General features: G+C 43.2%; 4 protein-coding genes and 1 pseudogene across 22 annotated transcripts in view; 4 read left to right on the top strand and 1 right to left on the bottom strand.

Annotated features, from left to right (window-relative positions):
* Positions 1-10416, top strand: part of Huwe1 (HECT, UBA and WWE domain containing E3 ubiquitin protein ligase 1) — a 140468-nt gene extending 130052 nt beyond the window's left edge. For all 17 annotated transcript variants that reach the window (XM_057759848.1, XM_057759846.1, XM_057759849.1 and 14 more), the window contains 10 exons: positions 1646-1804; positions 2366-2611; positions 2971-3088; positions 3401-3541; positions 4146-4433; positions 4544-4649; positions 6431-6548; positions 6839-7020; positions 7446-7636; positions 9400-10416. In XM_057759848.1, the coding sequence (XP_057615831.1) occupies positions 1646-1804; positions 2366-2611; positions 2971-3088; positions 3401-3541; positions 4146-4433; positions 4544-4649; positions 6431-6548; positions 6839-7020; positions 7446-7636; positions 9400-9502 (1652 nt within the window). In that variant the 3' untranslated portion in view covers positions 9503-10416. The remainder of the gene's footprint in view (positions 1-1645; positions 1805-2365; positions 2612-2970; positions 3089-3400; positions 3542-4145; positions 4434-4543; positions 4650-6430; positions 6549-6838; positions 7021-7445; positions 7637-9399) is intronic.
* Positions 10417-31877: 21461 nt separating this feature from the next.
* LOC130868066 (high mobility group protein B2-like) lies at positions 31878-32520 on the top strand (annotated as a pseudogene).
* Positions 32521-81367: 48847 nt separating this feature from the next.
* Positions 81368-83862, top strand: Hsd17b10 (hydroxysteroid 17-beta dehydrogenase 10). The gene is made up of 6 exons (XM_057759618.1): positions 81368-81446; positions 81789-81953; positions 82786-82950; positions 83077-83205; positions 83284-83392; positions 83558-83862. The coding sequence occupies exons 1-6, from the start codon at positions 81420-81422 to the stop codon at positions 83746-83748; spliced, it is 786 nt and encodes a 261-aa protein (XP_057615601.1). The 5' UTR covers positions 81368-81419; the 3' UTR covers positions 83749-83862.
* A 148-nt stretch (positions 83863-84010) lies between these two features.
* On the bottom strand, positions 84011-96834 carry Ribc1 (RIB43A domain with coiled-coils 1). 3 transcript variants are annotated; one of them, XM_057759616.1, is made up of 8 exons: positions 96824-96834; positions 96237-96323; positions 88812-88928; positions 87093-87174; positions 86573-86914; positions 85152-85270; positions 84358-84752; positions 84011-84244 (listed from the first exon to the last, which is right to left on the bottom strand). In XM_057759616.1, exons 3-8 carry the CDS (start codon positions 88926-88928, stop codon positions 84163-84165), a joined length of 1137 nt encoding a protein of 378 aa, XP_057615599.1. In that variant the 5' UTR covers positions 96237-96323; positions 96824-96834; the 3' UTR covers positions 84011-84162. The 3 variants fall into 3 exon arrangements, with proteins under 3 accessions (XP_057615599.1, XP_057615598.1, XP_057615600.1); XM_057759615.1 differs by lacking the exon at positions 96824-96834 and adding an exon at positions 96637-96733; XM_057759617.1 differs by lacking the exon at positions 88812-88928.
* A 69-nt stretch (positions 96835-96903) lies between these two features.
* On the top strand, positions 96904-140077 carry Smc1a (structural maintenance of chromosomes 1A). Its single transcript, XM_057759587.1, has 25 exons — positions 96904-97099; positions 105008-105196; positions 105304-105416; positions 107972-108175; positions 108264-108502; positions 109984-110242; positions 110334-110474; positions 111822-111904; positions 112052-112259; positions 115638-115823; positions 115993-116172; positions 116272-116418; positions 116510-116647; positions 117385-117501; positions 117607-117713; positions 121435-121576; positions 126273-126418; positions 126511-126664; positions 127505-127615; positions 136865-137021; positions 137426-137580; positions 137694-137845; positions 139081-139150; positions 139376-139486; positions 139828-140077. Exons 1-25 carry the CDS (start codon positions 96991-96993, stop codon positions 139909-139911), a joined length of 3702 nt encoding a protein of 1233 aa, XP_057615570.1. The 5' UTR covers positions 96904-96990; the 3' UTR covers positions 139912-140077.
* Positions 140078-142722: the final 2645 nt, after the last annotated feature.

Below are 142722 nucleotides of genomic sequence, written 5' to 3'. Positions count from 1 at the left end.
AAGCCTGACAACCTGAGTTGAGCTCCAGAACCTACATGGTCAAAAGAGGAGACTACTTACTCTCACAAGTTTTCCTCTGATCTCCACGTGTCCTGTATTTTCTCTGAGTAAATACATGAAGCCACTAAGACAATATTGAACAATTCATATACCAAGTCTGCAGCCATGTAGTGAGACTCTGTCTCAAAAGAAGGGTAAGTGAACTAGCTTGCTACAGAGTCTGATAACCAAGATTGATCCTGTGGGACCCACATCCTAGTACTCACTCAGAAGGCAGAAATGGGCATATCTCTGAGTTCAAGATCAGCCTGATTAACATAGGAAGTTTTTTTTTTAAGATTTTATTTATTATGTATACAACTTTCTGCCTCCATGTATACCCACGCGCCAGAGGGGGATGCCAGATCTCATTACAGATGGTTTGGAGCCACCGTGTGGTTGCTGGGAATTAAACTCAGGACCTTTGGAAGAGCAGACAGTGCTCTTAACCACTGAGCCATCTCTCCAGCCCAACATAGGAAGTTTTAAGCCAGCCAGAAATACATAATAGTGAGACCCTATCTCAAGAAAGAAAAAAGGGAAATTGTATTCATGAATATGGTGTGTGTTTCAAGACTTGGCTCACCCATTTACTAGCTCTGGGTTATAAGGCACAGTTCATTTAAAGCAGGACTGTTCAAGGTTTGGAAACAGCCCAGTCTAGGTAAATTGCTTGCCAGCCATGAACTCATTGAGTTCATTTCCAGGCCAGAAGCACCAGATATAGTGACATGCTCTTATAATCCCAGTGCTAGAGAAAGCCAAGGTAGGGAGATTCCTGAGTTTAGGCTTGAGCTTGCTGACCAAGTGACTGGCCTACCCTAATCAGTGAGCTCCAGGTCAACAAGTGATCCTATTTCAAAAAACAATATGGATGGTTCTAGAGCAGTGGTTCTCAACCTGTGGGTTGCGACCCCTGTAGGACTCAGCCTTTACAGGAGTGACCTAAAACCATCAGAAAACACAGATATTGTTTTTTTTTTTTTTTTTTAATTAAAATAGGGATATTCACAGCTGTTAGAATTAAATAATTGAATATGTATATAATACTGTCAAGTACCTGGCACATGGTAAATGTCATTTTTCAGTGAGTTACATACAGAATGCTTTTGATACCCTGTAAACACATTACTTTAAAATAGTGTTCTCATGGGACACCCAGTTTTGTAATGCTTTTGAGTCATCTAGAATTTTGGAGGTAAATATTATTCCCATATTCTTTATCCATCTTTTATCCAAGGTCACACGATCTGCAAGTGCCCCACAGCCAGGATTTAAACCTAGGGCTGTCAGAGCCTTGAAAAATAGTCAGGATTTTGGTAGAGGGTGAAAGCAAATGTCAAGAAGAAGCCTAAGCAAAGCAGAGGTCTGAAAAGGTATAGAGTAGGGAGGTGGGGAAAAGGCTCAGTGGTTAAGATCTCTCCAGCCTCCAAATATGTTATTTAATGCCATCCACTGCAATATGTAGACCTTCTAGATGTTGTTTAATGAGTTAATATTCTTGGCCAGTGGGCCCGCTCTGTCTAGTGGCCTGTGCTTTTGGTCTGGGGAAGAAATTTCTCAAGAAAGACACTGAAAGCTTTCTGATTATCCTTTGTGTATCTAGTCACCTCAGATGGAGCACCACAGGGGGAGAAGGAGAAAGAGGAGAGGCCGCCTGAGTTACCACTACTCAGTGAGCAGCTGAGCCTAGATGAGCTGTGGGACATGCTAGGGGAATGTTTAAAGGAACTGGAGGAATCCCATGACCAACATGCTGTGCTAGGTGAGTTGCTCTCGAGGGCACAGATTCCCAACCCCTTGGTCGGCTCTGGGACACTTTTACCAGGTGATGGTATTGTCTTGCTTTTTCAGTTAAAGTTTATTCTCTCAGCCGGGCGGTGGTGGCGCACGCCTTTAATCCCAGCACTTGGGAGGCAGAGGCAGGCGGATCTCTGTGAGTTCGAGACCAGCCTGGTCTACAAGAGCTAGTTCCAGGACAGGCTCCAAAGCCACAGAGAAACCCTGTCTCGAAAAACCAAAAAAAAAAAAAAAAGTTTATTCTCTCCCTCTGTGTTATCTATAACAAGAATTCAGAAAAATTGCCTTCTCTCTCTCTTGGTAACTCTGGTACATTTTGTTTTTAGGCTGAGATTTTCTTTATTACTGATTGCCTTTCCCACTTTTCTAACTTCCTCTTTGACTTTGTCTACCATTGTATTTCCTGCACGTTTTCACTATTTATTCTTCCATGCTATATATTTTTGTGACATGGTTATGGAAGCGTGGGGGTGTTAGTGTGTTAAAGTTTGTGGAGTGTCATTTTGCTGTCATTGCTATCTTGTAGTGCTACAGCCTGCTGTCGAGGCCTTCTTTTTGGTCCATGCCACAGAGCGGGAAAGCAAGCCTCCTGTCCGAGACACCCGCGAGAGCCAGCTAGCACACATCAAGGATGAGCCTCCTCCACTCTCCCCTGCCCCCTTAACCCCAGCCACTCCTTCCTCCCTTGACCCATTCTTCTCCAGGGAGCCCTCGTCTATGCACATCTCCTCAAGCCTGCCCCCTGATACACAGAAGTTCCTTCGTTTTGCAGGTACAGAGAACTCTTAGACCCACAGATACAGAACGCTTTTTATCCCTAGCTGATTCAGCAGAATGAGAAAGAGTGCAAGTATGCTTGTGCTCATGCATGCACACATTTTTAAAACAAAATTAGTAAGGACAGGAGAGGCCTGCTATAGAAGCTCTTAAATGCTGCCACTCCAGGGATTTGATTTTATCTGAGGTCATGTGAAGCCAAGTGTTGGGTATAGGACTGGCCCCTAACTTTAGTTAATTCCTGATTTAGGCCCCTAAAGCAATTAAGAGCAAGTTGCTAACTACTAGTAGATGATTATGTGGCTTCTTAGGACCTATATAAAATACTGATTTCCTGCTGTTATCTCTTCTCAGAGACTCACCGCACTGTGTTAAACCAGATACTACGGCAGTCCACCACCCACCTTGCTGATGGGCCTTTTGCTGTCTTAGTAGATTACATTCGTGTCCTCGACTTTGATGTCAAGCGCAAGTATGTGCCCTGGTTGTGGGGAGTGTTGGGGTAAAGAACCACATGAATGATACCTGTCTTTCCTCTACTCCTCTCCTTCCTCCTGTACATGTAAATTGCTTGTTGCAGAAATCTAGTGTAATAGTCTCTGTGATCCCTTATTTCAGTAGAAATAGGAAAAAAATAAATTCCTAATAAATGATCTCTCTCCCAACTATTATATACTTTCAGGTGTGTAGGTTACAAAGATCAAAGAGTATTGTTGAGTTTTCTTTCTAAACAGACAAATTTGTTTGATCTGCCAACCCCGATCCTACTTTTCTTTATCCTAAGATATTTCCGCCAAGAGCTTGAACGTTTGGATGAAGGGCTTCGGAAAGAAGACATGGCAGTGCATGTTCGCCGTGACCATGTATTTGAAGACTCCTATCGGGAACTGCATCGCAAATCTCCTGAAGAAATGAAGAATCGATTGTAAGAACTTGGGAGAGAGAAAGATGGCTGGGACAGGGAGCTCTTTCTATATGGTAATAGTGGCCTAATGTGGCCTCAAATCTAGGGCCAGTAGTTACAAAACTCAATAGCATTCTTCTGACTTAGATAATGTTAATTGAGCAGTTTTCCTACTTTTGAACATGGCCCTATCCCTTTGGTTACTTAGCAACTCCTAGGCAGACAAGGATGTCTTTAATGTTTATAAGGATATGCTTATTTGCAATGAGAACTTGTACCGTTGTTAGGCTAGGAATAGGAATCTGCCTGCTGATGAGATGGTAACCCTGGAATGGGGTGTGCCATGTATATGAGTACCCCTGTCAAGTAACTGTTCACTGGATTATGAAGCCACCTAGAAGAAACTAGCAGTTTACAACACTAAGTATCACAGTAGCTGATGAGACATTAAAACCATGGGCTATTTTTCCAGAGCTCTCCTGGTACTCTGTTCACTTTTTCATCTGACAATGAATACTCTCAAAGTCAGATTCACAGAATCCTTCTTGCTTACTCGATGCTACATGAATGGTCAGATCTGTCCTGGCTTTCTACACAGTTCTCTTGTTGCTGCTCTTTTATGCAGGTATATAGTGTTTGAAGGAGAAGAAGGGCAGGATGCTGGGGGGCTCCTGCGAGAGTGGTACATGATCATCTCTCGAGAGATGTTCAACCCTATGTATGCCTTGTTCCGTACCTCACCTGGTGACCGGGTCACCTACACGATCAATCCATCTTCCCACTGTAACCCCAACCACCTCAGCTACTTCAAGTTTGTTGGACGCATTGTAGCCAAAGCTGTATATGACAACCGCCTTCTGGAGTGCTACTTTACACGGTCCTTCTACAAACACATCTTGGGCAAGTCTGTCAGGTGAGATTCTGGAAGTCTTTAGACTGCCCTTAGCCCTAGGACTCAGTTCCTTATCTCCTCGTTCTATCTGCCTCCACCAAGCATGACCTTATCTAATGGCATTTTTCTAGGTATACAGATATGGAGAGTGAAGATTATCACTTCTACCAGGGTTTAGTTTATCTGCTGGAAAATGATGTCTCCACATTAGGCTATGACCTCACCTTTAGCACTGAGGTAGGTTTTGGGAATCACTTTGGAACTGACTCTGAGCCTCAACAGTTCTGAGGAGGTGCTTTGATTTTGTCAAGCAGAGACATAAACAGAAAATAGAATTGGTAAAATAATCCAATCCTGGTTTCTCCTTTTAAGAATGTTTTAAGCTGGGCAATGGTGGCGCACGTCTTTAACTTTAGCACTTGGGAGGCAGAGGCAGGTGGATTTCTGAGTTTGAGGCCAGCCTGGTCTACAGAGCTAGTTCCAGGAAAGGCACCAAAACTTACAGAGAATCCCTGTCTCGGAAAACCAAAAAAAAAAAAAAAAAATCCTAGAACAGAAGAGAGCTGGCTCGGTGGGTAAAGAGCACTTGTTTTGCAAACCTTAGGGCCTGCGTTCAGGTCTCACCCGTGTCAAAAGCCAGGTATGGCCAAGATTGAGTGCTTGGAACTTGGTGTGTGGGAGGGTGTAACACACAAGAGGATCATTGGAGATAAATTGGATGCCAGTCTAATTCCAGGGAGAGACTTTGTCTCAGGAATAAATAGTGCAGGACACATAGACAATATCATCCCCTAGTCTCTTCACACTTACCTGTGTTCATACACACATGAAATAGGTTTTTTTTTGTTTTGTTTTGTTTTGTTTTTTTCGAGACAGGGTTTCTCTGTAGCTCTGTAGACCAGGCTGGTCTCGAACTCACAGAGATCCGCCTGCCTCTGCCTCCCGAGTGCTGGGATTAAAGGCGTGCGCCACCACCGCCCGGCACATGAAATAGTTTTATTTGTGTGTATATGCCACATGTGTTCAGATGCAGAGGCCAGAAATGGGTGCTGGAGTTACAGGGTTGTGAGCAAAGCTTGAGTCCTGGAAGAGTGAGCACCGAGGAGTCTTAACACTGAGCACTCGCGCTCGCTCTCTCCCCCCTAAAAAAATTTTTTTTCAATAAAAGTTTTAGAACCAGCAAGATGGTTCAGCAGATAAGGGTGTTTGCCCCCAACCCTGATAACTTGAGTTCAGTCCCAAGGCTTAGCATGGTGGAAGGAGAGAACTGACTTCTGCAAGTGGTTCTCTGATCTCCACATGACGTGTACACACACAAGTAAATTAAGGAGAAAATATTGGAGGGCACTGGGCAGTGGTGGCGCACGCCTCTAATCGCAGCACTTGGGAGGCAGAGGCAGGCAGATCTCTGTGAGTTCGAGGCCAGTCTGGTCTACAAGAGCTAGTTCCAGGACAGGAACCAAAAAGCTACAGAGAAACCCTGTCTCAAAAAATCAAAAAGAAAAGAAAATATTGGAGGGATAAGAAAAAAGTATTCCAGGAAGGGCGGGCTAGGCATAACAGCTTACATCTGTAACCCCAGCACTGGAGGATAGATCTCTAAACAGCTGGCAATAGCCAAATAAGTGATCCTCGTGAGACACTTTCTCAGAAAGTAAGGTGGAACAGGATAGAAGACACTGGTCATTGACCTCTGCATCCACCACCCACACCCCACGCAAATGTTCCAATACATAATTCATTCCTAAAACCAGCTCATTATAGAAAAAAATTAGACAGTTAGAGGTACCCTTCATCACTTGTTTAGGGCCATAGACAAATTTTCTTCATTCTGTTTTTCAGCTTTTTCCTATGCATAAGAGCTCAAAGCTAATGAATAGTGAAAAATGGCAGCTATGGATATACCTCATCTCCCTGTCTAAGACATGGCAAGAAGTTAGGGTGTGTTCTTGTACCTCAGTGTTAGTTGCAACCCAGGCCAAACCTGATATATATGATTGGTGTCTTGAATGTTCTAGGTTCAAGAGTTTGGAGTTTGTGAAGTTCGTGACCTCAAACCCAATGGAGCTAACATCTTGGTAACAGAGGAAAATAAGAAGGAATATGTACACCTGGTGTGCCAGATGAGAATGACAGGTAGGAAAAGTGTCCTTTAGATAGATCTCGGCTTGTTCAAGGAAAGAGGCCGACCATTTATTTATTTCACATTTTTTGTTCTTAGTTCCTATGACAAAGCCACAAATGCCTTGTACAAAAGGAGTCAGAACACTTGACCAAAATACTTCAACTATTATCATATAGGGTCCTGGAAACAGTGGTAGGTGAGGCAGGCAGATCTGTCAATATTAGGTGTCAAATTGAGGCTCTCTACCTCTATTCAATTGTATGAGTTCACAATCCATGTTATTTTTTCATTCTCTTACCAGGAGCCATCCGCAAACAGCTGGCAGCCTTCTTGGAAGGCTTCTATGAAATCATTCCAAAGCGCCTCATTTCCATCTTTACTGAGCAAGAACTAGAGCTGCTCATATCAGGGCTGCCCACCATCGACATTGATGATCTAAAATCTAACACTGAGTACCACAAGTACCAGTCCAACTCTATTCAGGTGAGCTGCTGCTGGCAGAGCTATCCCCATATTTTCCTTTTACACTAATCAGTGCTGTCTTATGAATGACAGTATGCCTATGGCTCTGTTCTTCTGGAACATATTATCTGTTGATATTCTCACCCATCCTAAGAAGGAACTAAAACCCATTAAAAGGGATTTACCTAATATTTCTCTCCTTCTCTCCCTCTCCCGCCCGCCCGCTCTCCCTCCCTTTCAGTGTTGTTTTTGTTTTACAAGCTAGGGTTTCTCTGTTTAACAGACCAGGCTGTCTTGGTACTCTCTTTGTAGGCCACGCTGGCCTTGAACTCACAGAGATCTGCCTGCCTCTGCCTCCCAAGCGCTGAAACTAAAGATGTGCACCGCAACCACCTGGTTTACAAGCTCTCTTTCTAACATTGGGTTTTTGTATGTCTCTTCTACAGATTCAGTGGTTCTGGAGAGCATTGCGTTCCTTTGACCAAGCAGACCGTGCCAAGTTCCTCCAGTTTGTCACGGGTACTTCCAAGGTGCCCCTGCAAGGGTTTGCTGCCCTTGAAGGCATGAATGGCATTCAGAAGTTTCAGATTCATCGAGATGACAGATCTACAGATCGCCTGCCTTCAGCTCACACGTGGTAAGAAAAGACTGTTCTTCCTTTTCAGTATTGAGTTTGTAGACTTGATAAACTTCAGTTATTGAGTTTGTAGACATGAGTATTGCCTGGTCCATTAGACTTTAGAAACCTCTCAGTTTGTTGGGTCTGTGGAAGAGGTTGAAGTGAGCAGATGGGCTAAACACAAGAATAGTGGCTGGGAAGACATTGGGAAATAAACAGCACTTTAGGTAATCATGGTTTATTCCAAAGGGGTTAGCCTGATTGAAACAAGTAATGGCTGGGCAGGGGCTGGATTGTTGCCTCAGTGGTTAATAACTTTTACTGTCTTTTCTCAGAGGACCCAAATTTAGTTCCCATCACCCACAGGACAGCTTGCAACTCTGTAACTCCAACTACCCCAAATGCCCTCCTCTTCTGGACTTTACAGGCACTTCTACTAACATGCCTATACCCACACACATATATCAGCAGTGACCCTGAATGCTTCCTTAGAGGCATTTGTTTCTCAACTAACCTGGGCTCATGGGAGCTGTCAGACTCTGGACCCACAGCTAGGGAGCCTGCATGGGACTAACCTAGGACTTCTACATACGTGTGACAGTTGGGTAGCTTGGTCTGTTTGTGGGACTCCTAGCAATGGGAGCAGGACCTTTCCCTAATGCTTGAGCTGGCTGTTGGGAACCTACTCCCCATACAGGTTCCCTAGCACAGTATTGATGCAAAGTGGGGAACTTAGTCCTACCTCAACTTGATATATCAGGCTTTGTTGAAAGGTCTGTTTCAGAAAGGCCTGCTCCTTTCTGAACAGAAACAGGAGTGGGTGGGGGGAGGGGAGAGGAGGAGGGGAATATGTGGTCAGAGTGTAAATAAATGAAAAATTAAAAAGACATTTGTTTCTTAGAAAATGTTATGATTGGAGATGTAGTTCTGTTGGTTAGAGTACTTGTTAGTATACCCATGAATGTAGTTCCATTCCTCACACCACGTAAATTAGGTGTAGGCAGGTGGTGGGAGGTGGAGGCAGGCCGATCAGAAGTTAACCGTCATAGTGAGTTTGAGGCTAACCTGGAATACACAAGACCCTGTCTCAAAAGTAATAGAAAAAAGTTAATAGATGAGGGGCTGGAGAGATGGCTCACCAGGTGAGATCATGTACTGCTTTTGCAGAAGACTCAGGCTCAGTTCCCAGCACCCACATGAAAGCTTGCAATCATCTGTAACTCCGGTTGTCAGTGCTCTGGTGCTCTCCTGACATCAGTGTGCACATACATATACATTCAATCAAAACACTCAGTCTTTTTTTTCAAGGTAAAAAAAAATTTAAATGAAATTTACCAGCTCGGGGCTGGAGAGATGGCTCAGTGGTTAAGAGCACTGCCTGTTCTTCCAAAGGTCCTGAGTTCAATTCCCAGCAACCACATGATGGCTCACAACCATCTGTAATGGGGTCTGGTGCCCTCTTCTGGCCTTCGGGCATACACACAGACAGAATATTGTATACACAATAAATAAATAAATATTTAAAAAAAAAAAAGAAGAAGAAGAAATTTACCAGCTCACCATTTATGTGTCTCCCAGCTGTCTCTTCTGTTGGTAAGGCCAGTGAAGTCTATATTGCCAATGGCCAGTATTGAAGTCAGATTACGTTAGATCGGGCTGAGGAAAAAATGGGAGTCACCGAGAAGCAGGGGGATAGATTGGCTCTTGCTCAGAGAGGAATAGGTTGGTAGCACTAGGATTCATTTGTCTTTTCTCATAAACTAATCTTGTTGTCCTTTTAGTTTTAATCAACTGGACCTGCCTGCCTATGAGAGCTTTGAGAAGCTCCGCCACATGCTACTGTTGGCCATCCAGGAGTGCTCTGAAGGCTTTGGGCTGGCCTAATAAGGCCCTGCCTACTTCTGTGGGGTTTTTCTACCATTGTTGGACTTGGGGAGGGGGGATTTAAAAAGATCCAGAAAGAAAATGTCAAAATCCAATAAATGAAATTCACCAACTCACCATGTGTGTGTCCCAGCTGCCCATCTTCCCTAGTGCATACCTGTTCCTTTCTCATTCTCTTGCCTTTCTCTTTTCCATGCCGTCCATGATCCCCACCCCTGTGTTAAGAAGGCAGTAGCCTTTGCAGGGACCTGTTTGTCCCAACTGAACAGTGTGCTCCTCAGATTCTGTGTTCAGAAGGATTTGCTGCATTGAGACTTGAAACCTTTGGATAGGGGAAAAATTATATATATATATATTTTTTTGTTCTGTTTGCATTTCTTAATTTGTGCTTGGAATGTGTTGATGTGCACAGCTAATGATTCAATGCGAGACAAGATTGGCATCTGTGTTGTGGAGGTTTCAAATAAAGAGCACTCTTCATAACTCACTTTTCACAATGGAGTTTTTTTCAAATTTAAAAAAAAAATGAAAAAAGAGAAACATCTTCCATACTTGACAAATGAACTTTGCAGACAACCATCTCTATACCCTTATTCTCAGCCACCCACCTCCACTTCTGGTACAATTTCTTTCCTCAGTCAGTTTCCCCAGAGAAGAGACTGACAACCACCAGGAATTGGGATTTACCTTGAGTATTTAGTGAGCATTTATGGTAGTCTCAATTTTAATTTCCTTAGAAGTTTCTATTCCTTTCTAGTAATTTTAATAAACAATAGTTCTCCACAAGACCACCGTTTTTGTTTTCATTTTGTCTGTCTTGTCATTTGTCTGCAAGTCTTCACAGATTATCTAGTAGTCTTCTGTGGTTTTTATTCTATCCAGCACTTAAAGCTGATCAGACTTTGATGGTTCGTTCCAGCCTTGAACAACAAAGAAATTTAATAAAGTTTAGTTAGAAAACAAACCTAAGTAGTACTTTCTTTGTGTGGTTTTTCTTATTCTCTGAAGCACTACCGTTTAAAGATTTTCCCTGTTGACATAGTAGGCATAGGAAAGTGAGGGGATGTCCTCACCCTGATTCCAGGGGCCTTCTAAATTGGCTGGCAGACATTTTCTTTCTGTGCAACATTAGCTCCCCTGCTCTGACAACTGAAAAAAACAGCTGGTGAATTGCCACTGTCTCTGAACATCTTGTCTAATAGGAAGCAGTCGCCTCTCTTGACACATGCTGTCTCAGGCAGTTCTCCCTAGTGTTAACAGCCTTGCATTGTGTCCTAAAGCTGGGTAGGAATTGCATTTAAGGAAGAAAAGAGCATCTAGGTTGGGTTTAAAGGTTACAAGTTCACAGCAGGTAGTGAGCCTCCAAAGGACTGACCTAGGCCCTCTACATGTGTGTGACAGGTAGGTAGCTTGGTCTCATTGTAAGGCTTCTATCAGATCAGGACCTGTCCCTGGTGTTTAGCTGGCTTTTGCAAACCTGTTCCCCATGCTGGAGTACCTTGCCCAGCCTTGATGCAAGGGGATGAACTCAGTCATGCCTCAACTTGATGTGCCATGCTTTGCTCAAGCTCATGGAAGGCCTGCCCCTTTCTGAATGGAGATGGAAGAGTGGAAGGGGACATCGCACCTGTTATATAAATAAAAACTATTTTAAAAGTCACCAGGCGGTGGTGGCACACAGGTGGATCTTTTGAGAACCAAATAAAAATAAAAATCTCATTGCAACCCACAGGCCTGTGGGCAGGGGAGGGTTAAAAAGTCCAGCAAATGGAAGGGAATAAAGCTTGAGCTAGTTCCTAGCTTGTATGCTCGCATCTATTATCAAAGGACTAAAAGCTGGGGCAGGAGAGTTGCTGCCAGTTCAAGGCCAGCCTGGGCTATAGAGTTCAGACCCTGGCTCATAAAACTTTATTCTTGAGCTGAAAAATAAAGCTCAGTTGTGGTATGTTTGCGTAGCATGTGAGACCCTACATTTAGTAACCACAGCCCAAAAGAATTGAAAGGAGTGTATGGATTGGAGGTTGAGGGAGCTACAGGAATGGAGAATACAGGTAGAGTTGTAATAAAGGAACATTATTAATGGATAGGTTTACTAGACTAATCCAGCAAACAGTCTAGTTCTAGTCATAAAAACATTCAAAAGTTAAGAGTCATTTATTAAATAGTCAATTGTGATCCCAGTGGGGAACCAACTGCAGATTTTTTTAAAAAGTGTGACATATACTTGAAGCTAGAGAACATCATGTAGTTCTATTTCATAGCCAGAATTTATTCCTAGAATCAAGAGGTATAGATGGGAGTAGCTACTGTCAGTATTACAGCTGACTGAAGAGTTTTACTTCATGGTTCAGCAGCTTTGGCCTCTACCAGTTTGGAAATCTTACTCCCAAAGGAACTTCGATGTTTCCTGCCAAAAGGCACAAAATGGAAGGACAAACATTTTAGACTTTTGGGGCTCCTGCCAATGAAGGGGATTTGAAAATTAATTCAGCCTGCCACGGTTGCACACACCTTTACTCTCAGCACTCTGAGACAGAGGCAGGAGGATCTCTGTGCATTTGAGGCAAGCCTGGCCTACAATACCAAATTCAGACCAACCAGGGCTGCATAGTAAGACCCTGTGTCAAGAAAAGTTATGTTACTGGTTTCAGTTGTGCAATCCAGAAGCAATTATTTAGTGTGCTTTTTGGTACTTCAGTGTCCAGGGTAAATGTTAAGAACTACAGCAACCAAAAGTGGGCAGAATGATCAAGAACTTGGGCTCCTTAGGAATGAAAGTTTGGGCGGCTCCATCAGGTACAAAATTTTTTTGAGGTTCTGTGTGAAAACGGGACAAATGCAAAATGAATATTAGAGGAAAGAAGATACAGATTAATTATAACCTCATGATCAATCACTGAGTGTAGCTTTGCTTTTTTGCTTATTTGTACATATATTTAGACATGCTAAATGTTTCTCATTTTCATTTTATATACAAGTAGTTGTTGGAAGCTGATTTTACTTACTACCTTTTTTTAGTTTATTACTTAAAAAATACCAATCCAATTTCCCACTCCCTCCCACCTCTCCCCCCTCCAGTCCTAAGAGAGGACAAGGCACCCTGCCCTGTGGCAAGTCCAAGGCCCTCCCTTCTACATCTAGGTTGAGCAAGGTATACATCCAAAGACAATAGGATACCAAAAAGCCAGTGCATGCAGTAGAGACAAATCCCAGTGTCACTGTCAGTGGCCCCTCAGTCTGCCCCACTGTCAACCACATACAGAGGGATTAGTTTGATCTCATGCTCGTATACTCCCAGTCCAGTTGGAATTGGTGAGCTCCCATTAGCTCAGGCAAACTTTCTCAGTGGATGAACCCATCATGGTCTTGACCTTGCTCATATTCTCACTCCTTCCACTCCTCCAACTCGACCTTGGGAGCTCAGTCCAGTGTTCCGATGTGGTTCTCTGCCTCTGTTTCCATCTATTGTTAGAGGAAGGTTCTATAGTGATATTTAAGATAATCAGTCTGCCTATAGGACAAGGGCAGTTCAGGCACCCTCTCTATTGCTTATGGTCTTAGCTGGGGTCATCCTTGTGGATTCCTGGGAATTTTCTAGAGCCAGGTTTCTTGCTAACCCCATAATGGCTCCCTCAATCAAGATATCTCTTTCCTTACTCTAATATCTGTCCTTCCTCCATCTCAACTATCCCGTTCCCTCAAGCTCTCCACAACCCTCCCTTTCTCCCCTTCTTTATGCCCCCTCCTGCCTCCGTGCTCCCAATTTTGTCAGGTGATCTTGTCTGTTTCCAATTCCCAGGTGGGTCTATATATGTTTTTCTATGGGTTCACGTTATTACTTAGCTTTTCTAGGATCGTGGACTATAGACTTAATGTTCTTTGTTTATGGCTAGTATCCTCTTATGAGTGAGTATATACCATATTCATTTTTTGGGGGGGTCTAGGTTACCTCACTCAGGATAGTGTTTTCTAATTCCATCCATTTGCATGCTCCTCACCTATTGTACCAATTACTGAGACTGAGAAACCTCGCCTATGTTGGAGATAAAAAGCAGGCTCCCGGGCTGGAGAGATGGCTCAGAGGTTAAGAGCACTGGCTGCTCTTCCAGAGGTCCTGAGTTCAATTCCCAGCGACCACATGGTGGCTCACAACCATCTGTGCTGAGATCTGGCGCCCTCCTCAGGCGTGAGGGCATACATCGAGGCAGAATGTTGTATACATAATAAATAAATAAATCTTTAAAAAAAAAAAAAAAGCAGGCTCCCTGGTGTGTTACTAGCCTCATTTTTATTTTTTACAACCCTTTTTTTTTTTGGATTTTTCGAGACAGGGTTTCTCTGTGGTTTTGGAGCCTGTCCTGGAACTAGCTCTTGTAGACCAGGCTGGTCTCGAACTCACAGAGATCCGCCTGCCTCTGCCTCCCGAGTGCTGGGATTAAAGGTGTGCGCCACCACCGCCCGGCTTTTACAACCCTTTTTACAAAAAGAATTGCCTTGGCCTTGGTGAGCTCCCATTAGATCAGCCCCACCGTCTCAGTGGGTGGGTGCCCACCCCCTGCGGTCTTGACTTCCTTGCTCATGTTCTCCCTCCTTCTGCTTTTCATATGGACCTTGGGAGCTCAGTCCGGTGCTCCAATGTGGGTCTCTTTCTCTATCTACATCCATCTCCAGATGAAGTTTCTATGGTGATATGCAAGATATTCATCAGTATGGTTATAGGATAGGGCCATTTCAGGTTCCCTCTCCTCAGTTGCCCAAGGAACTAGCTGGGGACATCTCCCTGGATACCTTGGGAACCCCTCTAGAGTCAAGTCTAAGGCTTTGTGGGAGCCTAGCCTGTTTGGATGCTCACCTTCCTAGACCTGGATGGAGGGGGAAGGACCTTGGACTTCCCACAGGGCAGGGAACCCTGACTGCTCTTAGGCCTGGAGAGGGAGGGGGAGAGGAGTGGGGGAGGGGGAGGGAAATGGGAAGCGGGGAGGAGGCGGAATATTTTTCAATAAAAAAATATTAAAAAAAAGAATTGCCTTGGCAAGATACTTTTGCTTTTGTGTTCTTTTGTGTGACACTGACTGAAAATATTCTTTGTTTCTAAGAATTTGGAGGTTTATCCTGGGTTTCAAACCCATCTGGGAGAGTGTTCGGATTCCCCTCCCTTGAGAGATAAGTGTCCCCAAGGTCTCAGGTGAACTCACTCTTGGATCAATAACTATTCCATTACGAAACATTTTTTGACAATGTAGAAAAGGGCCCAAGCAAGTCTGTGCACAGGCCAGGAGTAAGAAATGCTGTTGGGTAATCCCAGCACTTGGGAGGCAGAGGTAGGCGGATCTCTGTGAGTTCGAGACCAGCCTGGTCTACAAGAGCTAGTTCCAGGACAGGCTCCAAAACCACAGAGAAACCCTGTCTCGAAAAACCAAAAAAAAAAAAAAAAAAAAAAAAAAAAGAAATGCTGTTGGGGAGAGCAAAGCATTTCCTTAGTAGTTGGGAATTCTAGCTGGTGCTCATGAGTGAAAGAGGGAGGGGTCCTGCCTCCAAGGGATGTAAGAAAGTTCCTCCTTAGGGATGGGATATTGAGCATCTAAGGATTAAGGATCAGAATGCGAACTAATCAGAACGAAACAAGCAGCAAGAAAAACAAAAAAAGGAAATATATTCTCCCAGACAGAGGAAACAAATCCTTCTGGCCAGCCCAGAGACGTCCCAAATTTATTCAACATAACCCTTCCTGCCCCAACTAAGGAGACTGAGACCTCCCTGGGTACTGGAAAACGTTGAATCTAAGGTGGGGGATGGGAGGAAAATAGTCACTTGGTGTGTGGTTAGACCACATGACCCCAGGCAGCTGCTTTTCTAACTTAATAAAAGTGTCACGCAAAGCTACTAAATTAGTAATATAAATTGAACAAATTGATTTCGATATTAATTTGGTTTCTACTTGTGTGATAAACACCATGACCAAACGCAATCTGTAGAGGAAAGGGTTTATTTCAGCTTCTGTCTTCCAGCCCATCACGAAGGGAAGCCACTGTAGGGACTCAAGGCAAGAAACTGAGGACAGGGACTGAAGCGGAAGCCATGGAAGAGTGCTGCTCACTGGCTTGCTGAGCCTGCTGTCTTATTCAACCCAGGCCACCTGCTCAAAGGTGGCGCCACCCACAGTGGGCTCTCCCATATCAACCATTAAGATGGGGGATGGGCTCAGTTTATCATGGAACTGAGTTCACTCTAAGCAAAAAGTAGCCATGTAGTTTGTCACCATCTTGACTGATGACCCCATAAAGATAGAAACAACCATGGGACATCTTTGTTAAGGATGTCATTAAGATTGAGACAATCACGTGACATAGCACCATCTTGGTTAGTAGCATCATGAAGGTGTGAGGACCATGTGACTTCACCACCATCTTGGTTAATGCAGCCACTTCCAAGTACCTCGGAGCCCTCAAGAGATCACTATACCCCCTTTTTTTATATTCAGTATCTGATCATTTATTTGTTACTTTAAAAAAAACTTACCTATTTTAATTTTGTGGGCATTGGAGCTTTGCCTGCGTGTATGTCTATGGGAGGGTGTCAGATGCCCTGGAATTGGACTTACAGAAGTTGTGAGCTTCCATGTGGGTGCTGAGAATTGAACCTGGGTCCTCTGGAAGAGCAGCCATCTCTCCACCCCCCTCCCTTTATTTTTACTCTTAAAGACTTTTTACTGATTGGACTCAGATGTAGAAGCTCTCTGTGAGGACATCTCTCAGCATCCCCCATGTTTTTCTTTCCTCTTTCTCTTGACAAAAAGTTTATCATATTCTGTAGCCGCCACCTTATTTTCCTTAGTGTGTTTTTTCTTCAGAGCATTAGGTCAGTATTTGTGTCACAGGACACATGGAGTAACAAGACACTGAATCTCAGATGCTTTGGTCCTGGGCTTCTTACCTTCCTTGTTTAAGGGCTTTCTGACAACATATTGGTAGACATCATCTTCTTTTTTTTTTTTTTTTTTTTTTTGGTTTTTCGAGACAGGGTTTCTCTGTAGCTTTGGAGCCTGTCCTGGAACTAGCTCTTGTAGACCAGGCTGGTCTCGAACTCCCAGAGATCCGCCTGCCTCTGCCTCCCGAGTGCTGGGATTAAAGGCGTGCGCCACCACCGCCCGGCTTGGAACTAGCTCTTGTAGACCAGGCTGGCCTCGAACTCACAGAGATCCGCCTGCCTCTGCCTCCCGAGTGCTGGGATTAAAGGCGTGCGCCACCATCGCCCGGCTAGACGTCATCTTCTTTAGAGAATCTGAAAACCTTTCAGATTCTCCTAGTTCTTTTGGACCCCAAACATCAAGGCACAGAAGTATCTCTAAGTCTCAGCATCTCTCTCTCTCTCTCTCTCTCTCTCTCTCTCTCTCTCTCTCTCTCTCTCTCTCTCATAACCAAGTTGAGAACACTCAGATTGGTATTCACAATGCATCTTCAAAAAGACATGGGCTTCCTTGTCTCCTTGGTATATAACAGGAATGCATGCCCCTTACTCAACAGTAAGTGCATGCTGACATGAGTCAAGACACCTTGCTTCATGGGAAAAGCTTATTTGTCGTTCCCACCACTGATTCAGACCACGTTCCATTCCACCCTTCACCCAGAGCATCAGCAGCTACTGCTGGGATCTTGCACTGAACTTCTCATAGAAAGCTTGCATTCATCATCCACTTCAAAGCGTTTCTGACAACCATTGTTTTACATGATATATTTACTGCTTTCCATGGGGGGCTTAAGAATGTTCCCAGCCATGTGCCGCCAACACTAGTCAGGTATTTAGCTAAAGTTGGAAAGGTCATATGAATTTGCAGTAGGCCAGAGAAAACTTGGGAAGTCACGTATCTAATCAGGACCCAAAGGATGGACTGCCAGGTGCTAGACATGCTTCTGCTGGGCATCAGCTGCAGCTCTTGGAGACAAGGAAAACTGCCTGGGCAGGAATTGGAGATGTAGGCAATCCTGGGTTTTAATGCCAACTTCTTCTGCGTGGCATCTCCCTGCCTGTTTTTCTCTAACTGAGAGCATTCTTTCCCTTCTTGAGACACTTTTGCTCCATACTTGGTTTCTGCTTTTGTTTCTACCCCTTTACTTTCTACTGCTCTCGCTTTTCAGTTACAATGGCACCGACGGGCTAAGGCAAAGAATGGCCTGATACCATCCTTTCCAGGTTCTTTTTAGGTTTTATTATTTTCTGGGTTCCTCTAAGTGACAGGTACTTAATCCAAGATTGCACGTGGTAAATTATAATGTGACTTTTCTTTTTTTTAAAATTTATTTAACTTTATTTTATGTGCATTGATGTGAAGGTGTCAAATCCCCTGGAACAGGAATTACAAGCAGTTGTGAGCTGCCATGTGGTTGCTGGGGATTGAACCCAGGTCCTCTGGAAGAGCAGGCAGTGAGTGCCCTTAACCACTGAGCTATCTCTCCAGCTCCCATAATGTAACTTTTCAAATCCACATTGCCTGATTGGTAGACCTCTTTTCAAAAGGAAACTCACAAGCTGGGCATACGGGTGCATGCCTTTAAACTCCACGCTAGAGTCAGAAGCAGTTCAAGACCAGTCTGGTCTACAATGTGAGCTCCAGAACAGCCAGGACTGTAGAGAAACTGTCTCCAAAAATAAAAGAGATTCACTCTGCTCTCATGCTTGCCTCCCTGTCTACATTGAGAAATGTAATATGGACAGACATATTAGAACTTTAAGAAAAGTGGTCAAAGGGGATGTTTAAAGGAGAATATCAGAGGTTCAACCCACAAAAGAACCAAGGTCATCTACTCACATATAATCTTTATATCATCCTTTATAGGAGGGAGAGTACTTAATACGTTTTTCTTGTTGTCTGCCTCCATTTGCAGGCACCCAAAATAATTGTGGGTGCATGCTTCCAAGCAGTTGATCACCCCAAGTCTAGCTATGGAGGGTGTCAGGTTAGACATTGGTAAAGGCAGACTCATCTGTCACCTTGATACTCTTTGATCTTGGGTGCAGACTGCCACTCACCCATGACCTTATAAAGTTTAAAAATATCAAAGGGCGATCCTTCAAAATCAAATGTCCTGTCTCACATAGGACTCTAATTGTGTATGAGTGTGTGTTCTCTCTCTTTTTAATCTCATTTTCCAGCACATGACCCGACAGATGACAAACCTCTGCAGGTTGTAAGAAAGACAGGTGTTTGGGTCTGTCCAGTTAGAACAGGACTCAGACGCAAGCTTTCTATCCAGTGGAAACCAATGGGCTTCAGTTGTATGAAGGAACAATAACTTTTCTGTTTGTTTTGGTTTGGTTTTTGGTTTTTAAAGACAGGGTTTCTCTGTGTAGCTTTGGAGACTGTCCTGGAACTCACTCTATAAACCAGGCTGGCCTCAAACTCACAGAGATCTGCCTCTGCCTCCCGAGTGCTGGGATTAAAGGTGTGCACTACCACTGCCCAGCCAATACTTTTTAAATACACTTTAATTGATATTTATTGAGCTCTATATTTTTCTCTGCTCCCCTTCCTACCTCTCCCCTCCCTGCTTCAGCCCTCCCCCAAGGTCCCCATGCTCCCAATTTACTCAGGAGATCTTGTCTTTTTCTACTTTCTACTTCCCATGTAGATTAGATGTATGTAAGTCTCTCTTAGGGTCCTCATTATTGTCTAAATTCTCTGGAATTGTGGTTTGTAGGCTGGCTTTCTTTGTTTTATTTTTTAAAAAACCACCTATGAGTGAGTACGTGTGATAATTGTCTTTCTGGGTCTGGGTTGCCTCACTCAAAATAATGTTTTCTAGCTCCATCCATTTTCCTACAAAATTCAAGATGTCGTTATTTTTTTCTGCTGTGTAGTTCTCCATTGTGTAAATGTACCACATTTTCCTTATCCATTCTTCAGTCAAGGGACATTTAGGTTGTTTCCAGGTTCTGGCTATGGCAAACAAAGCTGCTATGAACATAGCTGAGCACAGGTCCTTGGTGCATGATTGAGCATCCTTTGGATATATGCACAAAAGTGGTATTACTGGATCTTGAGGAAGGTTGTTTCCTAATTTTCTGAGAAATCGCCACACTGACATCCAAAGGGGTTGTACCAGCTTGCATTCCCACCAGCAATGCAGGAGTGTTCCCTTTTCCCCACAACCTCTCCAGCATAAGTTGTCATCAGTGTTTTTGATCTTGGCCATTCATTCAGGTGTAAGATGAAATCTCAGAGTTGTTTTGATTTGCATTTCTCTCTTGACTAAGGATGTTGAAAATTTCCTTAATTGTCTTTCAGCCATTTTAGATTCATCTGTTGATGAGTTTTCTCTGTTTAATAGAAAACCAGTAAATAAAAAATGTTAGCAAGATGTAAACCTGTCAATAGTTTTAGTAAATAAGGATTTGTGTACAAAGATTAAGATGTCTGGATGTTTCCAGAATGGGAAAGAAAATTAGAGAGTTATAAAGGTCTGAGTAAGTTATTTAAGGTATGTAAAGGGGAAAGCTCCGAGATGATGTATATGATGGTGTTAGTTCCTTTTCGATTGCTATGATCAAACATCATGACCAAGGCAGCTAATAGAAGGAAGGATTTATAGCGCTTATGGTTCCAGAGGGATAAGAGTTCATGGTGGCAGAGCAGAGGTGGCAGGCTTGGCGGCTACAACAGTGAAGCTGAGAGTTCACATCTTGAACTGCTAGTAGGAAGCCAAGAATGAGCACTAGGAATGGCGTGTGGCTTTTAAAGCCAGTGCTGTACTTCTTCCAGCAAGGCCACACCTCCTGAATCTACGCAAACACCACCACCAACTGGCAGCCAAGTAATTCAGATATCTCCGTCTAAGGGGGAGATTCTCATTCAAACCACCACAATGATATTAAAATTTCTAAGTTCAAAGGTCATTATTTTGATGTCAAACCTCTGCTTAAATCAGTAGACCTATGGATCTGCTCTTTAGAACAATTACAAAGACTGGCTTAAAAAACAAAAATTCATGTATGTATAATCAAAGTTTATATAGAAGTGTTTGGGTTTTGGGGCATATACCTAAAGGATGCTCAATCATACTACAAGAACATTTGTTCAACTATGTTCGTAGCAGCATTATTTGTAATAGCCAGAACCTGGAAACAACCTAGATGCCCCTCAAATGAAAAATGGATAAAGAAAATGTGGCACATCTACACAATGGAGTACTACTCAGCGGTAAAATACAATGACATCTTGACATTTGCATGCAAATGGATAGAACCAGAAAAAGACATCCTGAGTGAGGTAACCCAGACCCAGAAAGATGATCATGGTGTGTTCTTACTCGTAAGTGGATACTGGCTGTAAAGAAAAGCATTACAAGTCTACGACCCTAGAGAAGGATAACAAGTTCATGACCCTAGAGAAGCTAAGTACCGAGGTGAACCCTAAGAGAAACATATGTACATTCCCCTGGGAAGGGGAAATAGACAAGATCTCCTGAGAAAATTGGGAGCATGGAGGAGGAGGAGGGGAGAAGGGGAGGGTTGAGGAGAGCTTGAGGGAATGGGGATAGTTGAGGTGGAGGAAGGACAGGTATGAGAGCAAGGAAAGAGATATTTGAGCCAGAATGGGGTTAGGGAGAAACCTGGTTCTAGAGAAATTCCCAGGAATCCACAAGGATGACCCCAGCTAAGATCCTAAGCAATAAAGGAGAGGATTCCTGGACTGGCCTTGCCCTGTAGTCAGACTTATGATATACTAAATATCACCATAAAACCATTTGGGCTCAGGTGTACCCTTTTTGAAAAGAGAATTGCCAATCCCAGCACTTGGGAGGCAGAGGCAGGCGGATCTCTGTGAGTTCGAGGCCAGCCTGGTCTACAAGAACTAGTTCCAGTTCCAGGACAGGCTCCAAAACCACAGAGAAACCCTGTCTCGAAAAACAAAAAACAAACAAAAAAAAAAAAAAGAAAGAAAGAAAAGAGAATTGCCTTGCCAAAGTTCTTTCGCTTTGTGTGTCCCTTTGTGAAACACGGGGACTATTTATTGTTTGTTTATGATAATACAAATTCAGATGTGTGTAGAGTGGTGTACATGGAAGCTGGTCGGCCAAGGGGGTAGATCACCACCCACCAATTCCAACCCCCCACACGCACCCCAGACTTTCAAATTCAACCTTTTTGCCTACTCTGTAAAACTGGATCTGATTCTTTACTCAGTAAAGTGTTTTCTATTTCCATCCATTTGCATGCAAAATTCAAGATGTCATTTTTTTTTTTTTTTTTTTTTTTTTTACCGCTGAGTAGAACTCTAAAGTATAGGGGGCTGGAGAGATGGCTCAGTGGTTAAGAGCATTGCCTGCTCTTCCGAAGGTCCTGAGTTCAATTCCCGGCAACCACATGGTGGCTCACAACCATCTGTAATGAGGTCTGGTGTCCTCTTCTGGCCTGCAGACATACACAGACAGAATATTGTATACATAATTTAAAAAAAAAAAGAACTCTAAAGTATATATGTGCCACACCTTCTTTGTCCATTCTTCTATTGAGGGGCACCTAGGTTGTTTCCAAGTTCTGGCTACTACAAATAATGCTGCTATGAACATAGTTGAACAAATGCTTTTTTAGTAAGATTGGGCATCTCTTGGGTATATTCCCAAGAGTGGAATTGCTGGATCCTGAGGTAGGTTGGCTCCAGTTTCCTGAGAAAAAGCCACACTGATTTGCAAAGTGGTTGCACAAGTTTGCATTCCCACCAACAATGGATGAGTGTTCCCCTTACTCCACAACCTCTCCAGCAAAGGCTATCATTGGTGTTTTTGATTTTAGCCATTCTGACAGGTGTAAGATGGTATCTCAAAGTTGTTTTGATTTGCATTTCCCTGATTGCTAAGGAGGTTGAGCATGACCTTAAGTGTCTTTTGGCCATTTGAACTTCTTCTGTTGAGAATTCTCTGTTCAATTCAGTACCCCATTTTTTTGGGTTAATTAGAGTTTTAATGTCTAGTTTCTTGAGTTCTTTACATATTTTGGAGATCAGTCCTTTGTCTGACGCGAGGTTGGTGAAGATCTTCTCCCATTCAGTAGGTTGCCTTTTTGTCTTAATGACAGTGTCCTTTGCATTACAGAAGCTTCTCAGTTTCAGGAGGTCCCATTTATTCAATGTTGCTCTTATTGTCTGTGCTACTGGGGTTACATGTAGAAATTGGTCTCCTGTGCCCATGTGTTGTAGAATACTTCCCACTTTCTCTTCTATCAGGTTCAGTGTGGTCAGATTTTTTTTAATATTTATTTGTTTATCTATTATGGATACAATATTCTTTCTATGTGTATGCCTGCAGGCCAGAAGAGGGCGCCAGACCCCATTACAGATGGTTGTGAGCCACCATGTGGGTAGCTGGGAATTGAACTCAGGTCCTTTGGAAGAGCAGGCAATGCTCTTAACCGCTGAGCCATCTCTCTAGCCCCCATGGTCAGATTTATATTGAGGTCTTTAATCCATTTGGACTTGAGTTTTGTGCATGGTGATAGATATGGATCTATTTTCATTCTTCTACAGGTTGACATCCAGTTATGCCAGCACCATTTGTTGAAGATGCTTTCTTTCTTCCATTGTATAATTTTAGCTCCTTTGTCGAAAGTCAGGTGTTCATAGGTTTGTGGGTTAATATTCAGGTCTTGTTCCATTGGTCAACATCTCTGTTTTTATGCCAATACCAAGCTGTTTCCATTACTGTAGCTCTGTAATAGAGACTTCAAAAGTTAGGGATGGTAATGCCTCCAGAAGTACTTTTATTGTATAGGATTGTTTCGGCTATCCTGGGTTTTTTGTTTTTCCATATAAAGTTGATTATTGTTCTCTCAAGGTCTGCGAAGAATTTTGTTGGAATTTTGATGGGGATTGTATTGAATCTATAGATTGCTTTTAGTAGAATTGCCATTTTTACTATGTTGATCCTCCCAATCCAAGAACAAGGGAGATCCTTCCATTTTCTGGTGTCCTCTTCAATTTCTTTCTTCAAAGACTTAGAATTCTTGTCAAATAGATCTTTCACTTCCTTGGTCAGAGTTACCCCAAGATATTTTATGCTATTTGTGGCTATCGTGAAAGGTGATGCTTCTCTGATTTCCCTCTCTGCTTCCATATCCTTTGTGTATAAGAGGGTGACTGATTTTTTGGAGTTGATCTTGTATCCTGCCACATTACTAAAGGTGTTTATCAGCTGTAGGAGTTCTTGGTGGCACTGAAGCTCTACCAGTAGAGGGCACTGGAGACAAGCTTAAAGAAGAAGGGGTTTGCTTTTTTGTGTGCCATCTTAGCACATACAACTTCTCCAGTGCCTGGCTAAACAGGGGAGTTTCACATTGCCAGGATAGAAAGCACTGGCCCTCCTGAGTTCAGGGAGGGAAGGCAGGAGAGAAGGAGGGAGGAATTTTCACCCAAAAAAGGGCTAAGAGTAGGGGAGTTTCACATTGCCAGTTTAGAAGCTAGTACCAACCCCCATGGAAGGAGGAAAGGAAGGAGGGAAAAAGGGAAGGAGTGGGTGGTATTTTCACCCACTAAAGGGTCTGGAAACATGACTCGGAAGTTAAGAGCACTTAGAGGATCTGGGTTCTTATCCAAGCACCCGTGTAGTGGCTTTCAAGCATGCATAACTCCAGTTCTAGCAGACATAACACCCTCTTCTGAACTCCGTGAGCACCAGGCAGGCACCTGACGCAATACATACATGCAGACAAAACGTTCATACACATAAAATAAACAAATCTAAAAAGAATTTTTTTTCTCTCTGTAGCTTTGGAGCCTGTCCTGGAACTAACTCTGCCTCCCGAGTGCTGGAATTAAAGGCGTGTGCTACCGCCGCCCGGCCTAAAAAGGATTTTTAAAAAAGGGCTGGAGATGTTATCTCAGTGCTAGAGCATCCACTTAAGCATGTGCAAAGAATGCCATGGCTCCAACCCCAGCACTATAAAGGGAAAGGTGAGGAAGAGAGGGAAGGAAAAGGAAGGAGAGTGACTAGGGTCCCACAATTTCTGGGCACCCCTTTCTGATGCATGGTTACTAGCAGCATCCAGTAGCCAACTGCAATTTGCCTCTGGATCCAAAAGCATGCACAGCATCTCCTTTCCTCAACTCTTGCACTGTATGGCTTGCAGCGCCAGCTGCCAGCAACTTTCCATGGCACAGCGATGTTAAGACGGAAAGCCTCCAATTTGACTCCTTCTTCTACGGTTTGAAAGTCCTCCAAAGATTCATGTGCTGGGGGCTTGGTCCCCACCGATGATGGCAGCAGTATGGTGAAGTGGTGGGATATTCCACAGCGGGGGGGGGGGTCACTGGATATAATGGAATATGCCTATTATCTCAACACTCAGAAGCCTAGGACTCCAGAACTTTGTGAACATGGCCTACATAATGAGTTCCAGGCTTGATAGAGCTCCATTGTGAGAACCTGTCTCAAAAACCAAACACAAACACAAACAAGTGGAGTTTTAGGAAATTCTAAGGTTAATTGATGGGGTGCCATTTGGGAAACCCTGCTCTCTTTCCTCCTTTTTTTTTTTTTTTTTTTTTTTTTTTTTTTTTTTGGTTTTTCGAGACAGGGTTTCTCTTTGGTTTTGGAGCCTATCCTGGAACTAGCTCTTGTAGACCAGGCTGGCCTCGAACTCACAGAGATCTGCCTGCCTCTGCCTCCCGAGTGCTGAGATTAAAGGCATGCGCCACCACCGCCCGGCTCTTTCCTCCTTCTTACCTGGTAATGTGATGGCCGGCTACCACATGTTCTCTTGCCCTCCGAATCACTGTGAGGTGGCACAGCTAAAGGGAGTCCTCACTAGGGTCTGCCTTATACTGTTTAGACATTCACCTTGAAAAATGTGAGCTAAATAAAAGTTTAGCAAAGGTTTATTGCCAGGTGGTGGTGGCGCACACCTTTAATCCCAGCACTCCAGAGGCAGAGGCAGGTGGATCTCTGTGAGTTCGAGGCCAGCCTGGTCTACAAGAACTAGTTCCAGGACAGGCTCCAATGCTACAGAGAAACCCTGTCTCGAAAAAAAGGTTTATTTATTCTTCATTTGTGTGTGCACGCACGTGTGTGCACTTGCCTGTGTGTATGTAAACCACATGTGTACAGGTGCCTTTGGAGCGAGAAGGTGTCAGGCACAAGCAGTTCTGAGCTTGTGTGGTTGCTAGAAACAGAACCAAGTTCCTTTGCACAAGCAGAAGACCCTCATGACTGTTGAGCCCTCTCTCTGACCCCTACATTTCCTTTTAAACATAACATTAGCCTACCCCAGGTAGCTCATTCGAGTAACAAATCAACTGACTAATAAACCTCCCATGGATCACTTTCTTTAGCATCCCAGATGGTGTCCTTCTGGCAAGTTCCAAAAAGCAGATTTCCAGCAAGTTCTACCATTTGATGAACCATAGCCATGTTGTCTCCAGTAATGACTGGATCTCCGCCGTGAGCAGAGGGTGGCAAAGGTCTGCGTGAAAGAGTTTCCCTTGAGATATATTTTGACTGTTTGGACTTTTTAGCGCTCTCTTAAATATATGGCATATATTTAAAGATAGAGTCTCACTATGTAGCCCAGGTTGACCTTGAACTCAGATCTGCCTGTCTCTGCCTTGTGAGTGCTGGAACTAAAGGTATCTGCCACCATTCCCAGCTATGACATATATCGATAATAGTATAATGTCCTTTTTCTTCCTGTTCTATCATCTGGATCATTTTCCTGTGGTTTTCCCCCATTGGTGCTTATATTTTCTGCTTCTTTGCCTGCCTGAGAATTTTCCTTTGCATTATAATTCATCTTTTATTATTAATAATAATTATACTTATTAGTTATGTTGGAAAGTGAACCTATGGCATTTTTGAATTTTTCTATTACAAATATTTATTTACCTGTCTGTCTGTATATGTGTGTGTGTGTGCACTGTGTATGTGCACTCATGTATGAATGCATGTGTGCCTGCCAAGAGTCAGTTCTCTCTTCCCACCATGTAGGTACCAGAAATCAAACTCAAGTCATCAGGCTTGGGAGCAAGCACTTTACCTGCTGAGCCATGTCACAAGCCTGGACACAGACATTGAGCTTGCTAGACAAAGCCTCCGCTGCTGAGACACATCTTAGCCATGTGCCTGTAACTTTTATTGGATTCAGACATGGAGCCTATCCTGGAACTAGCTCTTGTAGACCAGGCTGGTCTCGAACTCACAGAGATCCGCCTGCCTCTGCCTCCCAAGTGCTGGGATTAAAGGCGTGCGCCACCACCGCCCGGCCTGATTATTCTTCTTGATCTTGACACCTAGTCCTTGTAAAATTTCCTCACATATGAGTGTGCATCAAAATCCTACTGGAGACTTGAAAGCCACCCACTGGAGGTCTCGGGGGCTTTCTTTGTCTGTGCAAGAGTTAGCACCGCCATGTTAGTCCTACCTGCCGTTATCTCCAAATCCAAAACTGTGTCTTCTAAACTCTGAGAGACCTTCAACTTCTTCTGCATATATTGGAAATCTCCTAAGGAACAGAACTAGGAAACAGAGTGTGGATTATCCATTATCCATATAATCCTAAAAGGGAATTTATTAGATTGACTGGCTGGCATGATCTAATGGATAGTCCCTTACTGTCAATCTCAGAGTGGAAAAAACTCAGTAGCTACTCCGTTCAGGAAACTGGAAACTTCAGAACAAGTGGGACCGGTGATGTAGCTTGAGTCCTAAAGCTGGGGGCTTGCAGGCCCCCTGGTGGGCTTGCGGCTGCCAAGTCTTCATTTCAAGGCTGAGCCATCTGGACCTGCTATCTAAGGGAGGTGGCGGCCACAACAACAATAAAATGCTCCTACTCAAGCAAGGTCAGGGGCACGCATGCGCATGCTTTTCCCTTGTGCTTTTTCAAAAAGTTTTTCAGTTAATTACGTTTGTTCTTTGACAATATTCGAAATGTATACAATGCATTCTGACCCCTCTCCCCCGCCACTCTCTCATCTCTTCTACCCTTGCCAATGCTCCTCCTTGATGTAATCCATGTCTCTCTTTAAAAAAAAAAAAAGTCCATTCCCTGTTTAGTATAAACAGGGCCATCTGTGGGACCATGGGTGTGGAACTATACCCACTGGAGCCTGGTGGGCTCGCCAGTGGGTACACAACTAAAGACAATGACGACCCCCTGTGAGAATCTGTCAGCTGTGACCTCAGGTCTCTCGAGACAGACCAGCCGACCTCAAACTTAGAGCCATCCTCCTGCTTCACCTTCCGAAACTAGAACTACTGGTGTGTGTCACTATGCCGTCCTCCTTTCCACTTGGACGGTACCGCCCACAGGCAGGACAGGTCTCCCTGACTGCGTCTCACTGACCCACGGGCCAGTTACTCGGGAGACACCCAGAAGGATACTTTGCCAACTTTCAAGGTGCCTCTGGCTCCCTGCCGTGAGGGTGACAGCTAGGATTAGTCACCACAGCCTCCCTGCAGCACCTGTGGGAACTCTCCAGCCCATCATTCTCATTTCTTTTCTCAGGGAGCGTGTGGCCTCATACCTGAAAGCTTTGGTTTCACAAATGTTACTTTTTTTTTTTTTTTTTAACTTGGTTAAGACCAGATAATAAACCGGTCTCTGTTACTTCACCGTGTATGGAAACAAAATTTCCTCATGTCATCCGCACTCTGAGAATTTGCCTTCTGGACCGCCACCTTCGCTGGTTCATAAAGCCCCCATACTCACAACATCTCTGAAGGTAGGGGTCGCCATGATGTTCCAATGGGAACGTGGCTGGCTCTTATTTCACAATAGTGCAGCTCCCTCAAACCATGTAATTCTAAAGATAGGAGTCCTTCTGGCACTTGGATGGCAGTCAGCCTAGTCAACCAGTAAGTTCCAGTTCCACCGAGAGATCCTATCTCAAAACCTAAGATGGGCTGGGCGGTGGTGGCGCACGCCTTTAATCCCAGCACTAGGGAGGCAAAGGCAGGTGGATCTCTGGGAGTTCGAGACCATCACCTCCCCACCAAGACCATGCTCCCTCCCTCTTAGAGGACCCCCCTCCCCCACAAGCTCTCTTTATTACTCCAGGCTCCTCCTCACGCCCTTCAGTGTTTGAGGACTTTATCCTCGAGTCACTGCCACACCATACTGTACCCCACTTGTCCAGGCTTTTATTATTTTTCTATGTACGTGCTCGAGTGTGCACATGTTTTTGTGGATATATGCACATGTGTGTGTGTGTGTGGTGCGTGTGCACATGTGCACACATAGAACAAAAACAGGGATTGACATCAGGTGTTTTCCCTGATTGCTCTCCATGCCCCTCCCCAGACAGGGTTTCTCTGTGTAACCCCGGCTGTCCTGGAACTCTTTATAGATTCCAGATTCTCCTGCCTCTGCCTCCCCTGGGATTAAAGGCGAGTGCTACCATAGTGCCACCATGCCCTGCTCCATCTTAGTTTGTTTGTTTGTTTTGGTTTTGTTTGGTTTGCTTTTTTGAGACAGGGTTTCTCTGTAGCTTTGGAGCCTGTCCTGGAACTCGCTCTGGAGACCAGGATGATCTTGAACTCCCAGAAATCCTCCTGCCTTTGCCTCCCTAGTGCTGGGATTAAAGGTGTGCGCCATCACCACCCGGCCCATCTTAGGTTTTGAGATAGGATCTCTCGGTGGAACTGGAACTTACTGGTTGACTAGGCTGACTGCCCATCGACCCTCCAGATCATGTTATCCATATCTCTCAACTCCCAGCACAGGGCTCATGGAGGCCCTGCCTAGTTTTTATGGGAGTGCTAGGGATTCAAACTTAGGCCCTTATGCTTCTGTGGTAGGCACTTTACTGAGAGGCCATCACTCCAATCCCATTGCTCAGGATACTTGATGATTTCGTTGATTATGGACTCAAAATCCACCTTCTCGTCATCTGGCCTCTCTACTGATATTGTATTACCCTGCATCCACCACCAACTGGCACTTTTATATTGTAGGCCTTGTGGTTAACAATATTGTCAGCCCCTCAATTTCACTCATTGAAGGTTACACCTCCACTCCTAGCTCAACTCACCTTTTTTTATTAATGATAGTTCTCCAGACAGAGGAAATATAGGCATATAAATACAACAGACGCCTCTTAACTTACGGTGAGATTACATCCCAGTAAACCCATAATCAGTTGAAAATATCATAGGTCAAGAGGCATTTAATGTACCTCACCTACACAATGCCACAGCTTAGTATTGCAGTGTGCTTAGAGCATTGGCTTTTTCTTTCCCCTCATGACCACATGGCTGACTAAAAGCTGCAGCTAGCTCACTGATAATACCTAGCATGAGAAAAAGCATACCTCATATTGCTAACCCAGAGAAAGGGAAAAACTAAAAATCCGAAGTAAAGTTCTTTTTTTTTCTTTTAAAAATAACACACTTTATTTTTCTATTGTAAAATGGATATGCCCCCACAGAGAACTTGGAGAGCCCGAAGATGCTTAAGGAATAAATTAAGTTACTCTATTGTAATTGTTTTGACAAAGCTTTTGTATAGTTTTTCAAAGCTGATGTGACTCTCTCCTGAGGAAACCTGGCTTTCTTGTTTCGGTGTCTTCTCTGGCTGGCAATGTGGCTTAATTGGCAGAGCCCTTGTCTAATATACACAAAACCCTAGTTCCTCATCACCGCAGAATCCAGACTGTAGCTGCAAGAGGATCAAGAGTTCAAGGTCATCCTCGCTGCATAGTGAGTTAGAAGCCAGCAGGAAAAATGCAAGGAACCTCCGGCTGGATTCCAAATGCAGCCAGCCACCCAAAGCCAGAGAGAGGAGTTTTGAGAAGGATGCTGGGCACATGGTCTCTGGCTCTTGCTATTCTCAGCTATTCTCACTAGGTAGGTCCAGCATGGTGGGTGATGCAGGCCATTCCCTGGGGCAGCTTCGTAGTCACCTGGCTGGAGATAATTACAGTGGCACCAGTCAGCTCAGCACCTTGTGCAATTACGCTGGAAGTCTGCTGCTTCACTTTCCAATTGGAAGCAAAGCTGTGTGCAGCTCCATGCCCTTGAGGTTACAACTTGGTGTGAGTGTGGCCATTCCTGGATGTGTCCGTGTTGACAGATGTGAAAAGCCCCATCATTTTGTCCTCCTCCTTTCCTTGCTGTGTAGCCCGGGTTGGCACCACACTTGCCATCTCCAGAGCAGCTGGGGTTGCAGGCACACCCCAAGTAAAGTTCTGATAAGTGTATTTCACTTTCACACCGTAGTAGAGTGGAAAATAGCACATTGGATCATCAGAATTTTGACACACACACACAGAAAGAGAATGGGAGAAAGATTATAAGGAATTGGCTACATAATTTACGGGGGGGGGGAAGCTTCATGATCTACAGATTGATTCAGCAAGCTGGGAAATTACGTTTGAAGGCACAAGAGAATCACTGATGTAAGTCCCAGCACAGAATGACAGGCCCAAGTTCTAGGAAGAGCTAATGTTTTGGTGTGAGGCCAAAGACAAGGGGGAAAACCCAATATCCCAATTCAAGAGCAGACATATAAGTGCCCTGTACTTTGGAAGGATTGGTCTTTTTATTCTAGTAGGGTCTTCAGCTGGCTGATCAAATGAGGGCCACGTATCAGGGATATCGATCTGCTTCACTTAGACTGCTGATTTAACTGTTAGTCTTATCCCAATACTATATCACCATAACACTACAAACAATGTTTGACCAAAAGTTTGGGGAACCTGAGGTCCAATCAAGTTACTACACAAAACTCACCATCGCACGTCTGCCCGTTAGCAACTTGACACCCAGACACAATCAGCTTAAAACCATACGGACTTTTCAAAGGAAGATAACAAGAATTGGGTGTGGCTCCACCCCACCCCCCCAAAAAAAGTAACAGCCTAGACAGAAAGCCATCCAGAGAACTCTTAACAATTGTGATAAGGATGCTAAAGTGTAGCTCCCCACAAGTGATGACGTGGGGCGGGAGTGAAGGTGGGAAGGTCTCAGTTTTCTTTAAGGGGCTGGCTGCAGGAGTTTGCCCATGCTCCAGGGAGTATATGGGCAACACAAATTAGACTTTTTTCACCCTTCTTTTTTTCTGGAGGGGAGGTTTTATTTTTTATTATTATTATTATTATTTTTATTTTTTTTGGTTTTTCGAGACAGGGTTTCTCTGTGGTTTTGGAGCATGTCCTGGAACTAGCTCTTGTAGACCAGGCTGGACTCTAACTCCCAGAGATCCAAGGGAGACCTGGGAGGACTGGGAAGTGAGTGTGCTTGGGGTTCATGATAGGACACTCCCAAATAATCAATACAAATATTATGGAATAAAAAACTGGATGTGGGAGTTCTCGCCGGAGCTTGGGGAAGGAAGTGTCCGTGTTGGCCTCGGAGGGACGCGCTCGCGCCAGGTAGATGCCGCGCCACCGTCAGCTATGGGCAAGGGAGACCCCAACAAGCCGCAGGGCAAGATGTCCTCGTATGCCTTCTTCGTTGTGCCGCGAGGAGCACAAGAAGAAGCACCCCGACTCGTCGGTCAACTTCGCCGAGTTCGCCAAGAAGTGCTCCGAGAGATGGAAGACCATGTCTGCAAAGGAAAAATCGAAGTTTGAAGATTTGACCAAGAGCGACAAAGCTCGCTATGACAGGGAGATGAAGAATTACGTTCCTCCCAAAGGTGATAAGAAAGGAAAGAAAAAGGATCCTAATGCTCCAAAAAGACCACCGTCTGCCTTCTTCCTGTTTTGCTCTGAACATCGCCCAAAGATCAAAAGTGAACACCCAGGCCTGTCTATTGGAGATACTGCAAAAAAATTGGGTGAGATGTGGTCTGAACAGTCTGCCAAAGATAAACAACCCTATGAGCAGAAGGCAGCTAAACTAAAGGAGAAATATAAAAAGGATATTGCTGCATACCGTGCCAAGGGCAAAAGCGAAGTCGGAAAGAAGGGTCCTGGTAGGCCAACAGGCTCAAAGAAGAAGAATGAACCAGAAGATGAGGAAGAGGAGGAGGAGGAAGAAGATGAAGATGATGAGGAAGAAGATGAGGATGAAGAATAAATGGCTGTTCTAAAATGTGTGGAGTGTATGTGCTCAGGCAACTTATTTTGCTAAGAATGTGAAATTCAAGTGCAGCTCAACATTAGCTTCAGTATAAAAACTGTACAGATTTTTGTATAGCTGATGAGATTCTTTGTAGAGAAAATACTTTTTTATAAAAGGAGTTTGTAGCCTTTAATCCCAGCACTCAGGAGGCAGAGGCAGGCGGATCTCTGTGAGTTCGAGACCAGCCTGGTCTACAAGAGCTAGTTCCAGGACAGGCTCCAAAACCAAAAAAAAAAAAAAAAAAAAAAAAAAAAAAAAAAAAAAAAAAAAGCGTTTGATGTTGAATGTTCCTAAATATTTAATGGTTTCTTTAATTTCTTATGGTAGCACAGCAAACATACATAGGAATTTGTATTACCAGTAAATTTTTTTAGGATGTTGCATTTTCTCTTGTTATTTTTTTTAAAAAAATTTGTAATAAAATAATGTATATTAAAAACAAAAACTGGATGTGGTTGCACACACCTGTAATACTAGCACTTCGGAGACCAAAGAAGGATGGATAATTTGAGACCAGTCTGTGCTACACAATAAGGCCATAACCCTTACTCTCCAAAATAAAGAGAGACAAAACAGCAAGGACAAGGACACTAACAACCTAACCAGCCTGTGTTGGCTAATATTGGTTATCAACTTGACATGCCTGGGCAAAGGGAACCTCTATCAGATTGGCCTGTGGGCATGTCTGTGAGCATTCTCTTGATTGTAAATTGATGTAGAAGGCCCTAGGTACTCTGGTCAGCGCCATCCCTAGGCAAGTAGGCCTGGGCTGTATAGGAAAGGTAGCTGAATGAGAGCCAAGGAGCAAGCCAGTAAGCAGGGCTCCTCCACGGCTTCCACTCAAAAACTCTTGCTCTGAGTTAAACAGAGAAGAAAAGGTTCTTCCCTAAGCTGCTTTTGGTCAGTGTTTTATCATGTTATAGCTGTTCTATTCCAAATGCTTGCCCCCTTCCTAGAAGAAGAGAAAATGTTCTCACATGTTTCCTTTTCTTTTTAACAACAACAACAAAAAAAAACAAAAATAGTTTTTATTCCATTTTCTGTGCACGAATGGTTTGCATGCATGCATGTCTGTGCAGCATGTGCTTACTGAGGTCAGAGGAGAGGGTCAGATCTAGGCAGGTGTGAGTGCTGGGGGTTGAACCCCAGTCCTCTGGAAGAGCAGCCAGTGTTCTTAACCACTGAGCCATCCTATAGCAAATACTGATATGAACACAGTCGGTGGCAATAATAAGGATAAGAGAGGAAAGAGAAGAAAGATACCTGATCCATAGATATACTCTAATCACAACAAGGAGGAAATAGGATTAGAAGCCTTGTTTCTGTAACTAAACTCCCGGTTATATGCACTGCTGTGCAATATTAGTTTAAGATGTGTTACATTTGTTTATGCGGCAGAATATTTAATGACGCAAAGATCTTTTGCATTCTTTTATGTTGCATTTGTTTAACTCAGTGAAGCTGTGTTACTTTGCCTGTCTAAAACACCTGATGCTCTAATACAGCGCTGAACGGCCAGTAGTGAGGCAGGAGAAAGGACAGGAGGGGAAATCTAGGCTCGGGAAAAGAGGAGTGAGGAGCGAGAAAAGGAGGAGAGGAAGATGCCAGGGACCAGCCACCCAGCCATACGCCAGCCACACAGCAAGGAGGAAAGAAAGATAAATAGAATAAAGAGAGGTAAAAAGCCCAGAGGCAAAATGTAAAGAGAAATGGGATAATTTAAGTTAGAAAAGTTACCTAGAAACAAGCCAAGCTAAGACTGGGCATTTAGAAGTAAGAATAAGCCTCCATGTATTCATTTGGGAGCTGGATGGCAGGCCCCCAAAGAGTAAAAACCAACCAACTACAATGTAGTACTCATAACTACCTTCTTTCTTCTACTCGATCTCTAAGCTGCTCATAGTTCTTTACCCAGAGTGATTCGAACCTCCATTTCTGAAGCATGTGAGCATTGGGAGTCCTATCTGGATTAAGCTGTTGTAATTTTCCATTGACCTTAGTCACAAGTTGTGGAAAAACTTATAAATGCTCTAAGCCTTGGGGTTTAAGGGATCCCTGTGTTCCAGAATACTCTTCCTTACCCCCCTTTAGTGGTCACACCAGCCCACACCTAATCTTTGCCTATTGACTCGGGCACAAGGAACCCAAAGTGGGTGGGTGCCATTCTTCATTACTAGGGCAGCAGAATTACTGTTCCGTCTCTAGAATTCATTCTTGTAGAAGTAAGACCTCTAGCTAGCAGGAATAGGAAACATCTTATGACCCAGGCAAGCTGGCATGTGGAATTAGCCATTTATACCCTGCAATTTATATTAGAACTGAGTGGTTTTGTCTGCTCACTTAGCTTTTGATATTTTTGTATGTATATATAATGCATTTTGATTATGCTCTGTCTCCTCTTATCTTCCTCCCATTCCTATTAGTCCCCTCCCCATCTTACCAGTCCCTTTCCCAGATTCACGACTGGGTTTTGTTTAGTAACTCCTTTAGTTTAACCAAGGTCATTCATGTGGCCATTGGATTGAAACTATCTATTGGAGCCTGAAGGGGTCACCAATAGATACAGAACTGAATGCGATGACTACCCCTTTCCCTGAATCTATCAGCAGATAGATCAGCAGAGGGAAGCAAGATTCCCCCAGCCCCTCCTCCATCCATGCCTGCAGTCACCGGCAATTGCTGCGAGTTTGGGGTTGCAATAGCTCAATCCTGCCCAGAAGATGTCATTTTGTAACACTTCTCCTTCATCTCTTCTGACTTTTACATTCTTTCTGCCCCCCTTTCTTCAGTGCAACCTTAGCCTTAGAGGGGACGGTGTAAATGTTTTGATTAGGGTTGAGCATTCAGCCGTCACTCATTCTCAGCACCTTATGTGGCCACGAGTCTCTTCATTCAGCCTCGCTCACTGGGGAAAGGCTTCTGTGATTAAAACTTAGAGTAGCATTTGTCTGTGGGTATAACCATAAATATTTAGAAGACAGTTTGACTCCATGTCAATTTAGCTAAACAACAGTTTTAAGTTCCCTCTTGTGGCCTGTTCTCTCTTCCCTATGTAAGATTTATTTTATGTTTAATTATGTGTGTGCATGCATCCACGGATGTCATTCTTCCTCCTTCTCCCCTCCCTCTTTCCTGACCTATCTGCTCATATGTGTGTCTGTCTGTCTGCCTATCCACCTACCTGTGTGTCTGTGTGCTTGTGTGTGGGCATGTGCACATGAGTTCAGGTGCTCATGGAGTCCAGAGCCACGGGATCCTCCTGGAGCTACATGTAGTTGTGAGCGGCCTAACGAAAGAGCTGGGAACTGAAGTCCTCTACAAGAGAAGCACACACTCTTTTTCTTTTCACTGTTATAATACAGGATATCTCTGTGTAACAACCCTGACTGTCCTGAAACTCTCTTTGTAAACCAGGCTGGTCTCGAACTCACAGAGATCCGCCTGCCTCTGCCTCCCGAGTGCTGGGATTAAAGGCGTGCACTACTACCTCCCGTCAAGTGGTACACACTCTTAACCTCTTAACCATTGAGCCAGGTGTGATTTCTGCCTGTGGATCGGGTTTCAAATCCAGTTCATGACAGTAGCGCCAATTGTGCTTGTCGGGGCATGTTACCTGGCAGGTTGATATTGGTATGTAGGGCTCATTATTGATACCTTGTCTCTCCAGCAAACTGAACAGCGCCTTCTGGCACTATGAAAGCTAGCTGGCAGTGAGGAAGCTTCCAGATTAGTGGAAACAAGTACTTTGTAGATGTTTTGGGACTTTAATGATCTCCACACAAAATACTGGCAACAAACAAACAATAGATGGAAAGATGTTTGCTTGCTGTTGTACTTTCAAGAGGGGATTTCATGTAGATCACGTTGGCCTCAAGCTTTCTGTGTAGCTGAGGCTGACCTTAAACTCCAGACCCTCTTGTCCCCACCTCCCAAGTGCTAGAGTTACACCTGCCGTCTTCACCAAAGATCTAAACACTGTAAGAGAAACAGTTAAGGCGAAAGAACTGAACAGAGAGTTCTCAGAAGAAGCGCAAAAGACACATACATAGTTTTTGGAGTGCTCAGTATCTTTAGGCATCAGGAAAATGCAAATTAAAACTACTTTGAGATCCCGTCTAACCCCTGTCAGAATGGCCATTAAGAAAACAAACGCCAGTGAGGATATAGGGATAGAGGAACCCACAAATAGACTCTTGACTGGCAACCTGGTACAGCTATCATGGAGACGAACATGGAAGTTTCTCGAAAGGCTAAAAATAGATATTCTATATCACCCAGCTATACCACTTCTGGGCATGAACCCAAAGGCCTTTATAGTCTACAGAAATGCTCACGCCCATGTTGACCACTACTCCGTTCATATTAGCAGGACAATGGAATGGTACATATACACAAGAAACTTTTTTTGAGGCAGAGTCTCTCATAACCCAGGTTGGCCTGAAGCTCACCGTGTCAATATGTAACTAAGGATGGCCATGAACTTTTGATTCATCTGCCCCTGTCTCTCAAGCTCTGGAGTTTCAGGCATGTGTCATGTCCTCGGTTTTATGTGGTGGTGAGTCTCAAACCCAGAGCGTCATGCATGATGGGGAAGAACATTACCAACTGAGCCACATTCCCAACCCACAGCAGAATTTTATTGAGCCATAAAGAAAAATAAAATTTGGAGGAAAACAGATGGGAAAGATTATATTAAGTGAGGTAAGTCAGGCTCAGAAAGACAAACACCACATGTTCTTCTTATATGTAGATCCTAGCTTCTGGCTTCTCTGTGTAGAGCATTTATGTAGGAGTGGGTGTGTATAGAGCCCAGAAAACTGTAAAGGAGCCCATGAGAGGAGAAAAATATTCTTTAGGAGGGATCAGCGAAACCCATGTGCAAGTGGAAAGGAGGACACTGGGAGTGGGAAGGTTCAAGCACGGGGAGTGGGTAGAAAGATGGGGAAGGGTAGCCGAAGTTAATGCTATATGAAACAGCCATAAGGACATCTGCTTGATAGAAATAATCAAGAAACAAAAAAATGTTTTTTAAAAAGAGTTTGGACAGAAGTACCGTATCCTGTATGGGTGGACAGGACTACTCCCAAGAGCTATATAGGTTATTTAACAAAAACCCCAGTGTCGAAGGTGGGCTACTTCTTATGAGTTGTTATGGAGGCTTCTGAGGCCCCCAAAACAACGTAATTGCCCTTGTTGTTGGTTGCCCACCAGAACTCGATGGTAAGACCCTATTACTGGACACAATACATGTTTTAGCCACAGGACGTAGCTGGAAGCGTCTTCCCTGCTGGTTAACTCTCACTGCCAGAAGACGTTATGCAGAGTGAGAATTCTCACCAACAGTCTTACTCGCCTTTGAGCCCTGTGTGCAACGATACTAACCAAGTAGGTGAAGTGAGGCCACTGGTGCAGAAGTGGCAAATGTGTGGCGAGCTTTCTTACTGGGCTCGATATCGGCTCCACAAGAGAGAATTCACGTCTAATACTGTAAATCCAGTCAAAGCCCAGGGCGTGGAGGGTGGGTGACAGGCCCTAGTGGGGAAGCTATTGCTATTACTTTGCTAAAGGGACATCATGTCCCTATCAGTCAGCTTCTAAATAACGATGTTTATGCCTATAGTAGTGATGCTGTCGGCTTTATCAGAGAGGCTTCCTTTTGCAGTGGTCAGTAGCGGCTGCAGAGACTCATAACTAGTCAAAGTGCTGAGGATAAAAGGGATATCATACTCTCTAAGGCTCAGGGAACAGTGAAGAAGGAACAGTGTTCTGGCTAAGTTTATGTCAGCTTGACCTAACCTAGAGCTATTTGGGAAAAGGGACTCTCAATTGAGAAAAGGCCTCCATAAAACTGACATGTAACTAAGCCTGTAGTGGAGCGTTTATCTAATTATTCTTAATCAGTAAGAAATTGGGAGTCAGATATCGGGGTGAGAACCTGAACAATCAGGAAAGTAATAGAAAAGTGATCAGTGGCCTCCTCCCTCTCTCCTGCCTCAGTCCCAAAGGGCTGAGAATCTTTCCAAGCCGTTTACTGCTTCCTGTGTCTCTCTCTATGTCCTCAGTCCTCCAAAACCTCTCTGGCTAGTTTTGGTCAGCTAGTAGCCAGCGCTGCCTTCTAATTCAAAGCAAACTTTATTGTCAGAGTGTGATCAAAATATCCCACAACACTGTAGGGCATTTTTTTCTTTTTAAAAGATTTTTGTTTGTTTTTTTTGTTTTGTTTTTCCAAAACAGGGTTTCTCTGTGTAGCCTTGGCTATCCTGGAACTTGCTCTGTAGACCAGGCTGGCCTTGAACTCACAGACATTTGCCTGCCTCTGCTTTCCAAGTGCTTCTGTTAAAGGCAGGCACCACTACTACCTGGCTAAAAGTTCAGTCTCTTTAGAATATTCAAAATCTCCCTAAAATTCCAAAGTATCTTTCAAAGTCTTAAGTCTCTCAGCTGTGGGCTCCTGTGAAACCAGAAGTTAAATATTTCTTATTCCTAGAGAGAAAACCAGGACACAGTCACAATTAACTCAAAGCAAAAGCAAATTTCAACAATGAAAATAACCCAGGGTCCAATGTCTGGGATTCGCTCACAATCTTCTGGTTTCCTCCACAGTTCTTGGGTCACTTCTCTGACTCCGTCCTCTGCAGCACACACAGCCTGTCTCCTAGGTTCAGACCCCTTCCATGGTAGGGCGGCTGCTGTCCTTGGTAGTGGTTCCGTGTTACCTGCGGCTCAAAAATTCCGGGGCCTCCAGCTGAAACGGGGCTTCACTTTTACTAACAGCCTTTCCCGGGCTCTCTTAAGGGACGCTGTCCCTGATAGATGGTGCGTCACTCCAAGGACTTGTACTACAACTAAGGCTGCACCTTCATCAGTGGTATCTCCTGGCTTCTCTTCAGGGACTCCAGCCCCGACACGGAAGTACCAAGTCTCAGCTGCCCTCCGTGACCCCTTCATGCCTTCAAAACCAGTACCACCAGGGGAACTCTCACATATGACCAAGTCTGACTGTCTCCCTCCTAGGTTATTCAGAGTTGATACCTGCTGGGAGAGGGAAAATCCATTTCCTTCAATGAGGTGACACTGGGTATATTAAACACACCCCAGGGCAGGACTCATGTTCAGTTGTCATCCAACACAAACTGGACTCCATGTTTTTAAGGGGGTGAAAAGGTGGCTGAAGAGATGGCTCAGCATTTAAGAGCACTGGCTTGCTCTTATGGAGGACTGTGTTTGATTCCTAGCACCCACATAGTGACTCACAACCATCTGCAACTCCAATGCCAGGAGATCCAGCTCCCTCTTCTAACATCTTTAGGTACCAGATCTACACATGTGGCAATACATGTAGGCAAAACATTTATATGCATAGAATAGAATAATTTTTTCTTCTATTATTTTATTGAAACTATTTCCTGTGCCTTTGATCTGGGCTTCTTTCCTTTTTTTGAAGCCCTTGTTTCATAGGCTTTGTCTTTTCATAGTGCATTAAAAAGGCTGAGTGCTCTGTTCACTGGTTTTTATGGTTTTATTATTGGGGTGGGGGTGGGGCCGGAGAGATAGCTCAGTGGTTAACAGCACTTAGTGATTTTTCAGAAGGCCCAAGCTCACCTACGTCAGGTAACTCACAGCTACCTCTGACTCCAGCTCCAAGACCTCTGGTGTTCTCCTCTGGCTTCCACAGGCACCTGCACACACATGGCATTCACAAAGACTCAAAGAGAGGGGGAGACATAAAGAAAAGTAAGCCTTCACAGAATTACTTCTTTTAAAAAGCTCCTTCTTGCCGGGCGATGGTGGCGCACGCCTTTAATCCCAGCACTCGGGAGGCAGAGGCAGGTGGATCTCTGTGAGTTCGAGACCAGCCTGGTCTACAGAGCTAGTTCCAGGACAGGCTCCAAAGCCACAGAGAGACCCTGTCTCGAAAAACCAAAAAAAAAAAAAAAAAAAAAAAAGCTCCTTCTTTGACTGAGTGACCCAGTTCCTCTACTTTGTCCCCTTCTACTTTCTATGAGTGCGACTTGCCACCAAACTTTCTGTAGACCCACCGCATCTTTCTGTGGAAAGTTTTATTTCTGCTTGTGTTTTCTTCAGTAGTCCTCTTTATTGAGTGCTATTAGACACATATCCTCTAAAAGCTCAGAGACTAGCCAGGTGCAGCAGTACAAATTTGTAATCCCAACACTCAGGACACTGGGGAAGGAGTATGGCAAGTTCAAGGCCAGCCAGGACTAGTGATCAAGACCTTGATCTCAAAATATGTTCAAAAATGGGCTGGAGAGGTGGCTCAGCTGTTAAAGGCTAGGTTCACAACCAAAAAAATGTTCAAAACAAGAGCCACAGGACATGGGCTACAAAGGGCTGTTTCAGTCTCTGAAGGTGCTTGCATCAAGCCTAATCCGCAGAGTGGAAAGAGAGAACCAGTTCTTGCTGGTTCTCTGACCTATACATGTGCACTGGGGCACATGCAAACATAATAAATATTTTTAAAATTATGTGCATATGTGTGTCTGTGTGGGGTAAGTCCAGGGCCTGCAGAGACCAGAAGAGGGCAACAGAGCTCTTGGAGCTGGAGTCAAAATTGATTGTGAGCCACTCAATATGATCTCTAGTAATGGAACTCAGATCCTCTAGAAGAATAACATGCCCTCTTGACTGCTGAGCCATCTCTCCAGTCCCTACATCAATCAATCAACAATAAATGAACAAACAGATAAATAATAAAACAAGCAAACATTTTTTTTTTGAGAAAGAGTTTCACTATATTGTCCTGGTTGGCCTAGAACTCACTATGTAGACCAGGCTGGCCTTGAACTCACAGAGATCCACCTCCCTCTGCCTCCCAAGTGCTGGGATTAAATCCATGCACCACCACATCCAACTCAATAAATATAATGCCTGAATCCTCAGATACTGAGCCACACAGTTTGGAACACCAACCTCTCAAACCAATAAAGTTTTGAGGCTAAAATAATATTATAATGCTAAGTATGGCACTCTATGGAGCAAAGATCCAAGAAACTAAGATACCACACATACCACAGTATAAAGACTCTCAAACATATTAAAGTACAGCCACTTTTATAAATGACCTAAAACAGCTCAGAGGCATTGTACCCTCATGCATAGAAACCACAAACATCTATCTCTGTTATGGTTCGAATATGTCCCCCAAAAGATCATGGTTAGAGACTTAATCCCCAATTCATATGTGCATGTGTTTTGAGTCTTTTTTTTTTTTTTTTTGGTTTTTCGAGACAGGGTTTCTCTGTGGTTTTGGAGCCTGTCCTGGAACTAGGTCTTGTAGACCAGGCTGTGGTTTAGGTTTTTCGAGAAAGGGTTTCTCTGTAGCTTTGGAGCCTGTCCTGGAACCAGTTCTTGTAGACCAGGCTAGCCTCGAACTCACAGAGATCTGCCTTTCTTGCCATGCGAAATCCCTAGCCATGTCGTGATAGAGCAGGGAGGCTCTCACAAGATATTAAACAGCTGGTGGTTTCATGCTCTTGGACTTCCTACTTTCTAAAATCATGAGCCAAATAAGCTATTCTTTGTAAATTCCCCAGTCCCTGATAGCTTGTTACAATATTAGAAAGTGGAACAAAATGCTGTCTTGTTTGTCTTTGAGATTTCACAAAAAGATAGTTAAAAATTAATTTGGGGGTGGGGAGCTGAAGAGATGGTTCAGCAGTTAAAAGCAATTTCTGTTCACCTAGAGCAGTGGTTTTCAACCTTTCTAACGCTGTGATCCTTTAACACAGTTCCTCATGTTGTGGTGACCCCCCCAACCATAAAATTATCTTTGTTGCTACTCCATAACTATAATTTGGTTATTGTTAGGAATCATAATGTACACACCTGTGTTCTCTGATGGTCTTAGGTGACCCTGTGAAAGGGTCATTTGACCCCAGAGGTCACAACCCACAGGTTGTTGAGAACCACCGTTGTAAGGGATCTGAGTTAGTTCCCGGCATCTACATCGGCAAGTTTACAACTGCCTATGACCCCAACTTCATGGTTGGTCTTTTTTTTTTTAAAAAAAAAAATTTTATTTATTTATTATGTATACAATATTCTGTCTGTGTGTCTGCCTGCAGGCCAGAAGAGGGCACCAGACCTCATTACAGATGGTTGTGAGCCACCATGTGGTTGCTGGGAATTGAACTCAGGACCTTTGGAAGAGCAGGCAGTGCTCTTAACCTCTGAGCCATCTCTCCAGCCCCTTCATGGTTGGTCTTAATGTCAACTTGTCACAAATTAGAATCAATTTGATGGGGTGGGGGTCAGTTAGGAAATTGTCTTCATTGATGTGGGAAGACCCACTCTAAATGCGGGTACAACTTCTGGTATCAGCCCAGTTTTTTTTTAAAGGGAGCATGACAAGAAGCAAGGTTATTTGCCTTTTTCTTACTGGGTCTTCCCTCTTGCTACCACATTGATTTACCCTGTTGCTGTTACTACTGCTTCCTTTGCTGACGTCAGAAACAATATTGCCAGACTTCCATCATTGGCCAGCAACTCTCTAGGAACCTTCCAGGTTTTTGGTACTAGACTGGGACTGCTAAGACCCCCAGCAAGTGGCCTAAACAATACTCAGGTGTGATTCAGCTGTTCAATTAGAAGTAAGCTAATATAATTATATGTACTATATTTATACAAATCTCTCCATGCTGTCACATCTGTCCCCTCTAGAAAACCCTGCTGAATTCAGATGCCCTCTTCCGGCTTCCTCAGGCACCCACACACATTGGGCATATACTATAAAATAAAAATAAAAGTAATATTTGATTTATGAAAGTCATTGGCCTCACATTTTTTGGTCATAGTCATAAAGTTGGCACAAAAACTTGGTCAATACACTTTAGAACAGCAATGTGATCTCAAAGAGATCTTAAAAACATGAATATCTACAATTAAGGAATATGGTACTCAAACATATGAAATACCTAAAATAAAAATGAAAACTTAAAAATGCAAAGGAACCACAGAGTTCAGGAAGACCATAGCACAGCTGCAAACAAACCAGCGAGGAGACTTCTCTCTCTTTTTTTTTTTTTTTTTCGAGACAGGGTTTCTCTGTGGCATTGGAGCCTGTCCTGGAACTAGCTCTTGTAGACCAGGCTGGTCTCGAACTCACAGAGATCCGCCTGCCTCTGCCTCCCGAGTGCTGGGATTAAAGGTGTGCGCCACCACCGCCCGGCCGAGACTTCTCTCTTGAAGTATGTGATGCCCTACATTCGGAAAGGAGAGCACCCAAAATGTCCAGAGTCATACCCCAGGATATAGATCTAGAATCCATCCTAGAAACCTCATACCCTGAAACTCAGAGAACTCCAATGTTCCAAGGAATTTATAGCCTAAGACAGCAAAAGCAAACATCTCAGCGAGCTCACATCCTCTGACACAGGCTTCCAAACACTTTAGGACCTCATCTCGTCTCATGGGCCAGCAACCCCCAAATAACTCAGCTTCCTCCTTGAAAACATAAATACAAAATGTTCAAGACCCTGTGACATGGATGCTGTTTTCCACCTCCAGCCAGGGAGCAGGCTTTCTCCAGACTTTCCCAAGCCTGTGGATGCCTAGTGGTACTCTTGGAATATAATCCTGGGAAGCAGTAGGATGTCCCTGTAGCGATGTGATGGTTATGTTCCCATGTGCTTAGATGTTTGAACACTTGGTCCCCAGTCGATGACAGTGTTTGGAGAGGTTTAGGAGGTGAGGCCTTGTTGGAGGAAGTCATCACCAGAGGCAGACTTTGCAAGTCAAAGCCTCCAGCTCTCCGGGTGTTGCAGGAGCTCCTTCTGCTCCTTCAACCAATAGCTGCTGAGATACCAGCCCATTGGGGTGTGGTCTCTCTCCCTTTAAAAAAGCAGCCACTTCCCTCTCCTCTCTCTCTGGCTTCCGGCTCCACTTCCAGCGACTAGGCTCATTTCCTGACTGTGCAGAGGGCTGTTGTCTGGGACGGTGATCTGTAAGTTTTCCCCTTTAAATAAATAACCATTCTATTAATCATAATTCCAAACTGGTGTGGGATTGTTTGTGACTTACGCCTTCACTCCAGTTTGTTTTCTTTGCTTCATTCTTGCAGTTGGAAGTTGAGCCTTTAGCTTCCTTTTCTTATCACCATGACTACCACCTGCTGCCACGCCCCCCACCATCATGGATTCTTATCCCTCTGGAACCATAAGCCCAAGTAAACCCTTCCTTCTACAAATTGCCTTAGATATGGTGCTTTGCATTTTTTATATTAATTTATTTATGTGTATGAGTGTTTTGCCTGTGTGCGTGTATATACATGGCACATGTGCTTCATGCCTACAGAGGTCAGAGAGGTCATCAGATCCCCGAAACCGGAGTTACAGACAGCTGTAAACCACTATATGCAGGCACTGGGAACTAAACTCGGGTCCTCTACATGTACTTTTCACCTCTAGACCCTTAACCAAGGTAATTTATCACAACAGACAAGTACAGCAGCCCCTTTAACAGCAGCCCCTGTAGGCCCTCCACTTTCTCCCTAGCCTGTACTCAGCCTCCAGTCCCCAGTGGCTTTAGCCTCATTTAAGCAAACGTTCTGGTCCCGTGTGTCTCCAGAGTCTCCCAATTTCAGGAATATGCTCTGTCCTGTGATGTTTGTTCTCACATGAGTTTATTCATAAATTTGTTTGCTTGATGTTTTTATTCTTCCTTGTGGTGAAGATGAAAGTTTGTTTTCTTACAAGACCACGAGGAAACCAGAAGCTTTTTCATGTCTTCCGAATCCCTACGACTGTCCTTGGCATCTGTTTCTCCAAACCACTCTCTGTTGGGTTTATTGGTTCTTACATTCCTTGTAGTTAAGTCTGCATTTCTAAATGGCTTTTTGTTTGGTTTCTAGTGTGTTCATGAGATCAACTACCTAGTTTCTGAATGTTTCTCATTCTGACTTACATTGTCCTCTGCCATCTGGTAGCATTTTCTAATCTCTCTGAGCTCATTTAGAAATACTATAAGGTTTTTTTTGTTGTTGTTTTGGTTTGGTTTTCTTTGTTTTTTTGAGACAGGGTTTCTTCTTTGTGTAACAGTCCTGGCTGTCCTCGAACTCGCTTTATAAATCAGGCTGGCCTCAAGTTTTCAGACTCACTGAGATATGCCTCCCAAGTGCTAGGATTAGAGGCTGCCACCGCTGCCACCATCACCTGGCAAGTTTTCATGTGTTTTGTAGATAGCCTTTTCTTATCTGTAATGTGGGAAATGTAGCACAGTGTACTGTCTTTCCTGCCAAAACTTAAGTGAAAAAGTTCCACCTGTAAAGAAATTTGTAAAGACACTATCCAGCAAAAATCCCACTCCGAGCCATCGTTTTTCTAAGGCAAAAGTTTGTATTCAAAGTTTCAGGCTGCTATCATAAAGTTGTTTTTGCCCTCAGCTGTACAATTGTGAGTTACTCAGCTACCTAAGAATGTGAAGCCAAACTGGGTGGCGGTGGTGCATGCCTTTAATCCCACACTCGGGAGGCAGAGGCAGGCAGATCTCTGTGAGTTGGAGGCCAGCCTCATCTATAAGACCTCATTCATGACAGCTAGGACTGTTACATAGAGAAACCCTGTCTCGAAAAACCAAAAAACAAAAAAGCAAACAACAACAACAAAAAAATTTTTGCAGCAACATTTGCACACGTGAATGTATCATATTTTGATCATAGTCGCCTTCCTTCTATCCCATCTTGCCCTACTATCTCTTTCCCTTTTCCAAGTCCCTTTCTACTTATGACATAAATTAGTAACTAATTAGTAATTCTACTCCTGGAAATGTGCAAAATGTTACATATACAAGATTAATTATTCATCTGGATAACTAGAAGTTGGAAATAACCCAACCTTAAAAAATTAGTGTACATGCACATAAAGAAACACTAAAGAGCTGCAAAAAAAGGACCAGAGCGATGGTTCAGCAGCTAAGAGCACTTGCTGCTCTTGCATAGGATCCGAGTTTAGTTTCTGGTATCTACAAGTGTCTCACAACCATCCGTAACTTCAGTTCCAGGGGATCTGACATTCTCTTTTGGCCTTCTCAGGACATGCATGTAGTGCAGACACATGTGCAGGCAAAACACCTGCACACATAAAAGAAAAGAAAATATTGAGAGAACCTGGGTGAGTGTCTCCATAACTGTTGGGGCATTTAGTATTCAGAAGGCCCTGGGTTTAACTCCCACCTCAGAAAGGAAGGAAAAAAAGAGTAAGTTCCTATAAACTGGTTTGTAAAAATTTCTGGGATGCATTGTTCATAAAAGGTACAGAACTGTTGTTTTTTTCTTACTCTTTTCTCTTTACTCTTTGGGGGCCCACCATCCAGTTCCCAAATAAATTATCAGACTCTTATTCTTCCTTACGAAGGGCTGACCTTAGCTTGGCTTGTTTCTAGCCAGCTTTTCTTAAATTATCCTGTCTACCTTTTGACTTTGGGCTTTTATCTTTCTCTCTTCTATATACCTTCCTTTAATTCTTACTCTGTGACTTGCCGTGTGGCTGGGTAGCTGCCCCTGATGCCCTCCTCTCCTCCTTTTGCTCCTCAATCTTCTCTTCCCAGATTTCTCCTCCTATTTCGTCTCTCTTCCTACCAGCCCTGCCTCTCCTTTCTCCTCCTTAGCTATTGGCCGTTCAGCTCTTTATTAGACCAATCAGGTGTTTTATGATGGAGGAAGGTCATTGGTTAAAAAATAAAGAAACTGCTTGGCCCTCATAGGTTAGAACATAGGTGGGTGGAATAAACAGAATGCGGGGAGGAAGAGGAAGTGAGCTCAGACGCCATTTCCTCTCCTCTCTGAGGCAGACGCGATGCCGCTCCTCTCCAGAGCAGACGCAATGAAGCAAGCCACCAGGTCAGACATGCTGAATCTTTCCCGGTAAGACTGGTGCTACACAGATTATTAGAGATGGGTTGATCGGGATATAAGAATTAGCCAGTAAGGGCTAGAGCTAATGGGACAAGCAGTGTTTAAAAGAATACAGTTTGTGTGTTGTTATTTTGGGGCATAAGCTAGCTAGGCAACCAGGAGCTGGGATGGCAGGAACACAGCCCGCAGCTCCTACTACAAAACTTTGCCCTTTTTCTGTTTAAACAAAAAAAAGGAAGTCTTTAACTTTAACATAGCAAAATTACATATAACAAAACAGTTATCAAGTAAAAATTACAATATTTACATCTATTTTATATTTATCATAACTAAGGAAAACTATAACTATAACTAACTATTCTTCAACTCCATCAAAGACTCCAGAAGGATACAATATTACCTAAGCACACAAGAAATAAGCAACTTTCAAACTCTAGAAATGACAGAGACATCTCGCTGCCTTGACAGTCACCCAAAGTTTCTCTGTACCGTTGGGGCATCCATCTTCGGCCTACAGGCCCATAGTTTCCAGCAGACATTTCCATGAAGCAGAAAATTTCAAAGGCAGTTCAGTCACTATCTGCTGTGTCCTGCAGAATGTCTCGCAGACTCTTTCATGAATCAGGAACCCCGAAAGATCATCTCACCTTTAGGCAAGTTCAGCAGTCCTCTCTCTGAAGGGTTCTTTGTGTCCAGTTTATGCAACAGTCCAGGCAAGAGCAGTTTCTTTCCATAAAGATCCTCTTCGATGCCCATCTTCTTCTTGAAGTAGATTGGTGCTGCCAGGAGCAGAGTGTCTCATTGTCATGAAAAGTCCTAAGTTATTAAAACATTAAATAGCATATTCCATAGTCTTTGAAAGATATGAAGAATGTCTATCTAAAATATATCTATGTACATCTAGAAAATCTAACATGACTACAAACTTGACTATTATAGATAACTATTCATTAACAACTTATATACATAACATTTTTACATGAGCTACACAATACCTTAATATCAGAAATACATATACATATAACAAAATTGACCTTAAATTTAAATCACTAAAGCAAAATCCATATCAATGCAAATTATTCATATCTATATCATATCCCCCTTTAAATGTAAAAGAACATTTATAAACAATATTTGGGAATATGGACGTAGTTATTTCTCTAAAACTGCTTCCTGCTGAATGGGGGCGCTGTTAATCAGATATTTCAGGGTATAACCTGTGTGCTAGGTTCATCTCAGTCGTCAATTGAGTGAAGTAATTTTTTGAAGGTGTTCACAGCAACCTTTCAGGAGGGCGTGGTCTATCATACCATATTGGGATGGAAGCAATCCACAGGGTGTCATCGTCTGTGAAAACAAAAAAAGAATCTCTTTTCCAAAGTATCATATCCTTAGATCCAAATTCTGAAGTCAAGGTATTTTCAAAATATCTGTCTTGTATTAGTTCAGCAGCATTTATAAACAAATATCTTTTATCAGCTCTTGCTCCTTCCTCAGCATTCAAACAATTCAAAGAGAGCATAATAGCATAAAGTATCAAGATTCTCTGTGTATTTTCCATGTTTGTGCAGCTTTATTTTAACTCTATTATGTTTATTTTTACTTTTTGAGACAAGTTTTCTGTATTTCTTTGTTCTGGAATAACTCTGTAGACCAGGCTGTCCTTGAACTCTCAGAGATCCTTCTGTCTCTGCCTCCCAGGCATTGGGATTAAAGGCGTGTGCTACCACACCTTGAAGTCACAGAGGTCAATCTCCCTCTGCCTCCCAAGTGTTGGGATTAAAGGTGTGTACTACCACACCCAACTACTTCCTTTTCTTCTTTTTTATTTTTAAGAACTTTAACTTTTAGCCTGCATAAATTTTTAAACACACTGTAAATCATTTAAAGTTTTCTTTGTCTTTGAATCTCTCTTTACTGTATATCTCTCTTTTTCTGACCACATGAGTCTTTAATTTACCAAGCAATATCAGTAGGACGAAAGCTGTGGCTTTGATGGCTGGATCCAGCCCATTCCTTAGCTTTCCAGCCTCATGGCGGAGATACCGGCTGTAGCCATTTTTATTGCCACAAGTCTAAGTCTATGGCGTTTCAAGGTCCTTGCCAGCAAGCAAGCTGCAACAGTATTAAGCAACACTCAAGTCCTCTCTCTGTAGCCGGCCCTCCTGCCTCAAACAGTCAGAGTTTGCCCTGGCAGGACGGCCCAGAAAGCCAGCATTTTTAAACAGCACAACTTTTTTCCTGCTACGGCTGAAAACAAATAAGCATTCAGTCAGCTTTTATCAATACCATTTAAGTGTTTTGTGGCAGGACCTCTTAATGAGCTGCAGGGTTTTGCAGCTGAAGCTGAGTCAGGAAGCCTCTCTTAGATGAGAGCGCTTGCTTGCCTCTAGCAGGCAGAGCAGACCAGAGAAATTGCTGCTACCACGTTGGGCGCCATTTTGTAGTAGGAGCTGCGGGCTGTGTTCCTGCCGCCCCAGCTCCTGGTCGCCTAGCTAGCTTATGCCCCAAAATAACAACACACAAACTGTATTTTTTTAAACACTGCTTGGCCCATTAGCTCTAGCCCTTACTGGCTAATTCTCATATCCCAATCAACCCATCTCTAATAATCTGTGTAGCACCAGTCTTACCGGGAAAGATTCAGCATGTCTGACCTGGTGGCTTGCTTCATTGCGTCTGCTCTGGAGAGGAGCGGCATCGCGTCTGCCTCAGAGAGGAGAGGAAATGGCATCTGAGCTCACTTCCTCTTCCTCCCCGCCTTCTGTTCTGTCTACTCCACCCACCTATGTTCTAACCTATGAGGGCCAAGCAGTTTCTTTATTATTTAACCAATGACCTTCCTCCATCAGTTTTAGACAGGCAACATAACACAGTTTCACAGAGTTAAACAAATGCAACACAAAAAATGCAACACATCTTTGCATAATTAAACAAACATTCCACAGCATAAACAAATGTAACGCATCTTCATCTAACATTCCACAACACAGAACAGTAGAAAAACAACACTTTTTGGTCACCATCCTCCGCTATCAGAGAGATGCAAATTAAAACTACTTTGAGGTTTCATATTACCCAATCAAAAGGGAGATTAGTAAAAGACAACAAAAGCTCACAAGAGTGTGGGTAATGGAGCCCTTATGCACCGTTGCTGGGAACGCAAATGGACATTGGTGTAGAGAGTTAATTCATTGTTTCTTCCTGGAAAGCTATGGCAATTCTTCTTCTTTTTTTTTTTTTTTTTTTTTTTTTTTTTTTTTTTTTTTTTTTTTTTTGGTTTTTCGAGACAGGGTTTCTCTGTGGTTTTGGAGCCTGTCCTGGAACTAGCTCTTGTAGACCAGGCTGGTCTCGAACTCACAGAGATCTGCCTGCCTCTGCCTCCCGAGTGCTGGGATTAAAGGCGTGCACCACCACCGCCCGGCTTATGACAATTCTTCTAAGAGTAAAATTGTTTATTTGTTTTGAAAAATTCATATATATATACAATGTATCTTTATCATCTCCACCTCCACTTCTCCCCTTAACTCCTCCTGGATCAATCCCCTACTCCGCATCCCCACCCTACTTCATCTCTTCCCCTTAAAAGATAACTCATTCTAGAACTAGACCCAGCTGGGGCACTCCTGGGCGTATACCCAAAGGGTTTGGTTTCCTACTACGGAAACACATATGCACATCCCTGTTCATTGCTGCTCTAATCACAATGGCTAGGACATGGAAACAGCCTAAATGTCCACCACCTGAAGAATGGGTAAGGAAAATGAGGTGTCTCTACAACAGAGAATTTTGTGCAGTATAAAGAAAAAGTAAGCCGGGCGGTGGTTGCACACGCCTTTAATCCCAGCACTCGGGAGGCAGAGGCAGGCGGATCTCTCTGTGAGTTCGAGACCAGCCTGGTCTACAAGAACTAGTTCCAGGACAGGCTCCAAAGCCACAGAGAAACCCTGTCTTGGAAAACCAAAAAAAAAAAAAAAAAAAAAAAAAGGTAAATTATGGATTTGCAGGTAAATGGAACTAGAGACTGTTATACTGAGTAAGGTAACTCAGACTCAGAAAGATAAATACCACATTTTGACCCACAGATACAAAATATCACATTGAATTTTGTATTTGTAAGATTAATTCTGGGTACCTGTATAATCCAAATACTTGCTATTTATGGATCACCCAGCTTGTTTATTTTATGCAAACCAGGTGCCCAGGGATGGCACTGCCCACAAATTCCCCCATAGACTTGCCTACAGGCATATCTGACTGAATCTCTTCTTCCCAGATGGATATAGTTTATGTGAAGTTGACAAAAAAAAAAAAACCCGGCATAGTTGCTTCCCAGAACTTGATGGTAAAACTCTGTTGCTGAAGACACTGTTGACTTTGGACCCAGGATGTGAATTAATCAGTTGGTACCTGCCTAAGATGTGACCTACCTAATGCCTAGTTTTCATAGTACTGAAAGGCGCTATGTAGGCTGGCTGGGGGTTGGGGTGTCATCAACAGTCATAGCCAGCTGTGAACTCTGTGACAACAATGACCAGCATGTCAAGGCATACCCATGAATAAAATAATGGCACAAATCTTATGAGTGACCAGCCACTTTTTGATTGGATTGGATTTGAGGCTCACTCCGCAGAAGGAAACACATGTCTGGTAGTATAAATCTGGCCCCAAACCCATAATCGGGGAGGTCATAGGCCAAAGGATGAACAACTACTACTGTTGTGTTGCTAAAATGCACATAGCATTGGACTGCACTCTAAATTCCCCTCTCTATATTCATAGATTACTGCAGCTCTCAGACCATGTCAGAGAAGGGTTTTTATTCTGCTAGTGAAGGCACTTAACACAGAAATTCACAACTGGTCAAAGTGATAAGAGTATAAGTGTCAGTATAGATCTCAGTCACAAATTGGACATCACTCCACTTCCCTCCCAGGTTCAGAGACCATCACAGACAGGAGGGAGAAAGATCGTAAGAGCCAGAAAGAGGTCAGGGAGGACTGATGTAAAACAGTGTCCCCTGGACACCACAGGAGCACTGTCCTCAGGCGCGCACAGCAGCCGTGGCTGTTGGCACAAGACCCTTACAAGATCAAATCACTCAACATTCCCACCTGTAGGGGGAGGAGCTCATGCGCCTCCATCCCTAACAGAGGGGCTGTTTACAGTTGGTGGCTTCCAGGAGACGAAGAGTCAGCTTTCTTTAAGGGTGTGGAACATGGTAGGTCCACCACTCCAGTGGATGGCCTCCCCCACAGGAGTAGAGTAGCAGCACAAATTGGATTGAATGAGTTATCTTTTAAGGGGAAGAGATGAAGTAGGGTGGGGATGCGGAGTAGGAGATTGATCCAGGAGGAGTTAAGGAGAGAAGTGGAGGTGGAGATGATAAAGATACATTGTATGTATATATGACTTTTTCAAAACAAACAATTTTACTCTTAGAAGAGTTGCCATAGCTTTCCAGGAAGAAACAATGAATTAAAATGAGAATGATGGGGGCTGGAGAGATGGCTCAGAGGTTAGGAGCACTGACTGCTCTTCCAGAGGTCCTGAGTTCAGTTACCAGCAACCACATGGTGGCTCACAACCATCTGTGGTGAGATCTGGCGCCCTCTTCTGGTGTGTGGGAAGCAGAATGTTGTATACATAATAAATAAATAAATTTAAAAAAATTAAAAAAATAAAATAAGAATGATGTCCAATTAAGTACTTCTTTGAAGGAAAAGGACTAAGAATTGTGTTTTTCTTTTTTTTTTTCCTTTTGGTTTTTCAGGACAGAGTTTCTCTGTGTAACAGTCCTAGCTGTCCTGGAACTCGCTCTGTAGACCAGTCTGGCCTTGAACTCACAGAGATCCACCTGCCTCTGCCTCCTGAGTGCTGGGATTAATGGCGTGTACCGCCACCACCGCCAAGTTTGTGGGACCCTCACCTCTTATTCTCAAAGGGGCAATCAGAAATTTCCTAGCAGAATGTTTTCTCAGGAAGATAGTGGCCTTCCCCTCTCCCACCCAGGAGATTCCGAGCACAAGGTCTCTTAGTTCAGCCCAGCCAGCTACCTGGTACAGGCTGATAAAGATGGCCTAACTCAGGAACAGTGGCCTTGCTCTAAGAACAAGGAAAAAGCTAACTTAACAGAATGGGAGGGAGCAAAAGTCCTTGTACCCATGCCAAAGCAGCTTCAAAGATTCTCTTTAAAAGCTTACCCCACAGAGGAGATACAACTCCTCTCTACCTTGTTGTAATGGGGATGGAGATGAGTTCCAAACATGTTTGTATTGTGCTGATTAAACCTTGCTTATTACAGTCTGGGTCTCTCTGGTGGTCTCTCTCTGGGGGTTGTAATCTGAGCACAACAGGCTGAATTCTGTTTTTCTAACACACCACTTAGCCAGACCTTCGAAGGCACTGTTGTGCTTTGTTGTGAAGGCCAGTAGTATTTCATCGGATCTATATATGAAGGCCAGTAGTATTTCATCGGATCTATATAAGATGGCTTTGAAATAGCATCAGGAACGCCCAACTCTCACCACCTTCGCTGTTCCAACAGGAATCTCTCCGCTGGGTTGTTCTACTAGACACCAATGAGGTTGTGCTCTTCCACCCTTTCCGCCCTCACTGCCAAGTCTCAGTAGAGGGTGAGAAAATAGCTCTAAATATAAACCACGGTACTTCTCAAACTCTGTAGGGTTCCCATCTCACTTGCTGAGAATAAAAATCTCGTGAAAAAAGAAGAACATGATAACTTTTGTGAAAGAAATGGGGATTATCTAGCCATACTTGCTTGTAAATGCATAAAAGAAGTTCTGATTAGAGCTGGAGAGATGGCTTAATGGTTAAAAGCACTGGCTGTTCTTCCAGAGGACCCAGGTTCAATTCCCAGTACCCACATGGCAGCTCACAACTGTCTATAATTCCAATTCCAGGGGGTCTGGCACTCTTACACAGACATTCATGCAGGCAAAACACCAATGCACATAAAAATAAATAAATATATTTTTAAAAAGAAGTCTTGGTTGGATACACTAATAAACTAATGAGGGAGTTGAAGACGAAAACCCACATTCTGTGAGCTGGCTTATAAGTCCTTCTAGAATAATGTTTTTTTTTTAAGATTTATTTATTTATTATGTATACAACATTCTGCCTCCATGTATGCCCGCACGCCAGAGGAGGGCGCCAGATCTCATTACAGATGATTGTGAGCCACCATGTGGTTGCTGGGAATTGAACTCAGGACCTCTGGAAGAGCAGCCAGTGCTCTTAACCTCTGAGCCATCTCTCCAGCCCCATAGAATAATGTTTTGAATACAGACTGCCTATCATTTTGTGTTATTTTTCTGTTGCTGTGATAAAACTCCATAACCAAGGCAACTTATAGAAGGCAGGATTTATATGGGCTTACAGTTCCAAAGGGATAAGAGTCTGTCATGGTGGGAAGCACTGTAGCAAGCAGCAGACTGGAGCAGGATCCCGAGGGCTCACATCTTAAATCACAAGCAGAAAGCAGAGACACAGAATTTGAAATGGCACTTGGCTTTGAAACCTCAAAGCCTACCCCTGGTGTCATACCTCCTCAAACAAGGAGACAGCTCTAAATCTACTGAAACAATGCCACCAGCTGGGGATCAAGTTTCCAAAGATCGGCGCCTGTGAGAAACGTCCACATTCAATTCACCACATGGCCTTAATCCAGTGGTTCTCAGTCTGTGGGTCTCAACCCCTTTGTGGGCCTACTATCCCCTTCACAGGGTCACATATCAGAGAGCCTGCACACCAGATATTTACATTACCCTTCATGACAGCAGCAAAATTAGGAAGTAGGGTAAAAGGGTCAACTGGAGCAGGAAACCCACCAATCACTGAGCACCCCAACTCTGAACCCAGAGTCAGTGAGAAGGAACACACCCTGTATTTGAGACCTGGGCCAGGAAGAAAAACATCTTTATCCCTGAACCCAGGACCAAACAAAAATGCCCTGACTCTGAAACCAGTGTCAAAGAAACACACTTTGTCCCTAGAATCAGAGCCAGTGAAAGAAATATGCCCTGGTCCTAAGATTAGAGTCAAAAAGCTAAAAAGGATCAGTGAAAGAAACACAGTTTGGCCATGAAGTCAGAGTCACCTCTGCCACTGACCAGCTAAACTGACCAATCCCTGGGCAGGGAAAAACTAACCAATCCCTCTTCTCCCTGGGAAAACTCTGCCCCTAAGAAGCCCTATATAAGCCTCTCTGCCCCTTCAGTTAAAGGCTGCCATTAATCCCTCCCTGACAGAGGCAGCCACTCTCCTGGATTACTCTTTTCCAAATCAATCTTTCTCAAGACTCTTGGATGATGAGCTTCATTCACTGCTGCAGACTAGAAGAACCTGGCTGGGACCTTCCTTACGGGACTGAGCTGAAAAACCTTGCTGAGACGTTCCCTAGGGGGCCTCAGCAAGGCAGAGGAGAACAGAAAAATCTTGCTAGGGGGACTGAGCAAGGCTGGGCAAATAAAAAGTAACAACTTTTCACCAGAGCCAGAGGAGATTGCTACATTTCTGCATGGGCTTCCCCTTTAGCAGAGTGTTAGCAGAAGAAACATCTTTAGCCTGAGAAGCAAATAGCTCCGCTAGGATGTTCCCTTAAGGGAACAGAGCAGAACTCAGCTGTAGCTGCTCTCCAGGAGAAGAGCAAGATTGCTAAATACTGCGGGGAGACCACCCCCCAACTTAGATAGCCTGGCTTCCTGATAGTTAGGACACCTTTTCTCCAGGGCTGAGCTGTGCTATTGCTGCTCTATCCTCCAGGGCTGAGCTGTCCTATGGCAGTTCTGTCCTCCAGAGCTGTCCTATTGTGACTCTACCCCCCCCCCAGCTGTCCTATTGAGGCCCCACCCCTCCAGGGCTGTCCTATTGTGACTCTACCCCCCCCAGCTGTCCTATTGTGGCTCCACCCCTCCAGGGCTGTCCTATTTTGGCTCCACCCCTCCAGGGCTGTCCTATTGTGGCTCCACCCCTCCAGGGCTGTCCTATTGTGGCTCCACCCCTCCAGGGCTGTCCTATTGCAGCTCTAAGTATATCCTGGCTTCCTGACAAGTCAGGATATCTCTGCAACACTACAACTGTAACCCATTCCCCTACAGTAGTAATGAAAATAATTTTATAGTTGGGGGTCACCACAACATGAGGAACTATTAAAGGGTAACAGCATTAGGAAGGTTGAGGACCACTGCTGAAGCTGTTCACACCTTTAATTCCTGAATTCAGGAGACAGAAGCAGGCTGATCTCTCTGAGTTCAAGGCCAACCTGGTCTTTGTAGTGAGTTCTAGGCCAGCCAGGGCTACATAAGTGAGATCCTGTCTCAAACAGATAAAAACATTAATCTGAGGGCATGGGAGAGAGCTCAGTTGATACAGTGCTTACCATGAGTGCATGAGGACCTGAGTTCAATCCTCAGCACCACATAAAAAGTCAGGTGCAATCTATAATCCCAGCACTGGGGAAGTAGAGGCAGGAGGATCCCTGGGGCTTGCTGATCAGCTAGTCTAGCAAACTCAAGGTTCAATAAAGTTTTTTTTTTTCAAAGAAGTAAGATGAAGGGCTGATGAGGTGGCTCACATGGTAAAGGCACTTGAAGCCAAACCTAAAAACCTGAATTTGATTCTGGAAACACATGGTGGAGAGGAAATCGAGAACTGACCCGTAATAGTTGCTGTTAGCCCCAGAGCATTGCCCCCCCATTCACATGCAAAATAGGCAAATAAATGCTAATAATAATATAAATTCAAAAAAAGGTGGGAGTGATTGAAGAACACACCCATTGTTGATCAGACCTCTACCTGCAATGTGCAAACACACACACACACACACACACACACACACACACACCCTTGGCAGGTCTCACAGCTAGCCTCGTCTCCCACTGGTTTTGGCACTGATAACATCTGACATGCGAGTTCTGATGAGAACCAGTTGTCTGGATTACTTTTCTGGATTGAAAGACACTTTGCCTGAGAACATTACTCTTCGCTTGGTCCTGCAAATGGCTGAGCAGAAGGCTTGGTGTTTCTGCCCTTACTATTGCATCTGGCTCCTTTCTTGCCTTAACCTTTGCATTGGGTTCTATTCAGGGCTGCACATACACATGCCAACCATTTAAGAAAGAATTTGCTCAGAATTATGATCTAGGGTTCACTAGCTCTAGACTTAACTTAGCCTTTCTCCTCCCCTTCCAAGGCCAATGACACCTACCTACCAGCAACCGTGAGAAGTACCAGAGCATAAAAGATGCCAAGCGGCGGTGTGAAGAAAAGTCAGGTATATCCCTTTTATTAGCCCATGTAGTCTCAAGCAGCCATGTGGTGCCACACCTAGGTCACTGTGTTAATTGCCTGTGTATATTTGTCTGAATTGTCCATTTGTATGGGCTTCTTCCAGACAAGGATTATAATTGGTTTCCATCTGTCTTCCTTCCCAGCTGCATAGACCCTTCATAAAGGAAGTACTTAGAATGTTTGCTGAATTTTGTTACTCTGTGGGTTGATGAACATTCATCATGAAAAATTGTGGCTTTCTCCTTTAAAGCCCTGATGCCTGTGAACTACCCAAAGTAACTCCATTTTGTCCTAGTTTTAACTAACTCACCCAATCGCCCCTCAAGCCCATACCCCCATCCTCCCCATGCCCCCATCCCCCCAGCTAACCACATCCTGCTAAGTAGAACATTCTCATTCTGCAGCGTTGGTCTACAGGTCCATTAGCCTACAATATAAAACAAACTGAATCAACTGAACTAAAACTTTTGAAAGCATTTCCCCCGCCCTCCACCCCCCATGGTAGCCTGCCTTTGGTGTGATGGAATTGAGGTTTTTAGTTTATAAATCCTACCCTGCCTCACTCGGAGTCAATAGTCTTTTCTGGTGTGAGCCTGCTTTCCACCTCTGGGAAATAAAGGACTCTTAATGAGACCGTCATTGAGTGGCATTCTTCCCTGTGTCTCGCGTGGGTACAACAACTGAACACTACCGTCTAAGACTGGTATGAACAACTCTAAGGAAAGCGGATTACCACCTTCATCTTAGCTCATTTCTATCAATAGACTGTGGGCCTAAGATCTCAATACCTTATTTATATCACATTATCAAGGTAGTCATGAAGGATTAAGATCTTATTAAAGTTAACAAGCCAGCCTTTAAGTCCTGCCCCCTCAGCTAATTCACTACCTAACAAATTGCTCTGCTCAGTCAATGGTTGCAACTCTGACTATACATTCAACTCAGCTGGAGAGCTTTCAATCAACCTCTTACTTGGGCCTCCACACAGAGAAGGCATATTAGAGCCTCCAGGGTGGGTGTCAGGCATCAGGAGGTTTGAAACTCCCTGGGTGATCCCAATGAGGGCCAGAGTGGAGAATGAGACTCGCTGATAGATAAGGCACTCTCGGGGGCTCTGACTGCTCCCTTCCCCCTCCCGTGGTCCACCAGCATCTGGCATCTCCAAGGCCCTTCCTCTCCTCCCTTGCCGGCCTTCTGGCTGCTCACCCATTGTCTGATAATACAGAGTCGGTAAGCCCGGGGCTCTGTCATCTTGTGATCATGCGGCAAACCGTACCCCCTCAGGCTCATGGTTTCTTCTCCAATTTAGTAATAACACCTGTGCTCACAGTAATAAGGGACTCTAAAGCCCTTGGCTGCTGAGGAACAACATGCAAATGTAAGAGCTATCGAGAGCCCTGAGCACCAATGTTTAGGGATAAAAAGCCACTTGTAGAAGGTGCCACATAGAGTTAACACGGCTCTAAAGTTTCAATCCAGGCAAACGAAACTGTATTGTGACTAAAAGCTACTAGGAAAGTATTTCTGGGTATAGTCATGTAAAATGAAAGAACAAAATATCTACAGGGATAATAAAGTCCATACTCAGGATGAGAGTAACTGTGGAGGGGTGGGGTACATGATGTACCTAGGAAGTGGAGCAAATATATCTTTAATGCTTTATTTCAAAAGGATTAGTTTTGTTTGTGTGTGTCTCATATTTCTTGTGCTTTTTGGTTTGTTTTTTTTCTGGGTTCTTTTTTCTGTTTTCTGTAGCGACTAGTTTTATGTCAACTTGACATAAGTTAGACTTATCTGAAAGGAGGGAACCTCAATTGTTGGGAGCCACCTTTTTGGGGTGACTTCTGCTGTGATCCTAGCCACGGTGGGTTCGCACATTCCAGGGTAGGGGCCTGAGGATTAGAAATGTTAGGTAGGAGGAACAGAGATAAGAAAGAATCACAGAGACATAGGAAAGTCTCTGGAGGGCAACTCAGTCCTGAGTTTGCCCGTGTTTAATTTCCATACACTTTTATACCCCAATACAAAAGGGGGAAAAGGCAAAGCACTGCTTTAATATGACACAAAGGACAACTAGATCAGGATACACACACACACACACATATAATACACTTTACAATAGTAAAGCAATGGGCTGCATCTCTTCTTTGAGGAGCCTGTACCCACACTTGGATATGTTTTACTTTCCACTAAGTACCTCTTTTTCTCCCTAACCCTCATACATAAGCCTATATTAAAGTATCATTAGTAAAATCTCCAACTCTGCTTCATAAACCAGCTAGTTCTGAAATAGTTTCAGAGTTGAAGCCACAAGTCCTGACTTGGCCTAAAACTCCTCAAGTTGATGAGGGTAACAGTGCCTCTTTTCCCCGTACCCCGAAGCACTGACAGAATTTTCCAATGTCACATCACTAGTCAGAAGTAAGCAAGACTTCATACTCAGGCAGCTTGGCCCTCCTGGAGCCTTTTTTCTGAGTACAAGCGGTCGCCATGACCTGAAGAAAAGAACAAGTAGCTCTCCATAGTTACCAGAGAGTTGGAGAGCTGCTCCACTGTCCCCTGGGACTTAATTGACCTTTGAAGACAGGAGGGAAAACATTGCCTCCTTTTCTCAGTCCCTGTGAGCATATCAGTACTGGCATTTAAAATATGATGTTCACCTAGAAAATCAGCCAGACCCATCTGGTGCTTTTGTTTTGTTTATTGAGACAGAGTTTCTCTGTGTAACAGCTCTAGCTGTCCTGGAACTAGCTCTGTAGACCAGGATGACCTCAAACTCAGAGATCCTCGTGTCCTCTGTGTCTGAGATTAAAGGCGGGCACCACCACTGCCTGGCCATATGTGCTACTTTTAATAACTACTGTGTAATAGTAGAGTGTTGGGGCCAAACCTAAACACTTTTTAATTTTTTTTTTTTATTTTTGAGACAGGGTTTCTCTGTAGCTTTGGAGCCTGTCCTGAAACTCACTTTGTAGACCAGGCTGGCCTCGAACTCACAGAGATCCACCTGTCTCTGCCTCCCAAGTGCTAGGATTAAAGGCGTGCACCACCACTGCCCGGCGTGTTTTGCCTTTATTTATGTGTATGCACCATGTCCATGTCTAGTGCCTGTGGAGGTCAGAAGAATATGTTGTATTTCATGGAACTGGAGTTACAGACAGTTGTGAGTAGCCATGTGGGTGCTGGAATCAAACCTGGGTCCTCTGGAAGAGCAGCCAGTGCTTTTAACAGTCAAGCCATATCTCCAACCCCTCATTCCCCAACACTTTTAAATAAACTGATTAGAGATGCATTTAAGAAGAAGTTTAACATCAATTTATTTAACTTTGATTTTGGAAATTTCAGTACCATATATATACAGCCTTGTCTGTTATGTACCTTTATGTGACTTGCTCAGACCTTTGTAACTTGCTTTTCAGTCTTCTTCTTCTTCTTCTTCTTCTTCTTCTTCTTCTTCTTCTTCTTCTTCTTCTTCTTCTTCTTCTTCTTCTTCTTCTTCTTCTTCTTCTTCTTCTTCTTCTTCTTCTTCTTCTTCTTCTTCTTCTTCTTCTTCTTCTTCTTCTTCTTCTTCTTCTTCTTGACTAGGTTTCTCTGTTTCTCTGTAGCTTTGGAGCCTTCAATCCTTCATTTTGGAAAAACATCCAGCCCCTTAGTCTTAATCAACAATTAACAAGCCCAGCTGTGATGCTGTAGACGCAGACACAGCTGGTCTTAGGAAGATAGCAATTGTTTGACTTAGAGGATAGTATATGCACCACCACCTTAAGAAAAGAAAGCTGAGTAAAAGCTACATATAGGAAAGTGTAATAAATTAATATTACCTGTATTTATACTGCTAAATGATGGAGCTTTATAAATTTCCAAGTACATCTTACAGAAAACATGAGATGGTTAAAAAAAAAATCTCTTTCTGTGCTTTGTACAGTCCAGAGAGTGGTCTGCCATGACTATTGTCAGAACACCGTCCAAGAATGGAGTGCTTGGGAGAAAGCTCCAAGAAACCAAGACAAGAGTCCTGTGGCCTCAGTTTCTTCAAAAACACAGAATCGTTCTTGGATTGTGTTTTTGTGCCCCTCCCCCGTGTGGCAGACAGGTGTGAGTTTACTTTAGATTATTCATTACAGCTGGCTGTTCCTATTTGTTTCTATGCTCTATGGGAAAACGTGGTTTTGCCATGTCCATCTTGTCTACCGCATTTGGCTGATCCTTGAGACTGGACACTTTACTCATGGGATTCTTTTTTTTTCCTTTGTCTTTTTTTTGAGACAGGGTTTCTCTGTAGCTTTGGAGCCTGTCCTGGAACTAGCTCTTGTAGACCAGGCTGGCCTTGAACTCACAGAGATCCGCCTGCCTCTGCCTCCCGAGTGCTGGGATTAAAGATGTGCACCACCACCACTTGGCTACTCATTTGATTCTTATCTCTCAGAATATAAATTGTCTGATGTTCTGAATAAAGTTGGCCATTACATGAGACTTTAGTTCACCTCATTTTTAGGCTCCATTCTCCCAGGTTCACACTGCCAACTAAAGCAGTAAACTGCTATACTTTGGGTTTTGAATGAGGTGCTGGTAACATATAGAGAAAAGCAACAATATATAGTAAAACATCATCAAATTGATGCTTACAACAACCAACACAACTCACTATTACATATAGTAAATGCAAAACTGTCCACATAATGCTTCCAAGAAGGCTTGAGAAATGGCTCTGCAGTTAAGTGTGTATTGTTCTTACAGAGGACCAAGATCAGTTTCCTTCCAGGACCCACATCAGAAGGTTCACAAATACCTGTACCTTCAATTCCAGGGGATCAGATGCTCTTTTCTGCCCACCGTGGGAACCCATACATGGGCTAGTACAGACATGAGCTGGATATTTGAAACTCCATGCCCAGCCTGGATGCAGGAGGAGGAGCTTGGTCCTGCCTCAACTTAATATGCCATGTTTTGTTGACTCCCATGAGGGGGGGGCTGCCCCTTTCTGATTGGAAGAGGAGAGGATGTGGGGGTTGGGAGGGTAGGGATGGGGAAGGTGGGTGGGGGTGGTAGGGGGAGGGGAGAGGGACTGGGAAAAGAGGAGGGAGGGGAAACTGGTTGGTATGTAAAATAATGAAAAAATTTAATTAAGAAATACACATAAATAAAAAAAAATGAATCTTAAAAAATGTTTCCAAACTGGATGTGGTTGCACATGCCTCTAACTCTATAGCATGTGGGAGACAAAGAAGAGAAGAGCATCGAAAGTTTGGGGCCATTCCACAGAGTGAATTCCAGCCCATCCAGGAATGTAATGTGAGGCCCTGGCTCCTAAAATCAAGGGCAAGCAAGCAAAGGAACAAGAAACAATTATTTCTAAAAACAATTTAATTGAGTTAATATACCTTATTTCAAAAATGATTTGAAGCAGCTATCAGTTCCAAGATTTATCTGTTCCTGGCATTCTACTCTGTAGCCAGCAGAGATAAACTAGGGCACGGTGACAAGAATGCCTGTTGGTTTCCTTTCCCAGTGTTAATGCTGCAGGTCTGAGAGGCACAGTGTACAATTAGAGCTGGCTGTGGGAACTGGGCAGGACAGGAGCCCCAACAAACAGGCCCTCATGTTATACGGACCCCAAGCTGCATAAAGCTTATATACTCCTGTAGGATTTGTTCTTTGTTTTTGGGGTGTGTGTGTGTGTGTTGTTTTTTGTTTTGAGACAGGGTTTTTCTGTGTAGCAGTCCTGGCTGTCTTAGAACTCACTCTGTGAATCAGGCCGTTCTCAGACTCAGAGGTCAACCTGTCTCTGTCTCCCAAGGGCAGGGATTAAAGGCTTGCACCACTGCCGCCTCCTGTAGGTTTTTTTTCTTTTCTTTTCTGTTTTTTGAGACAGGGTTTTCTTGAAAGCCTTGGCTGTCCTGGAACTCACTATTTTAGCCCAGACTGGCTTCAGACTCACGGATGTCTGCCTGCCCCTCCCTCCTGAGTACTGGGATTAAATGTGTGCATGATCAGACATGCTATATATTTATGTTTCGAATTATAATTTATTTTATTTGTGTGTGTGTGCATCTCTACTTGTCTGTATGTGTACCGCATGTGTATATTGTCTACATAGGCTAGAAAATGGCAGTGGATCCCCGGCACTAGAGCTACACACAGCTGTGAGCCATCCATCCAGTGTGGGTGCTCGAAACTGCACCCAGGTCCCCTGTAGGAGCCACAAATGCACTTAATCACTTAGCCATCTCTCTAGATCATATTTATGTTTTTAGTAGTAAGTTCTTAATTTTTAAAATTAGTATAATTGCCAGGTGGTGGTGGTGCACGCCTTTAATCCCAGCACTCAGGAGGCAGAGGCAGATGGACCTCTGTGAGTTCGAGGCCAGCCTGGTCTACAGAGTGAGTTCCAGGACAGCCAGAGCTACACAGAGAAACCCTGTCTTGAAAAAAAATGAAAACAATGAAGAGAAACCTCTATATGGATGCACCGCTCCCTAGGCCTGGATGGAGGGGGGAGGGCCTTGGACTTCCCACAGGGCAGGGTTCCCTGCCCTCTCTCAAGCAGGGAGGGGGAGGGAGGAGGGGGAGTGGGGGAGCAGGAGGAGATTGGGAAGAGGGAAGGAAGTGTAAATATTTGAATGGAAAAAAAATAAAAATAGGTCTGGAGAAATGGCTCAGAGGTTAAGAGCATTGCCTGCTCTTCCAAAGGTCCTGAGTTCAATTCCCAGCAACCACATGGTGGCTCACAACCATCTGTAATGGGATCTGGTGCCCTCTTCTGGCCTGCAGGCATACACACAGACAGAGTATAGTATACATAATAAATAAATATTTTAAAAAAATAAAAATAAAAACAAAAAATGAAAACAAAAGTATAATTACATAATCACCTCTCTGTTTCCTCCCTCCAATCCTTTACATGCACCTCCTTGCTCTCTCCCAAATCCTAGACTCTCTTTCTTTCTTTCATTGTTGTTACATACACACAAATACAGAGATTCAGCCTGTTTAGTCTGTGTAAGGTCCCCTGTATGAATATGATCTTAGGGCTCACCACTTGGTATAGTATATGCTATTGGGGGCTCATCCCTAGGAAAGATCATTTCTTTCATTTTTATCAATCACCAGATACGCACAGTTCTTTGTCTAGGGTTGGGGCCCCACAAGCTTTCCCCATTCTATGCCAACCCATCTGTCCATTTGTAACATTGTTCTTCAAGGTCATGTTTAGGCTCATGAAGACCAGACTTCATGAGTTTAACCTCTTAGATATTTCTAGGAAACACAACCTCACAGCAAACTTCCAATTTCCCTGGCTCTTCCAGTCTTTCTGGCCCCTTTTCCACAATGATCCCTGATTAGTACAGGAGTTGTGTTATAGACAGACGTATTATTTGGGACTAGGAAGCACACAATGTTTTGTTCTTGTTTTCTGCATTTTGGTCAGTTGTTGTTTTCTAGAAAGTTTTCCATCTGTTGCAAAGAGAAGCTTCTTTGATGAGGGGTGACAACTGCACTTATCTGTAGGTATAAGGATAAATATTTAGAATGTAGTTAGGAATTATGCTGATTTTAATAAAATTGTAGTTATTGGTACACCTCCGACATACATGATTTTACTAGCCCTGGGCAGCTGGCTAAGATTCCAGTACCCTCTTGTTGAGTGGACCCTAGGTCCACTTAGTGAGCTGTTGGTTACTGCCAAGGTGTGAGCCACTATTGTACCCTTGGGTTATTGTGCCATGCTATAGCAATTACAGTGTTTGGGAGTCTCTTGGAGAATACTGACAACAACTTGAAAGAGGGCTTCGCATTACTGGTGTTGGGGGTTCTGTTCGATCATCTATGGCTCTTCTGGGGAGCATTGCCAGCTCAGATGGGAAAACTATAATTCAACTATGTTAAGTATATGCACATACAGACTTCTATGTATCATGTGTAATTATAGGTAGATAGACAATAATATGATGGCTTACAACTTTTTCAGACATTTTTGTTATTTTACTTTGCTTCCTCCTTCTTCTAATTTATCTTCCTTTCATCTCCCTAATTAAATCCCTCCCCCATTTTCCCACTCCCCCTTCAAATCACTTAGACCCTGTTAGCCTCCTCTCTCTTGTATTCCTTCTGGGGTCTCTTTTACTCTCCTGGTTTCTGCAGTTACTTCAGGCTATGTGCTCACATCGAAGACTTGGAACTGGGAACCTCCGATGAGAGAGAGAGAGAGCACGTGATGTTTGTCTTTCTGGGCCCGAATTACCTCACTCAATATGATCTTTTCTAGTTCCATCCAATTCCTTGCAAAATTCGTGATTTCATTTTTCTTCACAGCTGACTAGCATTCCACAATGTATATGCAGCACACTGTCATTACCTATTCTCCTGCTGGAGGACATTTGGGTTGCTTCCATTTCCTGGCTATTGTGAACAGAGGAACAATGACCCAGCCTGAGCAGGTGTCTGTGGAGTAGGGTGTTGAGTCCTTTGGACATATGTAGATAGTATAGCTGCACCATAAGGTAGACCTATTTCTAGTTTTTTTTTTTTTTTGAGAAATCACCACATTAATTTCCATAGTGGCTGCACCAGTTTTTAATGCCACCCACAGTGACTGAAAGTTCCCTTTTTCCTACGTTCTCGTCACCATTTTGTTCCAATTATCTTTGAAGTTCTGATTGGGTTAAGAAGAAAGTTGTTTTGATTTGCATTTCTCTAATTGCTAGGGAACATGAACACTTTTTTGAGATATTTCTCAGGCATTTTAATTTCATCTTTTGAGAATTCTCTGTTCAGATTCTAAGCCCATCTTTTAAATGGGTCATTTAGCTTTTTGTTTTGCCTTTTTATGTGATATATTCTGATCATGGTTTCCCCTCCCTCATCTCTTCCCAGATCCTCCCCACCTCCCCATGCATCCAACCCTGTGCCTTCTTTCTCTCTCTTTTTAAAAAATGTCTTAGGGTTTCTGTTGCTACAACAAAACACCATGAATAAAAACCAAATTGGGGAAGAAAGGGTTTATTTCTGCTTACCCTTTCAATCATAGGTCATCACCAAAGAAAGTCAGGACAGGAACTCAAAGAGGGTAGGAACCTGGAGGCAGGAGTTGATGCAGAGGCCACTGAGAAGTTCTGCTTACTGGCTTGCTTCCCCTGGCTTGCTCAGCCTGCTTACTTGTAGACCGGAGGACCACCAGCCCAGGGGTGGTACCACCTACAAATGGGCAAGGCCCACCCTATCAATCACTGATTAAGAAAATGCCATACAGCCAGATCTTATGGAGGCATTTTCTCAGTTGAGTGTGGAAGCCCAAAAATATGAGCCTATTCCACCTTGTCTGAAGGTCAGAGAGTTTGATCTTATTTTGTTCCCTTGCGGTTGTTGACAAGACAACTTTGTCTACCTGGAAGGAAAGCTCAGTTCAAAGGAGGGACCTATTTCAGATGTCAAGAGGCAGATAGGGAGAGTGAGGGCTACATTCCAGGTACTAGGAAAGGTTTGGTCAGTAAGAGACATAACGACAACAACGAAATTAGAAATCTTTGAGACACTTGTCTTGAGCTACCTTCTTTACAACTCTGAAACCTGGACAATGAAACGCTCCTCAGAAAAGCGGCTGAATGTGTTTGTGATGGCAGGTCTCAGGAGGATTCTAGGTGTTGCACAAAGAGCTAGGCTGCACAATAATGACATAAAAAAATCTCCATCTATAGAAGAAAGTAAGCTACAGGATACGGCAATGGTGCTTAAGATACCTTGACTATGTTATGAGAATGAGTGATGGCAGATACCCGAGGATAGCATTGCTTGGAGGAGTGCACTGGATAAGGTGAAGACTAAGGCCCAAAAAACGCTGCATAGACAGTGTAAAGGAAGACTGTGGAACCTTGGGTATGACAAGCATCTAGGACTACCCAGGATAGGAACAACTGGAGAACTGTTATAAATGGGCTGCCCATGCATACTTCTGATGATGAGGTTGTTGACAAGAAGTATGGCTACATACCCCGACCTAAAGTTCAGTTTCTTGGTGTTTTGGACATTGGGATGGCATATAGAGATAGATCCATTCCACCCTGACCAAAGGTCAGAGGATTCAAGTGTATTTCTCCTTCTTTTGAAATAGGAGGTTTGACTCAGGGAGTGGCTGCCTGCAGGATACTCGGCCCAGGGTGTTTTCACTGCCTCTGCCCCAAGCTTCAAATACTTTTCTCCCGATATAATGACTTGATGTCTCAAAATATTGGAGCAAGTAGTCCTTGCTATATGGATTTTGGTGGCATTTTGAAGTTACTTTCTTATCACTGAGTGGTTCCTGAGAGGCGTTTGATAAGTTCACAATCCATAAGGTAAAAATCTAGCCACACAGATGCTGTTGCTTTTACTCTTTCCTCTTTAGGGCTCTTTGGTTCTTCTGCTTTTGAGGGGGGCCACAACCCAGCTCCCAGGTGAATCTGACACGGAGGCTTATTCTTATAAATGCCTGGTCTAAGCTTGGCTTGTTTCTAGCCAGCTTTTCTTTCTCTTTTATTTATTTATTTTTTATTGAAAATTTCCACCTCCTTCCCTCCTCCCACTTCCCTCCCCTCCCCCTCCCTCTCCAGTCCAAGGAACAGTCAGGGTTCCCTACCCTATAGGAAATCCAAGGTCCTCCCTGTTTCCCCCAGATCCAGGAAGGTGAGCATCCAAACAGACTAGGCTCCCACAAAGCCTGTCCATGCAGTAGAATCAAAACCCAGCGCCATTGTCCTTGGCTTCTTTATCAGCCTCCACAGTCAGCCACATTCAGAGAGTCCGGTTTGATCACATGCTCCATCAGTTCCAGTCCAGCTGGCCTTGGTGATCTCCCATTAGATCAGTCCCACCATCTCAGTGGGTGGACCAACCCCTCGCGGTCCTGACTTCCTCGTTCATGTTCTCCCTCCTTCTGCTCTTCATATGGACCTTGGGAGCTCAGTCCAGTGCTCCAATGTGGGTCTCTGTCTCTATCTCCATCTATCGCCAGATGAAGGTTCTATGTTGATATGCAAGATATTCATCAGTGTGCTAGCCAGCTTTTCTTAAATTATCCCATGTACCTTTTGCCTCTGGGCTCTCTCTCACTTCTGTATAGCTTATTCGGCATCTGGCTGGGTGGCCGAGTGGCTGCTCTGTGACATCCTCCTCTCCTTGTTCTCTCTTGCTGCTTCTCTCATCCCAGAGTTCTCCTCCTTGTTTATCCTCTTTGCCTGTCAGCTCCGCCTGTCCTTTCTCCTGCCTGGACCATTCAGCCGTTTATTCGACCATCAGGTGTTTTAGACAACGAGTCACAGGTTCACAGAGTTAAACAAATGCAGCATAAACAGAAGTAACCCATCTTTATATGGTTAAACAAATGTTCCGAGCATAAACAAATGTGGCACACCTTAAAAATATTCTACAACACACAGATATACAAAGCCTCATAGGATATATTTGCTGTAAATAGTTTTGGTTGAAAATCTCAGGCAATGTTTGGGGAAAGGAATGATGGTCTACCCAAGGTCACATATATTCAGGCCTTAAGCCTGCATCATTGCTATTTTAACATAAACTAGTTATGAAAGGAATATCAACTCTATGTTGACAGCCTTTTGTAGTCAATGTTATTGACTGTGCCAGAATTCTTGCTTCTCCGCTGGCAAGAGGCTTTAATCAGATTCTGGAATGGTGGGCTCCTTTCTCTCGTATGTCCCCATAATTTTTCATTCTTTTAAATATTTATTTTTACCTTATGTATATATATGAGTGTTTGCGCCACATGTGTGGGTGCCAAAGGAAACCAGGAAAAGGCTTCGGATCTCCATGATCTGGAGTTAGAGGTGGTTATGAACTGTCTCATGTGGGTGCTTGGATCCAAACCCAGGTCCGTTGGCAGAGTAGCAGCAAGTGCTCTTAAATATTGAACCATCTCGCGAGCCTCCAATTGCCTGACTTTCTCTCTTGTCTTAGCTAGACTTTCCAATAGTGACTTTATTTATTTGTACTACCTATCTTACAGGGTTATGGTCAGAGTTAATGCATTCACTACAGAACTTCACATGCGGCATATGAGTCAAATAGTATGACTGGGGCTTAAGATCTTAGTTCGTTATAATGGGGCACAGAGATAGGGGTATTGCATAGCCTATATTGTAGGTACACATTTGTACTTTATTCTGTAAGAAGGACTCTACACACACACACACACACACATGCACACTGCTAATGGTTAGTTTGGGCTAGTTTTCAATCTAGATGTCATGTAAACAACTGGCTGTGGAGGAATGCAAGACTCAGAGGCCATCTATGGCCATGCCATCCTGAACACACCTGATGTCATCTGCTCTTAGAATCTAAGCAGGGCCAATCTGATTATTAGTACTTGCATGATAAGAATTTTTTTTTTTTTTTTTTGGTTTTTCGAGACAGGGTTTCTCTGTAGCTTTGGTGCCCATCCCGGAACTAGCTCTTGTAGACCAGGCTGGCCTCGAACTCCCAGAGATCCGCCTGCCTCTGCATCGTGAGTGCTGGGATTAAAGGCGTGTGCCACCACTGCCCGGTGATAAGACTATTTCTTTAAAGAAAGAAAGAAAGAAAGAAAGAAAGAAAGAAAGAAAGAAAGAAAGAAAGGAAGGAAGGAAGGAAGGAAGGAAGAAAGAAAGAAAGAGAAAGGAAAGAAGGAAGGAAGGAAGGAAAAGAAAGGAAAGAAGAAAAAGAAAGGAAGGAAGGAAGGAAGGAAGGAAGGAAGGAAGGAAGGAAGGAAGGAAGGAAGGAAGGAAGGATAGTGGAAACATCAGGTAGACAAGGAAGTAGGGGAAATTTGTTACAGGCCTTAGACACTATCTGGTGACATTCCCTGGCCTTTGGACTGGTGGGAGCTAGTGGTCTTCTAAGGATATGTTGAAAGGGTTTTATAGCCACAAGACTGTTAAGCAGAACTCTGTGTGTGAGGCTAGCCCAGTCTATATAGTGAGTTCTAGGCCAGCAAGGACTAAATAAGATTCTGCTTGAAGAGAAAAAAACCCTCTAGATCAGCATCCTAATTTATCTGTTATGACATTGCTGGACCTAAAGTGTTTTCCACTGTCATTTCCCTCTGCAGCAGTCTAACTCCGTCTATTGGTCCCCCTTGATCATCTGCCCGCCTGAAGGTCAGCAAGAGTAGAGACTCTAAATCACTGTTCTCAACCTTCCTAATGCTTCAGTCCTTTAATGTAGTTCCTCGTGCTGTGGTGACCCCTAACTGTAGAATTATTTTTATTGCTACTTCATAACTATAATTTGGTTATTGTTAGGAATCATAATGTAAACACCTGTGTTCTCTGATGGTCTTAGGTGACCCTGTGAAAGGGTCATTTGACCCCTGAAGTGGTCATGACCCACAGGTTGAGAACTGCTGCTCTAAAGTCTTCTATGCCTCATTCCAGCCAGAAGTGGTCAGGTCAACTAGATGCCCATCTCCTGAAAGATTTGAGGGCCTTAGTTCTTAAAGTGGGATTGCTGGTTAAGCAGTCAGATATGAACAGGCCTGAAGGTCACCTAGGATGGACCTTTCTCTCCTTATCAGCATCTTGTAAAACCAAGAATTAAAGGTGCAAGACTGATTACTGGTCAAAAGTAAAGGATCCTAAGTGTTGCAGAGATGGTTCAGCACTTAAAGAGAGCATACCGCTCTTGCAGAGGATATGAGCTCAGTTCCCAGGACCCACATCTGTTGGCTCTCAACTGCATGGATCTCCATCTTCAAGGGAATTTGACATCTCTGGCTTCTGCAGGCACCAGCATTCACATACATACACACACATGTACACACATACACACACACAGAGTGAGAAACCAACAATAAAAATATGTAGTTTGCTGGGCGCATTGGTGCACACCTTTAATTCCAGCACAGAGGCAGGTGGATCTCTGTGAGTTCAAGGCCAGCCTGGTCTACAAAGCGAGTTCCAGGACAGCTAGGGCTGTTACACTCTTACACAGAGAAACCTTATTTCAAAAAACCTTTCTATCTGTCTATCTATCTATCTATCTATCTATCTATCTATCATGTTTTTTTTTTTTAAATGATGGGATCTGGGTGGCAGGTGAAACGTCTCAGCACTTGTCTACTTGCCACCAAGGCCGATGACCAGAGTTTAATTCTAGGAACCCCCATAGTCAAAGGAGACACCAACTCCTTAAAGTTGTTATCTGCCTTCCATCTACATGCCTACACTCAAGCACACATGCAGGCTGTGCACACATATAAATAAATACATTTTTATAAAGAATAGGATCTGTGTACAATAAAAGAACTTCTGGAGGCATCACAATCCCTGACTTCAAACTCTACTACAGAGCTACAGTACTGAAAACAGCCTGGAATTGGCTTAAGAACAGACAGGAGGACCAATGGAACTGAATAGAAGACCCGGGTATTAATCCACACATCTTTGAAACCTGATCTTTGATAAAGAAGCAAAAAATAACAAATGAAAAAAAGAAAGCATATTTAACAAGTGGTGCTGGAATAACTGGATATCAACATGTAGAAGAATGAAAAAAGAGTCATATCTGTCTTCATGCACAAAACTCAAGTCCAAATGGATCAAAGACCTCAACATAAAGCCAGTCACACTGAACCTTATAAAAGAGAAAGTGGGAAGTACACTTGAACGCATTGGCACAGGAGACCACTTCCTAAATAGAACCCCAGCAGCACAGGCACTGAGAGAATCAATTAATAAATGGGACCTCCTAAAACTGAAAAGCTTCTGTAAAGCAAAGGACATGGTCAACAAGACAAAACAACAGCCTACAGAATGGGAAAGATCTTCACTAACCCCACATCAGACAGAGGGCTGATCTCCAAAATATACAAAGAACTCAAGAAATTAAACACCAAAAGAACACATAATCCAATAAAAAAAATGGAGTACAGACCTAAAAGAAAACTCTCAACAGAGGAATCTAAAATGGCTGAACGACACTTAAGGAAATGTTCAACATCCTTAGTCAACAGAGAAATGCAAATCAAAACAACTCTGAGATTTCATCTCACACCTGAAAGAATGGCCAAGATCAAAAACACTGATGACAACTTATGCTGGAGAGGTTGTGGGAAAAGGGAACACTTCTGCTTTGCTGGTGGGGATGCAAGCTGGTACAACTCCTTTGGATGTCAGTGTGGCGATTTCTCAGAAAATCAGGAAACCACCTTCCTCAAGACCCAGTAATACCACTTCTGGGTATATATCCAAAGGATGCTCAAATTGTGCCCCAAGGACCTGTGCTCAACTATGTTCATAGCAGCTTTGTTTGTCATAGCCAGAACCTGGAAACAACCTAAATGCCCCTCGATTGAAGAATGGATAAGGAAAATGTACCACATTTACACAAAGGAGAACTACACAGCAGAAAAACAAAAAAACAAAAAAATGACAGCTTGAATTTTGCAGGAAAATGGATGGAGCTAGAAAACATTATTTTGAGTGAGGTAACCCAGACCCAGAAAGACAAATATCACATGTACTCACTCATAGGTGGTTTTTAAACATAAAGCAAAGAAAACCAGCCTACCAACCACAATCCCAGAGAACTTAGACAACAATGAGGACCCTAAGAGAGACTTACATAGATCTAATCTACATGGGAAGTAGAAAAAGACAAGGTCTCCTGAGTAAATTGGGAGCATGGGGACCTTGGGGGAGGATTGAAGCAGGGAGGGGAGAGGTGGGGAGGGGAGCAGAAAAAATATAGAACTCAATAAATATCAATAAAAAATAATTAAAAAGAGGGAAAAAATAAAGAATAGGATCTGAGTCATATTTCACATTCTGTGGTGTCCTGACATTCTAAACTGCCTAGAAAGTCATAATATCAGTATTTAGCTGTGGCTTCTTAGTGAAAAAAAAAAGCCAGAGGTATACCATTGTTCCCTCCCTAAATTCACCCAAAGGTGCCTGTCAATCACTTGGGCAGAAAAACCCTCATCAAGAAAGCTGTCTGTTCTAAAGACATTATAAGCAATATAAAGTCCGTCTAAAATGTAAGTCAGTACCATGTATCTCTGGAAGTTGTCCCTTTCGGCCCCTTGAGAATGTGTCTTCCTCTGCAATGGTCTGTTTGACCATTATCCACTCTCATACTTCGAGACTGCCACACCTTACGTTGTAATAAATTCTACCTACTTGCAGGATTCCCGCTTCCAAGTGTTGTCCAAATCACAAGAACAGGGGTTTCAGGGGCAGCTGAGACTCCTCCCAGGCAGACTCATCTTCCCTAATGGTCATTTACTATGTTCTGAGGCTTTCCTAATTCTAGCCTAGGCTGGAACCAAGTGGGAAGATCCTCCCTATTTGGGACTGTGTGAGACACTACATCCCCTGAGTTGGAGAACTACGAGGCCCAGAAGGCCAAGGCCCGGTGTCTACCTCTGACCACGAGCAAGTGGAATATTCCACTTTGTCTCACCTCTGTTGGCAGGAGGTCTGGGGAGGAGTTCGACGGGAAGAAAAGCTTTGCATTGAGTGCCACAGCCTCCCTCCCCGCCAGCTTCTGCCTCCTGTTTGAGGCATCTGTCACTCCTTACACTGGTGCCAAGTGCTTTCTCCTGTCTTGACTTCCTTCCTACCTGTTTCCCCTGCTTTTCTCTGGGCTCTTCATATCTCTCTTTCTTCTCCCCACCTCTCCCTTGCTGTTTTCCTCACCTCCTTATGTCCAGGATACGGTTGTCACCCTCCCACTCCTTGTTGCTCTAAAAAATCAAAACAGAGAATAAAATAAAATAAAACCCAGCTGGTCCTATAACAGCCTCACTAAGTGCGCAGGCAGATGACTCTCAGCCTTCCAGACTGCCTACCTGGATGGATACGGAAGCATGAACAGGCTCTTCCACGGTTGGGAAGGGAAGGCGGATTATAGGAGGAATTTCTACTGTACAGTGATTGGGCTGTTTACTGAGTCCACCAGAAAACGCAGGCTCATCGCAGTATCCTTCATATGCATCTATTCACCGAGCAAACAATGCCATTCTCTTAGGCACTGAGCCACGTGGTATCGTTTAATACGGACACACAGGTCTAACTAGATTTCCAGCCCTTTGGGAGGATAGGTGCTGGCTCACTGGCAGGCGTATGGAACTGTAGGTGCCTGAGGAATATCTCACTATCCCGGCAGTCACTTGTGGGGTAGAACTGTTAGAGTTGACAATAAAAAAAAAAAATACAAGGTACACACAGATCTGCACCATATGCTTATCTGGTGATGCTACAGAAGGAGAAGTGGGTTAAGTTCTAGCATAGCCTGGAAAAGGGAAAGGAAAGCTAAGTGGTAGGAAAGAGCCAGGCAGTGCAGCCTTGACTGAGGGTTAGATGTATTACATCATCTCAGTGGGGCGGTGGTGGCGCACGCCTTTAATCCCAGCACTTGGGAGGCAGAGGCAGATGAATCTCTGTGAGTTCGAGACCAGCCTGGTCTACAAGAGCTAGTTCCAGGACAGGCTCCAAAACCACAGAGAAACCCTGTCTCGAAAAAAAAAAATGTATTACATCATCTCTTGGAACTGTCCTTGCTCTCTGTGCCAAGCACCATATCCAAGTTGCCTGGAGAAATAGAGAAGTAGACAATACCAAAGTAACTGCCTTGACTTTTCTGTTTCTGCTTCTGTAAACATGTTTGCTTTTTGAAAAAAATCAAATAAAGGAGCTGGACAGATGGCCCAACAATTAAGAGCACTGGTTGCTCTCCCAGAGGATCCGGGTTTGATTCCTAGCACCCATGGTGGCTCAGAACCATCTGCAACTTCAGTCTTAAGAGATACAACACCCTCTTCTGACCTTTGTGGGCACTGCATGCATGTGGTGTATAGGCATACATGCAGGCAGAACACCTTGCATATAAAATAAAAATTAAATTTAATTTGAAAAAAAGGAAAACTGGGAAAAATAAAATTTCTCTGTAACAACACAGACTAAGAATGAAAGCCTACTAATCAGAAAAAGATGCCAAAAAATAATGCTGTATTGCCAGTAAAGAGTGTATGAGGCCAGGTGGTGGTGGTGCATGCCTTTAATCCCATCTCTTGGGAGACAGATGCAGGAGGATCGTTTGAGGCTAGCCTGGTCCAAAGTGAGTTCCAGGACAGCCAGGGTTGTTACACAGAGAAATCTTGTCTTGAAAAAAACAAAAATAAAAACAACAAAACCAAAAACCCAAACCAAACAAACAAGCAAAAACAAAGCAAAAAAACAGCTAGGTGGTGGTGGCGCATGCCTTTAATCCCAGTTTTCAGGAGGCAGAGGTAGGTGGATCTCTGTGAGTTTGAGGCTAGCCTGGTCTACAAAATGAGTTCCAGGACAGCCAGCTAGGGCTGTTACTCAGAGAAACCCTGTCTCGAAAAAAACAACAGCAAAAAAAAAAAAAAAAAAAGCAACAACAACAAAAAAAGCAAACAAACAAAAACAAAAAAACAACCAATAAGAACATCAGGATTGAATGAGACAAAGGACTGGAGTCCTATTATTTGAAGCACTAGCTGAAATTCTATTGCCCAATAGCTTGAGTTCTCACTCTTTCCAAGTGCAGTTTGGTGATCTCCTTCTGTAACAGTCATACCACTGCAGGAAGTTATAAAGTTGTGCATTATTGCCAAAAAGTACAGTGTCTTACTGGCTGAAGCTAGACAGTCCACATCCATCAGATGATGGAGAACCTTAAAAGTGAGGGGGAGACTCCAGGTTAGCCAGGGATAGATGGTGTGAACCTCTCTCAAAAAGGAAACTAGAGGGGATCACCAAAGGTATTTAAAAATTGGATTTTAGGAAGAGGCTTTCGTTGGCTTGTTTCCTTAAGCATCTTTTAAAGAGGGACAACAATGGAGTCTGATCAGTTGAAATAGGATGGGCAAGAGCTTTTGGGTGATGGTTATAAGAGAATAGGAGAAAGGAAGTGCCAAGTCCAAGCTACAGTTGGGGATTGGGAAGTATCACAATGTCAGAGCACTTGGCTAGCATGCAAGAGGCCCTGGGCTTAATCCCCAGCACCATCAAAACAAAATGAAAAACCAAAGGCATGCTGAGGGGAATTGGCAATTGATTAAATGAGGTAAAGTGATGCAGGAGACTTCTTATTTGTTATGAATGTTTGACCTATCTTAGACTTGTTTCTGGCTCCTTTTTTTAAAAAGTTAAATTAACCTGTTTCTCTTTATCTACCGTTTGCCTTTGGCTTTTTACTTTTATAATGGTATACTTTCTTGCTTCCTCCAGTGTATGCCTGTCTGGCAGCTTCCTGGTTTCTGGCTTCCCTCTTTCTCTGTCATTCTCTTCATTCTTCTTTCCACTTTCTTCTCTCCTATTTATTCTCTTTGCCTGCCAGCCCTGCCTGTCCGTCCCTTGCCTAGCTATTGGTCATTCGGCTTCTTTTTTTTTTTTTTCCCCTGAAACAGGGTTTCTCTGTAGCTTTGGAGCCTGTCCTGAAACTAGCTCTTGTAGACCAGGCTGGCTTCGAACTCACAGAGATCTGCCTGCCTCTGCCTCTGGAGTGCTGGGATGAAAGACGTGCGCCACCACCGCCTGGCAGTCATTCAGCTTTTTAATAGACCAATCAGGTGCCTTAGGCAGGCAAGGTGAAACAGATGCAACACATCTTCACATAATTAAGCACACATCCTTACATTACTAAACAAATGCATAACCAGATGTAACACACCTTTATACAGTTGAAGTAATATTCCACAGCAGAAACAAATGTAACACATCTTTACATAGTTAAAGTAATTTCTACAACAGTAAAGCATGCCTGAATCCTAGGACTGACTTGATTGCCTGGGAAGATGGGATTGCTACTAACTAAGACAAAGAAGGCTTTGGATAAAGACATTTCAGAGTGAAACAAATTGAGGCTGGGAGACACTAAACCAACCAAGATGCCACAGCATATAAAGGGCTATGGAACACTTCTCTGAAGAATAACATTAGTAAACTCTACATAGCTCTTGCTACAGGCCCAGAGCTGCTTGAAGTCTTGTTTTCTTACACAGATTTTTTTTTGTGTCTTTGCTTTTTGTTTATCTTGGACATGGCTCATGAACTCAGGCTGGCTTCAAGCCCATCATGTAGCCAAGGATGGCCTTTAACTCCCAATCCTCCTCCCTTAGATTCCCGAGTAGCTAGGATTACAGTTGTGTAGCATTGCTTTTAGCTATAAGTACTTTCTTGTTTTTAGTTATGGAATATTTCAACAAAAACCTTCTGTGGTATTTATTAATAGGCAACAAACCTCCCATGTTTATTTATTTCTATATTGGTTAGGGTTGACAAAATTAATCCGTTTTATTTTAGTAACTCTCCCATTGGCTTCACACATGGCAGGCTATGTTCTTGGCGCTGGCTTACCAATGGGTAAACGAGCAGGAGATCCTGAGACTTACCCTCCAGAAGATTATCCAAATTCTACAAACAAGACCCAGTTGGATCAGAGTACAATTTACCACAAGCCTTTGGGAACAGTTTTGCCATGCCCAAAGTTCTGAATATTAGTTGGTTTCCATATTTGGAGCCCAAACTTATTAGGTGAAAAAAAAACCTGACCAAAAGCATTATCAGACTATTTCTTCTTTCATACAGTGCAGAATTTCAAACTTTTAATTTTAGAGGGTTTTAAAATTTTTGTTTGCCGGGCGGTGGTGGCGCACGCCTTTAATCCCAGCACTCGGGAGGCAGAGGCAGGTGGATCTCTGTGAGTTCGAGACCAGCCTGGTCTACAGAGCTAGTTCTGGGACAGGCTCCAAAGCCACAGAGAAACCCTGTCTCGAAAAACAAAAAAAAAAAAAAAAAAAATTTGTTTGTTCCTTTTTTGTTGTTGTTGTTGTTTTTCAAGACAGGTTTCTCTGTAGCTTTGGCTGTCGTGGAACTAGCTCTGTAGCCCAGGCTGGCCTTGAACTCACAGAGATCCGCCTGCCTCTTCCTCCTGAGTGCTGGGATTAAAGGTGTGCACCACCACCACCCAGCTTTTTTTTTTAATGTTTTAATGTTTAACTACCATGTCCTAGGCCTTTCTTAGAAGCCATGTAGTATAGAATATATGCAGTATAAAGAGTTAGATCATGGCTGGGTGGTGGCACATGCCTTTAATCCCAGCCTTGGAAAAAAGAGGTAGTCCAATCTCTGTGAGTTTGAAGCCAGCCTGTTCTACAGAGTGAGTGAGAACAGCCAAAGCTACAAAAAGAAACCCTGTCTCAAAAAAAAAAAACAACACAAAAACAACAAAAAAGAGGGATCATATAGAATTTGCTTTCTCTCAGGGTTTAGTAATGCCCTTCTGAAATCCCACCACTTGGAAAGAAGAGGTGTGAGGTCAGTAGCTCAGTGCCATTCTCAGCTACTTAGTGATTTTGGTACTAGCTTAGGCTACACAGTCGCAAATTTAGAGAGAGAGAGAGAGAGAGAGAGAGAGAGAGAGAGAGAGGTCAGTGTTGGAGAGATGGCTCAGGCTAAGAGCACTTACTGCTCTTACAGAGTATCCAGGTTTGGATCCTAGCACTTACATGGTGGCTCAGAGCATTTGTGCCTCCCAAGTTGCAAGGGATCTGATGCCTTCTTCTGCCTTTGAGTGCCCCCACGTGAATGCAGTGCCTATAAACTCATGCAAACAACCTCATGTACATGTACTAATTAATAGACTAACTGATTCACTTTTAAAGCTGGGTATGGTGACTCACACTTCTAGTCTTAGTACTCAGCAGTCTGAAGTGGGAGGGCTGAGGAAGATTACTGCAAATTTTAGGTCAGCCCGGTCTATGTAGTGTGAGTTGCAGGATAGTCTGAGCTACAGAGTGAGAGACCCTGTCTCAAAAACAAATCAGCACCTTCCTATCTAAAGGAACTAGGTGGAGCTCTAAATGCTATGCAGAGAATTCAAATATGCAGTAGTATAGTGGCAACATGGTTACGGCTGGAGTGACCTGAAAGGACCCCCCACCTTGGGAAGGACTATTTTTAGTTTAATTCTGTATGAAAGAAGCAGCCACACAGGAATAGGCAATGCAAAACGAGCACAAAAGAGCCCACTGTAACTAAAGAGAGTGCATCAGGCCAATGCTCCCCATGCTAACCTTTGCTTCTTTTTTTTTTTTTTTTTTTAGACAGGGACTCACCATGTAGTCTACTCACGGCTAGCTTGGGATTGGCTATGTAGACCAACACAGCCTCAAATTTGTTACATCCATCCTGCTAGGGTCACAGTTGATGGGAGCACTTCCTAAAAACATTTAGATAGTGAGTCTGGGAATGGTGAACCGTTCAGTAGGTAAAGATACTGTCACCAGGCTTGATCTGTGTTTGACTCCCAAAATCCACGTGATGGAAGGAGAGAACCAACGTTCTCTCCTACGGTTGTTCTTTGACTCCCCCGCCACACACACAAGAATTAAAAATAAAGATTGTGAGTCAGATGCTAAATCCTTTGATAAAAATAGTGAAAATCAATATAGGTATACTGGCTGTCAACAACCCGGCGTCTTTGAGGGAAGTCTATACTTAACATTGAATAAACAGAATGCAGTTACAGGCAGAAAGTGTAGGCTGAGATTTGTGGGCCTGAAAATTTTGGGTTGAGGAAAAATATGGATGGAAGACAGATTAGATGTCCATCCTAAAGATTCTAATTGACAGGCAGATCTCTGTGAGTTCAAGGCCAGTCTGGTCTACAAGAGCTAGTTCCAGGACAGGCTCCAAAGCTACAGAGAAACCCTGTCTCGAAAAACAAAAACAAAACAAAACAAAAACAAAAGATTGTAATTGAGATATTAATGAAAACTCTTCTAGAATGACCAGAGCCTTGAGTTTTTAACAACAGTCTCTGGGTGAGGACCAATCTGCAGTGTGCTCTCTGGGCATCAAAGCCAGGAACAAAGGTCTCCTCTGTGACTTTGCTCCCAGCTGCACCTGTTTGGTAATGCCTGGCTCCTATCCCTGGCTCCTAATGACCTCTTCATCCACTGGTACGAAGCGTGATCCTACTTGGCCTCCCTCTATCCAGGCCTCAACATTTTTCTCTGCAGCTGCTTCTCTGTATCTCAGAATCGTCCTTTTCCTTTCTTTACTCTCCTCGGCTGAGTATTCTGGAATCTGTAGTTGGGCTGTTTGTAGCTCCGCGGTAGAGTACTTGTCCTACGGGTAGAAAATTAAAAAAAAAAAAAAAAAAAAAAGGCTGTTTCTCTGTCCCTTTTGTTGTCTGTCCTGTAACTTTGTCTTTCTCCAAACAAACTGTGTCCTCCTGGGAAGTATGGACCTGTTATTATTCCTCTGTGTGTCTGTGTCTGCAGGACCTGGTAGAACCTGGCAAATAGGAATCGGTTTCTCCTTACACTTGAAAACTTTACTGAGAAAGGGACTCAGTCTCTGTCTTCGTCCTGTCTTGCTCTGGTGGAGCTGGCTGCATGTCAAATGGTCAGCTAGAGAGCAGGGTAAAGCAGTGCTGTGATACTATGCAGGTGCCACCAGATTCTTTCTACAAACGAAACCGGGACTTTTCTCTTTCCGGGGTCCGGGAGCTGCAGGCCATGCTCCCCCCCCCCCCCCCGCCCCAGTCCCCACCTCCCTATCCCCCCCACCGTGCGGGGCGGCAGCTCCCCGCCCCAGTAGGCGGCTCTGTGCGGGCCAATCAGCGAGCGCATGTGCAAAAGAGCCTAAAAGCCCTCCTCTGGTGGCCAGACCGGTGCAAGATGGCTGCGGCGTGTCGGAGCGTGAAGGTAGACTGCCCTGTGCCTCTAACGTTTTGTTTTTCACGCAGGTTAGGACTGCGCTGGCAGGAGCTAGAGAGGAGAGATCGGGAGTAAAGGGTCCTGCTTATCCGGGCCTGGTTTTGTGGCAGCTGGGTGCAGTAGGTGAACATCAGCGTTTAACTGCATGTGTGTGAGGGATTAACAGAGATTCACGCCTGGGATGAGACACGCCCCCCCTCCCCTTGGTCCCAGCGGTGGGGAGAGGAAGCACATTGGGGTCACTGATTGTCCCCGCCCCGCGTCTTCGCGGAACTGGCAAGTGGGGGGTGCTTTGGACAGTAGCAGTTCACCGTGTACCTCTCTTCATAGGGCCTGGTCGCTGTGATAACTGGAGGAGCCTCGGGCCTTGGCCTGGCTACGGCCAAAAGACTGGTGGGACAAGGGGCCACAGCTGTGCTTCTGGACCTACCTAACTCGGGGGGTGAGGTCCAAGCCAAGAAGTTGGGAGAGAGCTGCGTGTTTGCCCCAGCCAACGTGAGTTACGACTCTCCCAGAGTGTGCAAGGGAAACTTGAGAGGGGTTCTCCCATAAGAGTGGTGTCTAGGGTCCGTTAGATGGCTTAGCCAGTAAAAGCACCTGCTACTATCCGTAACAACCTGAGTTTGATCCCCAGGACCCACATGGTATAAGGAAAGAACCGACTCTGACCTCCACACATGTGCCCTGGCACAAACATACAAATAAATCTAAGGGTGGTGAATTCATTCAGCTCCCTTTATCTTTTGACCTGAGTCCTTGAGCACATGAGAGCACCTGCAATAAAAACCCAGGGCTCAGCATGATGGGAATGAGGACTGGACACGGCAGAATTTCCTGGAGGAGATGTGAATAGTTGGAAATGCCTATCTTGCCCAGTGAGTTTGTATGTACGGAGTTGAAAAACTTGAACTCAGCAGAAATGGATTTTTAAAAAAGCTGGTTCATGTTCCTGTAGTTCTCAACAGGGTTGTATTGGAATATACTTCAGTGGTTGAGTTCTTGCCTAGCATGTGGGAGACTCCTCAGTTTGTCAATACTGCAAAAGAGAAAAGGCAAAAACAAGGTTGTATAGTGCCCTGATCCATAGTAGCTGAGAATTACCAGGGGCATAGGAATCCAAAGAGAGTACAGATTTAAAAACTGTTTTGCAATGCTTTTCTATAGTATCTACCATGATCCGCTTAATTCCGCCACAACTCTCTCTCGGCCTTCCTCTTGCTCTTACAATTCCATTCCCATCCAAGGACTGGGCTTGCCCTCCGCTCTAGGTTTAGTGGTGTGTGTATGTCAAGAAATAAATTCCTTTCCTTCATTTTACCCTTTCAAGGTGACCTCTGAGAAGGACGTACAAGCAGCTTTGACTCTAGCGAAAGAAAAGTTTGGTCGCATAGATGTGGCTGTCAACTGTGCAGGTATTGCAGTGGCCATTAAGACATACAACCAAAAGAAGAACCAGGTCCATACCTTGGAGGACTTCCAGCGGGTTCTCAATGTAAGGCCTTGGCAGATCTCCGGGGGTAGGAATAAGAAATGTCTGGTTGTGGGCATTCAGCTTTTTAAGCAAACAGAAGGCAGCTTCTGCCTTAGATCCTACATCATGGTTCTCCCCACCCTCCAGGTGAATCTCTTAGGCACTTTCAATGTGATCCGCCTAGTTGCTGGGGAGATGGGCCAGAATGAACCAGACCAGGGAGGACAACGTGGAGTTATCATTAATACTGCCAGTGTGGCTGCCTTTGAAGGCCAGGTATGTGGACAGGGGCAAAGTTCTTATCTGAATGACTTGTGGGGGCTCTTCCACTTAGAATCTCCACTCTTTTTCCAGGTTGGACAAGCTGCATACTCTGCATCCAAAGGGGGCATAGTAGGCATGACGCTGCCCATTGCTCGGGATCTGGCTCCCATAGGCATCCGTGTGATGACTATTGCTCCAGGTAGACCTTTCTTTCTTTTTTGCCATACCTAGAATTGGGTGGGATCCATAGGCAGATGAGGGAAGGTACCCACTACCTAAATATCAGCAACTTAGCAATAACGTGAGGAAGAGACAAGTAACTCTGAAAACAAGAATGAACTTTGGATTCTGGTCTCTTGTCTAGGTTTGTTTGCTACGCCACTGCTCACCACCCTTCCAGAGAAAGTGCGCAACTTCTTGGCCAGTCAGGTGCCCTTTCCCAATCGACTAGGTGACCCTGATGAATACGCTCAGATGGTACAAACCATAATCGAGAACCCATTCTTGAATGGAGAGGTCATCCGATTGGATGGGGCCATTCGAATGCAGCCTTAAAGGGTGAGAGAAGAAAAACACCAGCTTCTTTTCAGCGTGAAGGAAACCTAACGGCCATTTTGTAACTCTGCTCCAGTCACCCTCTGTGCCTAATAAATTCTCAAATTTACAGGATGTGAGCTTTCTTGTGTACTGGGAAACTAACATGGGGAAAGAGAGTGCAGGCTCTGAGGCTGGATAGCTAAGAGCCCCAGCGTGGAGTGGGAAAGGTGGTATTTTACACTTGTATTCTGTTACAACACATGCTTCACTGTATGGAGCAACTTTATTACTTAGGGTAGGTAGAAAGTGGAGGTTTGGGCTCAGTTCCCTCCTATTGAGAAGAGATTGGAGATAGGGGTATGTAGCATTTTCTTTTTGATTCCTAGCCACCTGTGAGATTGATAGGTGAGAAAGGAGATCACCATCCTGTGTTCAGCGGCTGGTGGTGTTGAACTGCAGAAAATACTGGGCAGTAGGTTGGTTGGTGTAGATGATCGAATTCAGATAATTTTGCCTGTGAAAATTCAAGGACACAGGTGATGTGCTTTCCCTGTCCCTGGTCCTTCCCTGTCATCCCTTCCCACCTACCCTCAGCCTTCCTCCCCATTGATACACCCTAGAACTCACTGGGTTTGTTGCTCCCTAGCTAACTCCTGGTTGAAGGAGCCCAGCCCCCTCCGGAATTCTGCACACAGTTGCTTCTCCTGTTCCTCTAGCTCCAGTGCTGCTTCAGCCAAGTTGATGGTTTGGCGTCCCCACTCAGCTTCCACGGACTTTTCTGCTTGGCGCTGTTCCTTTTTCTCTTGTCGTTGTATTTCTTGGGTTTTCCTGATGGCTGCTCGCTGCTCTGGAGACATGCCCTTCCAGCAATAGGGCAGGACCCTGTGAGGAGCCTGGGGGTGCTGGGCAGCCTGAGGATTCTCAGTCAGCAGATCACTGGTGATTTGTTTCTTGATCTCCATGAGGTTGGCCTCCTGTTGCTGCTGCTGTTCACGGCGCTGCAGCAGGGCCTGCTTAGCTGCCTGGTGGGTCCCCCAAATATAAGCAGTGTAAGGGCCCAGTCTTAAGAAACTTACTTGAAGGGGTGGGAAAAATACAGCTGTACTAATCTCAGAGAAGGGAGAGACATAGCATGGATTTTTAATGACCCTAAGGGTATGATGGAGGGGGAGAGAATGGCCAGGGCATTTCTCTGCCTTTAGTCTGAGATCAGGGATCTTAAGTCACCCTGTATGTGGAGGTAGGGGAGAGGTGACTTATGCTTTAATAGGCTCTTAGGTGGAAGTAGGGAGTTCTTGGGTAGATGAGAACGCTTGCACTGGTTTGAAATTGGGTGTGAGGAAAAAGTTGTGGGTAAGGTTCCCGTAGGACTTTGCTCAGGAATTGGGGTGGGCTTGGTGCACTGGATAGTCAGGACATACCTGGGCTTTGTTGGCATTGGCCATAGCAGTCCTCATGGCTGCTTTGCAGGACTCCTCCAGCCTGGCCAGTTCAGCAGCTCTTGTGTCCACGGCTAGGCGCAGCTGATCACTAAGCAAAGCTACACAGGGAAATAGGCCAGGGCATTGTACTTGCCTCTTCTAGTCCCCAGTCCAGGTTCACTCATTACCTATTTGTTTGACATACTTTATATTTGTGTATACAGATTTGAGTGTCAAAGTTAGTGATATGGAAGGAGTTACTCTTTGGGGTTACAGGTAGCAAAAGCACAGCAATTTGGGGAACAATGTAGTTCTGTCATATTTGAGCTGTGGCCTTAAGTAATTTCATCTCTCTAAGCCTCGGTCTACAGGTTATTTGTTAGGTTTTAAGGATACCACAGAATTAGCTCCTGTCTCAGAGAACTCCCTGCCTAGTCCAGTGTGGTGGTGTATGCCTATAATTCCAGCACTTGGGAGATAGAGGCAGGAAGATCAGAACTTCAAGGTCATCTTTGGCTATATAGCAAGTTCAAAGCCAGTGTGTTTCATGAGACCCTGTTTCAACACTCCCCACGCCAAGAAAAAAATCCTCCCTCTCTGGTGTGAGAGAGAGAGATCAAATAGGTAATCAGACCTCAACAACCTGGTAAGGTGAATGGCAGAGATGCATATAAGTATATTAAAGGTTTTGGGTGCTGAGAAAATAGCTCAGTGGTATGAGTATGTACTTAGCATATATGATGTCCTGGATTCTATCCCCAGTGCCAAAACAATAACAAATTGTTGAAGTTCAGAGATCAAGAGGAAAATGGCATGTCAGCCACGGCCACAGCATCAACAAAGCTACTAAATTTTTCCCAACCCCAGCCACACACCGGTCTCGCTGTTCTTAGGCCCCATCAGACCTTGGTGATTGAAAGTTGAAATATGAGCAGAAAGACATGGCCTTACCCAGGAAAGGTTTTCTCTAGTGTAAAATAAGGGTGTGGTCACAGACTGTATCATAGTAGTAATTGCTATTCTATGTGATGGAAATTATAATCCCTATTTTAAAGACAGAAACTGAGCTGTCAAGGTGGTGCATGACTGGAACCCCAGTATTCATGAGGCTGAGGAATGAGGATTAATGACTTCAAGCCCACCCTAGGCTGTATATACATAGCAAGAGCCTGTCTCATGAAATAAAAGAAAGACAAACTCAGTTATGGAGAGCCCAAAGCTGAAAGTAAGTAGAACCATAAAATGCTTCCCCCAGGACAGTGCCAAGAAGTCATGAATAATGGCTACAGTGTCAGTTGCTGAAGGAAGTCAAGGAGGTTAGGGTTTGTAGAGGCTAACCTTTCTGCCTCGGCTGGATGGGTAACTACCTCCTTACACAGTGCTATCCCCAGATCAGGTGAGCTCCCTGCTAGCCTACTGACCTGCACGCGCCTCCTCTTCTCTGGCTGCCTGTTGCTCCTGCAGCTGTTTCTCCAGGTTGTATCTGAACTGCTCCTGCTGCATTCTCAGGTGTGACTCCCTCTCCAGGTCCTCTCCAAGGAAGTACTGCATGCTGGCTGGGCCAAAGTATGGTTCGCTGTCATAGTAAGAGGCTGGATGCTCATAGAGTTGGTTGGGATCCCAGAAGTCAAATTCATGTCCATTCTTCAGTTGCTGTCTTTGCTCCCGAAAATCCTGCATTCTCTTGGATAACCGACATGCCCGTTCTGCCTCTTCCTTCTCAAGCATCTGTGCTACCAGATCATAGTGTGCACGCTTGGTATCTAGGAGTGATTGACAGGGACATGAAGACAACCCAGAAAAGAGCCCAGTCAACCAGTCTCTGTTCCTCATCTGACTTGTCTTAACACTCCCAGAGCCCCAGGCTCTATTCAGAGGAGGAATCGCCCAATTCCAGCCCACTCTCTCTCATACCTTTGTTTTGCCCCAGCCTTAGTTTACCATAAGCCGTATCATTGCTTCGCTCCATTGCTTCACGAATCTTTCGTTCCTCCACCTGGCTGTTCAGGGCTTCCACATCCACCTGGATCTCAAAGAAAGGGGCTAAATTAGAGTAGGGTCTCTGCATGGTACATTGAATGCTCTAACATGCTGTTTAGAAATTACCCCATTCTCTTTAGGACCTACTGGATAAAGTTCTAACCCCAGAACAAAGCTTGCAAACACCATTGTGGTCTTTATCTTTTTGTGCCCTCTTTCCCTGCCCCCTCACATTAGTCTCAGGAACTGTTAGTATTAGTCCAGTGATTTGAACCCACAGCCTTTGCTGTTTCCTCCATTTGGAAAGCCTTTCCTTCCTTTACCCCAACTTCAGTTTACCATTCAAGACTTGCTCAGGAAGGTTCTATCCCATAATCTAGGACCCATTGTCCAAATTGTAATGACATCAGATGCTCTATTATCTCCTCCACTAGGCTGTGAGCTGTTTCAGGGTAGAAGGTAGGCCTTAGCTATCATTATATTCCTCCACTGTCCAACATAGTACTTGGTATAGGGTGGATCCCAGGGAAATTCTTGCAACCAGGAGATCAGACCACTCAAACTTCAGTTTGCTTATGGTCAGGTAGTATGCTCTGATTTTTCAAAGTTGACATCTCAATGCTTTATTTGGTCTCATTTTACAGAGGAGGACAGGATAGATTACATATCATAAAGCCACATATATAATAGCAGACCTGGCTTTGAACACAAGTGTGGTGTCTTTTCTAGCTCATTAGGCTGCATCCGTTCTCTATCCACCTACTCAGCAGTCCTTTTTTTTAAATTAAAGTAATCAATACTTTCTCTTTCATTGTAAGTTACTTAAAACATTTCAAAATGGTACAAAAGGGCATACAGTTTAGTGAAGAATAAACAGCTGTGAAGGTTAATATTGTCAACATGGTCTGGTAAGATGCTTCAGTGGATAAAGTTCAGGCCTGAGAGAGTCTGATACCAGAGAGCCACATCGTGGAAGGAGAGGGCCAACTCTTACAAGTTATCTTTGGACCTGCACATTCACACTGTAGCATGTATATACCACATGCTCCTCCCAAATAAATAATACTAGCATCTAGAACCACTTAGGAGAGAAACCTTTGGACATGTCTATAAGGAAGTTTCTAGATTGGATCATTTTAAGTGGGGAAACCTGGCTTAACTGTGGGCAGTACCATACCATGAATTAGGGTCCTGTATTGAATAGAAAGGAGAAAGTGAACTTAATTCTGCTTCATAACTGTGGGTACAAAGTGGCCAGCCACTTCCTGCTTCTTCCCTCCATAATGGATTATATACTCAAATTGAGCCAAAACCCTCCTTCCTTGTATTGCCAGGCATTTTGTCATAACAGGAAAAATAACGAATATAACTGTCATATTTAGCCTTGCAGAAATCCTGTAAATATTCTTTACACACTGTTGTGGCTCCGTGTTGTTTCTCAAGAACCAGTTACAGTCCAAGAGTTGACCAAAGAGGAGCCAGCTGTCACCTTATCGTTTGTCCCTGCACAATTCTGACACTTCCTAAGCCTGTCCAGGCATATGAAGTTGGCTCCCCAGCTCCTTCCTTTCCACTCCTACGGCCTTCTTGAATCCAGAGGGGCTAAAATGCTACATTCCTTTCTAGGTGTAAGAGGGAAGTAACCCCAGTCTTGTAAAGTGGTTTCCATTACCCACTCACCCCCATGATTCGGTTCTGCACATTGAAGAATCGGCATTGTCGCTCCTTTTCTCGATTTTTTCTAGCCTCAATGGCTGCTATCTCCTTGGGATCTGGTGCGAGGTCTAACTTATACATCTGGAGTAATGAGAGGTGGAATGAAGCATCAATGCTGGCACTGTCCTTCACCATACTGTACCGCTAGTTCTTCCTCCCTTGCCACATCTCACTAGTTATGACCCTGAGTTTACTTTCTGATGCTTCCTATCCGTGCCCTCAGTCTCTGCTGTCACCACACTAAGTCAAGCTTTGCTCTAATGTCAGACAACAGTCCCAGAAACCTTGATGGTCTGTTACTCTAAAGTTCTCCTCTCTGCCATGGCCACCAAGGGGATCTTTCTGAAAGTGAGTCAGCTCATTGCAATCCTTAGCTTAAAGCCTTTGTAAGCAGGTCCAAGTGCAGAGAATAAGAGACTGCAGAATGTCCCCTAGAGGGGACATCTGTATCATATCCCCTCCTCCCAAGGCTCAGTAACCATTGCAGAAAAAGGGGTGGAAAGACTAAGAGTCAGAGGTGGTAGATGGATACAGGGAAAGTGTCCTCTGGACATAGCAGGGGCAGCTGTGCGTGTGAACCCACAGAGATTTTGACAGCATGCACAAACCCTGTGCAAGCTTAAGCTAGATCAAATCCCACCATGAAGAAAGGAAGTGGGCACCCTAGTGAAGGAGCTGTTGGCAACTGATAGCTGCTGGAAGAGGAGAGTCAGTTTTCTTTAAGAGTGTAGAGCCCACTCTTTTTATGGTATTTTACTTATTTATTTTTGAGACAGGGTTTTTCTGTGTAACAGCCCTGGCTGTCCTGGAACTAGCTTTGTAGATCAGGCTGGCCTCAAACTCACAGAGATCCACCTGTCTCTGCCTCCCAAGTGCTGGGATTAAAGGTGTGTGCCACTACCACCCGGCTTTATTTTTGTTTTTCAAGACAGGGTTTCTCTGTGTAGCCCTGGCTGTCCTGTTCTTAGTAGACCAGGCTGGCCTTGAATTCAGATCTGCCTGCCTCCACCTCATGATTTCTGGGAATCCAGGTGTGTGCCACCCAAACTGATCTTAGTGAGTTTGAGGCTAGCCTAGTTTACAAATTGAGTTCCGGGACAGCCAGGGTGGTTACACTAAGACACCTTGTCTCTAAAAACCAAAAGAAGTGTGTGCCACCACAATCTGTACCCTACTCCTAAATTGACCATGCTCCAGTAGAAGGTCACACATTCAATAATATATTGTCAGCACAAACCCGACATGATGGGTGAAAAAAAAAAGAGCACATAAAGTTGGGTGGGGGCAGGGAAAGGGAGCTAGATCTGGGAAGAGTTGGGGGAGGGGTAAGTATGATCAAAACACATTGTACAAAATCCCCAAGGAACTAATAAAATCTTTGTAAGCAGCTCTAAAACAGGTATCTAAAAGATAATGTAAAATAGGTGAATGAATTTAATTGATAAAAAAAAGATAAGGTTCAACTCTCTTTGTTAGCGCTCAAAAGGCCAGGGCAGGAAGATCAGGAGTTTGACATCAGTCTGGGTTACATAGCCAGACTCTGTCTCAAAATATAAACAGGAAAACTTAAAAAAAATGTTATTCATTGGCCAGGCAGTGGTGGCACAGACCTTTAACCCCAGCACTCGGAAGGCAGACACAGGTAGCTCTCTGAGTTTGAGACCAGCCTGGTTTATAGAGCGAGTTCCAGGACAGGCTCCAAAGCTACAGAGAAGCCCTGTCTCAAAAAACAAACAAAAAAACCCCAATATGTTTTTTTAAAAAAGATATATTTATTTATTTTGTATACAGTGTTCTGTCTGCTTGTATGCCTGCAGGCCAGAAGAGGGTACCAGATTTCATTACAGATGGTTGTGAGCCACCATGTGGTTGCTGGGAATTGAACTCAGGACCTCTGGAAGAACAATCAGTGCTCTTAACCTCTGAGCCATCTCGCCAGCCCCAAACCCCAATGTTATTCATGAATTCTCTCTCTCTCATACACACACACACAATAAATATTACAGATAGAACAATAGTAGATTTCACAGTATAGGGAGTAGTTTGAAAAGAGACAAGACATTTCAATGGGACCAGCAATTTCAATATGTTGAGGGGATTGTTTTATGCCAGGATTTCTCTGTCACCCAGGCTGGCTTGAAGTTGTAATACTTCACCAGACTTTCAAGTACTAACATTACAACTACACCTACTTTAAGTTAGGGAATTGGTTCATTGATTGCTATTTTGTCAGACTTCCAAACTTACATGTGGGCTATATATATTTTTCTTGTTGTGTCAACTATTTCACAGTTACAAAATGGTTATTGGAAGTTATAGAAATAGGAAGAGTTGGAGTACTTGAAGAGAGGCCAGATTGCCTGGAGCACTGTAACCATAGGAGACAGTGGGGTGAGACAAATTGAAAAGGTGTGTTGGGACTGGCTCTTAAAATCCTGTAGTAATGGGCCTGGGAGTGTGGGTCACTTGGTAATAATGTGCTTGTTAGCATACGTGAAGCCCTGGCTACAATCCACAGTACCACATAAACCTGGATTGAGTAGTGCATGCCTATAATCTCAGCGCTTTGGGGAGATGGAGACAGGAGGATCGGAAGTTCAAGGTCCTCTTCAAATACAGAGTAAGAACTGGTCTCAAGAAAATGTCTTAAGGGCTGGTGAGAGAGTTCAGGGGGTAATACTTGTCAACAAGACTGCTGAGCTGAGTTTGATGCCTGAAACCTACATGGTAGAAAGAGAACCGACTCCTACAAGCTGCCCTCTGCCCTCCACATGTGTGTGCCCACACTCCCCTCCCCTCACTAAATAAAATAAATGTAATAAAGCTTGCCTTTAGATTGTCTTCAAGAGACCCTGGTATGAGGAGAAATATTAGATTTATGTTTGCAACTCCCCACCTCCACCACTTATGTGTCATATGAAGGAACATGGACCACTTATCTGACTAGGTAAGTAATAAAATAAAGGGGAAATTTTATTTCAGAAAAGCTGCATGTCTGTGTGATGAGTGGGCAACAGAAAACAATACTGAAGAAGCTAGAAGGCCAATGTAGAGACCACTGAGGTTAACCAAAAAGACATGGCTATTGATTTGAGCAGGGCTATTTTAAGGAGAGGGTGGGCTGGATAAATGTCTCATTAAAGGGTAGTCTCACACCTAGAAAGACAAAGGAAAAGTAGTAAAGTCTGGGTTAAAGAATGTGTCCAGGGTTGGGGAGAGGACTCAGTGGGTAAAGCACTTGCTATGCAAGCATGAGGACCTGCGTTCAGATCCCTGGGACCCACAGAGAAGCCAGTTCAGTTTCTCCGGAAGGAAATAAACGCAATTACCATCTTGATTTTAGTCCACTGAGACCCAATCTGGACTTCTGCTTTCCAGAACTGTATGAAAATAAGTTTTTATTAGTTTATTAAGTTTAGGATGATTTGTTGTAGCAGTAGTATGAAACTAATGTTTAGTGGAAGATAGACTTTATCTAAAGCCACCAGCCCTGTTCAGTAGTCAAGTGACATACATTGGGTTAAATAAAATACAATATTAAAACCACAAAGGGGCCAATGAGATGGAACAGTGGGTAAAGGTGCTTGTAACCAGGCCTTATGCGTTCTACCTCTTGGATCCACATGGTGGAAGAGAACTCACTCCTCTATGTTGTCCTCTGACTTCCACACACACCCACAGAACAAAAGCCCATGAAACAGTTATGGTTACAAAACAGTAATGGTGTGTTTGTATGTTGATGTGTCTGTGCAGTTATACCACAGTGCACTTGTGGAGGTCTGAGGACAACTTGCAGGAACTGACTTTCCCCTCCCATCATGTGGGACCCAGAGATCAAACTCAGGTCAAGCCTGGTTACAAATGATAAGCCATCTCATCAGTTTATAATTATTGACTTTAATAGCAATTATCTTTATTATTAATGAGGTTTCACATGTGTCTGACCATTTGCTTAGTGATTTGTCAAGTGTCCATTCATCTTGTGTTCATTTTAGGGATTTTTTTTGCATTTAAAATCTGTAGGTAGGGGCTGGAGAGATGGCTCAGAGGTTAAGAGCACTGACTGCTGTTTCCGAGGTCCTGAGTTCAATTCCCAGCAACCACATGGTGGCTCACAGCCATCTATAATGAGATCTGGTGCCCTCTTCTGGCACGCAAGCATACATGGAAGGAATGTTGTATACATAATAAATAAATAAATTTTGAAAAATAAAATAAAATAAAATCTGTAGGTATACAAAACAAAATTATACACTGGGCGGTGGTGGCGCACGCCTTTAATCCCAGCACCCGGGAGACAGAGGCAGGTGGATCTCTGTGAGTTTGAGACCAGCCTGGTCTACAGAGCAAATTCCAGGACAGGCTCCAAAGCTACAGAGAAACCCTGTCTCGAAAAAAAAATCAAACTATACGTATTTATTGGTTATTATGTTTCAATACATACATATGCTATGTAACATTTAAAGCAGAGTAAATCTACCTCCTTGAACACTTATCATTCCTTTTTTCCAAAACAGGGTTTCTCAGTAGTCCTGGCTGTCCTAGAACTCATTGTGTAAACCAAGATAGCCTTCAACTAGAGATCTGCTTACCTCTGCCTCCCCAGTGCTGAAATTAAATAAGTACACCACCACTTAGCAAATGCTTCTAACCACTGAGCCCTCCTCCAGCCCTCATTTCACATCCTAAGAGTGAATTTTGGTAAACTTAAATTTTGTAGCATGTACCCATCTTTTTCTTTGGATGAAGTGTTTCTAGCTATTTAAGAAGTCTGCTGCAAAGTGTGATAGCTCAAACTCATAATCCCAGCAGCTGGAGGCTGAGAGAAGAGGACTGTTAAAAATTAGAGGTCACCCCGGACAACATAGGCCTGTTTCAAAAATAACCATCATGGATGCTAATGCTGTTCCCAGAAGAAATGAGTTATTAAATATAAATCTCAGTGCCAGGTTATTTGTTAGGGAGGTCTCAGAGGCACCTAAAACATAGGCTCTTGTTATTTCCCTTGGTTGTTCACCATAACTAGATGGTAAGAGCCTCCTGTTAAAGATATCACACACTTTAGCTGCTGGGCATAGAGAAATCAATCAGGACCAACAAGGAAATGTCCTCCATGCTGGCTAGTTTTCATAGTTCCAGAAGGTGCTACCCAGGCCACCAGGGCAAAAAGACATCTTACCTAGCAGTGAACCCAGCATGCTATAAATGCCAACCCTCCAAGTAAGATGTACCCACTGGTGTAGTAATGATATGGCTATTATAGGGTAACCAACCACTCTGATTAGATTTGAGACCTGGTCCACAAAAGGGAATTCATGCCTAGTTCTGTAAAGCTGGTCAGAAGTCCATGTCTGGGGAGGTCATAGGCCCTAGGCCATACTACTACTACTACTGTTTTGCTAACTGTCTTTTAAATATATAAATACAAATATATTTATATTCATAGATTAGTGCTGTTCTCAACTGCGGTCAGTTGCCTTTTTGCTGTAGGCAAGTTTATGCAGAGACTTATAACTGTTCATACTGTTGAAAATAAGTGACTGTTGAATGCCTAGCTTTAAATGAGATGTGTATCACCACTAGTCCAAAGTTCAGGGAACACTGTGTTAGAATAAGTGGGAAGGATGTAAAGAACTGGAGGATGGGGAGGGTATCATGAGATGCTGTCTTTCAGACACGACACGGCCATGCACTCATGAATTCACAGCAGCTGTGGTTATCTGGACGAGACCTGTACAAGAGCAACCCAGTGAACCTTCCAGCCTGGATGGGTGAGGAGCTCATGAGACTCCAACCCTAGTTGAAGGCCTATTAGAAATTGATGATTGCTGAGGTAAGTTTTCTTGCAGGACATACCATGCACACATGGGCAGGACTAATTGGACTCTGAGTTACAAAAGCAAAAGGGGGATCTGATGAGGGTTTAGAGGGCAGAGAGGTTGGAGTGGGGATGGATATGGACCATATTCATTGGTACCAAATATGAAAGTAGAAAAGGATTTTTAAAAGACCAGGTGTGGTGGCGCATACCTTTAATCCCAGCATTTGGGAGGCAAAGGCACGTGAATCTCTGTGTTTGAGGCCAGTCTGGTCTTCATAGTAAGTTTCAGGACAGCCAGGGCAATGTGGAGAGACCCTACCTCCTCGACAAAAAGAACTAAAATATATTAAAACCAACCAATCAACCCCCACCTAAAACAAAATTATTTCCCTAGTCTGAATTCATAGATATTCTCCTATACATTCTTCTACAATTCTAAAGTTTTTCCTTTATTATGTTTTTTAATTCATTTGAAACTGCACTTTGTAAATATTTAGAAATAGGGATACAGTTTAATTTTCTCCTAAGCTCCATCTCATCTTTGAAAATTAAATAGTAAAATCTTTTAAATTATATGCAATTACGGCCTTTGGTTATTTTATTCCCTCTTGTTGACTGTGGCTGTTTTTCCAACAGAGCTTCATTTTCAGCTTTCATATAAGATTCTATCAACCGAGTTTTCTCACTTTCCTAGACTCTTTAGGATTCTTCCCAGCTGTTAGACATTATTTAAAAACAGCTACAGAAATAGGACTGGGGAGATGGCTTGCTGGTTAAGAACACTTCCCAGTCTTCCAGAGTATCAGAGATCTCTCAGTACCCATCAGGTGGTTCACAACCACCTGTAACTCTGGCTCCAAGAAATCTGATGCCCTGTGTCTATGGCATACACACATACATAAACATACACACACACACAAATAAAAATGAATCTTAAAATAGTTACAGAGCTGGGTGGTGGTGGCACATGTCTTTGTTTGATTCCTGTACTCAGGAGGCAGAGGCAGATGGATCTGAGCTCAAGACCAGCCTGGTCTACAGAGTGAATTCCAGGGCATCCAGAGCTACACAGAGAAACCCTGTTTGGCAAAACCAATTCCAGGACAGGCTCCAAAGCTACAGAGAAATCTGTCTCAAAAAAAAAAAAAAAAGTTACTGTAATAGCTGTGGAAACGACTTTCTGAAAATGGCGCTAACCCCAGTCTATAAATTTAAACTGTTGCCACACTATAAGGCTGCTAAAGGGATGACTCAGTAGACACCCTGGGTTGCTAAGAGCATGACTTAGTAATGAGCAGATATAAGGTAATAGAAGGTGGTTGAAAGGATGAAGAAAAGAGATTGTAAGTGAGAAATGGGTATAAGGAAGAGAGAGGAGGGAAACAGGGACGCCAATGAGGGAGTCAGACAAAGGCAGAAAGAGCGAAGAGAAAGATGGGGATAAAGGGATGGTGTCATAGACATAAGATCCAGTGGGAATGGGACTGGGGAGAAACGGATGGGGGTGGGAAGGACAAAGCTGGAGCACTGGCTTAAGGATTCGGACCCCTGGTGTTCACACAAGATACCTTTCTCAGTACACAATTCCAACTTTGAAGCTCCTAAGTGGATTGGGTCCAAGTTGGCTCTAGGATTTGCGACGGCAGTCTTTGAATCTGCTTGAAGAATTAAGAGAGGAGCGGGCGATAGAGGCAGGATCTCAGAAACTACTTTCCCCAACTTGTATCTCCGTTGTCTAGGAGTCTAGGAGTCCCCTCACCCTCCTTCATACTCTAACCTCACCTAAGTCCTCCCTAAAATCCGTCCTCTTAGTCCAAACCGCCCGCCCCTCCGAGGGTGCCTCCTTCTAACTCCCAACTGAGCCCTTTGCTGGAGCCCCCAGACCGGCTAGACTCCAAAACAGCAGAGCGCCCGCCTCCCACTCGCCCTGGGGAGCCGGGAGGGCATAACCTTGCTGTAACTTCCGACCTGTCTTAATAAGCGTGGGCTCAGGCCCCGCCTGCCTTCACTTCTCCCCCACAGCGATCCGTCTGGGCACTAACGCGTCCCTAGTCCGCTGTTGCTTAGACGGTTGCGGTTGCGCAGCAACTACAAAGGGGGGCGGGGTCCAAACTCCCGGCACGCGCACGAACCAACCAACAAAAAACGCTCTTACAGGAGGAAGTGACTGCTCTCTGACACCGGAAGCCGGAAATCTGATTAGCTTCTACTTATTATCGCGAGGTTTACCGTACACCCGGCTTGCACCGCGGTATTTCCCGCGCGGGCTAACCTCGGTTCCCAGGAGCGAGGGGCGGCCTCTCCTACGGTAGCGCCGCTGCCATGGGTTTCCTGAAACTGATTGAGATCGAGAACTTTAAATCGTACAAGGGTCGACAGATTATCGGACCATTTCAGAGGTTCACCGCCATCATTGGACCCAATGGCTCTGGTGAGATAAATCCGGCTGCGGCCCTGTGGGTGTCCCGGTCGGGTCCCCCTGTCTGTCTCCATAGTAGTAGAACCTATCCCATGCAACCTGAGACGTTGTGAACCCTCAAATGTCCCTTGCTCTTCTTGGTATTATTCAGCTCGAACTCGCTCCCCCTTCAGCCATGCACTTAACTTGAGTCTCTTCCCAGATGTCAGTTGGCCGAGTTTTGTGCAGACCCCTCGGTCCGGAATGGTATGGGCCGAGCTGTGCGTTGCCCCGCCCACAACCCCTCCCGCCAAAAGAGGCGTTCCTGGAACTTGCTGCCAGTGTTTGGCCGGTGGCTCCTTTCCGGTCTGTTTTGTTCCACCTTCCTGGTCTTAAATTTGACACCTCTGGGAAACTTTGGGACCGTTATCTCTGCCGTGCGTCGGATCTCTAGTAGTTTACTCTCTGTTTTAGCCAGCCTCCCTCCGCACCCCCGCGTCTCACTAGAACACTCCAGTTCCTTTTCCTTCTTTTCAGCTGCGGCACTTTGGAGTTTTAGACCCAGTGCTCTGCTCAACAGAGTGCAATTCCGACCCTCGCCCCCTACGCACTTAAGACATTGTTGCCTCGATTTGTTCCTTTCGTATCAGGAAGCCGTAATGAATCTGAACTTGTTGGCTTGCCACATTTGTTGAATGTTTCGGGGTTTATTGGTTAAGTTTATGCGGAAAATAAGCCAAGTCCGTGATCGCAGCAAACTTACTATAGAAGATAAAGTACAAAATGTATTTAGGCTGTTATAAATGCTCTGTAGAAAAGGGGTTAAGCTGATAGCTTAAATTGATTTTGGTAGTAAGTAAGCCTATTTTTTCATACTTAAGTCTACTATCTTAATATCTTGATAATCATCTTAATATCTTAGTAATCATATATAATTGTATAAAATATATTAATTGATATCTTAATATATCGTGTCTTAATGTTTTATAGCATGTGAACTCCTCTTACCTATCCCTAGAAATGTCAGTTGGGAATCTTGGCTGTGTTCCTCCACTCCAGAGATGCTCTAGTTTACTCTTTTTCTAGCCTGGCAGGCCAGTCTTGCCTTAAAGTAGCTTATAGCAAATATTTTCCCTGGACTCTTGCCTGTGTTTTGTTCTCTGCTTAGAGCAACGTTTCCCAACACTGGCATTTGAGCAGCACACTTTGCAGTGGGGTTGGTCCTGTGTTGAGCTGTATTTCTGGCTTCTGCCCTCTAAATGACAGCAGGTCCACTTCCCAGAAGTGACCATCAAAAATGTCTCCTAACAGTGCCAGGGTCCAGGGATGGGGGTGATGATGACAGGTTACTTCCTTCCCCAACAAGATTTAAGAGCCACTGGCACCAGATGGTGGTTACAGGCCTTTAATCCCAGCACTCGGGAGGCAGAGGTAGGTGGATCTTTTTGAGTTCGAGGCCAGCCTGGTCTACAGAGCTAGTTCCAGGACAGTTAGAGTTGTTACACAGAGAAATCCTGTCTCTGGGAAGAAAAAAAAAAACCACTGGCCTAGAGGGTTAATGGCACTAAATTTCTTAGGGTTTTGATATTGTGCCACTTGTTAAAATCCAGTCCTCTCAGCATTATTAGAATTATAATCCAGCTATTTTGAAAAATGAGTTCTTACCCTCTCTATTCTTTTGTTTTTTGAGACAGTATCTTAGGCTTCAAACTCTTAGTCATGCCTCCCCCTCCCAAATGCTGAATGTGTTATACCACACCTGCCTTCTGTCTCTCCATATCTTTCAAAGCTTGGCTCTATAAAGCACTCCTTGATCTTGGTTCCCATTTTGTAAATTGCTCTCTCTCTTTTTCTCTCTCTCTCTGGCACAGAGTCCTTCCTTCTGTCTGCCCATCCATCCGTCTGTATAGCTTTTGAACCTGTCCTGGAACTCACTCTATAGTCCAGGCTGGCCGTGAACTCACAGAGATCCACCTGCCTCTGCCTCCCAAGTCCTGGGATTAAAGGCGTGCGCCACCACCTCCTGGCTCAGACTTTTTTTTTTTTTTTTTTGGTTTTTTTCGAGACAGGGTTTCTCTGTGGTTTTGGAGCCTGTCCTGGAATTAGCTCTTGTAGACCAGACTGGTCTCGAACTCACAGAAATCCGCCTGCCTCTGCCTCCCGAGTGCTGGGATTAAAGGCGTGCGCCACCACCGCCTGGCTAAGACTTTATTTTCTGTCACAAATTTATAGTACCTGTTTTGTATCTTCATCATTAGAGTATGAGTGTCCTCAAGAAGCTATTTCTTGAGATGTTTTGTTAGTGTTCACACTGCACATTAGAAAAATGTTTGCAGCATTGAAGAATTGTGAGTAGTTGTGAGGTGTTAATCCTTGAAACTCATGAAAGAAGCTCAAAGATTGGAAATTGGTGCTTGAAAGACCGAATTCCAGTTTATGTTATGTGCTACTTCTGCTGCAATGGCGAGACAGTCTAGATTGTAGAGCAGTACATCTGTCATTCATTCATTCGTCTTTATTATTTATTCATTCAGCCAAGGCAGGATTTCTCTTTATAGCACTGGCTGCCCTGGATCTGTAGACCAGGTTGGCCTCGAACTCAGTGATATCCACCTGCTTCTGTCTCCAGAGTGCTGGGATTAAAGGCATGCTCCACCACCACTTGGCAGATCTGCTCTTTATTGAACACCAAATTGATCTTGGTGTTTGTTGTTCATTTGTTGAGATAGGATCTCATCTTCCATACTGGTGTCAAACTCTAGTTCGTCCAGAGTGCTGGAATTAGAGGCGTGCACTTCCTCCTGGTTTAATACAGCGTTTGGATTTAAACTGCTGGATAAGCACACACTTCAGCTGGGTCACAACCTCAGACTCACCAGGCTGATTTTTGAAGGTCTTTAGCAAACAAGTAACAGGATGAAAGACAATGAGCTGGATCTTGAAGCTGGATGTAGGTAGACTGCTTTGTCACCCTGTCAGCTGAAGCAAAGAACTGGCACGTTTAACTTGAGGAGTGACGGAGGTTTCTTCCTTTTTAAAGCAGAGGAAATGCCTATTTCCTAAGACTTTTGGATAAGCTAAATTGGGTAATTAATGTGAACATGAATCACAAAGTTGTATGAATCATGTGATGTAGTATTTTTAAGAAAATAGCTGATTATACACTGGTATTTTAGTAAGTATTAAAAAGAGTCCAGGGTGCTGTCAGACAAAAGAGAAGGCTGCAGAGATGGCTCAGTCTGTCAAGTGTTTGCCACACGAACATGAGTTTGGACTCTCAGCACCCACTTAGGAAGCAAGCTGGGTGTGGTGCTCTATACCCATAACCCAGCACTGGGGAGGAGGAGACTGCAGGATACCTGGGACTTGCTGACCAGCTAATCTAACTTAGTTGGTGAGCTTCCAGACCAAGAGAGATCCTGTTTCAAAAAATAAGATGAATAGTTATTTAAAAAAGAGACACCCACCATCAACCTCTGACCTCCTCATGCTTGCACATAAATTGGATGTTTAAAAGAAGCCAAGTATGTTAAAAATAGTATACTAATGATATAATTTTGGTAACATAAATTTTAAAAGTTTGAGAACCTGATACTTGCTAGGTTTGATGCCACACATCCATAATCTCAGTACTTGTGCAGTTAAGGCAAAAGATTGCTGAGTTCCAGGTCAACCTGGGCTGCATAGTAGAACCCTGTACCGAAAAAAAAAAAACAAAAACTTTGTACTGATTTTGCTACTCAAGTTTGTTTGTTTTGGTACATTTCTTTCTTTTTGCCTCATTTAATCAAGAGACTGGACTGAGTGATTTCAAAAAGTACAAAACGTTTTCCAAATGTATGATTCAGTGGTACATATCTGAGCAGACTCAGAATTATATCAAGTTTCACTCTTTAATGCTTTCTTTTTTTCTCTTTTCCTTCCTTCCTTCCTTCCTTCCTTCCTTCCTTCCTTCCTTCCTTCCTTCCTTCCTTCCTTCCTTCCTTCCTTTCCAGGGTTTCTCAGTAACTAAGGAGCCAATCCATAGACCAGGCTGGCCTCACACTCCACCTGCCTCTGCCTCCCGAGTGCTGGGATTAAAGGCGTGCATGCGCCACCATCACCCGGCTCCTCTTTAATGTTTTTATTTAATTATTTTTTAAAATGACATTTATTTTGTGTGTGTGTGTGTTTGTATGGTTGATGTTAGTGTCTTTTCCCCCCAATAACTCCTTATTTATCTATTTATTTATTTATTTATTTCAAGATAGGGTTTCTCTGTGTAACAGTCCTGACTGTCCTGATCCTTGCTCTGTAGACCAGGCTGGCCTCGAACTGAGAAATCACCTGCCTCTGTCTCCTGACACCACTTGGCAACTCCAGCTTATTTTTTGAGACAGGGTCTCTTATTGGCCTGGACCTCATCAACTGGGCTGTATTGCCTGGCCAACAAGCTCAGTATTTTGTCTCCACTTTCAATGCTAGGTGATGGGCATGCACCAACACAGCCAGCTTTTTAAGTGGATGTTAAAGAGTCCAAACTCAGGTCCTTATGTTTGGGTGGCAAGCTTGGTACTTGTGTAGGGATCAGAGAACAGCTTTGCAGGAGTCAGTTCTCTCTTCTGTCTATGTGCGTCCTGGGGATCAAATTCAGGTTAGCAGGCTTGGTGGCTACTGCCTTAATCTGTGGAGCCATCTCAATGGCCTGTTCATAGGTTTTCTTATTCCTTTGCTTCTTTCCAAGTTTTGTTATGAACATTTGCAAACATATATGTGGTAGCAGGGTGTGGTGGTGCACAACTTTAATCCCAGCTCTCTGGAGGCAGAGGCAGGTGGATCTCTGAGTTCCAGGCCAGTCTGGTCAATATACAGAGTCTGTCTCTTTCTGTCTCTGTCTCTGTCTCTCTCTGTCTGTCTCTCTCTCATGTGCCCACTTAAACATTTGAAAATAAAGACTTAGCATTTCCCCTTTAATTGCTTCAGCATCATATAAAATTATTATCCTGTCTTATCACTATTTCATTATTACAACAAAGGAAATTTTTTGTGTGTCATCATTTATCTAGTTTTTCTTTAAGCTTCAAGCTTCTATAGTTGCTCAGTTTATCTAATATATATTCAAGCTTCCCTAATTGCTTCCCAAAATGTTCATGTTTCTTTTTTTGAATGAGTCCAATCATAGTTTATACTCTCAAGTTGGGTGGGATTTCACACACTTGTAATCCTAGTATGTGGGAAGCTGAGGCAAGAAGCTTGTGACTGTAAAGCCAAATTGGACTGTGTAGAAATTTTTTCCTAAAATGAAATAAAAGATTAACCTATAGTACCATCCACGTTTTATTTTGTCTTTATTTAGTAATGGGGATGGAACCCAGGGTCTTGTGTGCTAGTAAAGCCCTACCTCCACTCCTGGTACAGATAGCGAGTTTTTTAAAAGAGCAGGCCCTTTGTGTTGTGGAACATCCTATAATCCTGTTTTTTTTTTATTTGTTTTTTTTTTCTTTTTTCTTTTTGTAGTGTCATTCTTTTCTGTATTGCTTTATAAATAATACCATTCAAAATTTCCACTTCCTTCCCTCCTCGCATTTCCTTCCCGCTCACCCACTCTCCCTCCCATCCCCCTCCAGTCCTAAGAAAGGGCAGGGTAGCCTGCCCTGTGGGAAGTCCAAGGCCCTCCCCCTCCATCCAGGCCTAGGAAGGTGTGCATCCGAATAGAATAGGATTCCAAAAAGCCAGTACATGCAGTAGATACAAATCCCAGTGCCATTATCTTTGGCTTCTCAGTCTGCCCCAATTGTCAGCCACATTCAGAGAGTCCAGTTTCATCCCATACTCACTCAGTCCCAGTCCCCATGCTCGTTCAGTTCCAGTCCAGCTGAATTTGGTGAGCTCCCATTAGATCAGGCACACTGTCTCAGTGGGTGGACCAACCCCTCGTGGTCCTGACTTCCTGGCTCATATTCTTCCTCCTTCTGCTCTTCAACTGGACCTTGGGAGCTCAGTCCACTGCTCCGATGTGGATCTCTTTCTCTATCTCCATCTGTCTCCGGATGAAGGTTCATATTTGTATTTTTGGGTCTGGGTTATCTCACTCTGGATAGTGTTTTCTATTTCCACCCATTTGCATGCAAAATTCAAGATGCCATTGTTTTTTTACTGCTGAGTAGTACTCTAATGTGTAGATGTGCCACACTTTCTTTATCCATTCTTCCATTGAGGGGAATCTAGGTTGTTTCCATCTTACACCTGCCAGAATGGCTAGAATCAAAAATACCAATGACAACCTATGCTGGAGAGGATGTGGAGTAAGGGGGAACACTCATCCATTGCTGGTGGGAACGCAAACTTGTAAAACCACTTTGGAAATCAGTGTGGCGGTTTCTCAGAAAATTGGGAGACAACCTACCTCAAGATCCAGCGATACCACTCTTGGGAATATACCCAAGAGATGCCCAATCATACTACAAAAGCATTTGTTCAACTATGTTCATAGCAGCATTATTTGTAATAGCCACAATCTTGTTTTGTTTTAACTCATAAAGCTAAGGGAGATCTTGAATTCTTGTTTTTTTCAAGGTAAGGCTTCTCTAACTGTCCTAGAACTTGCTTTGTAGACCAGACTGGCCTTGAACTCAGGGATCTCCCTTCCTCTGCCTCCTGAGTGCTGGGGTTAAAGGCTTTGACCTTGAACTCTTATTGTGTTTTGCTTGTGTGTCCATCTGTACGCGTGTGCTTGGTGCTGGTAGAGGCCAGAAGAGGGTGTTTTATCCCCTGAAACCTAGAGTTTCAGATGATTGTGAGTTGTCTTGTGGGTGCTGAGAGCCAAAACCTGGGTACTCTGGAAGAGCACTGAGCCAACCTTGAACTTTTAATCCTTAATTTTCCTGCTTTAGTCCCCTGAAGGTGGGCTAGGGTTAGAAACATGCTACTATACCTGCTTTCCTTTTAGTCTTTCTAGTCTTTGGGGGATTGTTTTGATTTGTTGTTATTGCTTGAGGCAAGGTCTTACTATGTTGATCTGACTGGCTTAGAATTTGCTATGTAGACAAGGCTGGCCTGGAACTCAACAGAGATCTACCTGCCTCTTCTTCCCAAGTTCTGGAGTTTAAAGAATGTACCATTGCACCTAGCCACACAATTTATTTTTATCTTAAGCTTTTCTTGTATTGTTTATCAGGTTCCTTTATTTGCTATATTTCCTAGAGGTTTGAGTGTGATTATAATAACTTACTTATTAGGTTGAATATTTTTTGGCCACATATTTCATTTCATAACCAATGTTAGTGCTTTATAATGTATTATAACTGGAACATGCCCTTTTAAAAATTTACCAAATTAGCCTTTGTTTGTTTGTTTGGAGACAGTTTTTGTTCTCTGTGTAACAGCCCTGGCTGTCCTGGAACTCACTTTGTAGACCTGGCTGACCTTGAATTCACCGTGATCTACCTACCTCTGCCTCCCAAGTGCTGGGATTTAAAGGCAGGTAACAATACCACCCAGCCAGTTTAACCACTTTTAATGTACAGTTTAACAGTGTTACATTTTAACAGTCACACTTTTTTGTGCAACAGATCTCTAGAACTCTTCTGTCTTGTCCCCTCAGTCCAGCCTGCTTTTATTTTTGCATGGTTGAGGTCAAGCTACTGGGTTTACAAGGTAAAAATAATACCTCTGTGTTATCATAGTAAAGGTTGTAGAACAATCCATTCTATGAATACTTGTTTCTTTATATGGGGTTTTAGTGTCTGGCTCCTACAAGTAATTTATTTAACTGCAAAGGAACTATTTTTCCTAAGTCATTGGCCCAGTTTTCTGACAACAGTTTATTTTCTCTTTTCCATTAGTCTGATATTAGAAAATAGAATAGAAAAGAACACATTTCTATTCTCAATGTCCTTTATTGCTTTTCCCCTTCCCATCTTCCTAATGTTCCCTCTTCTGCTTCATCCCCTTCTCTCTTAGGTAAGTCAAATCTCATGGATGCTATCAGCTTTGTGCTTGGTGAGAAAACCAGCAACTTGCGGGTAAAGACTCTGCGGGACCTGATACATGGAGCTCCTGTGGGCAAGCCAGCTGCTAACCGAGCCTTTGTGAGCATGGTCTACTCTGAGGAGGGTGCTGAGGACCGCACTTTTGCCCGTGTCATTGTAGGTGGGTAAGGCTGATCAAAAGACTCTTTGAGTCCAAGGAAGCAGATAGACTCATTGCTAGGATGGGAGGACTACCTGACCCTTGCTAACTCATTCATTGTCTTGTAGGGGGCTCTTCTGAGTACAAGATCAACAACAAAGTTGTCCAGCTACATGAATACAGTGAAGAGTTAGAGAAGTTGGGTATTCTCATCAAAGCTCGTAACTTCCTTGTCTTCCAGGTGGGCTATTTTTTTTTAAGACAGGTTCTCATTGTATAATCCTGGCTGTCCTGGAACTCACTATGTTGACCAAGCAGGCCTTGAACTCAAAAATATCTGCCTGCTTCTGCTTTCTGAATAATAGGATTAAAGGTGTGCACCACTGTGCTCAGCAAATTACTTTTATTTTTTATCCTTAAAAATTTTTATTTGAAGATTTTATATGCTGTATTTGCATTGTTTCCACGTTCCCTCTCTCCAACTCTTGTATCTCTCTAACCACCTCCTCTGGAATTTATGACCTCTTCTATCTGTCTGTCTGTCTATCTATCTATAGATTTTTGTTATTGTTGTTTTTTGTTTTTCAAGACAGGGTTTCTCAGCTGGGTGATGGTGGCGCATGCCTTTAATCCCAGCACTCGGGAGGCAGAGGCAGGTGGTTGAGTTCGAGACCAGCCTGGTCTACAGAGCTAGTTCCAGGACAGGCTCCAAAGCCACAGAGAAACCCTGTCTTGAAAAACCAAAAAAAGACAGGGTTTCTCTGGCTTTGGAGCCTGTCCTGGAACTAGCTCTTGTAGACCAGGCACAGAGATCCTCCTGCCTCTGCCTCCCGAGTGCTGGGATTAAAGGTGTGTGCCACCACCACCCAGCGTCTATAAGATTTTTTTAAAAGATTTTTATTTTATATGTATGAATGTTTTGTATGTATGTGCACATGTGTGGTGTGCCTGGTGCCCACAGGCCAGAAGGCAGCATCAGACCCCCTATAAATGGAGTTACAGATGTTTGTGAGCCACCTTGTGGGTGGTGGTGGGAATTAAATAAGAGTCCTCTGCAAGAACAAGTACTCTTTACCACTAGGCCATTTTTCTAGCCCCTATATTTGTTTTATTAGTATTTGCTCTTATTTGTATGTTTTAGGGCTGAGATCTTGTTCCTGTGGGGATGGGGTAGGCAGTGTGGAAATTGGTTCACCTTTGAAAGTGAACCCCTGTCCATATTGGTGTGTCCATTGATGTAGTAGTCTTCACAGGTCTTGTGCTGACAGCCATATTGTTGAGAGTTCTTGGGAACACCATCTTTGTCCTGTCAGGAAGAAACTGTTATGCAGCAGTCATCCTGGTCTTCAGGCTCCTGTAATCTTTCTGCCCCCTCTCCTGAGATGTTCCCTGTCTTATAGATGATACATTTGGGACTGGGCACTCTGATCATTTATTTTCTGCATTTTGACCAGTTATGGATCTCTCTGATTGTCTTGGTTAGAAAACAAGAAGAAGCTTCTTTGATGAGATGTAAAACTTGAACTTATCTCTGGGTATATGGAAAAGTATTTAGAAGGCAACTGGAAATGTATTACTTTAGTAATGTGACCGTAGTTGGTTCTCCTCTGTGGGCTTTCTTTTTCCTTTTTCTTTTTTTTCTTTTTAAAGATAGGGTCTCACTGTGTAGCCCTGGCTGACCTCCTGAGTCCAGGATTAAAGGCATATGCCACCATGTCCAGACTGTGGGCATTTAAAAATATTTTTTTTATGTGTATGAGTGTTTTGCTTGCGTTTGTGTATGTCCACTGTGCATGGAAGAGTGTGTTGGATTCCCTGGAACTAGAGTTACAGATAGTTGTGAGCCTCCGTGTGAGTGCTGGAAATTAAACCTGGATCCTCTGGAAGGAAGAACCACTAGTGCTCTTAACTGTTGAGCCACCTAGTCAGCCCCCTTTGGGTGTTTTTAAGTCATTATTGACTATTTGCTGTTTTTTTTACCTTTCCTGTCCCACCGAGGCCTGCTTTATCTCCAAGATCGTGTGTCATAGCACATTCTTTAGTGGGCTTCCTTATTCCATTCTGGCCTCTCTGTTTCCCCCTCAGCTGGATAAGGAAAGAAGTCTTTCTTCTCTGTCTTTCTGTAAAGCAGTTCAGTGATTCCTTTCTTCTTGTCTTAGAATGGTTGTTCTTAAATTATAGTTCCTAGACCAGTGGTATCAGCACCACTTGGGACTATGTTATGTTCCCCAGCCTGCTTTCCTCTTTTCTTGGTTAGTTTTCCCATATATTCCAACGTCAGCATAGATGTCACCTGTGTAAGGTCTTCCCAAATAGAGTTCCCTACTTAAGGTTTTTTGCCTCTCAAGCTTGAATTTTCTGGGTTGTTTTAGTCATTGCACATAATATAGCACTGTGTTACCTTTGTGTTTGTCTCTTTATGTTCAGAGGCAGAGAATTTGGCATTAAATCCCAATATGGCTGACCTGGTGGCACAGGCCCATACCCCCACCTAAAGCAAGAGGATTTTAAGTTCAAGGTTTGCCTGGACTACAGAAGAAGTTCAAACTCAGCCTAGACAGCTTAGTGAGACCCTGTCTCACAATAAGAAAAGTAAACAAAGGACAGGGAATATAGCTCAGTGATGGAGTACATACTGACCTTTAATCCTCAGTACTTATTCTGTCTCCCATCCTTAAAAACACCTTGAAATGTGGCACAAGTTGGGGAGAAGAGGGTTGATAAACTTCTGAAGTGGGCAGGGTGAATTGAGCCAGCAGAGGTCTAAATGGGGCAGTGTGTTTTGACCTTTGTTAGGGTGCAGTGGAGTCTATTGCCATGAAGAACCCTAAGGAGAGGACAGCTTTATTTGAAGAAATAAGTCGCTCTGGGGAGCTAGCACAGGAGTATGACAAGCGAAAGAAAGAAATGGTGAAGGCTGAAGAGGACACGCAGTTTAATTACCATCGCAAGAAAAATATTGCAGCTGAACGCAAGGAAGCCAAACAAGAGAAGGAAGAGGTCAGTGGCCTGGCTGCCTCTTAGATCTAAGGGACTAAGATAAAGGCAGTGTCTTACTGATCCCCTGTCCCCATTCCTGTTTGCATAGGCGGACCGCTACCAGCGCCTGAAGGATGAGGTGGTACGAGCCCAGGTACAGTTGCAGCTCTTTAAGCTGTACCATAATGAAGTGGAGATCGAGAAGCTCAACAAGGAACTGGCCTCTAAGAACAAGGAGATTGAGAAGGACAAGAAGCGGATGGACAAGGTAGAGGATGAGCTGAAGGAGAAGAAGAAAGAACTGGGCAAAATGATGCGGGAGCAGCAACAGATTGAGAAGGAGATCAAGTAAGAGGCGTGCCCAGGCCTGGAACCTGTGGGAAACTAGCAATTGTGCTATCTCTTGGGATCCTTTGAGCTCAGAGTCTAGTATTTCTACTAATTTGTTTTTTTTCCCCTTGACCCAGGCCTATTTCTTGGCTTTCGTTAATACAATAGAATATTAAGAATTCAGGCTTGGGACAGTAAGGTAGCTCAGCTTTGACATAGCTCATTGGGTAAAGGTGCTTGAGGCCAAGCCTAGTGACCTGGGTTAAATCACTGGGATCCATATGGTGGAGGAGAGAACTGAGTTCTACAAGTTGTTCTCTGATCTCTGCATGTGGGTACACATGTGCTCACATATACTAACTAATGTGTGTGCTTGCTTGTGTGTGTGATACAAGTAATTAAGAAAGAATAAAAGAAGTGGCCTCTGTGTTGACAAGTTAGCATATAAGAGGAAGCAGTGGGAAGTGGGATGAACAAGAGGGCTGACCTTTGAGACAAGCACTGTATCTAGGAGCTTAAAGGAATCGGATGAGAAGTGATTCGATCAGATGAAGGCAATTCGGTAAACGTAGGCTTTTTGTGAAGTTTTGTTTTTTTTTTTTTTTTTTTTTTTTTTGGTTTTTCGAGACAGGGTTTCTCTGTAGCTACGGAGCCTGTCCTGGAACTAGCTCTTATAGACCAGGTTGGCCTCGAACTCACAAAGATCCGCCTGTCTCTGCCTCCCGAGTGCTGGGATTAAAGGCGTGCGCCACCACTGCCCGGCTTTTGTGAAGTTTTTTTTTTTTTAAAATATTTATTTATTATGTATACAATATTCTGTGTATATGCCTGAAGGCCAGAAGAGGGCACCAGACCTCTTTACAGATGGTTGTGAGCCACCATGTGGTTGCTGGGAATTGAACTCAGGACCTCTGGAAGAGCAGGCAATGCTCTTAACCACTGAGCCATCTCTCCAGCCCCTTTTGTGAAGTTTTTAATGAGAGACCTGTCTTAGGGTTTGCTTCGACCTTATGGGACAGTATTTGACATTTATCAGGATTCAGTGAAATCTGTTGTCATGAAGAACCCCAAAGTTGCAAGGGTTGAAGCAAGGGTGGTAGTTTTGTCTTTTGGCATGACAAGAATGCCAGGATGATGGTAGTACTCAAACTGCATCCTTCTGGTTTTCTCTTTTGTTGTTGTTGTTTGGTTGGTTGGTTGTTTTTTTCGAGACAGGGTTTCTCTGTGTAACAGGCTGGTTTTCCTGAAACTTTTTCTCTAGACCATGCTGGCCTCAAACTCAGAAATCTGCCTGCCTCTGCCTCCTGAGTGCTGGGATTAAAGGCATGCGCCACCACCTCTGAGCTGTTGGTTTTTGAGGATCTCTAAGGCATTAGGCCCTTTTTCTTTACAGTGTTTCCACGAGGTTGGCTGGGAATACCGAGGCCCCTCTTTTGGTATGAAAAGCCTGGGAGCCTACCTTCTGCAGGGCTGATTGTCTTTATTTCCTTTGGCAAAAGGGAAAAGGACTCGGAGTTGAATCAGAAGCGTCCTCAGTACATCAAAGCCAAAGAGAATACCTCCCACAAAATCAAGAAGCTTGAGGCAGCCAAGAAGTCTCTGCAAAATGCTCAGAAGCATTACAAGAAACGTAAGGGTGACATGGATGAACTGGAGAAAGAGATGTTGTCCGTGGAGAAGGCCCGACAGGAGTTTGAAGAACGGATGGAGGAAGAGAGTCAGAGTCAGGGCAGAGACTTGACCCTAGAGGAGAATCAGGTAAGTCTTGAAAGGGTTGCAGGTGAAAAGCTCAGTAACCTAACATATGCTGACTGAGTAAGCTGTCCTCTTTTTCCTGTTCATAACACAGGTAAAGAAATACCACCGACTGAAAGAAGAAGCTAGCAAGAGAGCAGCCACTTTGGCTCAGGAGCTGGAGAAGTTTAATAGAGATCAGAAAGCTGACCAGGACCGTCTAGATCTGGAAGAGCGGAAGAAAGTAGAGACAGAGGTAGGCAAAAATTAAAGGATGAGGCATGGGGGTGTAACTCAGCAGCAGTGTGTGCTTAGCATATTTACCCTGAATTCAATTCCCAGCATCAACAACAAGCAAAAAGATCAGGGGTGATAATCCCTAAATAAAGAAATAATGATAGTTTCAATAACAACAGAAGTTTTTATCTGTCAGGTCGCTACAGTGTGTTAAGCACTATGCTTTACGTATATTCTTCATTTATGATTGCCTTTAGGGGATAGTTGCTATTATCCTCACCCTCCAAACAAGGAAACTGCATCACAGTGGTGGAGTAATTTGCTTAATAATAATAGTAATCCCATAATTACTTAGCTACAGGCTTAGGATATGAACCTGGGCAGGCTGGCTCTAAAGCTCACACTATTACCAAATATACTTTGCTTACTGCCACTCTAATATTAGTAATAATGATAGAAAGTTCTTATGTTATCCCAAGAGCCTATAATGATCTAGGCATTCAGCTAACATTTATTTTAGATATTTAAGAGAACATCGTAGGCATTAATATTAATGCACACCCTGTATTAAGTACTTACTGTGTACTCTGTGAAGTGGAAATTACCTACAACATACAGATGAGACAGCAGGGTCAGAGAGGTCTATGAAGCTTTACTTTGAGTGTTAGATTGGTGAGGAAACTTGGACTGGGTACAATACCTTTGAGAGGTTTTGGAACCCTTGGAAGCCTTATCTATTAGTGGACTGGACTTTATATATGTTTCTGCTTTTTTTAAAGTTATAAATTTATTTATTTTATATCCTGACCACAGTTCTTCCCTCCTCTCCTCCCATTCTTCCCTTACCTTCCCTCTGCCCTCCCTCCCAATACACTCCTCCTCTGTTTCTATTCAGAAAGAGGCAGGCCTCCCATGGATATCAACAAAGCATGGCATATCAAGTTGCAATAAGATTATATACATCTCCATGTATTAAGGCTGGGCAAGGCAACCCAGGATGAGGAATAGGGTCCCAAAAGTTGGTCAGAGTCAGAGACAGCCCCTGCTCCCACTATTAGTCCTACAAGAACACCAAGCTATACAACCATAACAAATATGCAGAGGGTCTAGGTCAGTCCCATGCAGGCTTCCTAGTTGTTGGTTCAGATTCTGTCAGCTCCTATGAACCCAGATTAATTGATTCTGTGGATTTTCTTTTAATGTCCTTAACCCCTCTGCTTTTTTGGGAGGCCTCCTGCATTAGTGACAGATTGTGTTGGGCTATTGGAATTTTGGATGAGTGAGGTCAGTAAGGGTGTAAGCCAATACCACATGGGCTTGGGTTAACTGACTCACCCTCTAGTAATGGAATGTATTTATTGCCCAGGCCAAGATCAAGCAAAAACTCCGGGAAATTGAAGAGAATCAGAAACGGATCGAGAAGCTAGAGGAATACATTACCACTAGCAAGTATGTGACTATGCAATACTTCTCCTCTCTCCTTCCACATCTCCTTTCTGCTTATCTTGCTCCTCTTCAAGCAGGTCTACCAGAGTCCTTCAGTCACAAATAGTATCTCACCAGACAGGCTAACTCTTGTACTTTCTTTCTTTGCAGGCAGTCCCTAGAGGAACAGAAGAAGCTAGAAGGAGAATTGACAGAGGAAGTGGAGATGGCCAAGCGTCGTATCGATGAGATCAATAAGGAGCTGAACCAGGTGATGGAGCAATTGGGGGATGCGCGCATTGACCGTCAGGAGAGCAGTCGCCAGCAGCGAAAAGCAGAAATAATGGAAAGCATCAAGCGTCTCTACCCTGGTTCTGTGGTAAGACTGGAGAGTCCTCTTTCTGAGCATGTATTCAGACTTCCTGTCAACCTTCTCAGTCACCCTGTGTTATATGATAGACTTTCTTTGGGGAGACATGATACACACATATCTACTCATCTCAGAAAGGAAACCCACGACAGAACTAAGTAATGGTTGCTCTAAAGTCTAACATGGTGAACTAATTAAAGACTTTTTACTGGGGTTACTAACAGGAGTATGAGTGAAGGGTAACTTAAAAGAGCAGGAATGACTCAAAAAAAAAAAAGCACCTGTGTCACCAAAAAGCCCACTCCAGTGGCATGTGACAACTCACAAAAGTGACAATCTTGGAGCTTTTGGCACAGTTTTTGGACAGCTCAACAATTAAGAATCTCTTATTTCTGCAGCTGACTGTCTGAGACTTCTTCTTTAGCAGGTGTTTACTTCTTCTATAAAGCTGAGAAAAGTCTTCCACTTGCCCAAAAAGGAAACTAAAGTGTCTACCTCATGAGGCTCCTCCTTCCTTCTGGGGGTACTGCCAGTGGGAAGAAGATTGCTGTTGAACACTATGAAGACAGGATAGCTAGTCCTACTTTTATATCTGGGAAAATGGAAAGTCAGCTAAAATGTCCTATCCAAACTACATAGCTTGGGCTGGAGAGGTGGTTCAGAGTTAAGACCATTGTCTGCTTTTTCATAGGACCTGAGCTTGGTTTCCAGCACCCACGTGGTAATTCACAATCTCTGTGACTTCAGTCCCAGAGAATTCAAACCCTCTTCTGGACTATGTGGCCACTAGTCACACATACACACATATGTGTAGATAAAACACATACATATAAAATAAAAAATAAATTAAAAAAAAAGAAAAGAAGCAAAGTTTGTGAGAGACCTGCTGTTCATGCTCAATTTATCCTGACTTTTTTTTTTTTTCAGTTTTAGAAATTTTGATGATTAATGATTAAGAGCAGTTGCTGCCCTTTCAGAGGACCTAACATATCAGCTGGCTCACAACTGCTTATAATTACAGCTCCAGGGGATCTGGTGCTTCTGGCCTTTGAGGGCATATGCACATACATAGAAACACACACATACATATAAACACACACACATAATTGCAAATAATAGAAATAAAAAAGTTAATGTGTGTGTGTGTATTTGTGAGTATATGTGCCACAGCAAGAATGAATCCAACTTGTTTGATACAGGGTCTTGTGTTGGGTTTTGTCTTTTTTTAAAAAAAGAAGATTTCTGTGTATGATTGTTTTGTCTTCATGTATGTATGTACATCACATGCACAGACAAAGAGTAATTGTGTTTCCTTGAAAGCCACAAGAAACTCTAGCAAATTAACCAATGGAGTAGTACGTAGAAACTTAATTTTCAGTTGGATGGTCAAAACCATAGGTCACAGTCTAGGCTTATAATTGTAATCCGAAGTGAAAGGCCATCTTATGGGACCAAGTCCTTAACATGTGATAGCTGTCTGATGCTACCTCAAGATATGCGTCAGAACTGGATTATAGGACTCACAACTAGTCTGTTGGTGTGTGGAGGTGTCTGTGTCTTTGTTTGCATTTGTGGGTATATACTTGTGAGTGAGGGTGCCCAAGGAGACCATAAGATCCTTTGGAGCTGGAGTTACAGGTAGTTGTGAGCCATCTGACATGAATACTAGGAACTGAGCTCAGGTTCTCTGCAAGAGCAGCAAGCACTCTAATAGCTGATGCATTTCTCCAGTCCTGAGCTTTTGAGTTTCTTTTTTTGTTTGTTTTGTTTTGTTTTTCTTTTTTTTTTTTTTTTTAGATTATTTATTTATTATGTATACAACATTCTGCCTCGATGTATGCCCGCACGCCAGAAGAGGGTGCCAGATCTCATTACAGATGGTTGTGAGCCACCATGTGGTTGCTGGGAATTGAACTCAGGACCTCTGGAAGAGCAGCCAGTGTGCTCTTAACCTCTGAGCCATCTCTCCAGCCCCCTTGTTTTGTTTTTCAAGACAGGGTTTCTCTGTAGCTTTGGAGCTTGTCCTGGAACTAGAACTTATAGACCAGACTGGCCTTGAACTCACAGAAATCTGCCTGCCTCTGCCTCCCAAGTGCTGGGATTAAATTTGTGCACCACCACTTCCCAGTGCTTTTGAGTTTTTATGGGGAGTTTGGTTCATAGACACAATAGATTAAATCATTGGCTGTTGACGATCAACCCAACTTTTAATCATCTTTTCCTATTAGGTGTGGGACGGGGAGACTCTAAGGCCCAATCATCTAATCCTGCTTTGGTTTCTGTAATGACTAGCTCTCACGGGAAAGTTACCTAGGAGTAATCAGTGATCCGTCAACTCATTATGATTTTAGTTTTTGGAACTTTATCAGGAACCTCAGTCTATGGCTAAATGTATATTTCATAATGTTATAGTCCTCCCTTGGTCTTTGAACACAAATCTTTTATATCAAAACAACCACAAGTCAAAAGATATACTGGCAGGGCTGGAGAGATGGCTCTGCACTTAAGATCACTGACTGTTCTTCCAGAGGACCCTGATTCAATTTTCAGTGTCCACATGGCAGCTCACAACTGTTTGTAACTCCAGTTCTAGGGGATCTGACACCCTCACATAGGCATACATACAGGCAAAACACCAATGCACATTAAAAATGAAAAGGAATTATTAAAAACTTTTTAAGATATACTGGCATATTGCTACAGTCTCATGCAGTTATCAGTTAATAAGTAACCAGTGTAAAGCTAGGTGCCATGTTGCATATCTTTAATATCAGCAGTTGGGAGGCAGAGATAGGAGGGTCATGAGTTTGGCTTCAACCTGGGCTACATAGGGACATTCAGGTTAGTCCCAGATAAATAACGAGACCATGTTTCAACAACAGAAAAATTAGCTAGTATCATATTAAATAATGTCTTCTAGGGTGAGGCTGTAAAGGCTAGTGGCCTTTCAGTCAATCTTGTCTGATTCCAAAAGCAGTCTTAGAAAACCTGTAGCTTCACCTCTTAAGCCTCTGATGTAATTGATCCTAGAGACAATGTCTCTGAGCTGCTTTTGGGTTGTTAATTGTGTCTTCCATCATGTAACATGTTTATTCAGTCCTTAATCCTTCTTTAACCAAACTTCTGCTTTTGAAAGGGACATTAGAATTGCCTGCTGTGCTGGTCTAAATAGCTTACAGCCATACAAGTCTTAACAAGTGCCTCCCCTCAATCCATTACCATTTTCGTGGTATTATACAGGTGCAAAATAGAGGACTGACTTTACAAATAAGCAGTATAGATGCAGTCATTGTTCTTTATACAGATTTTTATCTTGCCATTCTTTGTGAACTAGTAATTGGGATTCCCAAGCCTTATGCTTCATTTTCCCCTTCTTCTTTTACTCAGTATGGCCGCCTCATTGACCTCTGCCAGCCTACACAAAAGAAATACCAGATTGCTGTGACTAAGGTTTTAGGAAAGAACATGGATGCTATTATTGTAGACTCAGAGAAGACTGGTCGGGATTGTATTCAATATATCAAGGAACAACGTGGAGAGCCTGAGACCTTCTTGCCTCTTGACTACCTGGAAGTAAGGCTTGTGTGTGTGTGTGTGTGTGTGAATGAGAGAGAGAGAGAGAGAGAGAGAGAGAGAGAGAGAGAGAGAGAGAGAGAGAGAGAGAGAGAGAGAGAGAAGGCAGTGTTGGGGTCCCTCACCTTGGTTTTATGTATTCTATTGCTTCATAAGATTCTTCACACAGGTGAAACCTACAGATGAGAAACTCCGGGAGCTGAAAGGGGCCAAGCTAGTGATTGATGTGATTCGTTATGAACCACCTCACATCAAAAAAGCTTTGCAGTATGCTTGTGGCAATGCCCTTGTTTGTGACAATGTGGAGGATGCCCGACGCATTGCCTTTGGAGGTCACCAACGCCACAAGGTATGACCCCCTTTTCCCAGGTTGGAGTTGAGCAGGCGCAGTACTGGAAATTGCTGTTTTCACCATTTCCTCTGCCTCTTCTCTCCCTGTTGTTTATAGACAGTGGCACTGGATGGAACCCTTTTCCAGAAGTCAGGAGTTATCTCTGGTGGAGCCAGTGATCTCAAGGCAAAGGCACGGCGCTGGGATGAGAAAGCAGTAGACAAGCTGAAAGAAAAAAAAGAACGCTTGACAGAGGAGCTGAAAGTAAGTGACAAGTAACGCTGATCCTTAGGAGTAGGGTTGCTGAGCTCAGGTTGGCCACTTATCATATGGTCCTTTCTCTTGTCCTCTTTAGGAGCAGATGAAGGCGAAACGGAAAGAGGCAGAACTGCGTCAGGTGCAGTCTCAGGCCCATGGACTACAAATGAGGCTGAAGTACTCACAGAGTGACCTAGAACAGACCAAAACAAGGCATCTTGCCCTGAATCTACAGGTAGGGCCTGGCCTTCAGCCCTGTTCTCCAAGGCCATCCTAGGTTACACTGAGGGTGAAGAACTATCTATCCACTTTCCTTCTGTTCTGTTCAGGATAGCATAGCAGAGAATCAGACACTGGGATGTGGTGGGGATGGGGGCTCCAGATCTTCTGTCAGCTGTATTTATTCCATTAAGCAACTTACTTCTCTTTGTCAGTTTTCCCATCTTCATCTACCAAATGGAAATTACTGATTATTGCAAAGATGGATGAGTTAATATCTGTAAAATTCTTAGAACATTAGGCACTCAGTAAATGTTAGGTGCTGTTATTAATGCATTTCATTCAATAAATACTGGAACTACTAAAAGCCAATTGAGAGTGACTTATAAGAATTTCAGTGTCTGTAGGTTGGGGTTCTAGATATATAAGTGTGGTTGGTAATTCTACATTTTCCCAGTTTACCCAAATTAGAGGTGTTACATAATGCTTAGATTCATCTTCTTGTGAAAAACAGTCTAACTTCTAAAATATCTTTGGCCTAGGGGTTATCAATAAGGGATTGTGGACCTATAACTAATGATGTTTACGGTGTGCCCAGCCATATGAAATAAAGGTTTGGGAATTTGACTGGGATATTGGTGCTAAGTCAAGTTTTCTCAGTGGTTGCTGACCATAGGACTGGTACTGGCAAGGAAGTTCTTTTCCTCCACTCCACAGATTCTAGTCTCTTGTCTTCCAACCTATTGTCTGTAGGAAAAGTCCAAGCTGGAGAGTGAGCTAGCCAACTTCGGGCCTCGCATTAATGATATCAAGAGAATCATTCAGAGCCGAGAAAGGGAAATGAAAGACTTGAAGGAGAAGATGAACCAGGTTGGTAGATGGTGGGCCACGGCAGCATGTTTATCAGGATAAGACTAGGTTTGGAAGTAGGACTATAATCAGTAATGTCACTGCCCTCCCTGACTCTTCCCTCAGGTGGAAGATGAGGTGTTTGAAGAGTTTTGTCGGGAGATTGGTGTGCGTAACATCAGAGAATTTGAGGAAGAAAAAGTGAAGCGACAGAATGAAATTGCCAAGAAACGGTAAGTGAAAAATATTGTTATAAGATGTTAGGATGCCTGCCTACAGCCTGACATCCTTGAGAGTTATGTGTATCTTAGGACAGTGACCAATTCTTAAGGACCATACAAACTTATTGTAGGGAGGCCTGAAAGAACAGCAAAAATCAGATAGATATTATGACAGGATAGTGGGTGAAAGTGCCAGCTTTAAATCTGATTTACCTGAATTCAAATCATTACCTTGAACAATAGTTTTTATAAAATGAGGCAGTTATGCTTATCTTTTGGCATTGTGGGAAGGCGTCTCTGCCTCCCGAGTGCTGATATTAAAGGCGTGCACCACCACCACCAGGCTAAACACTACCTTTTGTTTTGCCATTATCCTTGTGTGTTGGAGGTTAGGAATGAAAAGAAGTTCTAGTCTGGAAGAATAACCAGAAAAGAAGCAAGCTTCTCTCTTTTTATTGTATATTATATTATACTTCATTTAACTTTTTTGTTCTGTTTTGTTTTTAAGGTTCGGTTTCCCCTTGCAGCACAGGCCTGCTCATTTTAGTTTATTCATGGCATATGTACACTTATTCATTCATTCAATAAATCTTTTTGCTTTTATTTTTTTTTCAGATAGAGTCTTGCTTGGAACCCTGATTTGTCTGGTACTTATTATGTAGCCTAGCAAAAAACTCAGCAATCCTCCTGCCTCAACCTCCCCAGTGCTGGGATCATAGGCATGCATCATTATACCTCACTTTAATAAGTCTTTTTGAATATCTGCTTTGTACTGGGCTTTCTTGTGCTAGATATTGAAAGATGTAAGGGAGATGGAGATGAGGCAGATGAGCATGATATAGTCACCATGGAAAGAGATCACGTCCTAGACCCTGGGTCTCACTTAAGAGTTCATCTAGAGGCAGACTCTACAGGCATATGCCTGCAATCCCAGCTACTCAGGATTCCAAATTCAAGGCCAGCCTTGAATTTAACAAAACCCTGCCTCCAAATACAGTAAAAAAGAAAGAGTGCTGAAAGTGTTATTCAGTGGTAGAGCACTTGCCTTTAGAATAGCAGGTATGAGGCCCTGGAGTTCAACTCTTAGTACCACTGTTTCTATGGTAAATATCCTTTGCTTTCCTATGGCAAGCTAGGTTCAAAAGATATAAAATTGAGTCTGGTGCTGTATTTTTCCCTCAGGGAACTTACAGAGTTCTCGAGGGAAAAAATAGATGATAAATTTCAGGACAGTATGGTTGGTAAATAAAGAGGAGATTTTTAAGAAGACAAACAAGAAACCTAGTTTAAAAAAAATGGTCAAAGAAAGAAGAGTTTGAATCTCTGCAAACTGTAAGAATTGTTTGGTTTCTACATCAGAGAAATGCCAGTTAAAATAACATAGTAGTTATATTTGCTGAAAATAAGATGTCTTCTTTAGTATATGGAGGTACACATACACACTTACTAGCTCTGTGGGTGTATGCCCCAGAGAATCTTGTTACAGGATCAAAAGAAACACCTTTAAGGGCTGTTCATTTAGGCATAATCTGTATTATTGAGTTGTTGATGGCAATATAGATGGCCACCATTGGGGTGAAAGTTTAAATTAAATGTGGTAAACATAGACTATGAAGTACTGTGGAGCAATTCAAACAAAAATAGATCTATAGGCAGTAACATGGATAACTTACAAAACTGTTATAGATTGGAAAAATGAATGAGATAGATAATGTGCATTTAAATAGCGACGTTTTGTAAAGATGTGCTTTTTTTTGCTTTTTTTTTTTTTTTTTTTTTTTTTTTTTGGTTTTTCGAGACAGGGTTTCTCTGTGGTTTTGGAGCCTGTCCTGGAACTAGCTCTTGTAGACCAGGCTGGTCTCGAACTCACAGAGATCCGCCTGCCTCTGCCTCCCGAGTGCTGGGATTAAAGGTGTGTGCCACTACCGCCCGGCAAGATGTGCATTTTTAAAGACTTGTTTTTATTTGTGTGTGTGTGTGTGTGTGTGTGTGAGAGAGAGAGAGAGAGAGAGAGAGAGAGAGAGAGAGAGAGAGAGAGAGAGAGAGAGAGAATACCATGTGTGTATTAGTGCCAGAGAGAGAGAATGAGACTGTGCCATTGCCATGAGAATATACCATGTGGGTGCTAACGTCCACAAAAGTCAGAAGATGGTGTGAGATTCCCTGGAATTGGCATTACCAGTGGTTGTGGATCTCTTGGTTTGGGTTCTGGGAACCAAACTCAGATCTTCTGAAAGAACACATTGCTTTTAACCACTGAGCTGTCTCCCTAGCTCACTTTGAGATATGTAGTCACAGTAAGGGGAGATAATGGAAGTAGAAATGAAAGGTTGAATAAAGGAGATGAGGAAAGGATCCTGCATAGAGAGTAGTGACAGAGTTGTTATCAGCTGTGACAGTTGACCAGTGCAACTCATCTGAAATTCAAAAAGGACTGTTATAAAAACTTAGACCCTGCCCTGAGCTATGAGGAAAGCCATTATAAAAGAACAAGGAGTGATGAATTAGAGATCTGAGAAGTGAGTAGGATTTAGCCAGCCAAGCAGGGACAAAAAGGAATTCCAGCCAGTGAGAACAACGTGTCTAGAGATGTGACAGAGCATGCCTGCATGCCTTGCCTTGTTCTGAATACTAAGTAGCTTTGAATGCCTGGAACATAAAAACCGGATCAGGAGAAAGGCAGGGGAGGTGAAAAGGTCAGTAGGGACCTGATCACCAAGGGCTTTCTAAGTTATACTTAGGAGATTGGCCTAAAAATTACATACCTTGAAATTGTAGAGTTAATTACATTCCATTTGGATTATAGTGACTAATAGGTTTAGTTGCTAGCATGACATCTGGCAGCATCTATCACACTATATTGAAGATTGGTGGGGCAGTTGGAAGCTAGCCCTGCTTGACTGCTAGTGTCTATATGCTGTTAATGTACTTTGCATTTCTGAAGAGGTAAGGGGAAGAACACTAGCAAAATAGCAGGAATTCAGTGTTTTCTTTGTCTTATACTACCAAAGCTCTGCCCCTTAGGGGCTTCTAAAATCTTGCAGCAGAGCTTAGGATGCTAGAAAGAATAGAAACTGTTGGGTAAAAATGAGCTGATAATAGCCAATATTCCTCACATTGATGATGGTAGCTAAAGTATACTGAGTGATTCCTTTATACATAATTAACTCAATAAGAAAATGTACAGATGAGAAATATAGAGAATATAACTGAGATTGCACTCCGCCCAGGTGGAAGAATTATAATAATGATGTAGGGGAAAGACCATAGGTTCTGATGTTAGACTTGGATCCCAGGCCATTTGTGATATTTGCTTAGTTGTTAGCTTTGCGGCCTTAGGCACAGCACAGTTCCCCCCACCCCCCTTTACCCTATTTCCTGTGTAAAAGTAAGGGCATTAATTCCTAGTTATGGGAGTTGTTGAGTAGAGAAATAGAGATAATCTACATAAAGTACATAGAAGCTTGACAAATCAAACTCATAACTGATGGTTTTAGTTGAACCTTGTTTTTTTCTTTTTCATGTCTTCTAGTAAATTGGGAAGGTGGTGGATTCTCCAGTGTTTAAAGGGGGATAGATGGACTTTGGCTTAGATTTCTCTGTCTTATAATAGAGTTCCAGCTTCTGGACACAATTTGGTGTACTTGTGAGTGGATGGAGCCATGGCAACTGAGACTTTGATAGTAACTGAGAGGCCCTGAGTGCTGAGTCTAGTTCCTTTTTCTTTCTATAGCTTGGAATTTGAGAATCAGAAGACTCGCTTGGGCATCCAGTTGGATTTTGAGAAGAACCAGCTTAAGGAAGACCAGGATAAAGTACACATGTGGGAGCAGACCGTGAAAAAGGATGAAAATGAGATAGAAAAGCTTAAGAAGGTAAAGAAGGAGAAAGAAAAAAGACAAGGGGAAAATTGGAATAGATATGATGCACACAAGTAAATACCTATAATTTATACATTTTTCTTTTAATGAAGAACACCAAGACCTTAATGGGGAGAAATGAGTATGTGAAACAAACATTCCAAAGGATAGTAGCTCACAAGAATAAATAATGTATTTTTTTTTCCGGGAATCAAAGAAATACAAATTAAAGCAGCATTGGGTATACTTTATATTCTGTCATTTAAAGGTTTGTGGGTTTTTTTTTTTTTTTTGTCTGTGTTGGGTATATGTACATGAGGTGCTCATGGAGGCTAGAGGCCTCTGGTACCCTAGAACTGGAATTACAAGCAGTTGTGAGCTGCCTAATGTGGGTGCTGGGAATTAGACTTGGGTCTTTTCTAACAGCAGTATGCCCTCTTAACTGCTTAGCCATCTCTCTCCTGCTCCACATTACCTAAAGGTTTTTATTTTACATTGCATGTATATGCCTCTATGTGGTTATGTGTACATGTGTGTGTTGGTTCCCCCAGAGGTCAGAGATGTTGGATCCCCTTGGAGTTGGAATTACAGGTAGTGTTTTGAGTTGTCTGATGTCGGTGCTGAGAAATGAAGAGCAGTACATTCTCTTAACCACTGAGTCATCTCTCTAGCCTCACACTGTCCAAAAATTAAAAACAAACCAAAACACTTCTCAGTACCTCATATGGCGCAGGAGACCAGTATTCTTTTTTTTTTTTTTTCAAAGAACTCAGGACCTCTGGAAGAGCAGTCAGTGCTCTTAACCTCTGAGCCATCTCTCCAGCTTGAGACCAGTATTCTTATATAACATTTCGCCATCTATCAAAAAGTTTCACAGTGTGTTTATGGCCTCTCAGTAATACCCAAGGAGGTAATCCAGAGTGCTGAGAAATCTTTGTGCAAACACATTGATGTTTATTATAAACATTATTCATAGTTCTAAGTTGGAGACTACCTAGTGCCCCTTGAAAAGTAGGAATTTAGAAAATTATGTGGCATTATGTACTTACATAATTTAGTGGTCTTTAAACTTTAGTAACATACAGATCTCATTTAAAGCTAAAGTGTGTTTCAAGATAGCCAGAGCTGCTTAAATCCTGTTATTACTTAAATATAAAAATGAGTGCTTGTGTAGTGGCGCACGCCTTTAACCCTAGGCAGAAGTGGGAGGACTCTGAGTTCAAGGCCAGCCTGGTCTAACTAGTAAGTTCCAGGACAATCAGGGCCATGTAGAGAGACCCTATCTCAAAAAGTATGTGTTTGTAATGCCTAACTAAAAGCCAAGACAAACTTACAAATTAAATACTAGCAAAATGAACAAAATTTGGATTTTGAAAAGGGTAACTTGTACTTTTAATAAATGTTAGAGAAAAATGACTTAGAGAAGGTCAGTAATCGTTTCAGTCTTTAATCTGTTAGAACTCTGTCCTAAAAACCTGATTGTTTTTGTATTTTTGATCAGTATGTGGCCTCACTAATCAGCGGAGTGAGCCATAAGATATTTTCATTATTTCAGACATCCTGTATTTGATAAAAACAAGAAATTGGATTAGTCTAGGTTAAATGCCTGGCTGGCAACCAAATTACTCTCTTAATATTCATTTTTTTAAGTCTTCTACTTTGTCAACAGAAGCTTTTATGCATTTTCCTTAGCAGTTCTACTGATTCCACTTAGCCTTGCTTTTGAGGTCTAATGGACCTGAGTTGTTCTTCTGTATTTCTGTTGCCCACAGCCACTTGTTTCTAGTGGCTGCAGGTGAACAGCATTTCATCATCTGCTCGCTTCCTCTTGAGATGTATAATAAATGCCCTCAACAGCTTTCTCAGATTTAGCCTGGAACATGCTGGTGGGGGTTTAAGGATTTCCGGGAGCCCACAAAGAAGGTGACGAGCAGGAAGCAGCAGTGAAGGAACAGGCTGGCAAGTACCATTAGAGGCATAGCTCCAAGTGTTCTGACCCTAACTTCAGATTAGCCACATAAACTGAGTGCAACAGATGATGTTTTACTGACACACAGCCATCTCATGGTATGACTATGCTAGTGTCTGTTGCAATCATGCTGTTTGGCATGCCTGTATCACTGTGGTTTTTGTGATGACTTTCCTCATATTCTTTCTCTTTAAATTACTGTGAAACCCTTGTTCCTTACAGCATTTCTTCCTGAGGTGATTTGGTTTTCTTGGTTTGAACTACCACTTGACTTCTGCATCTGCCTGTATTTGTTGCTTGTGTATCTTCTTCATTAACCCTTGGTGATCTAGAATAGTGTTACTGCAATCTTACATACACTTGCAGATTAGGTAGTAAAATAATGGACAGGACTAAATTTACATTTGGATGCTCCAAGATAGTGTAGTTATGTGACTTTTTACTTCATTTTGAATAATTGTTGGTTAGCAGAAAGATGTCAGAATAGTACAGCCTTCGCTTGATATTCACAGGAGATTGTTTCTAGGAACCTCTACCCCACCCCCAGCACTGGAATGCCAGTGCCTTGTATAAAATGCTGCATTGTTTGTCTGTAAAATATACACATCCTCTTGAATGCTTTAAATCATCTCTGTATTATATCTAATGCAGTCTAAGTAGTTGCTATACTTTATGATCTAGGAATGACAAAAATATCTAAACATTCAATACATTTTAAGAAAACAAACAAAAAAAAAAAACCAGTCTCACTATGTATCTCTGGATGGTTGGAACTCTATGTAGACCACGCTGGCCTCAAACTCACAGAGATCCAATTGTCTTTGCTTCTTGAGTGCTGAGACTAAAGGTATGCACTTCCACACATAGCATAGTAGGGCTTTTTGCCAAATGCTGATATCCTATTGAATCCATGAATATAAAAATCTGTATGTAGAAGACTGTCAAAGAACTCTCATCCACACAATTGATTAGTTATTGTGTTGTCATAATTTGCTTTAGTGTTCTCTGTGTTTATTATTTTTAGAAGTTATTTGAGGATTAAATTCTAGTTGTATTTTATTTTTCTTTTTTGTGACAAGGTCTCATGTCCTATACTGACCTCAAACTCAATACATATCCTCCACATGTTGGGATTATAGGCATGTAGCATCACTCAGTTTTGTGCAGTGCTAGGGATCAAATCCTTGGCTTTGTGCCTATGAGGCAAACACTCGACCAACTGAGCCATGTCACCAGCCCAACATGTTTCCCTTTATATGATTCTTATAAAGATTAAAGGGGAGAAGAAAAGAAAGAAAGAAAAAGAATTTTCTTTGAAAAAATTAAAATGTAGGTTGGAGAGATGACCCAGCAGTTACGAATGAGTACTACTCTCCCACTTGACCTAGGTTCTGTGTTTGCACCTACATCAGGTGTCTTACAACTATCTAGCTTCAGCTCTAGGGAGGTCTGATACTCTCTTGTGATCTCTGAGGGTACACATGTGATACATACAATCATACAGACAAGGAAAAAAAAATTTTAAACATTTTAAACCAGAACATTTTACGTAAGACTGTAATTCTTGTTTTATTGATTACTCTCAACCCTAGTCCTCTTGTGCTTTCTAGTGGTAATCCCAGGTTAGTATCTATTTAGAAAATACACTATATTGCTTGTATTTTTAAATATACAAATGTTGAGGACTGGGGAGATGATCCATTTGATAAAAAGCTGGCTCCACATGCATGAGTTGAGCTCCCCAGCACTTACATAAAAACCTGAGTATGGTGCTCCACTTCTGTAATCCCGGTGCTGGGGAGGCAGAGACAAGAGGATCCCTGGATTTGCTAGATAGCTAATTTAGCAGAATGAGTGCCAGGTTCGGTGAGAGACTTTGTCTTAAAAAATAAGGTAGAAGGGCTTGAGAGATGGTTTGGCAGTTAAGAGTGAATACTGGCCTGGTGTGGTGGCACATGCTTTTATTCACAGCCCTCAGGAGGCAGAGACAGGTGGATCTCTGAGTTTGAGACAGGCCTGATTTACAAAGTGAGTTCTAGGACAGCAAAGGGTACACAGAGAAACCCTTTCTTGAAAGACCTAAAAAAAAAAAATAAAGTGCATACTGCCCTTTTATAGGACCTGAGTTTGGTTATCAGCACCCAGGTTACTTAAGCTACAAGACATTCAGTTACTTTGGCCTCCTTGAACACCTGAACTCACATGTACATATTCAACACACATAAACATAATTAAAAATAAAGCAAATCTTAAAAAAATAGATTGTGGAAGACACTTGATATAAACTTGTGGCGTATAAGGCCAGCCTGACCTACAGAGTGAGTTCCAGGACAGCCAGGGATACACAGATAAACCCTGTCTCAAAACCAAAACAAAAAAGAAGAAAATCATTGATTATGATACAAAGATAAAATGTAATTTCAACCCTAAAGTTGTTTGTAAAGGGAGGCAATATGCTAGAATGTTAGCTGTTTCTTTCTGGCTGGTGGGATTATGAATCCTCCATTCTTTTCCCTTTATTTTTCCATAGTTTGAACTCTCTATAGTAGACAATTTACATAATTGTAGTTGGGCAAGGCCACCAGATGATTTAGGAAAGGATAAAAGAAGTCTGAGGGGTTTTGTGAAAGCAGAGATCATTGACACACAACTCCAAGAAACTGCCTATTGGGAAGGGTGACACAAAAGGAGAAAGTTCAAGGTGAATCTTCACTTCTTGCCTTATTCCCCTGACGAGACCAGGAGGAGCAAAGACACATGAAGATAATAGATGAGACCATGGCTCAGCTACAAGACCTTAAGAATCAGCACCTGGCCAAAAAATCAGAAGTGAATGACAAGAACCATGAGATGGAAGAGATTCGCAAGAAGCTTGGGGGTGCCAATAAGTGAGTGGATTCCAGCTTGGGCGGGGTGGAAGTGGGTAAAGCAGGCAGCCTTCCGGATTTAGATCTTAACATCGCTACTTGGACCTTTTTAGGGAAATGACTCATTTACAGAAGGAGGTGACAGCCATTGAGACCAAGCTTGAACAGAAACGCAGTGACCGCCACAACCTGCTACAGGCCTGCAAGATGCAGGACATCAAATTACCACTGTCAAAAGGCACCATGGATGATATTAGTCAGGAAGAAGTGAGTATTATGGTGGGTGGTGGGAGTGATCTGTGAGCAGCTTACCAGTGATAGAAAAGGAAAAATGGCTGCGAAGGGTAGGCATCAGATAGAAGCACAGGCAAAGAGTTGGCAGGGATGTTAAGTAAAGATGGGTGCAAAAGAGATGTCTCAAGGTGGAGGCAGTGAAGTCAGGCTTTGTTATGAGAGGAACATTGACTTGAGAGGAGAGCTTCAAGCTAGTGATTAGTCAGAAAGATAATGAAGTGATTGATTAATCTTAAGGTCTTAAGTCATAGCTTTATCAAATACTGAACATTGGTAGGAGTGAGAACTAAGGAACATAAGTCAAGAGCAGAGGAAGATTCAGGAAACTGGAGAACCTGAGGAGACTTAGCTTAGCTGCAGTGAGGGAGGTTGGCCAGAAGAGGGTTGGATAGGGGACATCGGCAATGCAGAGGTAAGGAAGTTTAGGTGTAGGGAAAAAATCAGAGGAACTGTGGCATTTTATCAATTGGAAGTGAAAGATGGTAGTGAGGAGCTCTTCCCAGATAGCCTTTCAGTTTAATTCAGTAGAAGTTTTGAACACTGGTATTGCAGACACTGATAGGCCATGACAATCATTCCTAATCGTAACTATAGCTCTGTTAGCTGGCTATTGTCCTCACATTAGAAATGAAGAAACTTGGTGAGCTATAGAGCCCAGTTTTCAATTTGAACCTTCCTGTTGGCCCCTGCCTCTGTCATCTAGCAAGGTGCTTTCTCAAAGACATTGAAAGCTTCAAAGGAACCCCTATTCTCGAAAGGGATACAGATGGTCAGTCTGCTTCATCTGCCTCTCCTTCCATCTCAACATTGCAGGGTAGCTCTCAGGGAGAGGAGTCAGTGAGTGGTTCCCAGAGAACATCCAGCATCTATGCTCGAGAGGCTCTCATCGAAATTGACTACGGTGACCTGTGTGAGGATCTGAAGGTAAGAACTCTGGCTGGGAGGCATTGGCATTTTCTCAGCTCTCCCAAGAAATGTTTACCTATCTGGGGCAGATGAAGTCTGGCTGAAAAGGAAAGATGTGGTTAAGGATGACTGAGTTGGGAGCCTCTTGCACCCTCAGTTGCCCATATCCCTACTTGTATGCATGTATGTGTATATGTGTGTATGTGTGTACTAGCTAAGACCAGGTACACACAGAACTAGAAGAAAACTGCACTGAACAGGTAGACCTTAGGTGCTCCTTGGGGCTCTGCTTCAGGTACTGCTCTCCCTTAGCATTGTGATTATCTCCTTTGCTGTCTTCACCTCTGCTGGCATCTCTACACTTAGCCCCACAGCCTACCTCAAACTCCAGCTTTCTTCCCCAGACTTCCCCTTCAGTACCTCTCACATGCTCAGAAACAAAAATCTGAGCTTCATTCTTGACATGTACTTACTCTGCATGATTGACTAATTTACCAAGTTCTATCAATTTAGCCTTCTAAAGACGGTGAGTATTCTGTATTATTTGCTTGCTTATTGTTGCTGCATCATCTCTCCAGTGCAGGCCACTTTCACTTCACACGGGTTCCTTTAGGAACAAGTCTCCAAAATATTTTTGCTTTGTAGTCTATTTTTTATTATTATGTCCAGGGAAAATATGATTATTTTTTTAATTTATGGATAACTTCAAATATTCATAGAAGTAAGGAAAATGGTATAATGAATACCAGGCACCAGTTACCAATCTTAAGCAGTTAGTGACATATGGCAGATCTTGTTTTTTATAACCTCCACTATGGGACTGTTTTAAAGCAAATTTGAAGCATTGTTGTGTTCATAATTGCCTCCGCATGTATCTACAGAATATGAGGGCTCATAAGAAAATATACTATTCCATCATATACAATAAAATAGCATTTTTTTTTCTATCTAATGTTCAGTAAATGTTTTTGCATTCTCTGTGTCCAAGTCAGGATTCAAGTTTTTATTTGCTTTTTTCTATTGCTGTAATGAAATAGTAGCCAAAAACAAGTTGGAAAGGAAAGGGTTTGTTCAGTTTTGTCCTAGTCCCAGTCTGTCTTGGTTAGGGTTTTCATTTATTCATTCATTCATTCATTTATTTATTCATTCACTCATTCATTCATTCATTATATTTTGTTTGAGACAGAGTCTCTTCTTTTGCCCAGGCTGGCCTCAAACTCCTGCGCTTAAGCAGGTTTTTTTTTTTTTAACCTCAGTCTCCTTAGTAGCTGAATGGGAAATTTCAAAGGGCATAGAGGGCAAGGGATATTACTCAGTGGTAGAGTACTTACCAGTCACACAGTGCCCTTGGATCAGTCCCTAGTAGAGCAAAGAAAAGAGCAAAATAGACACTGGTACAGAGTGAGAAACCAACCAGCCAATCAGATGTGTGCCTCTAGCTTTGAACCCATTGCAGAGATGAGATGGAGAAGACACTTTGAGGGTGAACCCTCAGAGAAATATCTAAACCTTTAAGAAATAATTTATAGAACAAGTATTTCAATACTAACATTTGATGTTAGAATTACTGTTAATATTCTTAGGTGTGGTAATGGTATATGTTTTTGTTTTTCCAAAAATCCTTATTGTTTGCAGCATTGCTTCTCAGTGGTAGGGTAGGATATTTTGCTACCCAGAGGCAGTATTGTTTCTGCAAGAAATCTATAGGGTCTCATTTATGGGACGTTTTATGAAGTCCACACTTTGTTGGTCCCCATTGTAAAATGGCCATCTTATTCTTTAATTTCTTTTTTTATTAGCGAAAATACATAGAGTGCTTTCTTCTCCCCACTTGGTAATCCTGTAGGAAAGGCAGCTCGGCTCTCCTTTCGTCATCAGGTCACATAGTTAGGGATCGCCTCCTTGCGTTCTCAGCACTTGTCCACCCGGCTGTCTTCTATCATTGCGAGTGTGAGTGTAAGTACATATGGTTTGTTCAGTCGAGTGTGAGTATAAGTACATATGGTTTGTTCAGTCTGTTGTGCTTATGCTTGGTGCCCTGTCTGCAGCCAGTGCGAATGCGTTTAGGTTGGCTTCTGCATCATCTTGGCATTAACCCTTTGTAGTCTTTGTTCATCTTCCTTAGTTCCTCATATGTCTAGGTTCAACCTCTATACATCTTACCCTAGACCAGGAATGAGTTATTTCCTTGAGAAGTTCTTGACTCTTTTATTCAGTGGGAAAAGCTACTATTTAGTAACTACCGTCTGGACACTGGAGTGCTCAAGACAGCTGACAGCTGTTTCTATAACTCTTAAGTAGATTTGAAGAAAAAAATAAAATTATTGCAGGATTCACATTGGTACTTCTAATTAAGATTGAAATTTTCAGTTTAACATCATTGTCCTTAAGTCTATGTCTCTAATTCTCACTGAAAAATCTTGTTTCCTGGCCCCCTTTTTAAAAAATTGTGCCTATGTATGTATATGATGTCTGTGTGAGTATCACATCATGAGTGTGAAGTCAAAGCACAGCTTTATGGAGTCCATTCTCTCCTGCCCCCATGTAAGTCCCAGGGATCAAACTTAGGTTGTCAATCTGAGCCAAATCACTGATCCAATTTATCATACATACTTGGTTTCTCATTTTGCTTCTCTCCTTGACTTTCACTCTACATGCACAATTATTTTCTTTTTTTCCTGAGCCTTGTGAAGAAAATACAGATGGTAAGATAGTTCAGCTCTAGGGCTACATGTGAGGGCTCACACCGTAATCCTCGCAGTCAGGATGCAGAGGTATTGTGTTTTATATTGTATTTCACCATGAGGTACATCCTATCAGGATTTGTCCATTACTAACTAGTGATGCTGAGTTTAGTCCCATAGTTAAAAGTGTCCGTTGCCAGGTTACTCGTTGCTGAGCATACACTTTTGTCTTTGTCATTAATTAGCAACTAATCATTAGAGTGGTGCTTTATCATCTTCTGAACATCTTGTACCCCAATAATTTTTTTACCTAACATAACTATGTAGGATCACACGGTTCTAAAATGAAAAGAATAAAACTGGGTACATGAAGAAAATTCTGGCTTCTATTTTTGTTCCCTTCTCTTCATCACTAGGTCACTTTTTAATTAGTTTTTTATTGCCTCTTTGTTGTGGTTTTAAAATGCAAATATGTTTGCATGCAGTTGCATTTATAGCCTCACCTTCTTTTAGATAATAGTAAACTCGTATGTACTTTTCATTTTCGCTTAAAAGCCTATTCTACAGATCATTCCTCAGCAGTATGTAGAGATCTTCAAATGGGATTCTATTTTCTTTCTTTCCATAAATTTTTGTTCAACATGGCTGTAACTTTTCAGTGTAGGTTTTTTTTTAACCATTATGGCATTTTTCTACAAAATTTGTTTTTGTTTTCCCATTCTTTCTCCCCATTTCTGCTCTCTCCACCCTCAGTAACCTTCTTTCCACTTTCATGTCACATGTTGTCACCTTCCTCCACACTTCCTTTCTGTTACCTTTTTGTTGTTGTTGTTGTTTTTCAAGGCAGGGTTTCTCTGTAGCTTTGGAGCCTGTCCTAGAACTAGCTCTTGTAGACCAAGCTGACCTCGAACTCACAGAAATCCTCTGCTGCCCAAGTCCTGGAATTAAAAGTGTACCCCACCATGCCCAGCTATCTTTAATTTTTTGAGGGACCATATTGATTTCTTTAATGGTAATATTTATACTCCTAGTAGCACTGAGTAAAATTTGTTCTTTTCTCATAGCCTCACCAACATTTATTGCTTTCTTGATCATAATCATTTTGACTAAGGGTAAGATGGAATCTCAAAGTAGTTTTAATTTGCATTCCTGCTGACTAACAGTAGTGAACATTTATTATATATACTTACATGGCACACATGGAGGTCAAAGGACAATCTCCCTAAGGTCAGTTCTCTCCTTTCACCTTGTGGATTTTGGAGTTTGAACTCAGGCTTGGTGACAAGTACCTTATTCACTGAGCCATCTTGCTGGGCCTTTTGAAATATTTATTGGTCATTTGTGTTTCTTCTTTTGAGAACTGTCTGCTTATTACATTAACCCTTTTATGATTGGCAGTTTTGTGGCTTGGGTGTTTTACTCTTTGTAATTCTTTATATATTCTAGATATCAGTCCCCCGTCTGAGGCTTAACTGGCAAAGGTTTTCTCCCCGTGTATAGGCTGTGTGTTCTGATTCTTTCTCTTGTTAAGCAGAGTTTGTTTTTTAAATTTCATGTCCCATTTATTGGTTCTTGGGACTATTTTCAGTGCTGTTTCAATCCTATTCAGAAAGTTCTTGTTTATACCTGTAACTTCAAGTGTATTCTTGTAACACTTTCAGAGTTGGAGGTTTGAAAGTAAGTCTTTCATCCATTTTGATTTGGTTTTTTGTTTAGGGTAAAAGATATATCCTTGATGCTTTTGTCAGAATTTAGGCGGCTATAGCTGTGAGTTTGTTTCTGGGTCTCTTGTCTTACTCTTTTGTCAGAATTTAGGCGGCTATAGCTGTGAGTTTGTTTCTGGGTCTCTTGTCTTACTCTTTGGGTCTACGTGTTTGTTTTTGTGCCATCACTAAGTTGTTTTCGTCGCTCTGTGATCATTTTTTTCCTTGTTTGAAAATTCCATGCCGTGTATTTTGATCATATTCACCCTCCCTCCTCAGTCTTCTCAGATCCAGCCATCCTTTCCTACTCAGCCAACTTGGTGTCATCTTCTTCTTCCTCCTTCTTTTTTGTAAACCCATAAAATAAAGTCAGTGCTACCTCAGTATTCTTGGAGCTGTGGCCTTTTGCTACAGTATGATCAGGCTGCTAGGAGAAAACTGGCTCTTCCTCTCCTAGCAGCTATCAACTGCCAATAGCTCCTAGCTAGGGGTGTGATACAGTTTTAAGTCAGATATAATACCCTCAACAATGTTCTTTCCACTTGGGATTGCTTTGACTGTATGTGGTCTTTTGTGGTTTTGCATTAATTTTTAGATTTTTTTCTAGTTCTGTGAAGAATGTTGTTAGAATTTTAATGGGAATTGCATTGAATATGTATATTACTTTTGGTAATAAAAGCCATTTTTACAACATAAATTCTGCTAGTCCAGGAGGATGGAAGGTCTCTCTGTCATTTGGTATCTTCTTTTGTTTTTTACGTGCCTTAAAGTTTTCATTGCATCCTTATCCCTAGGTACTTTATTTTTGGGGAAGCTATTATGTATGGGTTGTTTTTCCTAATTTCTCTCTTGGGAAGTTTGTTGTTGATATATATGAGAGCTACTAACTTTTGTATATTGATTTTGTATGTTACAACTTTACTAAAAGTGTTTATTTAATGTAAGAGTTTTCTGGTAGAATGTATATGGTCAAGAACAGAGTCATGTCTGTGAATATGAGTAATTTCACTTTTTTGTTTCCTATTTTTATGCTTTTTTATGGCTTTCTCTCACCTTATTGTTCTAGCAAGACTTTGAGCACAGTATTGAATAAGAGTGTAGAGTTGAGTTCTTTATCTCATTCCAAAATTTAAAGGAAATATTTTCAGTTTTTCTCTATTTATAATGATGGCCATAGGTTTGTCACATACAACATTTGTTTTAAGGTATGCTCCATTTTTTTTCTAATTTCTTTAAGACTTTTACCTTAAAGGCATATTGAACTGTGTTAAATGTTTTTCTATATCTATATAGAAATAATCATGTATTTGTTCTTAAGATTATTTATACGCATGACTAGAAGGATGGCTTAGCAATTAAGAGTTCTTACTGTTCTTGCAGAGGACCAAAGTTTGGTTTCCAGCACCTATGTCGAGTGGCTCAGAGGCCCATAATTTCAGCTGTAGGGGATCTGACACTATTGGCTTCCCTGGGTGCCTGCACTCACATGTGCACAGGCATACCCAGCAGCTGTGGTTCTTCTGTATAAGAGCAAGGCAGTCAGCATTCTAGCATGGTCAGCTAGAGAGATGGCACAGCGGCTATGAGCCTGCATCACTCTTACGGAGGACCCGAGTTTAAGTCCTAGCACCCATTTCAGGCAGCTCAATGGGACACCTGTAATGGCAGCTCCAGTGGATCTGACAGCTCTCTCCTCCACTGGGTACCAGCATTCACGTGTACAAACCCACACACAAGTTCATACACATAATGAAAAAGCAAAAAATACATTCCAGTATAAAAGGCGCAGGAGCCCCCACATCTAGCTAAAGAGCTGTTAGTGGTTGGTAAATTCTGGGGGAGAAAGTTAGTTTTCTTTAAGGAAACATAAATTTGAAAGATGGACCATGTTCCAGTGGATGGTCTCACACTCATTAGTATATGGACAGAGCATACTGGACTCAGTGGGATTTGCTGATGTTTCTTTTTTTTTTTTTTAAAGATTTGCTTATTTATTTTTGAGAGAAAAAGAACATGAAGTTGGCTAGGTAGGAAGAAGTTGGGGAGGGGAAAGAATATGAACAAAATATATTGTAAGAAAAATTTTGAATAAATTTATGAAAAATGACAGGAAGTTGAGGGATGAAGGAGTAGAGTGGATCTAGGATAGTGGTTCTCAACCTTCCTAATACTTCGACCCAGTTAGTTTGTCATGTTATGGTGTCGCCCAACCATAAAATTATTTTCATTGCTATTTCCTAACTGTAATTTTTCTACTGTTATGAACTGTAGTGTAAATATCTGTGTTTCTGATAGTCTTAGGTTGAGAACCATTGATCTAGAAGGAGTAAGGGGAAGAATGGGGTCAATATGATCAAAATACATTGTATGCATGCATGAAATTCTCAGAGAATTAATAAAATACCTTAAAAGTAAATCTAAAAAGATTACATTGTTACATTTATTGTGTTTTAATTATTAGTATTTCAGTTTTTCATTTTAACATTGAAAATAATTAAATGTTATTTGACAATTTCACACATGTATATAATGCATACTTACCACATACACCCCACTTCAGCTTTACAAGTCTTTTTCTTGTGTTCATGTCTACTTGTTTTGTGACTTAGTGAGTAACTGGGGCTGTCCAAATGAACAGATTGGAGCTACTTGCTGGAGCTTGGTGGTCTCAGCACTGGATACATAGCTGGAGAAAATGATTTCACCTCTTTCAGAAGCTCAATAAGCAGTAAGGGTCATGGCCCCATGAGCAACCAAGCACCTTTCTCTTGTATCACTGATTATTGTTGAGGACTGTCTCATGTGGCTCTGTGCAGGTACCCTTAGTTATTGTGAGTTCATGATTGCATGTCTTTTTTTTATTTATTTATTATGTATACAATGTTCTGCCTGCATGTATGTCTGCAGGCCAGAAGAGGGTACTAGATCTCATTACAGATGGTTATGAGCCACCATGTGGTTGCTGGGAATTGAACTCAGGACCTTTGGAAGAGCAGCCTGTGCTCTTAACCGCTGAGCCATCTCTCCAGCCCCCCATGATTGCATATGTTGAACTAGCCTTGCATCCTTGGAATGAAACCTACTCAATCATGATGTATGATCTTGATGTGTTCTTGAATTCAGTTTGTAAGTATTTTCCTGAAAATTTCTGTGTCTGTGTTCACTGGGGACATTGGAGCTATAGTTTTCTTTTGTCATCATCTTTACCTGATTTTGGCATTATGGTAGTGCTGGTTGGCTTCAAAGGATGAAATTGCTAATGTTCCTTCCCTTTCTAGTTCATGGAACAGTTTAACAAGTATTGACATTAGATTTTCCTTTCAAGTTTGCCAGGTATGGTGACTCATGCCTTTAATCCCAGCTCTTGGGAGGCAGAGCCTGGTTTATCTCTGTGAGTTTGAGGACAGTGTAGTCTACACAGTGAGTTCCAGGACAGCCAGGACTATATAGTGAGACCCTATCCTCCCCCCAAAATAATAATAAGTTTGATTAAACTTATTGTTGAGTCCACCTTGTCCTGGGCTTGTCTCTGTGGTTAATTACTATGTCAGCCTCACTGTACATGATGAATCATGTGCATTTAGAAATTAACTTCACTTAGATTTTTTGTTTTTTAGGTTTAATAGCTTACTAGAATATAAGTTCTGGAGCTAGAGACATAGCTTAAAAGTTAAGAGCATTTACCATACTTGCAGTAGATCCAAGTTCAGTTCCTCACACCCATGTGATGGCTCGCAGCTGTCTGTAACTTTAGTTCCAGGAGAGTTGATGCTGTCTTCTAGCCTTCAGGTATACCAGAGCTCTTCTCTGTTTTCAAAAGAGTTTTCTACAATGTGAATAAATTCATGTCCTTCTTGCTCTCTAAATCACATTGGTCTCCTTTGAGATAAAAATGTATGTTTTGTACAGCCTTTTATAATCTGTCCTTTGCTTGTCTATCTAGCTTCTCTTTCTTTGTGCCTCCCCAGCATGCTTCTGTGAGTGCACAAGCGTGATTATGTCTGCACACAAGTTGTTAATAGTGCCATATTGGTTCTTTAAAGGGGGTGACTTCTAAAGTTGATTATTCCTGAATTGCTTTTAATTCAGTGAATAACCAATGAGGCACCTCCTCTCTAGCTTTTGACTGTGATGTTCTCAGCTGTATACAAAACCATGTCTGCTCTTTCATCTTCTACTGTTCATCCTGTAGGCTTTAACTTAGACACACGCCCAGATGCTTTCCCTGACCACAGAGTCTGAATCGGGTTCTCTTCTTGTGTGCTGATTCAACACTGCTTGTCACTGTCTTTACATTAATCCTGCACCATTCTGATTATTTACTTAGCTGTGTTCTCTGTTAGCGCCTTGAATTCTGTGAATACAGGAACAGCTCTTGGTGGCTATTCAGTTAAAGTAGTTATTAACTAAAAGTGGCAGTGAGGCACAAATTCAAACATGCATTTACAGTAGCTGTAAGGGGTCCCCAACCAAAATGGAGTGGAATTTGCTCAGATACAATGATTTAAGAGGAAAGCATGAGTTGCCTTAGTTATCATGGAGCTGTAAGTGGAGGCCAGAGCAGTCTGTGAGGAGTTTCAGGTCACCCTGGGATGGTGCTGACTCATGGCTCGGGCTAAGCCACAGAGGGCCCCTAGCAGCTGTTCCTCCAGAGACAAATAGGTTGGCAAGATCTGGAGGAAGAACTAAGGTGAGAAAGCCACATTCACTTAGAATTTCCAGTGACAGAACAGTTACTTCAAGCTAGATTTTGTGAAAGACGCCGAGCTGGAGAAGAGCTTGCCTTCTACATAGGAGCAGGTCCCCAAGCCTGGTCATCTCTCAAGTGGTCTGCACTTGGGTCGGGTGCTCCTTACTGTTTGCTGGCTGTGGGGTTACAGGATGCACAGGCGGAGGAGGAAATCAAGCAAGAGATGAACACACTGCAGCAAAAGCTGAATGAGCAGCAGAGTGTGCTTCAGCGGATTGCTGCCCCCAACATGAAGGCCATGGAAAAGCTGGAGAGTGTCCGAGACAAGTTCCAGGAGACCTCAGATGGTAAGACCTGCTGGGCTTTAGATGGGAGCAGAGGACTGAAGGTGTGACAACGGCGTGCTGTGATAGCACACCAGCCTCTGTTTTCACATACTTTGATATTCAAAATTGCTGGATACCCTGAACAGTGGGGATTATCTACTCGCTTTCTGGGGAGCAAATGATGGTGCTAAGGTAGCTGGTATAGCTCATGGAGGAATCCATGCTTGTGTGGCTCTAGGACTATACTGCGGTGGCCAACTCACTGGATACTGATCCCTGTGGGGCTTCCTTCAGGCATTTTTCTCTCATTGTAAGTTGTCCCTAGAATTTTCCTTTACAGGTGATTCTTGGCACAGTGTGGTTCTCAACCCTGGCAGAACCCAGGGCCCTGAGCGATCATCATTTGCTCTTCTTTTTTCTGGCAGAGTTTGAGGCAGCAAGAAAGCGAGCAAAGAAGGCCAAGCAGGCTTTTGAACAGATTAAGAAGGAGCGCTTTGACCGATTCAATGCTTGCTTTGAATCTGTGGCTACCAACATTGATGAGATCTATAAGGCTCTGTCCCGAAACAGCAGTGCCCAGGTAGACTGGAGCCCCTTATGCAACTAGCTCCTACCATTCTTTTTCAGTTGCTCTTCCCATCACCATGCCCATGCACACATATCCAGGTCCTCATCCCCTCTGTTATCCCCTAGGCATTCCTGGGCCCTGAGAATCCTGAAGAGCCCTATTTGGATGGCATCAACTACAATTGTGTAGCTCCTGGCAAACGCTTCCGGCCTATGGACAATTTGTCAGGCGGGGAGAAGACAGTTGCAGCTCTGGCCTTGCTTTTTGCTATCCACAGGTAAGGCTGTGTCCCACAGGGCAGTTGGTGAAGAGGCAGAGCTGAGGCAACCAGAGACTCTGGGGTCAAATGATATGCAGAGATCTACATAGGTGAAGGTGTTTTGGGATTCCCTGTCTATCTACTATAGCACTTAGTTTTTTTGGACCTGTCCTCCCCATCTATCCTTATCCACTCAGCCTAGCCTCCTGGTTCCTGCATGTATTTAGTTCCACTTCTAGGCTTTTCCTCACATGGTTGCTGGCTAATAGGCACTTTCTGTACATATCTGGCTTGACATACCTCTTCATTCTCCTCCCCTTCCTCTGGGAAGCCGTCTTTGACGTCTGGCATACCTTGATACTTCCCATATCAGGCCAGTAGTGCTTAAACATGACCCCCTAGAACTTAGCGTTGAAGTATGCAGCATCACTTCGTGAGCATTTCTTGAGTCCTACTCTGTACCAGACCCTATCGGGAGCTTGGGACAGGTGAGATTGATGTGATCTATCGCCTAAGGAGCTCAGAGACTAGAGGAAGCCAGACACAGACACATAAGCAGACAGTAGTGTAGGTGTCGTGTGTACACAGAGGAGGGACACCTAACTTGTAGTGTGTGGGTGGGCCAAGGAAGGTTTTCAAGGGTAGGTGAAAAAAATGAGTAGTCTGGGGGCAGGAGAGGTGGCTCAGTGGTTAGGAAGAGCACTTGTGCTCTTGTAGAGGAGCTAGGTTTGGTTTCCAGCACCACTTGTTGACTCGGAACCATCTTTAGTTTCAGGGAATCCAGTGCCCTCTTGTGATTTTTGTAGACATTAGGTTTACACATGGTACACACATATACATTCAAGAAAAGTACTTATGCACATAAAATAATTTTTTAAAAGAAAAGTTTGCTAAGGAACCCAGCAAATATTCTAGGCTGAATCTGCTGTTGCATGTATGGAGGTAAGTAGGCATGTCAGAGTGTGATATGTTGGGATATAGGAGACCCACAGGTAGCTTGCTCATTGGAGACAGTTGTCTTCCCAGCCAACCTGGAAGTTCCTGGAAAAGGCCCTGTTTTTCATGGTCCTAGGGGGACAATGGCACACAGAACCACATATCGAGGAGGGGATTCGGGGGCCTAGGCCATGTAATTTTCAGAGTTGGGTTATTTGGTCTCTGAATGCAATTGTCCTATTCCAGCTATGGGACCGGCCTGCTCTTGTTGCGGCCCTCTTTCTGTAGTATTAGCTCACCTATTCATTCCCTCTCAGCTACAAGCCAGCCCCCTTCTTTGTCCTGGATGAAATTGATGCTGCCTTGGATAATACCAACATTGGCAAGGTGAGTGCAAGGAAGGTGAGGTCTGGGCGGGAAGCTCCCAAGTTGGGACTGGGTTTCATTCAGAGATCAATTTGTGACTGTGCTCTAGCTATTCATCTATTCTATGTGCCTGGAAGACTGGGTCATCCTTGTTTTGATAATCAATAGCCTTTTCTTAGTCTCCCTTACTTTGACTGGAAAATGGGAGTGTTCGGTCTTAAGCCCTGCTGAATACCCCTCCCACAGGTGGCAAATTACATCAAGGAGCAGTCAACTTGCAACTTCCAGGCCATTGTCATCTCTCTCAAGGAGGAATTCTACACCAAGGCTGAGAGCCTCATTGGAGTCTATCCTGAGGTAGTGTGGGCTGGGCTCAGGAGCCAGCCCTTTTCCTGCCCAACTCTCCAAGGCAGGAAGAGAGAGCAGCAGTGGGAGGGTGGAGGAGTGGAGGTAATCAGGTCCTGAGCAGCCATGTAGGCTTCTTGGAGCCCTGCCCTGAATCTTTAGCCAGACAGTAAAGACAGAGGAAAGTTTAGAGGTAGGCAAAGAAAGAAGGCACACAGGAGTGAATCCTTTCTCCATACCCAGAAAGAACCATTGCCTGGCCTTTGAGCAGATACATAGGGAGGCAGTTTCACTCCTGGTTCCAGGCTGTCTACCTTTATTAATTCTCTCTTGATATTTTTTTTCTCTTTCAGCAAGGGGACTGTGTGATCAGCAAAGTTCTGACCTTCGACCTCACCAAGTACCCAGATGCCAACCCCAACCCCAATGAACAGTAGCAGGAATTCTACCTTCTTGTCTGGATCTCAGAACTGGCCTTCTGTGTATTTCCTGGATCTTTCTCATCACCCATTATCATGGATTCTCTGGGCACCATGCTCCCTTATGTATGTGGACATGTGTCATTATGTGTGCATGTGATTTGTTTGCAAAATAAATATTGAATACGAGACTTAAAGGAGCATAACTGAATTTTATTTCAAGGGAGCACAAGGTGACAGCACGCCAAGTGGATAAAAGTACCTGGGACCTCATAGGAGTCCTGGGCAGTCACTGAACTGCCTCATTTCGCTGTTTCATGTGCCTGTTCATTTGACACAGAATGAACACCCTCTGTTTGTCTGGGTCTGTGTTTAAAATACTGAATCGAATCAGTGAACATCTCTTAATGGTAAGGAAATGGTAAGGTAACCAGTTACTCTGGTTAGTTAAATATCACAAGTTCCTTGACAGGAGGATTATCACTTCCTGCTTTGTGGGAAAACTCACCTTTGAGCAGCCAGACCTTGACAGATTAGTAAGGTTTAGTAAGGACTAAGAGTAGACCATGGTTCTACTTTTTTACTTTTTAACACTTAACTAATTGTTGCTGGAGCAAATCATTTGAGCTTTCTTTACCTTGGTTCCCTCATTTGTAACATGGGGCTTAAATTTACCTCTCTCATAATAATGTCAGACTCTCACTAAAAACCTTATCCATGTGTGAAGCGCCACTAGATAGCAGCCCCTCCGAATATAAGTCTTGTTATTGCTGGGCCTGGAAGGGCTTCTGACCCTCATTGAAAAGGAACAGAAGGCACCATCACCTCTGGGAGGTGTTGGATGCTTTGGTTATCCGGAAAGGGCCAGGGCACAGATGGGGCTTATCTGATTAATAGAGAGCCTTAGGAAGCCAGTAGTTTCGATCACACATGATAACTGCGCTTGGGCCCCAAACTGGGCTGTCAGGAGCTAAGCCCTAGTAGGCATTTGTCAGCCTAGCGTGTTTAAGATCTGGGCAGGAACTAACCTCATTAGCTGTCGAGACTGCTGGGGAAATAAAGCCTGGTGTGATGACGTTAACATTTGCTCAGTCACAGAGGTCATCATCACATTTGGTTTATCCAAAATCTCTGCATTGCTTTTTTGTTTACTTTTCAAAATTAAGTCAGACTGGATGTTGTTGCATGTGCCCTTTTTTCCCCAGGCTTATTTGTATTATTTTTATTTATGGGTATACTGTGTGCGTAACACAGATGTGCATCAGATCTGCTGGAGCTGGAGTTACAGGCAGTTAATGAGCTGCCCAGCATGGTTACTGGGAACTGAACTTAGGTCCTATGGAAGAGCAGTAAGGACTCTTAACCGCTGGCATATCTCTCCAGCCCCAGTGACTCCAGCCTTTAATCCCAGCACTTGGGAATCCGAGGCAAGGGGAGTGAGAGTTCAAAGGTGATCTATTACCCTGTCTCAAGGAGGTAAGGTCTAATTGGGACTGGTTGCTCAATGGTGCTCTGTGTGGGGCACTGGCTCCACCATAGTGTCACTCGGAATTTCTAATTATGCAGGGAGTGGATGAATCCGTTCTCGTTCTCAGAAATTATACTGTGGGATAATGAGAGGATCTGCTGGGTAAAGGTACCTGCTTCTAAGTCTGATGTCCTGAGTAGGACCCCTGGGACCCACAGGGTGAAAGAGAAGACCTAACTCCCTACAAGTTCTCTGACCTCCATGTATGCCATACATACATACAAGTATACAATAACACATGAAATCGCAGGTTTGATGTGCTAATTACTTTTCTAATACATATTAGAAGGCATGACTAAACAAGCTGATGTTTAATCAAAGACATACCATCGTTGTCCTATGTGCCATCATTTGGCAAATGCAGGCACAGTTTGAGGACCAGACTCAGTTCTAGTCCCAGCTATAGAAACTTGGATAAGTTACTTATGAGCCTCAGTTTCTTTTGTTGTTGTTGTTGTTGTTGAGACAGGGTTTTATTGTGTAGCCTTGGCTGTCCTGGAACTCACTCTATAGTCCAGGCTGGCCTCCAACTCACAGAGATCTGCCAGCCTCTGCCTCCGGAGTGCTGGGATTAAAGGCGTGCGCCACCACACCCTGCTCATCCCAGATTCTTAAAGATAGCAGTTGCTATTCTCTGCCTTAAAGAGAAAACTGATGCTCACATACAAAGGGTTAAATGCCCCGGATAACACTGAATTTGAACCCAAGTTTGTTTTCCTTTAATTCATTCCAGTGCTTTTTCCATTGCAGAGGTGGTTAGCAGCCTTGGCTATACATCAGAATCACTTGTGAACTCCACCCCCCCCCCCTTTTAAAGATAAAAGCAGTATATATACACAGGTAAAAATTAAAATAGTACAGAAAGGCTCGTAATGAAAATCAGCAGTTACCTTCCACACCCCCATGTTCCAAAGGATGTGGAACTTTTCAAAACTAAATTGCTCTGCTTCCACCTCTGGAAATAGGATTCAGTAGGTGTGAATAATAATCCAGATAACTAGCCCTTTCCGTTGTGGGATAGGGTTACGTGAGACGCCTTAGACATGGCCCTGGCACACTGGAACACAAGTGCTTCAAAGTCCTCGGGATCAGGGAGGTGAGATTCGAATGGATTAGTGATAGAGCCTAGATTTCCACTTAGATCTCCTTTCTTCTTGCTCACTGTTTTCTGATGGACAGCATGGGGTGTTTCTAAGGAAGCTGAACCCAAGGAGAAGGAACTAAGTTGACTCCATCTGAGGAGTTGAGTGATTTCCACCCTAGTATCTGCTTTTAATCAGACATTTCATTCTGGAAATCTT

This window comes from Chionomys nivalis, chromosome X (assembly GCF_950005125.1).
Source record: "Chionomys nivalis chromosome X, mChiNiv1.1, whole genome shotgun sequence".
NCBI lineage: Eukaryota > Metazoa > Chordata > Mammalia > Rodentia > Cricetidae > Chionomys > Chionomys nivalis.
This window is presented reverse-complemented; position numbering and strand designations above follow the sequence as displayed.

Excerpts from the sequence above, each read along its gene's own strand:
- Smc1a (XM_057759587.1), top strand. The coding sequence starts at position 96,991 with ATGGGTTTCCTGAAACTGATTGAGATCGAGAACTTTAAATCGTACAAG. Across the intron at positions 97,100-105,007 it reads CATTGGACCCAATGGCTCTG|GTAAGTCAAATCTCATGGAT; the intron begins GTGAGATAAATC and ends CTTCTCTCTTAG. Across the intron at positions 139,151-139,375 it reads ATAATACCAACATTGGCAAG|GTGGCAAATTACATCAAGGA; the intron begins GTGAGTGCAAGG and ends CCCCTCCCACAG.
- Hsd17b10 (XM_057759618.1), top strand. The coding sequence starts at position 81,420 with ATGGCTGCGGCGTGTCGGAGCGTGAAG. Across the intron at positions 81,954-82,785 it reads GCGTGTTTGCCCCAGCCAAC|GTGACCTCTGAGAAGGACGT; the intron begins GTGAGTTACGAC and ends TACCCTTTCAAG. Across the intron at positions 83,206-83,283 it reads TGGCTGCCTTTGAAGGCCAG|GTTGGACAAGCTGCATACTC; the intron begins GTATGTGGACAG and ends CTCTTTTTCCAG.
- Ribc1 (XM_057759616.1), bottom strand. The coding sequence starts at position 88,928 with ATGTATAAGTTAGACCTCGCACCAGATCCCAAGGAGATAGCAGCCATT. Across the intron at positions 86,915-87,092 it reads AAGCAATGATACGGCTTATG|ATACCAAGCGTGCACACTAT; the intron begins GTAAACTAAGGC and ends AATCACTCCTAG. Across the intron at positions 85,271-86,572 it reads AGAAGAGGAGGCGCGTGCAG|CTTTGCTTAGTGATCAGCTG; the intron begins GTCAGTAGGCTA and ends TTCCCTGTGTAG.